The 129,100-nt window shown below is 40.7% G+C and overlaps 4 protein-coding genes and 1 pseudogene across 4 annotated transcripts; 1 reads left to right on the forward strand and 4 right to left on the reverse strand.

Annotated features, from left to right (window-relative positions):
* Positions 1 to 10,130: 10,130 nt before the first annotated feature.
* On the reverse strand, positions 10,131 to 58,493 carry LOC115797822 (neoverrucotoxin subunit alpha-like; annotated as a pseudogene).
* A 7,455-nt stretch (positions 58,494 to 65,948) lies between these two features.
* On the reverse strand, positions 65,949 to 70,651 carry LOC115797824 (stonustoxin subunit alpha-like). Its single transcript, XM_030754344.1, is given in 4 exon segments — positions 65,949 to 67,231; positions 67,233 to 67,278; positions 67,919 to 69,367; positions 70,561 to 70,651. Coding segments are annotated over 4 exon segments (2,085 nt in total). The 3' UTR covers positions 65,949 to 66,732.
* A 10,314-nt stretch (positions 70,652 to 80,965) lies between these two features.
* LOC115798490 (neoverrucotoxin subunit alpha-like) lies at positions 80,966 to 92,313 on the forward strand. The gene is made up of 3 exons (XM_030755348.1): positions 80,966 to 81,059; positions 90,383 to 90,891; positions 92,191 to 92,313. The coding sequence occupies exons 1-3, from the start codon at positions 80,966 to 80,968 to the stop codon at positions 92,311 to 92,313; spliced, it is 726 nt and encodes a 241-aa protein (XP_030611208.1).
* Positions 92,314 to 99,584: 7,271 nt separating this feature from the next.
* LOC115797820 (stonustoxin subunit beta-like) lies at positions 99,585 to 113,168 on the reverse strand. Its single transcript, XM_030754342.1, has 4 exons — positions 113,026 to 113,168; positions 112,521 to 112,635; positions 101,512 to 102,990; positions 99,585 to 100,200 (listed from the first exon to the last, which is right to left on the reverse strand). Exons 1-4 carry the CDS (start codon positions 113,029 to 113,031, stop codon positions 99,614 to 99,616), a joined length of 2,187 nt encoding a protein of 728 aa, XP_030610202.1. The 5' UTR covers positions 113,032 to 113,168; the 3' UTR covers positions 99,585 to 99,613.
* A 5,068-nt stretch (positions 113,169 to 118,236) lies between these two features.
* On the reverse strand, positions 118,237 to 122,478 carry LOC115797823 (neoverrucotoxin subunit beta-like). Its single transcript, XM_030754343.1, has 3 exons — positions 122,388 to 122,478; positions 119,841 to 121,298; positions 118,237 to 118,784 (listed from the first exon to the last, which is right to left on the reverse strand). The coding sequence occupies exons 1-3, from the start codon at positions 122,476 to 122,478 to the stop codon at positions 118,237 to 118,239; spliced, it is 2,097 nt and encodes a 698-aa protein (XP_030610203.1).
* Positions 122,479 to 129,100: the final 6,622 nt, after the last annotated feature.

Below are 129,100 nucleotides of genomic sequence, written 5' to 3' on the forward strand. Positions count from 1 at the left end.
GGTAGCTTTGGCAGCTTTGGTGCCAAGTCCTGTTGGAAAATGAAATCTGCATCTCCATAAAGTTGGTCAGCAGCAGTAAGCAAGAAGTGCTTTAAAACTTCCTGGTAAGACGGCTGCGTTGACCTTGGACCTCAGAAAACACAGTGGACCAACACCAGCAGATGACATGGCACCCCAAACCATCACTGATTGTGGAAACTTTACACTGGACCTCAAGCAACGTGGATTCCGTGCCTCTCCTCTCTTCCTCCAGACTCTGGGACCTTGATTTGTAAAAATGCTAAATTGACTTTGATCAGAGAACATAACTTTGGAACACTCAGCAGCAGTCCAGCCATTTTTGTCTTTAGCCCAGACGAGACGCTTCTGACGCTGTCTCTTGTTCAAGAGTGGCTTGACACGAGGACTGCGACAACTGAAACCCATGTCTGCATATGTCTGTGCGTGGAGGTTCTTGAAGGACTGACTCCAGCTGCAGTCCGCTCTTTGTGAATCTCCCCCACATTTTTGAATGGGTTTTGTTCCACAATCCTCTCCAGGGTGCGGTTATACATATTGCTTGTAAACTTTTTTTCTACCACATCTTTTCCTTCCCTTCGCCTCTCTATTAATGTGCTTGGACACAGAGCTCTGTGAGCAGCCAGCCTCTTTAGCAATGACCTTTTGTGTCTTGCCCTCCTTGTGCAAAGTGTCAAAGGTCGTCTTTTGGACAACTGTCAAGTCAGTAGCCTACAGAACTAGACTGAGAGTCCATTTAAAGGCCTTTGCAGGTGCTTTGAGTTAAATATCTGATTGGAGTGTGGCACCAGGTGTCTTCATTATTGAACCTTTTCACAATATTCTAATTTTCTGAGATGCTGCATTTTGGGGTTTTCATTAGTTGTCAGTTATAATCCCTCCAGTCCGGGAGATCTTCAACCCCCACCTCTGGCAGAACTTCGACAGCATTCTGAGGGAGGCTGAGGACACTGAGTCCGAATGGAGCATGTTCCGCACCTCCATTGTTGAGGCTGCTGCTCAGAGCTGTGGCTGCAAGGTGTTGGTGCCTGTCGTGGTGGTAACCCCTGAACCAGATGGTGGTCACCAGAGGTGAAGGGAGCCACTACTCGTCATCTTTCATGGTATGAAAGCCAATTCTCACACACCATTCTTCATGCTGTGGATATAGGAGTTATTTCTATCAATAAAAAAATTTCCAACCACACACATTTCTTGGTTTTAATAAATAAATAAATTTGATCAATAGCCTAATGCTATGTTGCATTTTTACTTTCCCAATATCTCTCACAGTCCTTTTTTCACTCATTCCAACTCTTATCACTTTGCTTATTTTGTTTCTTTTAACCAGTATTTTTAATTTTTAAGGTCAACCCATTTCAATTTTTTCAAACTTTAAACAGTTTATTTAACAGATTCTCCAAAATTTTTTCTCTTGTGACCTTACCTCCTCCTTACTCATGAAAAATTTTGGCATCCAATTTTACAGAATTTGGTTATTTAAAAACAACAGGTTTCTGCTTACCTTTTTTATGAGGCCTCACTGTGAGGGTTTGAGGAGTTAAAGTCCCAAGGTGAGTCATGGAGAAAATATTCCCCTCCGTCCTCTCATGCCAATCATCCTCCTCCACAATCACGTCAATCCTCCACAAACACGTCAGGGTTCACTATTTTGTTAACGTGTTCAATTAATTGTGAAGGAAGACACCTGGAACACTTTAATTAAAAAACGATAAAAATTTAATCTATTAGAGAATCAGAAAAATTCACATGTACATGTGGGCAAATCTTGTTGAGGGAGACACAGGCCTTCTCAGCAGCTGCCTGTGGCTCCCTTCCCAGGAAGAGCACTGCTCTAAGCTAAACATAACATTTTATACTGCCACTCTCTACATGTAAACAGAGTCTGGGGGCTGTGAGTTGGCCTTCATCATTCGGTCTTGTCCAACCTTTTCATGACTCAGATTCCTCTCATCAGCGATAAAGCCATAAAGCACACCTTCTCTGATGTTTCAATTGGTCATACAGAGCAATCTTGTCCAGATTAATAACAGAACATGGTGACGTTGGTGATGTTTAATTGTACGTACTGTGGCCGAACCTCCAAGATAAGATGCACTGAGACTGAGAAGTTAGTCAGGCATTTTCTAATCTGTTGCTCTCTGTCTAATGTATTATTTAATTGTTTATTATTTGGTTGATCCACTGTTTATTATTTAACTTACTGGAGTTTACTTTTAAACATTTGTCATTGTATTCATTGAGTACCGTATTTTTTGGGCTATAAGGTGCACTTAAAATCCTTAAATTTTCTCAAAGATCGGCAGTGCGCCTTATAATCCGTGCGCCTTATGTATGAATTCTTGTTGTGCTTACTGACCTTGAAACAATTTCATGTGGTACACGGCGCTCAAAAATCTGTCGAAATGTTTTAGTGCGACTTTGGTAAGGGACGTTTAATAAAAGCATACGACAGGGGGGAGGGGGGGTAACACCCAGCGCACAGTTTTCAAATAGTGAGCGCTGCCGTCTGACCGCCGATGGCCGAGGAATCCACACCACTGCACCATTGTCTGGTCTGCAGCGATATTTCCTCCGGTCTGGCCGATCAGTTCAAAGGCCTCATTGTATTCTCTAAAATAGTCCATCATTGATTCACAAAATGACTCTACTGACGATATTAGACAGGAACAAGCTGCGAGTGCAGTGCAATAGGTGTGGAAAGCAGCCAAAGCCGCCTGAGCATTGTTCCAAAAATAGAAACCATTTGCAGTAAACCGCAGAAAATGATGGATTTTATTCTACATGTCCTGGCCTATTTTCATCTATGCTGGCCCGGATATTTGTGAGTAATCTAGCGATCAGTGGCCGGCACTGTTGCCAACTTTTGTGCAACAAAACTCGCTGTTGGCTGTCTAAAAAGTAACTAGAAGTCGCTGAAGGGCAAATCGAGGTCCAAGGGTGGGTGTGCTGTCCCCCTCAGTGCCAAAGAGAGGTCCGGGCGATGCCACAGTGTATGACGGGACGCAGTACGAGCGCTGTATGTACACAAAACAGGGTGACAGCGAAGTTTCAGGTTTTCGGTGTTTTTTTTTTTTTTTTTTTTTTTTTAATATTTTTCTTTGCTTATAACGGTAAATAGACAGGTGCATAGGATTTATGAAGGGCTTAAATATAAAATGAAGAAATGACTTGTTCTTACCCTCATTAATAAAGAATATATTGTAGCATCTGTTAAGATGTTGAAGAAGATGGTGAGAGATTGCCAGCAAAAGTTGCCTTTTTATTAACAATTAAAATGGTTGCTGTGTGCAGCAACCAAAACAAAACAGTAACAACAACGACACTGACTTGGATAATGACAAGAGGGAACCCGGCATGCTTGATGCCAAAATCGCCCAACTGTTCAACTCAGATACTGAAGCTGAGGGGTGTATTTTCCGTATTTGTTACAACTGAGTTATTGTGAATGAGTTGAATAAAGTTCGACTTACCTGAGGCTTGTGCTTCACTCTACATATGTTTATCATGCGCCTTATGTATGAAAATAGACTCGTTCATTGATATTGCGCCTTATAATGCGGTGCGCCTTATGGTCGGAAAAATACGGTAAAAAATAATCCCTAACACGACTCTGTTTGTGGTGTGTGCGCAGAAAAGGCTTCTTCTGCATTATTCTCCCATACAGTGTCTCCTTATGCAAAGTGCACTGAATAGTTGAACGATGCACAGTGACACCATCTGCAGCTGGAATTGCATACCCCTGCCCTAAACCATGATGTTGAACAATCTTTGTCTTCAGGTCATTTGAGAGTTGTTTTGAGGCTCCCATGTTGCCGCTCTTCAGAGAAGATACAAAGGGGAGAAACACTTGCAATTGACCACTTTAACCCTTTCCTCATAATTGGATTCACCTGTGTACTGTATGTAGGTCAAGGGTCAATGAGCTTACAAAACAAATTTTGTCTTCCAATAATTAGTGCAAAAGGTATTCAAATCAATAAAACGACAAGGGTGTCCAAACTTATGCACCTGCCTAATTTTGTTTAAATAATTATTGCACACTTTCTGTAAATCTTATAAACTTTGTTTCACTTCTCCAAATATCACTGTGTTCATCTGCTATATGAGATATTTAACTGAAATTGCTGATCCCAACAACCAATGATTTATAAAGGAAATCATGAAAATTATCAGGGGTGCCCAAACTTTTTCATACCACGGTTGCAGTCATGTCATGGCTCCTCTGCCTCCCTCCTCTCTCTCTCTTCTCCTGTTCTCTCTCTCCCTCTGTTCAGTATAATTAGTCACGGTTAACCACATCTTGTTTCAGGAGCAGGACCCACTCCAGCCCCCGCCTGTCAGGTTACTCACCTGTTTACATCAGCTGATTCTCTGAGCCCTGCTTAGGAAGAGGGAAGACATGCAATCAGCACTAGATCTTACACTGCAACCAGTTACTGCAATGCTCCCATTCTGTGAACCTTTTTTTTTTTCTGTTTTTTGACCCTACCACAGCTTCTCTCCTCTGCAAAGGATCCTGAGAAACATGAGTGAGTTATCATGAGCAATAGAGAGAGTGCCATACCTGGGAGGAGAGTTGTGTTTGCCCTGTTCGCAGCCACTATCTGGATTGTCATTCCTGTCTACATTTCCTTATTCAAGTTGTAAGTAAATCTGCATCCAGTCTGCATTTGAGTCTCATCCCTTATGCAAATCATTAAAGTGACACCCACTTCGGATTGTTATCAGTCCTTTAAATGCATGTTATTAGCAGTTATCAGGCCCATTACCTACATCCTAAAATTAGTGACTCTAGCAGTTTGTACATGAAAGGGCAAATAATTAACGTTGTGGTTTTCTCCAGCAAATTCCAGAGAAATACGGATCAATTTGAATATGATGAATGAATGAATATGGATTTTCTCAGATTTCTGAAAGTCTATGGAGACTAAATTGTATTAGATGCCAAAGTTGGACCTGTTTTTCCATTCAGAGCTGCCTAATTCTTCATGGTACAGGACTGAATAAGATGCTTGAAAAACATTCCTCAGAGATTAAGATCCATGATGCCAAGACATCACATAAACCTGTGGTGGTCTAATACATTTGTTAAGTTACTGTATGTTTTATTTTATTTAGTTATTTTTAAAATATTAAAAAAGAGACTTTCTTTGTTAAGACACATAAATGTCAAAGTTCATAACTTTACGTTAAAGCTTTCCAGGATATATTTTAAAAAAGAAACCTCTTTGATGTAGTTGCTGTTACAATATTTTCTGAAAGTATGGCACCTGAGGGAGGGTCTGACATTAAAGGCGCTGGTACTGTGAAAGAAGAGACCATGACTGCATGACTGGAACCTGCAGTTCCTCTGTAGTCCAGCAGAGGCGCCACAGTGAGTCAGTCCCCCATAGATTCCCATGTTAAAACTTTACAGCAGAAATAATCATGTTTATGGCCTGATACAGAAACTGCTTTCATCTCTGTAGCTAATTTCCCTCTTCATAACAGCTCTCTGCCTGGTTCTGCTGGAGGTTTCTTCCTGTTAAAGGGAAGTTTTCCCTTCCCACTGTCACCAAATGCTTGCTCATAGGGGTCGTTTTAATTGTTGGATTTTCTCTGTAATATTGTAGAATCTTACATTACACTATAAAACACTTGAGGTGACTGTTGTGATGTGGGATTATATAAATAAAACTGAACTGAGCTATAAGTTTGCTTTACTGAACATAACCTACTCCAGATTAGATATCAACAGGTATGTGAAATCATCGCCAACTGATCAATCAGATCTCTGGAAAATGGTGAAAATATTGTCACCATTCCTGGAAGACCCCTCAGACCTCTGTGGGGATAGTTGGAGGGTCTAAAGTTTTTGTTTTCCATGATGAGTCTCAGTAATAAATTCTAAGACCAGCTTTACTCTTTGATTACCTCCTCCAAAGAGGTTATGTTTTCAGTGGCTCAATTATAATCCAGCAGCTTCTCCAGCATCTAAATGGTTAAAGTTGTGATATTGCAATAAGTCTGTTAAGGCACACATTTTTTTGCTGGATTTTCTTTCTGGTGTTTAAGTAGTCTGAACTTTATCAATATAGTAACTGTTTTCCAGTCTTACTGAAATCACACAAATATTCATGCAGCACTTTTTATACTAAAACTACTGTACAGAGCTTTTCCTCTCACACACACTGCTGCTTTGTCTGCAGCAGCTGTTACAGTGCTTATGTGTGTAACCTTTTATCTTCTTTCACGAGAAAGAAGCTGCTGATGAACGCTGTCAGATGCTGCCGGTCCCTGTGTGAAATAAACTGAACGAATCTCACAAAAAGGTTTTTGTGCTCCTTTGCTGTGTGCTCTGTGTCTGGCTTTCACTGGCTGCTCTCTGTTGCTCGATTGAACAACGAGCTTGTTTTGTATGTTGTCGTGCGTTATAAACAAGTTTTATCCCTGTAATGGGTTGTTGCTGTTTTGTCTGTTCACTGAAGCTTTTTTAAAGCTCCTTGAGCTGCTTTTTGTAGTTCCACTGTTTGCTCAGCAGAGGGCGTTGCTGAGCAACAGATCTTCAGTGTTGCTGCCTGGATTTTCGCATAAGTAACTTTCATTGTGAAACTGCAGCATTGTATATTTCAGCTGATAGACGGCACACGCAGCCTGTTGAAATGCTGAGAGGATTATTGTGAACACAAACTGAATGTTTCTGTAATTTTCATTCACTGTATCATCAACATGCAGTATGAATGCACAACAGGTATTTAGCAGCCTTGGATGACAGGCTTTACTATTGTGAACTGGCTGAATTGTATTTATCTAGTGCCAAATCCACAACAACCTCAAAATGATTCATTAGTTAAATAAGAACCAATCTGCAGGATAAACATGTTTTATATATTTGCATTCAAAGACAATCAGTGAAGCAAAATACAAATGTAATAATTTGCATAAAGTTGGATTGAGGTCAGAAATATGAGAAAGCTTGACATACAGATTTTTAAATCAATTAAATTTTATTTATATAGCACCAAATTGCACAACTGGAATTCATAATATGTGATTCATGTTTTTTTTAATTTGAAAGTTAACCAACCAGCTTCACCCCCCAGCCTCCCCCCCCAAAAGTACAGAACATAAAGAATTTCTAAACAATTAACTGCTCAAAGGCAGGTCAGATTGAAAGTTCAGATTGAAACATCAGACAAATAGTGGCAGTGGTTGCAGTGGGTAGGTGCTTGCCTTGCAGCCGGAGGGTTGCCGGTTTGAGCCCATATCCCTGCGCTGTGTGTATCCTTGGGCAAGACACTTAAACCACACTGCCTGACGGTAGCACGGTCTCTGGCTGCATGACCGCAGATGCTAGTCTCTGGATGAGTGATCTGGAACGATCATTTTGTTGTGTGCCTTGTTGCACAATGAGTTGAATCTAACATCTAAGTGATTTTACATCCACTGGGATAATTTCACATCAGCTGGAAGAAAATAACACAAAGAAAAAGTCATATCTCATCAAACCATCACAAAGAAACAAAGCTTGGATAACAAATCGTGAACAAATTAAAAGCTTTGATCAGCATTGAAACTGCAGGATCATAATGAAAGCATAAATGCCAAAAGAAAAGTTACCACAAACCAGCCAAGGCTCAAAATCTTTGCTCTGCATCATCTCATCATTACTGCTGTCATTAAAATCAACATCAACACATATCTGATGATTCTTTTTTTTGTTTGTTTTTATTTGTGCAAACTGAAATGATGGAAACACCTTTCAGTTGTGTTCCTCTGTGAACTCAGTAGGCACACAGTAAAAATAACATATTTGTTAATCCTCAGCTAATATGTGGTACAAGTGTGGAGTACATGATGTAAATAAATGATGCTGCAAATAAACCTGAAAATCCTTGACAACAAACTGCTGTGAGCACAGGTGTTGTTGAAGACATGTGTTAGAGTACATTTCTAATTGTGATTCACATATTAGGACATCAGCTGAATTGAAGTTTGGTACTTCGAACATTGATGCTGAAACAGAATGTTAAGGGTCATGGATCCTGGGTATTACTGATGTTAGAATGCTGGGGTAAACAGGATCAGAGAATTTGGTTCTGAAGGTGTGAACGTGTTTCAGTTTGTCAGATGAGACTTCATAGATAGACAGAGTGCCTGCAGGCCAGTCCAGAAACATTCCCAGTTGATAGCAGCCAGCAGGAGGAACCAGGTATTCAGTGGACTCATTATGTTTTGCACAGAAAGTCAGAGGGTTTTCATTTGACTGTACTTGACATGAGTAGTAGGTAAAAACACCAGGACATGTTATTTCCAAGCCTGCAGGCATCACTGTTTCCTTTCCTCTCAAGTCCTTTGAAGCAAAACACCTATATCAACACAATCAAAAGGAAAAATTACTCCACTCCACCTCCCTGTCAACAGCGCCCAGTCAGAGCCTCCCTGCCCAGAACCTGTTGAATCACACTGAACCTCTCAGGATGGTTGGGATACGGTGCTTCTCTCCTCGTGTCGCCTTCTTGTTTCCTTCAGACAAAATAAGTTTATGGTGTGCTGTGTTTGGATCCAGGGTAAGATCACATGCATCTGATGGAGAGAATGAGACCTGATCACTATCCATAACTCGTCATGCCACTGCCCTGCAGATCTACATCTGATCTGAGATTAAATGAAGGGAACAACTATCAGGAGAACCGAAGGTAAGAACTGATTCTGTCATGTAAACAGCTGTGTGGCAGGCAGAGAAAGAGGACCCCCACTACAGGACACGCCAGGCAAAGGTTAAAAGCTAATTCTACTTTATTTTACTGGTGCTCAAGAGAAAGCCGGACTAGACAGAGGTGGTGGCAAAAAAATACCAGACTTAATTCAACAGAAGAAAGGACACACAGCAAGAGACCAAACAAAGGACAACACAACCACTAGCAGAGAAAACACAGGACTTAAATACACAGAGGGCTCTGATGAGGGAAAGAGGAAACAGGTGGGAACACAGGTGAAGCTGATTACCCTTGACAAGCCTGGGGAAGCAAACTGAAGACAACAGACAGGGACCAGACAACTATCAAAGTAAAACAGGAAGACAGAAGGGGGAGACAAAGACGCAGATTGACACCCGGAAAACAGGTAACTAGAAATAACAAACTGAAGGAAATACAAAGATAACAAAAAACACTGGGCCACCGGCCCAAGGACCATGACAGATTCTCTCCTACTGGTTCTTACGATCTTTGTACAAACTGCAGTTGGGTTCATTCCATCTCCAAATCAGCATGGGGCTTCTGCTCAACTGTTTTTAACACTTTTACTGTTGTCCTCCTAAACAGAGTTTTATTCAGGCAAATCCCAGATTGCTCCGAAACTTAACTCACGGTTCCAGACACGTCAGCTGCTTTCATTTGCTGCAAACTGCCACTTTCTGTATTCCCCCTATTTGCTCAGCCGAGGGCGCTGCTGAGCACAGATCACAGTGTTGCTGCTGGATTTTCTCTCTGGTTTCTCTCAGACACAAAACTTTATCATATGGAACTCCAGCTTTGAATATTTCTTTTGATAGACTGCAGCCTGTTGAAATGTTGAGAGGTTTATTCTGATCAAACTGAATGTTTCTGTATTTTTCTCTTTAATTTGAAGAAGTACAAACACAAAAACTGCTGCTGCTGCATCCACACACAGCTCATTAAGCATTCTTATTCACTATATTATCAACATGCAGCATGAATGCACAACAGATATTTAGCAGCTTTGGGTGACAGGCTTTACTATATGAAAAAAACAGAATTTGTTTCAACTAATTAGTAAAAATTTTACTATTCACACAGATTCATTTCAAAACTGGAGTATAAAATATTGTTTTTAATCTGCTTGAATTCACTGGAAACTGATCTTTGAGTGTTGAACAGATGGGATGCTGGCAGGCATCACTTTGAGCTACAGGAAATTACTTTCCTACATTTCTGAAAACAAAAAACTATTTATTAGTTAAATAAACAAGCTGCAGAAAAAATGTTTTAAATCTGCTTTTTATTTAAAGAAAATCAATGAGGCAAAACACAAAACTAAACCATTTTGCTTAAAGGTTTGTTGATATCAGAAATATGACAATGCGTGAAACACAGATTTTGCATTCATCATATGAGCCATGTTCTTATTTTTATTTTAAAGTTAACTAACCAACTCCCACAATTGTTCTATATGCAAAAGCTGAACGTATTTTTTACCCATAATCACTACTAAAATAAAAAACTTCTGTATCAATAAAATTATCAATTACACGACTAGCATCTAACCTTAGTACAGAAAGTAAGAAAATTTGTGTTTGGTGGATTATTTCTTTTTTGTAACGACGCTTCTTGGCAGTAAATCTTATCTAGTTGGAAAGCCTGTTTATTTCCCCTGACATGGAGTCACATGTGTAAGGAAAATGCATTTTTTTGGGTTGAGCAGAGTTGAGTATGCAGGTTTTGCCCATGAAAAACTTGCCAAATCATCTCTGCCAATGCCAAACAGCTTTGATTGATTTATTTATTAGCAAGCAGCATTGTTACAGAAAGAAATAAGCAATGAAACACAAATTCCTCACTTTATGTGCTAAGTGTATTATGAAAACAGTGACTAATCAAAGTCTGAACAATCAAAAATCCTTCAAATGTAACAGTGGAATAAGTGCTTTCTAATCAGCTGATCAAAACCAACAAGTTAGAATAAAAACATCATACAAATGATTTTTACATCCACTTGCATTCAAATCTCACAGCAGCTGGAAGAAAATATCAAATCTCATTAACCATCACAAAGAAACAGCTGAGATAAACAAATCAGGAACAAATTAAAAGCTTTGCATGATGGATGAAGGGTTAAATGGCAAAAAGATAGAAAAAGTTACTACAAACCAGCTGAGACTCAAAAAAATCATACTTATGAATCATCTAAGAAATTGACATGTATAAGCCTATGTTTGCATTCTGCTTTCATATTTAACCTTTTAAAGTGCAGGTTAAATTGTGCACATTATCATAGTTTCTCTTCATTGTAAAATCAGGCGCTCTGCTGCCAGTGCACCTGTTTATGTTTGTGATTGGTCAGATGCTGCTGACACCCCCTCTTTCATGTGAACGCATTCACAGCAAGATTCACAATCCTGTGATGACTTATTGTGTTGATAGCCACCTTCGTGTGAGCACTTTGCTTGATTGCTGATGTTAAAATGAAAGATAAGCTGGATATGTTGACCTCACTTCGTACAGCAGAGCCGGGATTACAGACATAAGAACATGGAGGTGTTTGCACCACCACTGAAGCAGAATCCTGGGTAAACAGGATCAGAGAATCTGGTTCTGAAGGTGTGAATGTGTTTCAGTTTGTCAGATGAGACTATGTAGAAGGACAGAGTGCCTGCAGGCCCAGTCCAGAAACACTCCCAGCCGGGGACAGCCAGTAGAGGAACAGAGTAATGTTTGGACTCATTATTATGTTTTACACAGAAGGTCTGAGATGCTCCCATGAAACGTAATTGATGTGGATAGTAGGTAAAACACCAGGACATGTTGTTATTTCCAAGTAAGCACACGTCACTGGTTCCTTTCCTGTCAAGCCGTTTGTAGCAAACACCTACATCAACATAACCTTGACCAGTGCTCCACTCCACCTCCCAGTAACAGCGCCCGGTCAGAGCCTCTCTACAGAGAACCTGACGACTCACATGAAACCTCTCGGGATGGTCAGGATACGTCTGCTTCTCTCCTCGTGTCGCCTTCTTGTTTCCGTCAGAGAGAATGAGTTCGTAGTTTGCTGTTTTTGGATCCAGGGTGAGATCACAGGCATCTGATGGAGAGAATGAGACATAATTCATAATTCATGCTGATGTCAGTGACTCCTCCTTAATCTGCAGATCTAAAGTCTGTTTTTAATCCATTTCAGATCTCTGTCCTCAAAGCTCAGCGAGTCTTTTTGAAATCTGATCAAATGAAGTGGAACAACTGAAGGAAGATCTGGATTCTCTCCTACTGCTCATTAAGATCTTTGTACAAACTGCAGTTCTGTCTGAGTCTGATTATGATGATGGATTTTATCTGCATGTTCTTCCACCTTAAAAAACTCTGATTCTGTGTATCACAGTGTGCTGCTTTCATCACAGCTCATACTTTTCTTTTACTATTCAAAATTTTGATGACTACATGTGCTTTTAAATATTTTATGCCTTTAAATGCACATAATTTTTCTGATCCATTTCTTTGTTATTTTCTATGAGGTTTTGGCACGTCTGGTTGGTCCGTATTCATAAAACCACAGGGAGCAGCATGGATGATGTTTCTGTGTAAATCTGACCTTTGACTTCTAAACTCAGCTGACAGGAAGTGTTGGGAATTTTTATCACTTTTATATTGGTATTTACTGTTATTATTTTTATATCATGCATTAAAGTATATTAGTCACACACACACTGGATTAATGAACTCTGAATAGGTTAAGGTTACTGGGGTAAAGGCAAAGCCTCTTATATCTATTACTCATAGATGCTTGAGGCCTTAGTGGGATGCAGGTTCACATGACTTTTGTAACCTCATGTTGTATTTTAGGAAGTCTTATGACAGGTAGGCTCCAAAAGTGGAGTTCTGTACCTGTGCTTTTGTTACATGGATTAGCAGAGGATAAATTCTAGCTAAGTGGGGATTGTCAAAGAGGTGTTTTCTTAACAGAGATTTTAATTGAAAAGAAGATTCATCATTGTGACACCTGCTTGAACTGTCATCAACTAAAAGGTTCCCTGGTGACGTATGTTTCTTTAGCCCACGTGGGACGAAAGTCGGCAGAACCTCAACAGGTGATTGGTTGGGGTTCAAGTTTCAAAGGTTGAGACTTTATGTGAATTAGGAGGGGTCAAAGGCAAGTGGGCAGTTACCATCTTTAAGGTTATAAAATGATGGCCCACTCTCTTCCATTTTACTCTTCCCTTTCCTCCCTCTTCTTCTTCTCTTCCTGTTTCTGCCTCTCTCTCTGTATCTTTGTTTCTCTCTTCTCTCTCTTGATCTCGATCTCTGGGTGTGTGTGTGTGTGTGTGCATCCTAGTCTTAACTGTGTTTTCTGCCTGTGTTTTGGTTTTTGGCTGTGTTTTGTGTAACCAAGATGACAGCCTGCACCAGAACCTGCTCATCAGTGATTTTTTGGAAACTTTGAATTTGCAGTGGTACCGTGACATACGAGTGTAATTCGTTCTGTGACTTAGCACGTAACTTAATTTGATCGTATGTCAAATCAAATTTTCCCATAGAAATGAATTGAAAGGTCATTAATCTGCCCCCCCAAACTATGACATTTTTTTTTACGTTAATTAATAAGAAAATGCCTTTATAAACAAATTAGAAAAATAATACTGCATACAGTATAACAAAAGAGAATGTAAAGAAATAAACTGGTTTTAAGTGAAAGCCAAAGATGTTGGTGGAGACAGAAGTGGAGGAGATCGCTAAACTTAATGCTCCTTTTTTCACTTCATGTAATCTTCTCTTCCTTCGTTTGCCTTTTATGGCACACTCTTACCCTCACCAAGACAGCAACACACACACCTCGCTCATGTTTTTCGATAATTTTATGCTTTGTATTCATGGTCATCATCCTTTTCAACACTGATCTTGGCATTCGCTTTCTTCTGACCCATGGTTTTAAAAAAAGAAATGTTCCAAAAATAAATGTGGAAAATAATCAATCACATCAACAACCATCGACAAAACGAGTGCACAGCGAGAGGAGAAAAGAAAAACAAATGGAACGTGTGGATGATGTATTTTCGCTCGCTCGTAACTCAGATATTGACTCGCAACATAAAGCAAATATTTGACCAAGCAACCGATCGTATCTCAAAAAACTTGCTAGATGGGACACTCGTAAATCAAGGCACCACTGTAATTGGGTTTGAATTTTCAGCCAAAAGGAACATGGAGACCCCTAAAATGTAGACCCAACAGAAGCATCAGCTGTACCTCTGAATCACACTGAACTTTAGAATCCTGTTCAAACACTGAGCTGCACACAAATGGAAAAAACATGCAAAAATATGAAGCTACATTCACTTTTTTCACATTTCAGATGATTTTTTAAAGCCACTACAGTCACCCAGCACACATGATTTTATTAAGTGTAAAAACTAATCTTTCCCAGTGGCCCAAAAGGAACATTGGGTAATGTTTTTCTTCTAAATTAATCTGTTTTGAGACAAAACTGACCCTATAAGGAGTAAAAGTTACAATCAATCAGCGATTTGAGGGAGATTGAGTAACACATTATTCTTAAAGCAGTACTTACACCACATCAGAGCTCCTCTGTCTGTTACATTTTCCACATCAATGACATCAGGCCCTGAGTAATCATCCGTGAGCAGGACATTCTTCCTGTAGTGGTAGATACTTCCTCCTTGGTATTTGTCATTTGCAATGGCTGCTACAAAGAAACTGAATTTCTTGTTCTCCTTCACAGCTTTTGCCTTTTTTTTCATTTTGGCTATCACTCTATCTGAAAAGTACCATTGGTCCTGGGTGGTGCTATCTTCAGTTTTTTGTAATTTAGTTTTACCCAAGTAGTCAGACATGTTCTGCAGATATGGGTCAGTGGATTTCAAGGAGGTGAAAACAAAGCAGAGAACTTCCTCTACTCTTGGATTAAACACCTCTCTGTCCAGCTCAGACTGATCTGAGATGATCTTTGTTCCCTCCATCATGTCTACAAAGTACCTGATGATGGTGATTTCTCTCTCTTCATCTTTGATCCACTTGGTTAATTTCTCCTGACTGAACGGTGACTTGTATCTGTCATCAAAGAGTTTCTCTAATTCCTGCTCATCTTCCTCACCTGCCCTGATGGAGGGAAGTTTTTTGGCCATTTTCTGTTGAAGTGAAGATCTGAAATGCATGCAGAGCTCCTGGAATCTGCTCAACTTTTCTTGTATCTCTGGAAAGCTTTCACCACTCTGTCCTCCAGCATATCGTTGCATCTAATTTCCAAATTATGGAGCTCCTTCAGAGTATCTTGAGCCTTTCTAACAAGTCCAGCACTGATCTCTGTCATCATCTCAGCAGCTTCTGGATGTAAATTCTTCAGTGGCATCAGTGTGACCTTCAGTGGAACACCATTATCTTTGTGTTCTCCCAGTAGTTTTGGAAGTTGGATGTAGGTCTTCACTGCATCTTCAAATGTTGCAGGGTTGCTTTCAAGAATGAAGTCTCCATAGAATTTGCAGGTGAATTTATCAGTCACAGCTTTTTCTTCATCACTCAGCTTGATGTCAACTTTCACGTCAACATTAAAGGAGGGAATCTTCTTTATCACAGCTTGCATGCTAAACTTGATGTCCTGAATGCTGCTATCATCTAACTTCTCACTGTCAAACACAAGAAAGCATTTGCTCCATAAAGGATTCCTGTGACTACATGTGTTGCCAAACTCTTCACACCTTCTGCTTGTTTAGTGTTCTTGGTTTCATCAGGAGTCAACATCAGCTGTTTGAATTTGGTGGTAGCTTTGTACTGAAGAGTGACTCGGCTCTGATGGTGAGATTTCTTCCTGTAATTCAGATATTTGGCTGATCCTTCGACATTAATCAGGCCGCTCATGAAACTGGCCTTCAGGGAGGTTTCAACATCCAGCAGAGAGGACTTTTTGTCGATGGAATCAGATGCACTGACTTCAAACTCACTGCTGTGCTGATCATTCTCCTCTGACTTCTCCTGCAGAGTTTTAGCCTCCCACAGTGTGACACCTTTAAGACACGAAAGCCACAAACAGGTTAAAAGTAAATCCAAGTGCTTACAAATGTTACCAGAACAGTATATACTTGATCTGGATTTGGCTTTGTTCAGTACATTTTATTTACATACAGTGGGTACGGAAAATATTCAGACCCGTTCAAATTTTTCACTCTTTGTTTCATTGCAGCTATTTGCTAAAATCAAAAAAGTTCATTTTATTTCTCATTAATGTACACTCAACACCCCATCTTGACAGAAGAAAACAGAAATTTAGACATTTTTGCAAATTTATTAAAAAGAAAAATTTAAATATCACATGGTCACAAGTTATATTTGCTAAGTATTGACTAGAAGCACCCTTTTTAGCTAGTACAATCATGAGTCTTCTTGGGAACTTCAACTCTTATGGGAAGGCTTTCCACAAGGTTTAGGAGTGTGTTGTTGGGACTTGTTTTTACTCAATAATAAATCAGCAGCTGGCTCAAAACACTAAAGGGCAGAGGGGAATTAAAACTATTATTTGACTTAAATAATGATTGAACTAAATAACTATGCAGTGTCTGAAGCAGTGGGGTAAAGAATTCAACTTAAGAGATAGAGACACGGAGAGCAGATAAAATGTAAAATCAGAGGTCAGAGTGTTCTCACTCAGCTATAAAAAGATGCATTAACCTTGGTGTTCAGCCGAGCCATCATGGCTCAAATATGTCCTGTACAAGAACCTTGGTAAATTCAGACTTCAGTGATGCACTAATCTTATTGCCCAGCTGTCGTGGCTGGGAAAATATGTTTGGTACGTAAGTCCCTGATAAAATCGTAAAACACTGCATGTATTAAAGTGAGAGGTGAACAGTAAATGTCACCCCCCGCTTCAGGAAAATGCAAAATAGCCATGTTCCGAGAGCATGGTCTGCTCTGTAGGTGTTTTCCTTCCTGTTTAGGGTTTCTGGGCTGCCGATTGGATGTGCTAAGAGGCTGATACCAGCCTGTGTACCCATGAAGGGGCGGGCTATAAGTTTAAACCACAGCCCCCCCCCACCTGTTTTGTGCTGCTGATTGGACAAGCCGTGCCAAGGGGCTGGGACCAGCTCAAGGCACCAACAAGGGAAGGCATGGTTCTAACCAAAGCCCGCCCCCACCTTTTTGAACCAACAGGGTTGTGAGTAGTAGTGAAATAAAATGTTAGGTTAGCTTAGAGCAGGGGTCTTCAACTCCAGGCCTCGAGAGCCGGTGTCCTGCAGGTTTTAGATGTGTCCCTGATCCAACACTCCTGAATCACATGGCTGAATTACCTCCTCAGTATGCAGTCAAGTTCTCCAGAGTCCTGCTAATGACTTCTATATTTGACTCAGGTGTGTTGAAGCAGAGACACATCTAAAACCTGCAGGACACTGGCTCTCAAGGCCTGGAGTTGAAGACACTTGGCTTAGAGGAAGTCGTCTTCTCAGTAAGGTTGGTTGCAGGTAACTGCTTGCAGACTGCGATTTTCTGATCCATGTACATGTGGTTTTTCTGATTCTTCAATATATATATATAAAATCTCTTGAATGAAGACTAAAGTGTTTATGACTCATTCCTTCACAAGCAAAAAACACGCACTAACAGTGTTAATGGGAACTTTTGACCATTTCTTCCAGAAGCGCATTTGTGAGGTCAGACACTGATATTTGATAGAAAGTCTGGCTCACAGTCTCCTCTCTAATTCACCCCAAAGGGGTTCTATTGGGTTAATGTCAGGACTCTGTGCAGGCTAGTCAATTTCTTTGACACAAAATCCACTCATCCATGTCTTTATGGTCCTGCTTTGTGCACTGGTGCGCAGTCATGTTGGAACAGGAAGGGGCCATCCTCCCACAATGTTGGGAGCATGAAATTGTCCAAATGTCTTGGTATGCTGAAACATTAAGCGTTCCTATCACTGGAACCAAGAGGCTGCAGAGTCCTTTACACCACTGCATCCAATGCTTTACGTTGCACTTGGTGCTATAAGGATTGGATGCAGTGACTCAGCCATGGAAACTCATTCCATGAAGCTCTCTATGCATTGCTCTCAAGCTAATCTGAATGCCACATGAAGTTTGGAGGTCTGTAGTGATTGACTGGAGAAAGTTGGTGACCTCTGCGCACTATGCACCTCAGTATTAGGGTTTAATATTTTTCCCGAAAATGACATGAATCAAATCCCGGGAAATGGCTCGTCATTTCCCGGGATTTGATTCATGTCACTTTTTCCCGGGATTCATGAATCCCGGGAAAAAGTTTATTTATTTTTTATTTTAATTAGGCCTTCTGTAGCCTGTGTCGGCCTTAACCTATTGTGATATTGTAGAGGGTAGCTTTCCAGCTATGTCCTGTTATGCCCAGTAGGGGGTAACGTCGGCTTGATTAACGCAATAAACCTACATCTCGACATTGGAGTGCTCGAGCTATGCGGTGTTGTATCGTTCCTCAACACTCCCTTAACAAATATAATTCGAATATTCCTCCATTGTACATGGAATTATACCAAGCTATTTTACAACTGCTGGTGCAAAACAATACGGTTAATGTCCACAGCATTGATAAAGGCTCAGCCACGCTGTCGTGGCGACATCTGTTGCGCTATATCTCCACCAGTGGAACGCTGTAATAGTCATTGAAAAGTTAACTACCGTACTACACTATAATATGACATAACACAGGGCCTTGAGTAATGCACTACGACTTGGTCATTGCCATTCTGGCAACAGCAAATTTATAACACCGTGTCTGAGGGTTAAAGTAGGTTCGCTGTGAATCGTCTTTTGAAAAACTGGCCAATCATTATAGCCTAAAAAATATACATTTTACTCAACTCCATTTTAAAAGCGAAATATGTTAAAGCAATCTATTTCATGATAATTTCTTCACACATTAGGCCCGTATCCTAATTTATGATTGTTAGTAAGCGGCTGCAAACGAGGAAAAGAAACACTCGAAGTTAAACAGATATTTCTTTATTGTTCAGGGCAGGCATATTTATAGGCTATATAATGCAATATAACAATGTATAATATAAAATTATATAATACAAAATACCTTAGGGTAAACACATTGCCTACGATTTCAACAAATTAAAGAGGAAAAAAGTACAACTGTGTAATACCTCTATAAAACGCTTGAGATGAAGGCTGAAGCCTTAAACGGAGGCTGAACGTGCCTGAAATGAAGAGTAAAGCTTTTCGCATTAAACGAACCCTTCTCTCAATATTTCCTTAAATTTAACATTCTGAAGCTTTCTTTTCTTTCTGAAAGTCAAATCGACGCACGCGACTTTTTTCCCGGTTTCCCGTCTAACGTTTCCCGGGAAACGGGAAATTGTTCTGATCGCATTTCCCGGGAATCCCGGATCCCGGGATTAAACCCTACTCAGTATATGCTGACCCTGCTCTGTGATTTTATGTAGCCCACCACTTTGTGGCTGAGTTACTGTTGTTCCCAATCGCTCCCACTAACAGCTTCCCCTAAAATACCTCTAGCAGCTGACTGTCGAATATTTAATAGTGAGGAAATTTCACGACTGGACTTGTTGCACAGGTGGCATCCTATCATGGTACCACACTGGAATTCACTGAGCTCCTGAAAGTGACCCATTCTTTCACAAATGTTATAGAAGCAATCTTTATGTCTGGGTGCTTGGTCTTATACACCTGTGGCCATGGAAGGGAATGGAACGAATGAATGATTTGGATCGTTTTTTAACCCATAATTTACTAGACACGTATTATTGTTATTATTATTATTATTATTATTATTATTATTATTATTATTATTATTATTATATTATAACAATAATAATAATAATAATAATAATAATAATAATAATAATAATAATAAAATTTGCTACTCTGCTTTATGTTCTCAAATGTTTAAGTTAAACTTTACTCTGTAAATTCACACCAGAATTTTTGCTGCTATTCAGTTCAACAGTTCAGTAAAAATAATACTGATATTTGTAACAAAAACATATTTTTGTCTACTTGCTCCTGTTCTCCACAGTTTTTACATCATATTTGAATTCATATAGGCAGCTAAAGTGCAAACAAATATCCAGATTTCGTGGATGCCTAGAGTGAGAGGAAATTAAAACTGTGGTGCACAGGGGCAAATAAAGACATATATCAAACAATTTTATGTGGGTTCTTGCTGTCCAGGGAGCTGGCAGCTTGAAGAACAATTCACACTTTACCTGGGATAAGTTTATCTCTCCGGGCATCGTAGAGCATTCCTAAAGTGAAAGGCCGACCCAGAGCAGCCACCTCCAGAACATCTGAGGCCATGTCTCCTTCATCCAACCAAATGGGCTTAAAGACAACACAACATTCAATGATTTTCATTCAAAACAGACTGGCAAAAAACTGCATCTCAAAGTATTTCTCTACTTCAAATCTGCAAGCTAAAGCAGCGTTCATACTCGTGTTTTTTCTACTGTCTGTAATGACAGTATAATATAGTGCAAAAGGGTTTCAAAAATACATTAAAAAGGAATCAAATATATATATATAAGACTGAATGCAGTTCATAATAGGTTGACAGTGAGAAATGAGAACAGGAGAACACTGAACACCGGTAGATCTGAGTGCAGCTGCAGCCTCTCCCAGTTTAATGAGATAATCTGACATGTTTTTAAGCGCAGTGTCATCACCAAAGAAATTAGTCAAATCCAACATGTTTCAAAGAGTTTCTTACCTTCATGCAGTGAGGAAAAGCAGGAAGTCTGGTGTGACTGTAGATTATATAAAGAAATAAAAATGCTCTGTACTGTTGGCCAGATCTGAATTTCACAAAAAAGAAGAAGAAATAAAAGAAGGAAGCAGCCTACGTCTGTCTACGTCCCCCGAAAGTGAAGCACATAAAACAGGAAAACCAGGGAGTGGTTGATACTGTCGACAAGTCTTTCATGGAGGACTTGTGAAGACTTGTTGATTTTTTTCATGTGTTATGAAAGATTTCTTCTATCTGTCCTTGTAGCAATGGAGCTTAATTACTTTGCTTTACTGCATAAAGTCAAATATAAATTATTTTTGCTATACACAGCTGGGATAGGCTGGATGAGCCTAAGCGAATGGATGGATGGATGGATGGATGGATGGATGGATGGATGGATGGATGGATATTCAGTTTTACAACAACTCACATAAATTTTAATTGCAAACCAAATGTCGCAGACTTGATAACATGAAGAGACTGTGTATAACATGCTACCTTTCACTAACCAACCTGTAAACATGGTGAATGGTGGAATGTGGGATTGGTTTTCTGCTCATCATTGTTAATCTGCTGATGACTTCTTGTGTATTTCTTGTGTCTTGACTCGCCTTTTTCATTGTTCGCTCCTTTGTGTAAATTCAACAAACTTATGATGTCTTTCTAAAATTAGAAACATCCTGTCAGAGTGATGCTGAAAAACTACTTAATGCACTTATTCCCTCTACAGGCTGGACAGTTGTAATTCATTATTTGTATAAAATCCCTCATGTTTTAGAGAAGCAAGTTCTTATCATCTGGTTGAGGACTCTCTGTCACCTTCACTGGAACATCACAAGAGAAAGACTCCACCTTCAGTAAGTATTCAATATAAAAATTATAAGTTTAAATTAGACATTTAAACAGTCTGATACTATAAACGTGTTCCTTTATGTTTTAATCCAAATCAAATGTTTCTATGATAATGAATCACCTCATAGCTGGTTGGATTGGTTCAGGGTTTAAAACTGTTTTTATAAGGATTCTCTGGAACGTCAGTGGAGAAAATGAATGCTTTATTTACGTAATCTCTGGCTCTCTCTTCTACAGTTTGCCTTTTGTCCTCTCTCTTTCTCTGCTCCCTTCTTTTCACCTCACTCCCAACCGGTCATGGCAGATGGCTGCCCCTCCCTGAGCCTGGTTCTGCTGGAGGTTTCTTCCTGTTAAAAGAATTGGTGCTTTTAACATAACTGAATTCAATCATTCATAAAGCCAATATAATCAGATGCAGGAGATGAGACAAGAAAGTCAGTTCAATCAAACTAAAAAAAAAAATTGCTGTTTCAGATAATAATGATTTTTTTTCTAGCTCTAGTAAAACAGATTCTCGTCACTGCCTCACATTACCAGAGAAAATCTTCTGAAACACGTGAAATCTGTTGTTAGAAACCTGAATTTGTGTTTTGATCAAAAAACAGAAAAATGGTTCAAAAGGACTGTTAAGTAATCTATTTATTTATTTATTTTAAGAAAGGCAATCTCTGGGATGTAGTAATGGGGTGTGGGGAGAAGAATCACTTAGAAATAAGTGACAGTAATTTCTGTTCTGAACTCCAGAGGATTTTTTTGTGTCCCAACTTTTTGGATTTGGGGTTGGATTCTCAGGCTGTGCTATGACTTGCTAATAGTTCTTCTTTCTTTTCTTTTTCTTTCTTTCTTTCTTTCTTTCTTTCTTGCTTTCTTATTAAATGGTATAATGTTTTAAGGTTTTTAATCTGGTCAGAAACATCAAATGACAAATCAGCAGGAAACAAAATCAGGAAGACAGACAGTGGAATCAATCAACAAATTACAGAGTTTCCTCAACTATGAAGCAGCATCACATCCAGGTACAACCTGAAACACCAGAGAGTGTCTGCATCTGTCCCACAGTGAGTCTTCTATGTAGCAAACACTATGAAAGCAGAGTGAGTGACAGAGAGACAAGGCTCTGCTGCAGGTCCGATTCAGGTTAATAATGTGTAATTATATTATTACTTTAGAAAAACACTAGATTGCTAAAAGTCATCTGCCTGACACGTACATGAGCTTGAGTGGAATTTTTGATTATTCTTCCAGAAGTGCATTTGTGCGGTCAGACACTGATGTTGGATGAGAAGGCCTGGCTCACAGTCTCCGCTCTAATTTAAAGGTGTTCTGTTGTGTTGAGGTCAGAACTCTGAGCAGGCCAGTCAAGTTCTTCCATACCAAACTTGCTCATCCATGTCTTTATGGACTTTGCTTTGTGCACTGGTGTGCAGTCATGTCAGAACAGAAAGGGGCCATCCCCAAACTGCTCCCACAATGCTGAGAGCATTTTAAATTGTCCAAAATGTCTTAGTATGCTGAAGCATTAAGAGTTCCTTTCACTGGAACTAAGTGAGTTACAGGTTGCTGTTGAGTAAAAATAAGAAGGAAATAAGGGGGGTGGAGAATATTATTTAGCAGTGGAAACATGGTTTTTGTGTTGTCTTCATTGTAGGAAATAAAGCTGGAGTAGTACTGTAGGTGGATTTGGTTTGGGTAATTGAGTCTTTATGATGTAATGTGTGAGATTTGTACATGTCTTTATGGACAATGAGACCAGTTGTTTTATGGAGATGATCTAATTGACACCCTTTGGTTTTTAATGACCGGAATTCTGGGGTAAACAAAGGTGCAGGATGAGTGAAGGAAACAGAGAGTGTTTTACTGGGGTGGGAGAATTGAGAATGACAGTTAAACAAGTGTTATATTCAATCAAACACAGAAAACCAAGCTTACAGTCAATGAGGAGATCCTGGGTGAGATGTCCTTTGTTCATGAGTGAAAGGATGTTGAGCAGACCAAAGTTGACAGCAGTGGAGGCATGTTTGACAGATGGATTCACTGACCTAGCTGGGCTGGCCAACTGGTTGAGATCAGAAGACTGGGTGGGGTTACTGCGAGGCTGAGGAGTGGTGGACCAGATGGAGTGGATGGGTTTTGACCTATTGAGCTGAAAATTCCAGCAAGACCCATAGTGACTATATCTCTGGCGAGGAAGGAGAATGATCTCTGGGTGGAGACGTAGTGTCTCCAGTGGAGGTTCGCACAGGTCCCACCGGAGTCGAAGGAGCTCAGCAGCCATATGCAGATCCGGCTGGCCCACATTGTGAGCTCCAACAGACAGGTGAGGTCACAGAAGAGGTTAGTGTTTGGCAGCCAAGCCGACGCTAGCCCGACTGGGCACGGACACAGTGAGACAGTAACAGGAGTAATTAGTACCAGAGGAGAATGGCAGCTCGCATGTACAGAAGTTTATTCAGCCAAAGAACACAAAACATCAAAACTCCAAAAAGTTTACATCGGCAAGCAGTGGCAGCAAGACATGCCAGTATCCACTCAACAGGAAGGTCAATTAAAAGATTCAATGATACTTAGAAAGCCTTTCAGAAAAGCATTAGTGCGGCAATAAACATTAATGTTAAAATCTCCAAGAATTAAAATGCTGCCCAGATAGCAAAAGGCTTTAGGGCGGATCCACCTTCAAGTCAGCTGATCCGCCCCACCTTGTCACTCATTTCTGGCTCTCTGGACAGGACCAGACAGCAGACAGCGGCTCATCAAGCAACAGCTCTGCTACAAGCCCCTCAGCAACCTGCCCCCCCCCCCCCTTTTTTTTCCATGTTCAAAAGTTACCGGATTTCATTCACGCAGAAAGCAGGGACTGGACGGCAGTGCTGACCTACGGTAAGTACTGTAAACTATTCTGGTAAATATGCTTCATTCATGGTGTTACCTGTTCAATAAAATTATCCTGGTAGAAGATCAGCAGAAGGTGACTGCTTTATTTGTTGTTTTTATTCAGAAATGTGAGATTGTGGCGGTGGAGTTTGCTTATAGCACAGCTCTGAGGGTAAAAGTTAAAAAAAAACCCTCAGGGATTTATTTCAGTGGGACAGGTGAGGTGATTTGGTTACCTGTCCATGTAGTTGACGTTACTCCAGGCTGAGCATATGAATGATTTTTATCATGTAATCTGTTTTTTTCAGATAAATCATTTTATTAATATTACACCTCTATGCTGTGTTGCAGCCTGCAGCTCACTGCTTATCTTATTCAGGCCGTCTCATCATGGCACACTGCCTATTTAAGATAATAAGGTAAAATTCAAATACAGTTTGAACTTGCTTCAGTGACTCTTTTCAAATGTTACATGAAGAGGGTCTGCGTAACATCTGGAATCTATCTCAAAAGCTATTTGATATAATAGCACCAGTCTTAGCCACTGAGAATTTATTTTCTTCAGCAGTGGGTCTGTTTTTCTACCTGTAAAATATGAATTATGAGTTAACTATGCAGTGCTAACATGATGTGGTGTCCCTTCTGATGTCGTGCATGTGAAGGTGGATGACCATAGAAGAGCAAGAAGGAAAAAGAGGAGGAGCTTTTTTTTTTTTAAGCCTGTCATGTCTCACAGATCTTGCAAGCAGAACTGTAATCAGAATGCATTGTTGTGCCAAACATATTTGCTATTTCAAGATGAGCTCTATAGGTTCTCAATAGGCTCTTCTTGTTGATGTTTGACCCTTTATTTATCTGAGTTATTTTTAACATACAATGTGACAAACTCTGTGCCAGAGCTGACAGGCTGAAGAAAAGGAAAAGAAAGAAAAGAAAAAGGGAGAGAGAAAGAGAGCAAAAAAGGAGAATAGAGAGAAAAAATAAAGAAAAGGGAAAAGCACCCTGACCTCCCACACCCCAGCACAGGGCAGGGGGAGGTGAGCCCGGGGCCATGGTGACAGCACGGAGCACTGCAGCACCTGAGACTGGCGCCACTGCCCCCACCGCAGAGAGCGGCCCACTCACACTAGACACCCGTTAACTCGACAATAGACATAAACAAGCGACAGGACATACTGGCCTGAGTTGGAAATACAGTGGGGAAAGTTGAGACACGACAGCTAAACCATATGGATAGATCTTCACATATCCTCTGCCAAAATCTCTGAACAGGTACACAAGACTACAGAGTGTGTAGATAATTCTCCTCTGAATTGCTTGTACAGTGGGTGCATATGTTTGAGTGTGTAAGGCCCATTTGGAACATCCTTTGTCCAGTATAGTGTATTCTATGGAGAATTTTTATTGTACAAGTTGTACTTGGGGAAAGCGCAGATCAATCTACAGGCATCAAAATCATGCTAATCTTAGGCCGATAACACTGACCTCATCCACTACCACTACCCTTTCTGTGGGGCTATGGAATTGTCAATCAGCCGTGAACAAGGCGGACTTTATCTCAGCTCATGCTAATAATTTATCTCTACAAATACTGGCTCTGACTGAAACTTGGATCAAGCCTGAAAATACTGCTACTTCCGGCAGCTCTCTCTAATAACTATTCCTTCAGCCACACATCTCTGGGAGATGTGTGGCTGGGAGTCATGTTTGATGACCAGTTATCATTTACACACCAAGTGGCCTCTGTTGCTCGATCCTGTCACTTTGCGCTATATAACATCAGACAAATCAGACTGTTTCTAACGCAACATGCTGCTCACGCCTTGATTATTGTAACGCAGTGCTAACGGGCCTTCCAGCCTGTGCTATTAAGCCACTACAGATGATCAGAATGCAGCAGCACGTCTGGTCTTCAATCTTCCAAAACGGGCACATGTCACCCCACTGCTCATTGAGCTTCATGGCTTCCGGTTGCTGCTCGCATCAAATATAAAGCCTGCACGATTGCCTATAAGATGATGACAGAATAGGCACCCCACTACTTGCACCTGCTCCTAAAGGCCTATGTTCCATCTCAGCCTTTGCGCTCCTCCACCGAATGTCGCCTTGCTTTACCCAGCATCCACCCAAAGCAATCCAGACTGTTCTGCTCCATAGTTCCCAGATGGTGGAACAAACTGCCTACCTCCACCAGAGGCAGCTGAGTCCCTCGCTGTTTTTAAAAAACTCCTAAAAACTGAGCTTTTTGGAGAATACCTGCACTAACTAGACATTACTTTTATGTGTATAGACATACACTTTAATGTGCCATTGTTTTTTAATGTTTTACTCTTTTAATGTTTAATTTGTTTTGGCTTTTAATATTATTGTAAGTCGCTTTGGATAAAGGCGTCTGCTAAATGTAATAAAGTAAAGTAAAGTCTTTTAGTCATTTTGAAGATATTTAAACATATTTCTGTCCATAACTTTTGATCCAGGTTGACAGAAAGATCACGCTCCCATTTTGCAATTGGAAGGGAAACTGAATCATCAAGTTTTAGTAATAATTTATATAATTTTGACAACAATTTTGGGGTACAGGGGTTAAGAAATTCTGTTACCCATGTAGACATTTCTAGATTCAGTTGATTAAGATTAAATCTTCCCTGTAAGATGGACTTAAGTTGTTGATATTCCAGAAATCTACCGTTGCCAATTCTATATTTTGACATAAGTTCTTGGAAAGTAATAAGGTTTCCATCTTGGATAATATGTTCTAAATTCTTTACACCCTTATCACGCAGTAATGGAAAATTCAGCATTTCTGTTTTTCTGACAAATATCTGGATTGTTACAAGTGGGTGTTAGTTTACAGGGATAAGTGAAGATTATTTTTTTAAATTCCCCACCAGGATGTCAGAGAGGTGTTTATACTAAGGCTTTTATAGCAGTTATGATGTTTAATACTTGGGCTAATGAAAGGTAGATCAGAGATTTGCCTGTTCTAGATCCAGCTATGGGTTGTCTAATGGATTGGATTTGATCCACTTTGAAATATACTGCAATCTACTGCCTAAGAAATTGTAATAAAAGTTTGGTAATTCCAGACCGCCACTGTGTTTTGGCTTTGTAAGATTTTAAGCTTAGTCTTGATGGTTTGTTTTTCCATAAAAATTTTGAGATGTTTGAATCTAATGACTTAAACCAAGGAAGAGAAGGTTTATTAGGGATCAGTGAAAATAGATAATTAATTTTTGGTAAAACCATCATTTTATCGACAGCAACTCTCCCCATGAGTGATATAGGTAAACTATTCTAACGTGATAGGTCATCCTCTTTTGTTTTTAATAAGGGAATATGATTTAATCATACCAAGTCTGAGAGCCTGGCAGAAAAATTTATGCCTAAATATCTAATATTTCCTGACTTTAGTGGGGTCCTAGAGGTTCTATGGAAATTACAATTCAGAGGCAAAACTGTTGATTTACTCCAATTGATAGAGTAATCAGATATAGATGAGAACTTATCTTTTAGTGTGATAGTCTTCAAAAGGGAAGCTTGTGAATTCCAAGGAAAAGTAATACATCATCAGCATAAGGGCTTATCTTATGATCGATATTTTCAGTTTGAATCCCTTTAATATTGCATTTTGATGGATTGCGGCTGCTAATGGCTCACTGAAAATGACAAAAAGAGAGGGAGAGAGTGGGCAGCCCTGCCTGTGCCCTTCTGCAGACTGAAGCTTTGGGAAATAATATCATTTGTCCTAACACGTGCACTTGGGGAGCTGTGTAGTGTTCTGATCCAGTTTATAAAGGATACCAAATCCAAATTTTTGTAGACCTGCTAGTAAGAATTTCCAATTTACCCGATCAAATGCCTTCTCTGCCTCTAATGACATGACTGTAGGCTCTAATTTGTTAATAGAACAATAGTCTATTAAGAGGAGGAGCTTTGATATCAGGTCAGTTGTAAGCATAGACTTATATACGTAGATGCCACATTGAGTGGGTCAGCCCATTGCTGCAACACGTCAGCGATACAGCCGCCAGATTTGCCACATCCAATACAAGTAAATAGAAATAAACAACTGAACTTCCTAAAGTGCCTTTCTCCAAAGTTCTTTAAGTTAATAACTGTGTCCAAATTCAGAGGCTGCATCCTTTGAAGGCCACATTGTAGGTCGATTACATCACAGCGAGGTGATGAAGGCCGTACAAATTTGAAAGCTCCTCCAAATGCGGTCAATGAATGTGTTCTTTTTCCCCAGGATTTGAAGGCTACTTTCCGTGTATCCTTGCACTGTATTTTAGTTAATCATTTTTATCACTCATATTTTTATTATTTTATTATTTATTGTCTGAGGCACCTAGAAAGGAATGCATTTAAATTTCGTTGTGCAACTTCTGTGTACAATGACAATAAAGATTCTGATTCTGATTCTGATTCTGATTGTGGCCTACCGTATCCCATGATTTATTGAGCAGCAAAACTCAAACACTGCAAAGGTGGAGGAGTGGACAAAATGTTTGAAATATGACTTCAACGTTGTAGATGTGTAAAACTCAAATATTTACCTCAATTTATCAAGATATTGCTTAATTGCAAAAGTGATCTGATGTCCATTCCTGTTGCTTTACCAGTTCGCCTCACCAGCTGTCAGCAGACCGGTCGACTGATGCTCGCTATACTCGGAGAGAAGGCCTGACTCCCAGCACATCCTCTTATTTTATTCTGTAAACTTTGTTTTTTTTGTCTTAAAGATTCCTATTAATAATACCTAAATTGTTGGGGAGGGTTTCTTACACCTCACCCAGTGTGTGGGTCCGGGTGGTTTGTCGGGGACCAGGATGGCAGCATCTTGGGGTCACTGTTGGCCCTGGGGGGGTGGGGGGGTGGGGGGTTCCACTCGCCCCATCTTCGGAGGGTGGGTAGCTATGGATGAATGTGTGTCTTTGTGTATTTGTCACAGTCTTCGTGAGTATGGGTGGGTGAGTGAATGTGTGCATATGTGTGTATCTATGCATATATACAGTGCCTTGCGAAAGTATTCGGCCCCCTTGAACTTTTCAACCTTTTGCCACATTTCAGGCTTCAAACATAAAGATATAAAATTTTAATTTTTTGTGAAGAATCAATAACAAGTGGGACACAATCGTGAAGTGGAATGAATTTATTGGATGTGTCAAACTTTTTTAACAAATAAAAAACTGAAAAGTGGGGCGTGCAATACTATTCGGCCCCTTACTTTCAGTGCAGCAAACTCACTCCAGAAGTTCAGTGAGGATCTCTGAATGATCCAATGTTGCCCCAAATGACTGATGATGATAAATAGAACCACCTGTGTGTAATCAAGTCTCCGTATAAATGCACCTGCTCTGTGATAGTCTCAGGGTTTCTGGTCTTCATGATGCAGAGAGCATCATGAAGACCAAGGTACACACCAGGCAGGTCCGAGATACTGTTGTGGAGAAGTTCAAAGCCGGATTTGGATACAAAAAGATTTCCCAAGCTTTAAACATCTCAAGGAGCACTGTGCAAGCAATCATATTGAAATGGAAGGAGTATCAGACCACTGCAAATCTACCAAGACCCGGCCGTCCCTCTAAACTTTCATCTCAAACAAGGAGAAGACTGATCAGAGATGCAGCCAAGAGGCCCATGATCACTCTGGATGAACTGCAAAGATCTACAGCTGAGGTGGGAGAGTCTGTCCATAGGACAACAATCAGTCGTACACTGCACAAATCTGGCCTTTATGGAAGAGTGGCAAGAAGAAAGCCATTTCTCAAAGATATCCATAAAAAGTCTTGTTTAGAGTTTGCCACAAGCCACCTGGGAGACACACCAAACATGTGGAAGAAGGTGCTCTCGTCAGATGAAATTAAAATCGAACTGTTTGGCCACAATGCAAAACGATATGTTTGGCGTAAAAGCAACACAGCTCATCACCCTGAACACACCATCCCCACTGTCAAACATGGTGGTGGCAGCATCATGGTTTGGGCCTGCTTTTCGTCAGCAGGGACAGGGAAGATGGTCAAATTGATGGGAAGATGGATGGGGCCAAATAAAAGACCATTCTGGAAGAAAACCTGTTGGAGTCTGCAAGAGACCTGAGACTGGGACAGAGATTTATCTTCCAACAAGACAATGATCCAAAACATAAAGCCAAATCTACAATGGAATGGTTCACAAATAAACGTATCCAGGTGTTGGAACGGCCAAGTCAAAGTCCAGACCTGAATCCAATCGAGAATCTGTGGAAAGAGCTGAAGACTGCTGTTCACAAACGCTCTCCATCCAACCTCACTGAGCTCGAGCTGTTTTGCGAGGAAGAAAGGGCAAGAATTTCAGTCTCTCGATGTGCAAAACTGATAGAGACATACCCCAAGTGACTTGCAGCTGTAATTGCAGCAAAGGTGGTGCTAAAAAGCATTAACACAAGGGGGCCGAATAACATTGCACGCCCCACTTTTCAGTTTTTTATTGTTAAAAAAGTTTGACACATCCAATAAATTTCATTCCACTTCACGATTGTGTCCCACTTGTTGTTGATTCTTCACAAAAAATTAAAATTTTATATCTTTATGTTTGAAGCGTGAAATGTGGCAAAAGGTTGAAAAGTTCAAGGGGGCCAAATACTTTCGCAAGGCACTGTATGTGTGTGGGTGAGTGTGTATGTGCGTGTATGTGTATCTGTGCATAAATGTGGACGTGGATGTGCATGCGTGTTTATATGTATGGCTGGACCTGGGTCTGGGCCTTGTGCCCTGCCTCCCGGCTGCTCCTCGCTTGTTGCCTCCTCATCTCCTCCCCACCTGCCCCTCCTGCCCCCTGGTGTGGGTGCCTTGGGGTTCCTGGGTGGGGCTGGATGTTCTGACATGGGTGTTGACCTACTCCCCTGGGGGTTGTGGCGTGGGGCTGCGTGGGGCTGCATTGGCTTCTTCGCCGTGTGGGGGGGAGCTCTGTAGGGTGTCGGGCGGTCCTTGGGTGCCGGGGGCCCTGGGGCTCTGCCGCCGATCTGTGCAGGGGGCTGGCCGCTGGGGATGGCTTCTGGGGATGGCTGACTTCTCGACGCTTGGGGTTCCCTGGGGCCCTTGCTCCTCGACTGGGGGTGGCTCCATCTTTGGCCTCCCTCTCCCGTCTGCTGGGGTGGGTGTGTGGTTGTCTCTGGAATGACTGGCTGCGGGTCTTCGTGGTCTTGGTGAGCTGCTGGTGGCCTGGGTTTCCTGGGGCTTTCTTTGCCCACCTCTAGCTTATGATGGGTGGAGTTGCGGCATTCTGCCCTCGTTGGTAAGTACAGTTCATGAAACAAACACAAACACCCATGCAATCGCAACACAACAAAATTGTTGGTTTGTGTAACCCTATTTTTTCTTTCTCAATTTGTAATTTTGCAAGTATTGTTAGTATCTTTTATGTTTAACAAATGATAAACTCTTTGGTTTATTTACTTGTGCTCTTTCCCCTTTTCTCTCTCTCTCTCTCTCTCTCTCTCTATTTTACTTTTTTTTTCTTTTTCTTTTCTTTCTTTTCTCTTTTTTTTTTCTAAGCCTGTCAGCTCTGGGACAGTTGTTACTCAGTATGTTAAAAATAATTCAAAGAAAATAAAGGGTCACACACTAATAAGAGGAGCCTACAGAGAACCTATAGAGCTCATCTTGAAAGAGCATATGTGTTTGGCAGAACACTGCTATCAGATCACTGTTCTGCTTGCAAGATCTGCCAGACATGACAGGCTTAAAAAAATAAAATAAAATAAAAAATAATAGAAAAACCTACAATTGGGCGCCAGGGTGGCTCAGTGTGTGAGGAGGCAACCATGAATGCCGCTAGGTAGCGTGGCCGGTGCTGGATCAAATCCCAACCATGCTGCCATTTCTCTCTGACTCTTCTCCCCTGTTTTTCTGTCAAAATCTTCATTGTACCTCTGTCAAATAAAGGCCAAAAAATAAATCTTAAAAAACTAAATTTATAAAAAAAAAAAAAATCACTGAATATAAAAATGCTTTTTTTAAATACAGAAAACCCCCACGACCCTGAACAGGATAAGCAGAAGTGAATGGATGGATGGAAATTCAGAAAACATGCAGATGTTATATCTACATGTCAGGATCTGATTATTATATACATTTATCCTCACAGTAACAGCATTACAAACATTGCTAGCCGTAAACACAACATTAGAAATGCATACCCTATCAGTTTCCAATATATTAGTGCATGTATGAATGAGACTTCATATCAAACTTCACGACAGCGATTTAAGACAAATGTGGAAGAAGAGAGACAGCTGTAATAGAAGTAAGTGATGTCTATTTTCTGAGGAATGCATTAATGTGTCTGTATTGCTTGTGTGAGACATTTGTGTTCCTTTTTACATGTTTTATTCCTCCTGCATGTTGTAGTGCTCTTCCTGTGCAGGTCTGTCTCTAAAGGACACTGTACACAAACCAAATCTGACCCTTGCTGCACTTTCCCTGTTTGAAATAAACTCGGCTGAGTGTCACAACAAAAAATATGTTGGTATGAAATTTGCATCATGTCTCTTTGACCTGATTTTTTTGTTTGTTTCAGAACAGTTTGAACTAATTGTTTCTCATATTTTTAATGAACCAAACTAGATTTCTTTCCTCAGGCAGTTTTGCTGTAGTTCAGCTTCTGCTAGTGTGACGTCATTGTTAGCTTGTAAAGCTTTCAGAGTAGTTTCTTTAACACTGGTTCAAACACACACTCCTGCTCATCTGTGTGTGTGTGTTTTAAAATGACTGAAGCCCTGCAGCCATTCCTGATTGCTCACTTTTTTCCTGCTGTCACTAATTCTTTGTTTTTGTGCTCCTTGCTGTGAGCGCTGCTCTCTGACTCGGTCTGTGTTGTCGCTCCATTGAACGATCAGCTTGTTTTGTTCCTTGTGCACTTTATAAAGTTTTATTTCTATAATGATGGTTGTTGCTGTTAGAAATATGTGGACAATGATGTGTGTTTTCAGTGAATCTCTTTAAAGCTCCTTGGAGCTGCTTTTCATTTGCTGCAAACTGCAACTTTCTGTAGTTCCACTGTTTCCTCAGCAGAGGGCGCTGCTGAGCACATATCACAATGTTGCTGCTGGATTTTCTCTCTGGTTTCTCTCTGAAAAGAAACTTTATCATGTGGAACTCCAGCTTTGCATATTTCACTTGATAGAATGCAGCCTGTTGAAATGTTGGGAGGTTTATTGCGATAAGCAGAAGAAAATGAATGAATGGATGGATGGATGGATGGATGGATGGATGGTTAAATGAGAAACAAGCACCAGATTAAAAATGTCTATTCATTAATTTTGTTTAAATTTTATTGATATAAAAATTTAAATCCATACAAATATATGATATGATTCTGTTACAGACAGTTAGCTAATATAGCCACACAAACATTACTCCACATCCATAAGTTCAAAAACTCATTATCAGATTAATCAAGTCAAACTCTGAATATCAATCAGATTATCAATAAAGAGCATCTAAAATGAAAGGCCAGAATCAGCTGCAACAATCAGAGCACATAAAATGCTTCACCTGTGACAATAAAATCAATGCTTTCTAATCAATCAGCTGATCAAATTTAATAAAAAAAGTCAGAATGGAAACATTAGACAAGTGATTTTTACATCCACCCTGGATTCAAATCTCACTGGAAGAAAATAGCAAAAATAACAGAAAAAGTCAAATCTCATCAAACCATCAGAAAGAAACAAAGGTTGGATTAAGAAATCCTGAACAAATTAAAGGCTTTGATCAGGATGAACTGCAGGATCAATGAAGGAATAAATGGCAAAAAGACAGAAAAGTTACTACAAACCAGCTGAGGGTCAAAATCTTTGCTCTGTATCATGTCATCATTACTGCTGCAGATGTGCAAATGTGCAGGTGGATGAAAAAACACATTTCTATCTGTTACTGTAAGGACACATTTATATGAATACAATAACTCCAAAAATAATATCTAGCAAAAATAATCTGATTAGATTTGACGGGTGCATCAGTTCCTCTGTTTAGTAAAAATGTTTTAAATGTCATGCACATCGGCTGGTTGTCCTATATTAAATAATTAAATGTAACTAACACAATGGAGCTCCACACATCAGTAACACAGCACTGATGTAAAAAGCTGAACTGGATTCAAACTGAATCATGTGGGACCAAATTTACAACAGAGGAACATGTAACTGTTTTTAGTCCAAAGCTTGAAGGCAGGAAAAACGGGCTCAGAGAATTTGGTTCTGAGGTGTGAATGTGACTTAAGTTATTACATGAGACTGTATAGTAGGACAGAGTGCCTGCAGGCCAATCCAGAAAACCCCCAGTCGGGAGCAGCCAAAACGAGGAGCAGGATAATTAATGGCACCCCACCATTCTCTGAATAGAAAGTTGGGTTTGGTTCCCACTTGTGGCCCAAAGACCAGGTGATGTTATTCCACCCTAACCCACACAAATACTCTCCCCTTTCCTCTGAACTGTTTTGTAGCAAACAGCTGCAGCAGCATCTGTACCCTTGGTTATGCTCAACTCCACCTCCCAGTAACAGCCCGTCTCAGAGCCTCTCTGCACAGAACCTGAGGCAAAGGATCAAACCTCTCAGGATGGTCAGGATACATTTGCTTCTCTCTATGTTTCACCTTCTGGTTTCCTTCAGACAGAAAGAGTTTGTAGTTTGCTGTGTTTGGATCCAGGGTGAGATCACAGGCATCTGATAGAGAGAATGAGACATGATCATAATTCATAATTCATGATGATCTAGAGTCTGTTTATAATCCATTTCAGATCTCTGTCTCAAAGCTCAGCTTGTCTTTTTAAACTCTGATCAAATGAAGTGGAACAACTGAAGGGAAGATCTGGATTCTCTCCTACTGCTCATTAAGATCTTTGTACAAACTGCAGTTCTGTCTGAGTCGATTATGATGATGGATTTTATCTGCATGTTCTTCCACCTTAAAAACTCTGATTCTGTGTATCACAGTGTGCTGCTTTCATCACAGCTCATCATTTTCTCTGTGCCAACTTTTACTATTAAACATTTTGATGACTCATGTGCTTTTAAATATTTTTATGCCTTTAAAAGCACATTATTTATTTTCTATGAGATTTTGGCACATCTGGTTGGTTTGTACTCATCAACCCACAGGGAGCAGCATGGATGATGTTTCTGTGTAAATCTGACCTCTGACTTCCAAACTCAGCTGACAGGAAGCATCAGCTGTACCTCTGAATCACACTGAACTTTAGAAACCTGTTCAAACACTGAGCTGCACACAAATGGAAGAAACTGCAAAAATATGAAGCTACATTCACTTTTTTCACATTTCAGATGATTTTTAATGCATCTACAGTCACCCAGCACACATGATTTTATTAGGTATAAAAATTAATTTTCCAAACAGGCCAAGTGAACATTGGATAATGTTTTTCTTCTACATGAATCTGTTTTGAAAGCAAAACTGACCCTGTGAGCAGTAAAAGTTAAGATCAATCAGCTTTTTAGGGAGAGTAATACATGATTCTTTAAAAAATACTTACACCACATCAGAGCTCCTCTGTTGTTACATTTTCCACATCAATGACATCAGGCCCTGAGTAATCATCAGTGACCAGGACGTCCTTCCTGTATGGTAGATACTTCCTCCTTTGTATCTGTCGTTTTCAATGGCTGTTAGAAATAAAAATCTGCTGCAGTTCTTCACAGCTTTTGCCTTTTTTTTCATTTTGGATATCACTTCATCTGAGAAGTACCATTGGTCCTGGGTAGATGGAGTGATTACCTCAGTTTTGCAATTTAGTTTATCAAGTAGTCAGACATGTTCTGCAGATATGGGTCAGTGGATTTCAGGGAGGTGAAAACAAAGCAGAGAACTTCCTCTACTCTTGGGTTAAACACCTCTCTGTCCAGCTCAGACTGATCTGAGATGATCTTTGTTCCCTTCATCATGTCTACAAAGTACCTGATGATGGTGATTTCTCTCTCTTCATCTTTGATCCACTTGGTTAATTTCTCCTGACTGAACGGTGACTTGTATCTGTCATTAAAGACTTTCTCTAATTCCTGCTCATCTTCCTCACCTGCCCTGATGGAGGGAAGTTTTTTGGCCATTTCTGTTGGAGTGAAGTCTAAAATCCTTGCAGAGCTCCTGGAATCTTTTCAACTTTTCTTGTATCTGTGGAAAGCTTTTCACCACTCTGTCCTCCAGCAGATCGTTGCATTTTATTTCCAGATTATGGAGCTCCTTCAGAGCATCTTGAGCCTTTCTAACAAGTCCAGTACTGATCTCTGTCATCATCTCAGCAGCTTCTGGATGTAAATCCTTCAGTGGCATCAGTGTGACCTTCAGTGGAACACCATTATCTTTGTGTTCTCCCAGTAGTTTTGGAAGTTGGATGTAGGCCTTCACTGCATCTTCAAATGTTGCAGGGTTGCTTTCAAGAATGAAGTCTCCATAGAATTTGCAGGTGAATTTATCAGTCACAGCTTTTTCTTCATCACTCAGCTTGATGTCAACTTTCCCATCAACATTAAATGAGGGAATCTTCTCTATCACAGCTTGCATGCTGTCCTGGATGTCCTGAACGTGCTAGCATCTAACTTCTCACTGTCAAACACAAAGAAAGCATTTGCTCCATAAAGGATTCCTGTGACTACATGTGTTGCCAAATTATTCACATCTTCTGCTTGTTTAGTGTTCTTGGTTTCATTAGGAGTCAACATCAGCTGTTTGAACTTGGTGGTAGTTTTGTACTGAAGAGTGACTCGGCTCCGATGGTGAGATTTCTTCCTGTAATTCAGATATTTGGCTGATCCTTCAACACTGATCAGGCCACTCAAGAAACTGGCCTTCAGGGAAGCACTGACATCCAGCAGAGAGGACTTTTTGTCAATGGAATCAGTCACACTGACTTCAAACTCACTGCTGTGTTGATCATTCTCCACTGACTTCTCCTGCAGAGTTTTAGCCTCCCACAGTGTGAGACCTTTAAGACATGAGAGCCACAGACAGGTTAAAAGTAAAACCAAGTGCTTAGAAATGTTACTAGAACAGTATATTTAATATAAACAGTACGTTTTTTACATATGCACATCTGCATGTTTCTTAATTAAGATGAATTAGGTTTATATTAAATGTAGCATTCATACAGCTTCGGGGAGGTGAATATTAGTGCTATATTAATGTGCAAAGACCTTCTTCTGTAATGTCACTGCTGCGTGGTATGCCGAAATCGGACCCCAACCAAGGACTTGAAAAAACAGGATCAGATTCGAAACAGCTTTTATTGCTGAGGTTTTCTAAAGAAAACAACAGAAAAGTGTCTGGGCTGGACACCAGCCAGGAATACCTAAAGCTTCCTGCAAGGAATCCACACAATATGAGGGAGAACAAAGAACACGAGGAATACTGAGACAATAAATACAACTCAAGTATATAAAATGTAAGAATAATGAGAGATGGGAAAAGGTGGGAACATGGCTGGGAATAACTAACATAATGACTATAGAGGAAATTAAACCAGACACAAAACACAGAGCAGAACAGCCACCAAAACAAATCAGGAAGAGAGCCACAACTGATTATTGCTGACACAATAAACTGTCATCAAAATTTCTTTGCTCATGATGAAAAAAAAAAAAAAAGGAGACATGAATGTTTAAAAATGGTAATAAATACTTTATAATCATTAATCATTTCAGATATTTGGTGTCTCTGTGTTTTTTAGTTGTCATCATAGGATCATAAAGCCATCCTGGGCTTTGGGAACTGGAATGAGCCATTTTTTCACAATCTATAAATTTTTTGCACAAAATAATTAGACACAATAATAATAATAAAAATTTGTAATTATTTGTGCAAACCAAATATCCCAGACATCATGGATCCTTACAATGACACGACTGTACGTAAAATGTGTTCTACTTTCTTTCTGAAAATGAGAACTGTGGGGCGAATAAAGGAAGGCATATACCAGATAATTTCATGTGGGTTTTTGCTGTTCAGACAGCTGACAGCTTGAACAATGTTGGAATATTCATAGTATATGCCACATACATTTACTTACGTACGTTTACTTCCCTGAGAAATTTGTCTGGAAAATAACTTAACTGACTAAAAATACAGAAGCTTATAATGTTCTGTGTCATCATGACCTTTGTGTTCTGACTGATGAAGACTACACAATGATAGAAATGGAGACTCCCTGTTGTTGAAATTCTCTGTTTTCCACATTCTGTTTTGTAAATGATGTAATCAAGACTGATATGCTCTGACTATATGACAACTGTAAGTTGAATTAGAAAGCGCCAGTACTTCATGCCATCTCACACGAGTATGGTATGCAGTTCTGACCTGGATTAATCTGTAAACTGTTTGAAAATGGCTTTATTAAATTTAATATTTGGACTCCTTATTCCTGTTTGTTTTGTTTGTCATTCCTGTTCGAGAAACGAACACACAGAAACCTAAAGGCTTAAACAGCAACAGCACACACACACTCTACATATTATTTAAAATTCCTTTGGTGACGCCCGACGTGATCGAACAGGAATGTTTTGTTTTTTAGATGTTTCTATTAGTTTTTTGAGTTTCTTGGGAATAAGGAGTGAATTTGGCCACAATAATCGCCGCTTTGAGGTTCCTCGCGACAGTACTGACTTCCAGACTCTATCAGTGACCAGGAGATCTCCACCTAAAGGTTGGCAGAGACCTTTTCTAAATATCTGCATATTGAATTGCATCAAATTATAATGATCACTGGTGGTATGACAGGAGGAAGGTGTAATTCAAAGCCATTTCACACAGGTGTAAAAGTTTGAAAAAGAAAAGAGTTTCAGAGAAAAAAAAGAGTTGAAAAGAATAACAGAGTAAAGAAAAATAGGCAAAACGAATAGCGATGGTGATGAGTCCAAGGGCCGTCTGATCAGCGGACCAAATTAATACCCTTTTCAGGGGGTTTTCAGGTTTAGAGGGCCTTTGGTTTTTCTGAAATCTAAAGCAGAACATTTGTCTTCTACTCATATCCTTTGGAAAGTTGAGCGGCGTAACAGTAACGCGTCTGTCTACGGCTCCCAGTAGAAGAGTTGATAGAGTAAACACTTGTGGTCTTCGTAGTTCTTTGATCTCAGAAATCCATAAAAGCAACTAAAACCCTTTAAAAGCCTCAAAAGATAGAGATAAGAATAAAGAGAATAAAGAAAAAGTAAAAGATACAGAGAAATGAAGAAATAAAGAGATAAAGAGAAAAAAGAGTTTTTGTAATAAAAATTAAAATCCTAAAAAAAGAAAAAACATAAATGGTACCTTGTTAACATTGTTTTTGTTCTTGCAGTTTGGACTGACTTACTGACTGACAAAATGACTGATGACACTGGCTGTAGAAAAGGAGCTCCGATTAAAAGAGGGTGAAACTTCAAAAAAACTGGTGATGTAAAATTATTTTAGTGTAAACTTCCAAGCACAGATTTTAAGCTGAAAGCTAAGTTTAAAGGAGAAATCTCTCCATCCTAATCAGGTAAAAGTTGAGCTTTGGGTCAAAAACTTTGACTCACCCACCTGAAGTAAGCAATCCCAACTTGGGAAAGAAAAACCTATAATAATTAATTTTGAAAAAATTGATGGATGCTTGAATGTGTGTCTGTTTGTGTGTGAGGAGGCCTCCATCTGTGTGACTGAGTGCTGCTGTGTATTTGTATTGTCATGTGTGTTTCAGAGCGAAATAGGAAATAAGGAAAATATTTTGAGGTGAATTTCTTTGCAAAGTATGGGGTCATTTGTTGTTTAAAAAGGAACAGAGTTTAGAGGAATACGACAATTTCCACTGGTCAATATTAGCTGTAATGCCATAGTGTGTGTGTGTCAGTATGTGTGGGGAAGAAAAAAGGAAAAGAGAATTGTGCCAAGGTTTTAGCATTGCTGTGTGTGTGTGTGTGTGTGTGTGTGTTGTGTGTGTGTGTGTGTGTGTGTGTGTGTGTGTGTGCATTTTATCTCAAGGACGTGTGTGTGTGAATCTAAGTGAGAGCCAGAGAGACAGAAGTCGTGCGTATGGATGAGAGTTATAGCTCTAAGTTTTTTCTCTTGTTTCCTTTCCTTTAATTTGGACTGAGATGGTTGTTGATAAGCGTGTGCTGGTCAAAAATTCTCCAAAGGAAGGTTTCACTTCTGATACATATGAGAGATAAGCCGACCACAGATGGATAAAAAGACAAAAAAAATTTAAAAACCACCAAAAAAGGAGTCAGGAGTTTATTGCTTTAAAAATAATGAATAATGAATAAACAAAGCCAGTAAAATAGATGCCTTGAAAATCTCAGGTTGAAGTATTTTTTGCAAATTGTTAGAGGTCATTTTTCCAGAAGATTGCTGTTAAAGGTTTCCGTGAGGAACTCAGTTTTAGTAAAACCTGAAAAGAAAGGTTAGAAAAAAAAAAAAAAACACAGTGCATGTAAAGACTTTGTGAAACAGCCGAATCTGAGACCCAAAACAAAGAGCCAAACTTTGAGCTGCTGCTCTGCTACAAAGCAAAACATAGAGAACTAAAAAAAAAACGTATTTGTTTGCCCATGTAGGACAGAATACAAGATACCGATTTATTCTCTTGTGCGTTTACATTCATTTATTTGGTAGTTTTCTTTAAAGCTAAGATCAAGAGAAAAGCAGAGAACATTTGAAATTTGAATGTCTGAACAATTTGATATTAAATCAAGCATTAAAGGAAAAAATCTCAGAAGCTAATAATACAAACATCAGTATGCCTTTTAGATAAATAACCTAAATTAAGGTAAATTACTGAGACAGAGATTATGTCTCAAAAGGAGGGATATGAACTAGGAGAAAAGTAAAGATTTAACTAATGAAAATCTCTCAGTTTTATTCTAACAGGAGCCTCAACAACAACACAGGAGACTGGATCAGCTACCAATAAAGAGACTGGTGCAGATCGAGGTGTTCAAGCTCATCCTGAACAGACTGACAGCTCCATAAACTCATTTAAAAAGGCTCCTGGTGCTCAAGAAGGAGGAGGCCAACCATCACATGAACAGGTGACCTGAGAGTTCTTGACCCTTGACCTCTGTGTAAAGTCTGAGACCAGGAGGAAAGTCATCAATAGGAGATCTCTTCGACATGGGGAGCGTTAGGCCTTATGCATGCTCAGTCATAGGTTTCAGTGAAGAAAGAGCACATTAGAGGGTCAAAGGTCAAAGAACTCCCAGGCAGAAAGCAGCTGATTTCAAGATTTTAATTTCAGTTATGCTATATTCAGTAGTATTACTCAACTACTATTGTAAGGCCACCCCTACAGGGGCCAGAATTTTGTGGTTTTAAGAGTATAATTTGTTTAATGCTTCCTTCAACACTAACTATTGTTCTCTTATAAATTCCCATGAGGCCTCAGGGGGACACGCCCTGATTTCAGTTTAGACGACCAAAGATGACAAACCTGCAGTGAGCTGCATGTAAAGTCAACAAACAATGGTGTTGTGAGTATGACCTCTGACCCTAAAAGTATCTACATTTTGACTAAAGACTGTCCATAACATTTTAATTTTTATTTTATTTTTTGGTTTGTGGTGAAAATCCCACTGCAGGGGTTTAGATTTTAAAGCACAGAATTACACAGTGAAAAGAAAAAATAGTTAAAGCCTTTATTTTACTGTTGAACTAGTAACAACTGCTGATGTTGTTTTAGGTCAAGGTTATGCATTTTTCCCCTTCACGATTTAATAACTTGAGGTTTATGAAGCCATATTTTGTCTGCCATAATTATGCTTTTCTTTGGGGTACAGACCCTTAAAGAATAAATATAATTTTGAGTCCAGTAGAATACTTTGAAATGATTCTGATTGTCGATGTCTCTAAGATATTTTATTTCCCCAGATTTTCATGCCAAAGGAGTCAGAATTGAACAGTAATTTTACAGGTACAGACAAAGTTATCCAAGAGCTGTTTAAGATCAGAGAACTTTAAAATGATTATTTTTAGATATTTTGAGATTCATCCCATGTTTTGTTTTGTGTTTTCTTGTGTTCTTTTTGTTCCACTCTAGCTCACATAGAATGTGTGTCAAATTTTAATTTAAGGACATTCATTTTGTATTTTGAATTTTGTGATGAGTTTGAGACCAAAATGCAAAAGTTAACTTTACAATTAGATGAAAAATGAGACAGCTGACACTGACCTTATAGAAAAAAAAAACACAAACATAAACACTTGCAATGAAGAAGCAGCTTACACACACTCACACACACACTCACACACACACTCACACACACACTCACTCATACACTCACTCACTCACACTCACCCACTCATAGACAGACAGAAGCTCATATTAGCTTTTTGCTTGATCTGATATTTAACTCTAGGTGCATTAAATCGGGTTCACTTTTGGTGGATTGAATCCACTTACTTAGTAAATTAGTAAATTAGTGGTATACTAAAATTGTAAGATCATTTTTCTCAGGCTGATAAATAAATGAAAAGATTTATAACTAAAAGCATTGAATAAATACATCCTTAGAATATTTATGGGCATTTTGATGTCCTGTCTTAGTTTGTGCAAATTTAATTACTGACCCACAGACCTGCAGTTCATGGTATTTTGTTTAACTGACGGAAAAATTTGGAACTTTCTTGACTGGACTTTTTCCACAGGTACCTGAGATCATACCTGAGACATTATGGGCTTTTAACAGGAAACTAACCAGGATGATGGCCAGATGTGAACAGCTGATGTCTAAAGAGGTGCAGGAATGCATCTCCAGGGATGAGTGCTGATTACTGTGGTTTGAACATCCATGGCTTTGGTGAATATGAGCACGGTGTGCTGAAGGATGAAAGAAGGCTGCATACATTATATAACTATTACCTGTGCACTGAATCAGTGATCATTTCTTTATGTTTGCAGTAAGATTTTCATCGATTGGAACTGAATTTGATCCTGAAGGGATGCAATCCACATTTTTTAACTGAATTTGAGGAAAATTATTACATAGTGACTGTTTCATGTTACTGTTTGTCATGTGGGCCAATTTATATGCAGAATTTACTTTGGACTGATTAAATTTAAATGATAATCCACTTCCTTAAACAACATTGACATATGAAAGACTAATGCTTGTTTTCTTTTTATTTTTCAGGCCATAAGAAAGTATAGAAAGCAGGTACATCCATTATAACCATGACATTATTAAACCCTGTCTAATTTTTTGCTAAATTCACAATCACAATAGTATAAGATTAGTTTTCCAGGAGTTCTCTTCTGGGTTTTAAAATCAATACAGTCCTGGCTGACCACCCGAGGTCAGGCTGGTGAAGTTGACCTTAAAAATGTCTAAGGTCAAAAGGGGGATTGTTGGAATATTCATAGTATATGCCACATACATTTACTTACGTACGTTTACTTCCCTGAGAAATTTGTCTGGAAAATAACTTAACTGATTAAAAATACATAAGCTTATAATGTTCTGTGTCATCATGACCTTTGTATTCTGACTGTACACTGATGAAGACTACACAATGATAGAAATGGAGACTTCGAGGTCACCCTGTTGTTGAAATTCTCTGTTTTCCACATTCTGTTTTGTAAATGATGTAATCAAGACTGATATGCTCTGACTATATGACAACTGTAACTTGAATTAGAAAGCGCCAGTACTTCATGCCATCTCACACGAGTATGGTATGCAGTTCTGACCTGGATTAATCTGTAAACTGTTTTAAAATGGCTTTATTAAATTTAATATTTGGACTCCTTATTCCTGTTTGTTTTGTTTGTCATTCCTGTTCGAGAAACAAACACGCAGAAACCTAAAGGCTTAAACAGCAACAGCACACACACACACTCTACATATTATTTAAAATTCCTTCAACAACAAAATCACTTCTTACCTGGGATGAGTTTATCTGTCCGAGCATCGTAGAGCCTCCCTAAGGTGAAAGGCCGACCCAGAGCAGCCACCTCCAGAATATCTGAGGCCATGTCTACATGAATAAAAAGATCCAAACATATGAGTTTAAAGATGAAGCGACCATTCAGCTTTTTTTATTTCATCAAACCAGCATCTGTAAGTAGTTTTCTATGTCAAACTTGGAAACTTAAGCAGAGATTATGCTGTTATGCACACCACACTGCACAAGATGAGATAAGGACAGTAGAACACAAGTACAAAACAATCAATAGCAGCACATCCAGGCTAGACAAACTGATCAGGCAGGCCGGGTCTGTGGTTGGCATGAAACTATATTGTCTGGTAATGGTGGCAGAAAAGAGGACTATGGACAAACTACTGGACAATATGGATGATGCCAGTCACCCTCTGCACACTGTCATCAGCAACCAGAGGAGCCTGTTCAGTGACAGACTGCTCCTTCCCAACACTGCATGAAAAGTGGGTTTTTCGACAGTTTCTTGTATGTAATATTGCCGCGCGCCTTGAGCTTTAGGGCTCTCAGCAGGAGGCTTTGGCCAGGACAATAAACTGTAGGGAAACTGTCGTGGACTCTCTGTGTCAGTGCTCCCTCAGCCCCCCCCTCCTCAGGTCTAGGGCAGGCTCTCATATGTAAAGGAGGTTTCTGTGAGTCATACAAATGCAGATCAAGCACTCACCAGTACTCACCAGTGGTCTACCCCTCCCAACAGTTGTAAGCAGCATATTTTTATTTTGAGATATATATAATCAAATTTACATTATCATCTTTTAAGCCTTTTTCCATTACAATGTGACTACACATAAATTATACAGCGAAACATTCAAACAAGACTAAACTAAGAAGTCATTCTATTTTATAAATTAGTATTATCTAGTTGGAAATATACTTTTGGACGTTTTCAGCTTTTGTCCCTTTTTCCAATAAGGCTGTGAGCTTCTGTCTGTGAGCTTCTGTCTGTGAGCCTTTGTCATGGTGTTTTTTTGTGAACCCTGAACTTTAGTGGACTGAGGGAGATAAACAAAGGCTATATCTTGATTTTGGTGACACCACAAGCATTATTTTCATTGAAAAGCATACTCAGTTTTCAGTCTAATTCACTGTAACAAAAAGTCTGTCACACCATCATCCTCTCCTGTGCAGTGGCTTCCCAGCTAGCATTGAACATTCAGACAACATCCCATGAACGCTGCTATAAACGTTCAGTGAATGTTCACATGCATTAATGACATTAAAGACTACCAAGGCAGATGTAATAATAAAACATATAAACATATAAACTTTTATTTTGCTATACATGGATGTACATAAGAGATATCAGCAAAGCCTTCATGAGAAAAATGTAAAAAAAAAAAAGTAAAATGTAAAAAAAAAACGGACAGTGGATGTGTGTCTTCCAGCTCATAGGGGGTCGTTTTGATTGTTGGGTTTTCTCTGTATTATTGTAGGGTCTTTACCCACAATACAAAGCGCCTTGAGGCGACTGTTTGTTGCGATTTGGCGCTATATAAATAAAATTTAATTGAGTTGAAATGAAATGAATTGAATTCCGTGTGGCAGTCTATGTGTTGAGTAAACTCCGGTATCAGCTTTTTCAAGTTTGCACTGTTAAAGTCCCCGGCTACGATGAGAGCCGCATCACGCTGGTTAGCCTGATAGGTGGAAATAGCCTCATGTAGCTCGGATAGTGCAGTGTTTGTGTCCGCCTGAGGTGGAATATAGACGGCGCTGAAGATAACCGAAATGAACTCGCGGGGCAGGTAGTGGGGGCGGCATTTCAGGGTTAGGAGCTCCAGGTTAGGCGAACATGATTGTTTCAGAGGGACAACATTTGTACTGTCACACCAGTTGTTATTAATCATTAGGCACACACCTCCTCCTCTTGATTTTCCAGACTCACTCGTTCTGTCCGTGCGATGAACACTGAAGAACTCCGACGGATGTACGGCGTGGTCCGGTATGAGGGGAGTCAGCCATGTCTCCGTGAGACAGATGATGTTGCAGTCCCTTATGTCCCTCTGAAACTGTATCCTGGCCCTGAGTTCGTCCAGCTTGTTTTCCAGTGACTGGACATTAGCCAACAGGATGCTCGGCAGTGGCGTTTGGTGCGCTCTGCGCCTCAGCCTCTCTCTTACACCAGCTCTTTTCCCTCGGGGCCTTGTCCGTGACCTGGGTGCTCCGCGCCATCCTTTGTTTGAGCTGGCCCACTGGCGCAGGATCTCCTGGGGCCAAGCCGGGTCGGGAGAAAAAGATGTCTGAATACAGCCAGAGTGCTGTATTCTGATATTAAAAAGAGTCTGTCTGTCATACGTGATATGACACAGAGCAGGCGGAATTATAAAGTCGAAAATTAAAGCTAAAGCTAATATATACAAACAAAGCGTAGGAGCAGGTACGATGGCTGCTGACCTCACCGGCTCCATCTTGAAAATAACTTTGTCTTATCAGCTATTGTTATTTATTTTACTTGTACAATGTAAAGCACTTTGTGATTTTATCTGTGAAAGGTGCTATATAAATAAAGTTTTACTTACTTACTCTCAATGCTGTCATTAAGGACGTCCAGTGTTTTAATATGGGACATTGCAGCCTCACAGCTCTTGAGGAAGTCTGCAAATTCTCTTAGCTCACATGCGTCCTTGGAGCTTATCTTTGGCCATGTATTCAGCTTGTCTCTGAGGGACTTCCCAATTATTAATGGGTCTCCGAAACATTTATCCAGCAGCTTCCAAGCTGAATTGTATGCTGCTTCTGTTCCTAAAAAGAGAAATCCTTCAACAGCCCTTTTTGCTGCGCCTCCCAAGTACTTTCTTAGATAATAAAGTTTTTCATTTCTTGGGATGTTTTTCCGTTCTATTAACGTTTCAAAGGACAGCTGCCATTCCTTGAATCTCAAGGGGTGTCCAGTAAATAATGCTGGCTCTGGTGTTGTAAGGCGATTAGCACTTATAGCTTCTGCTAACACATTAACCAGATCCATGTTCTTCTGTTTCTGAGGCCCAAACACTGTGACTGGAGCAGGCTGATGCAGCAACTGAGAGTGAGGGGCATAACTGACTTTAAACCGTCCAAAGCCATTGAGATATGGCATGCTGACAGGGTGCGCTCATGCAGGCCTAACTTTGTGCGCAAACGTGCAGCAAAAAATGAGTAGCTCAGATTCTGATGCCACTTCTGAAGAAGAAGAGCTCTGAAGACGTTGTTCAAATAATATAGATAGATAGATAGATAGATAGATAGATAGATAGATAGATAGATAGATAGATAGATAGATAGATAGATAGATAGATAGATAGATCCCAAACCTGTTTGTACTTTCTGTGTATATTTTATGGTATGTGTTGTGTTATTCATGCTAACAATGTTAATAAAATTATCAAATGCATTCAGTGGCACTCATTTCTCTTATTTTTACTGCATAAAATTTGGCTAGTGGAAATTCTGATTGGCCGGTAACTTTAGAGAGTTACCAGCCACATTGGCTGGTGATCAAAAAAGTTAATTTAGAACCCTGAACAGGGGTATTCAACTACATTTTTCAATGGGTCAAATTGTCATGAGGCTCTTTGCCAGTGGGCCACACATTTCTCGGGACTCTTACCCTTGTGCCTACTTATCGGTCCAGTTGCTGTTAAATTTTCTATTTTCACTGTCCACCTTGCGTCTCTTCTCTTTTGAATGTGACATGTTTGCATCAGAAACTGCGGTCTGGACTCCCGCCGAAGGTGTAAACGGCAGTGCTGCATGTCATAAAATGCTGTAAAGTGCCATTCTTCTTCTTGTTTTTCTTCTTGAGTTCAATGGCAGTTGGTAATCTATGGTGCGTTACCGCCACCACCTGTAAGGAGTGTGAACTAAATGCCATGCTTACAGTTTAGTCACAGCATCTGTTAAAATTTTTATTTAATAATAGAGATAAATGGGCAGTGGGCCGGTCCAAAATGATTGATGGCCTCTGGCCCTTGGGCCGCCAGTTGAATACCCCTGGTCTACAAAGTGGACTTTGAAGAAGAAACAGATATCCTTAAAGCGTACCAAGATGTGTTTGAGGGTTTAGGATGTGTGCCTGGAGAACATCACATTCAGATTGATCCAACAGTTAATCCAGTAGTGCATCCACCCAGGAAAGTACCCCTAGCACTAAAAGACAATATCAAAGCTGAATTGGAAAGAATGGAGGCACTGGGTGTAGTTGAAAAACAAACAGAGCCTACTGACTGGGTCAACAGTATGGTCACAGTACAAATACAAACAAAAAAATAAGAATTTTCATTGATCCCCGGGACCTTAGTAAAGCCATAAAAAGGGAACACTTCCCACTTTGAACAGTGGAAGAAGTTGTTGCAGAGATGCCAATTGCAAAAATCTTTTCAGTACTGGACACAAACCATGGATTTTGGCAAATTCAACTAGATGAAGAGAGCTCTGTGTTGTGCACATTTAACACACCGTTTGGTCACTATAGATATAAAAGGCTTCCTTTTGGGATCTCATTGGCACCTGAAAGTGTTCCAAAAATGCATTGCTCAGAGACTTGAGGACCCTGAAGGAGTCGTGAATGTCATGGATGATATTCTGGTCTGGGGCCAAGACAGGGAACAACATGACAAAAGACTGAGACAGCTCTTGGACAGAATCAGAAGCATCAACCTCAAGCTGAACAAAGACAAGTGCAAGATTGGAATGACCGAAATTCAGTATATTAGTCATACTCTTACTGCAGAAGGCCTGAAGCCAGACAAAGAAAAGGTCAGAGCAATCACAGAAACGCCAAAACCAGAAGATAAAACAGCATTGATGAGATTTTTAGGTATGGTGCAATACCTATCAAAATTCATCCCAAACCTGTCTGAGGTAAGTGCACCAATCAGGAAGCTGCTGGAAAATTGTGTTGAGTGGCACTGCGACTCACAACAACAGCTGAGTTTTGCACAGCTGCAAACAATGGTCAGCAATACACCTGTGTTAAAGATTTATGATGTAAATAAAGAAGTCACACTATCTGTAGATGCAAGTTCAGAAGGACTGGTAGCCGTCATCATGCAAGAGGGTCAACCCATAGCATATGGCTCAAGGTCTCTAACTGACACAGAAGAAATATGCGCAAATAGAAAAGGAACTCTTAGCTATTGTGTATGGGTGTGAAAAGTTCAAATAGTAACTTTTTGGGAAAAGAGTGAAAGTGGAGTCTGATCATAAGCCATGCAAGATGCAACAGAACAAGATGATAAGCTACAAAGAGTCAAAAAAGCAGTTCAGAATGGATGGCCTGAACAGATTAGCCGTGTTCCAGCAGAACTGAAGAAGTACTGGACATTCAGAGATGAACTAACTTATTCTGAAGGACTTGTGTTCAAAAACTCAAGACTGGTGGTTCCTCAGAAAATGAGAGCAGAAATGCTTCAAAAGATTCATGAAGCTAAACTTGGCATTGTAAAGTGCAAAGAATGAGCCAGGGATGTCCTATTCTGGCCAAACATGTCTAGAGACATAGAAGATGTTGTGTTGAAATGTGCTGTCTGTAATAAGTTTAGAGGATGCAATGTAAAAGAACCACTTGTTTGCCATGACATTCCAGATCGATCTTGGGCAAAAGTAGCTGTGGATTTGTTTCACTTTGATCATGCTGAATATTTACTGCGTGTAGATTACTCAAAATTTCCAGAGATTGCCAGACTGCCACAAACAACTAGTAACCATGTCATTGTAGCTATGAAGTCCATGTTTGCTAGACATGGAATTCCAGATGAAGTAATGTCTGACAATGGTCCACAGTTTGCAAGTGAAGATTTCAAGGAGTTTGCAAAGAACTGGGAGTTCAGACACACAACGTCCAGCCCAGGCTTTCCACAGTCTAATGGTCAAAGTAAAAGAGTGGTTCAAACTGTAAAAAACTTGTTAAAAAAAGGAAGAGAGAGTGACAGAGACCCATATTTGGCTCTACTGGAGTACAGAAATTCTCCTTTGGATGGGGTGCACCTGTCACCTGCACAACTACTGATGGGTCGCAGGTTGAAAACTAAGCTGCCAACAGCTACTCAACTGCTAAACAAGGGGGTACACAAACAGCTGAAGAAAAGACAATGGAGACAGAAACACTATTTTGGCCATACAGCAAGAAATTTGCCTGAAGTACAGGAAGGTGAAACTGTAAGATTCAGAGTTGGGGAAAACATAGCAACCAGCTGTTGTGAAACAGAGCCTGGATCAGCCCAGATCCTTTGTGATCCAGGAGGAACACCTACAGGAGGAACAGGAGATATCTGCTGAAGATGAGAGAGGACAGGATTCCTGAAATAGTCAATGCAGAGCAGGAAGACTGTGCAACAGCTGCTGACTTGGAAGAAGCCTCTTTGCTGTTGAGAAGACCTGTTAACTCTCCTGTAAAAGATTCTGTGGAGCCAGTAGAGACTAATACAGTTCCAGTGAAAACATCACGCTTGGTAGAGTAATTAAACCACCAAAATTTTATTCAATGTAAAAGGGGAGGAAAATGAAGATATGTTAATTTGTTGTTAGTCTGTTGTCAATTCTGAGGTGAAAAGAAAAAAAAATGGTGGTTTAACACAGAAAACTGTTTGAAATGAGTCAAGAACATTTTGTGGAAATATTGTTTTATTTAGGAGGAAATATTTAAAAGTAAAGCCCGAAAAGATTCTTGAAAGTCTTTCTTTGAAGCTTAGAGTGTTTCTCTGACTGTCAGGTTAAAATAGTGTTCTTTTGGCAGAAGGGAGATGTGATGTATTTTATACACTCCTGGCCTGTAGAGGGCAGTATTGAGTTGCCTGCGTTGGTATAATCCTGTGTATTTTATGCAGAGCAAGAATAAAAGAATAACAAGATGGAGTTCTGTTTTTTTTTTTTTAAATCTTTATTAATCACTCTCAATGCATTAACATAACATAATAAAAACAAAAAAACAAAAAACAGAACATGCCAGGGGGGATTTTAAGCATACAGTGATGAGAAATTAAATAAGTTACAGGATATTAAATCTGTGTAACAAATTTACGGTTTTTATAGCTTTTGCATTGATGGATGAGGCAATAAGATGATAGTACCACTTCAGTTCTTTCATAAAGATAGAAAATAAAGGTCTGTTGTTATTGAACTTGCATTTATGTATATAGTACTTAGCAAGAAGTATAATGAGGTTGATAACAAAGAAGGAGTCACAGTTCTTTTTTTCATAAGCCGTAAAGCCAAGGATAGCCATTTCATAACTCAGAGGCGTTTGTGGGGAAATGACAGATATAAGGTTCAAAATATCATTCCAGAGATTTTTGGTATAGTCACAGCTCCAAAACAAGTGAGTCACTTCTTCAGCCTGTGTGGCACAGAAAGAGCACATTGTATCAATATCTTTATTAAATCTACACATATACTGTTTGGTAGGGTAGCATCTGTGAATAAGTTTATAAGTCACCTCTTTAACTTTGTTTGTGACAAAGAATTTGTGAGGTAGAGACCAAACCTTCTTCCAGTTAATTCTATGCATATACCTATTCCAATAAGCAACGGCACAGGGCTGAGAGACTATTTGCTGTTGAAAGAGAAAGTGGATATTCTTGTTTTTGGAAGTTGACAAGAGACAAATCCTAGCAACAGATGTATCCATTAAGTTGTGTGAGATGGGATCAGGTTTTTGACTAGTGAGGCCTTTCATGATCATAATGAGGCCTGAGGGAATGGCATCAAAAACAATTGCAAATTCTTTAGCAGTAACTGGAAATTTAAAATGGGACAGAAATTCAGTGTAACTAAACAACAACCCTTGAATGTTAAATAGCTGTTTCACATACAATATATTATTTTTTTTCCAGTTGTCAAAGTAGAGGGACTTGTTCTCATACAATATATCTCTATTATGCCAAATTATATATTTGTGAGGAGAATAGTTGTGCTTATAGATCAAAAGCCAGGATAGCAAACATTGTTTGTGGAATGCTGACAGTTTGACTGGGATTTTTTTCAGGATTAAAGTTACAGAGTAAGAGAAAATCAAGACCACCCAGCTGAGAAAATACGTAATTAGGAATGAAGTGCCATAATGAAGTAGGACGGGACAGGTGGTGTTGTATCCATTTGATTTTTATAGTATTATTTATAGTGGAAAAGTCCAGAAAATTTAGCCCCCCATTATCGTTTGGATTCGTGACCACAGACTTTCTAATATAATGAATTTTGTTCTTCCAAAGAAAATTGAATAACATCTGGTCGATACTTTTACAGGTGCAGTTGTCTACGAACAGAGGAGAGGCTAAATAGATCAACCTAGAGAGGCCTTCTGCTTTAGAGAAGAGTGTTCTGCCCCTCAGAGTTAAATCTCTGTGCAGCCACTGGTTTAGTTTTTTCCTGGTTTTATTGATAGCGGGAGAAAGGTTTTCGATGCATCTTCTTTTATCATTTTTAGTGATTGTGATTCCTAAGTATACAACGTTTTGTTTAATAGGTATTTATAGATGATAAAGCACAGTCCTTTATAGCAAAAAGTTCACATTTATTGACATTTAGGTATAAGCCGGAGGCTCTAGAAAAGGTTTGGATGATATCAAGAGCTAGAGGGATTTGATCTGAGTTACGTAAAAATAGTGTCGTATCATCTGCTAGTTGACTTATTAGAATGTTCCTGTTTGCTATATTTATACCTTGTATAGGGCTCGCCCCAAGATGGGTGGAAAGATGTTGGCCAGCTAAGAGGAAGAGATATGGAGAAATAGGACACCCTTGTCTGATGCCACGATGTAACTGAAATCTAGGGGAAGCTCCTGATTTTAATTTGATAGCACTGTTTCCATTAGCATAAAGAGTTTGAAAGGCCTTAATGAAGAAGGGACCAAAACCAAATTTTTTTAAGGCTAAATATAAGAAGTTGTGTTCAATAGAATCAAAAGCTTTTTTAAAGTCAAGAAATAAGATAAAACTATCATCTTCAATTAAGTCAGAATAATCTATTATATCTAAAACCAACCTAATATTGTTAGAAATATGACGTCCTTTCATAAATCCTGACTGAGTTTCATCAATAATATTATCTAATACATTTTTCAAACATTTGGCCAACACCAGTGCAAGTATTTTATAGTCAACATTTAGTAGGCAAATGGGGCGCCAGTTATCTAACAGAAGAGCATCTTTTTTTGGCTTAGGAATTAGAGTGGTAAGACCTTGAGTAAGAGTAGCAGGGAGTGTTCCTTTGTTAAAGCTTTCCAAATACATTTGTAGAAGAAAAGGAGCCAGCTGTTTGGAAAATAATTTATAAAACTCAGAGCTTAAGCCATCAACCCCTGGAGATTTGTTAAGCTTTAGCTGTTTAATAGCATCTAAAATGTCAGGTAATGAGATCGCTTGATCACAGTAAAGCCTGTCACTTTCATCCAATTTTTTAAGGTTTGGAAGAGCATCAAAAAATTGTGCAGCATAATCATTATCATATGAGGAGCTGTATAATGAACTATAAAAGTTAGCACAGAAGGAGGCAATTTCACGCGGGTCGTTGCTAACATTTCCATTAATTTTTAGTTTGTGTATGGTATTAGAGTTAGAGCGACTCTTTTCTAATCTGAAGAAGTAGGCAGAATTTTGTTCACCTTCCTCCAACCATCTTTTTCTAGATCTAATGAAAGCCCCTTCTGCTCTAACTCTATATATTTCATCCAAACTGTTTTGTAACTCTGACAAATGATGTTTTTCTTCATCAGACATTTGATCCACAGATTTCATACCATAATCTCCAACTTAACTAAAGGGTAGTTAAGTTGGAGATTATGGTATCTTCTGCCACTCTTTTTTTTCTTGATATGTCTTTACTACATTTTCTTAAATATTTTCCAATTTCAAACTTTAGAAGTTCCCAATTTAAGCCAAAGACATTTTCAGTATTAGCTTTGGACCAGTATCTATTTATTAAAGAATTGAGGGAGTGGACAATAGTCATGTTTTAAGACTGAGTTGTTGAGTTTCCAAAAGGTAAAACTTTGTATTTTTTTGAGTGGAAGTTTAGCTTGAGGTGTATGGCACAATGATCTGTAAGGGGGGTAGACAAGATACTACTATTGGATATTTCTGATAGATGGTCAGATATCAGCCAGTAATCAATGCGAGACTGATAAGATCTCTGCTTATTATGCCATGTGTACATTCTTTGAGAGGGAAAGTTCTTTCTCCATATGTCTACAAGACTTAATCGTTCTCGGAAAACATTTAAATAGCTATTTGTATTATTAGAGTAGTGTGGTGGCCATCTATCAAGTGAGTCATCAGGAGAAACATTGAAGTCCCCTCCTATTATTATATTAGCGTCCGGATAAGTATTTAACCAGTCTACTAATCGATCTCCAATATGGCAAAACAGGCTAACATTTTTATTTTTGTCATTATAACCATAGACATTAAGAATAATGAATTTAGAGGGAGAGAAAATGCAGTCAATTAACATAATTAAATAATGGCCATCAGGATCAGATTCAGATTTTAAAATTGAAAAATTTAAATTATTTTGAAGGATACAAACACCACCTGCACGTGCTGAGCCATGAGACATCCAAATATTGTTACCCCATTGAGACTTCCAGAAACTATAATCATCAGAAGTAGAGTGGCTTTCTTGGAAAAAGACAAAGTCAGTATTCATCTTTTTGGAAAATAAAAATAAGGCTTTGCGTTTAATATTACAACGTAACCCCCTGGCATTAAGAGAAACAAAAGATAAAGACATGAGTATACTAACAAGATTATGGAAGAAACAGAACTCAACACTACTCAAAAAACGCTAACAGATTGTGACGTAATTAGTGCCAACATACCAATACAGGGACAAGATACTTTTTAACTTAACAACAGAGCACAGTCAAAGTGCTTTATAAATTTGGATAAATGAAGAACACGTGCCCTATTAAGGACTGCACACTGTAACAAACGATCTTGCATACTGAAGACATTATTGAACAGTTAGGAAGGTTAATTTTACTGCAGATTTACTCAACCGTCTCAATCAAATAACTACCTGCAGTTTTGAGCATCTACTTCCAGTCAAGCAAGAGTTATGGGCCAGCCATCATCTCATGGTTAGGCGGAAGGGAGGAGTATTTATTTTCCCTCAACAAAGGCACGGCCTCCCACGAAGTAGGCTTTTTTTCCCCATTCTTCCTAGCTTCGGCTACAGATGGCCACAGAAGCTGCCTTTTCTCACGGTCGGACTTGCAGAGGTCTTCAGTGAAGCATAGCTTGTTGTTGTGAAGGAATTGTGATTTTTTAGCTGCTTTCCAAACCGCATCTCGTAGCCGCTGCGAGAGGAACCTGATGATAATCGGTCTGGGAGCGGTCTGATCCTTCTTCTTCGGACCCGGGCGGTGGGCGACATCTAAGAAAGATGCAAACGTATTCTTTTCCTCAGGAATGATAGCCTGACAAATTTTAAGGGCTGCCAGGCATATGTTTTCATCTTCACTCTCGCTGTGTCCACATAACTTCAGATTCCAGCGTCTGGAATAGGCCTCTATCTCATCCACACAATTCATGAGAAGGGTCGTTCGAGTGTCAGTTTGTGAAACATTGTTTCTGATGAGATCAAAGTTATCTTTCAGCTCTTTAACTTCGGACATGCTGGTATCGATTTTTTTCTCCAGAGTCTCAATCCTGCTCCCCAGTTTCAATTCCAGGCCATCAGCTCTCCCGTTGATTAGCTTGGAGAGTGTTTCAATGATGTTTTCGCCGTTCAGTTTTTCAGATTTTCTATCTTTTTTTGGAGCAGGTGAGTCCCGTGGGGTGAGCGGTAGAGGAGGAAAATTCTCATCATCAAAGTTGCTCCAGCGTTCAGTGTAGTCATGGCAGCCTTCCATTAAGACATTTACATTCTCTGCAGCAGGCACGTTTTCGTTGCTAATTGAGCTAGCAGCATGTGATCCCTTTCGTTTTTTCTTGGCAGACATATTCCTCTGTAGTACGTTCGGATTATCACTCAGTCAAAACCCACCTGATGGATTACCGAGTTAGGAGTTTCAAAGCATGCAAAATGAAAACAAAAAAGCAGTCCACGCTAGTATTACTAGGGATGCGCCGATCCGATATTCAGTATCGGTATCGGTCCGATACTGGCCTAAATTACTGGATCGGATATCGGAAAGAAATAAAAAAATGTAATCCGATACACTAAATAACGTTTCGCTCACATTAGCTGCATTACAGGGCTCAGTCGTCTTCTTCTTCTTGTGGGTTTGCGGTTGACCAAACCAGCTTAGAGCTGCATTACCGCCACCTACTGGAATAGAGTGGGGGATCAGGAGATAGAAAACAACCCCCTCAGATCCTCTGTCGCCGCGACGGATTCCCTTTGACACTGAGCGATCATCACTGACATGTTTTTCCGCCTCCATCGCTCTCTGCCTTGTTTGTGTGTTGTGCTCGCTGTGCTGAGAATCAGCTGTTATTTCTTTCTCTACTTCAGCTCCCGGACATACTGCTAGCGAGCGCAGCTATTAGCACTAGTGACCGTCCGGTACCGGAAGAACCCCTTCCCCGTCAAAATATTTTTGATACTTTAATCCCTGATTTGTGACTAAATATAGACCTGCAGTAGAAACGTATTTAGGAGAATGCTTGTAAATATAAAGCATTACAAGATTGCGCTCACGCAGCCCCTAGTTTTTCACGTGAACACTGATGACGCAACAGCAGCAGTCAGCTGATTTACGTGCAGTCTGTCTGCACAAGTGGAAACAGGTGGAGCCGGCGCGCTCAGATGGAGCAAAAGGAAATGTTTTTCTAGTGTCCAAAAGAAGCCTTTTCGTCCCTGTAAGCTCATTAAACCTTTACTGGGAAACAGCTGGAGATCCTTCATCAACCACCTGATCAGTAAGTGAAGAAAAGAGAACTTTGTAGCTGCTCCATCCACCCTGTTTGTTTCACACAGGGAAAAACTGCAGTACAGAAGTTAAAATATGCAGATGAACTGTTAATAAGAAAAAAGTATTTCTTATCCAGTTACTTGGGTAATCAATATAAATAGAATACACAATTGCTAAAATAATCAATAGTTGCAGCCCTAATGAAATTTGCAACATGCCATAAGCATCACCTTCTCACACAGAAGCAACAGGATTCAGGTGATAGTTATTGTTGTAAGTAAAGTTTATTTATATAGCGTTTTTCACAGACAGAAAAGCGCTGTACAATAATTAAAACACAACATCACCCCCCCACCCCCCACCCCCACAAAACACTATGTTAAAAACATAATAACATTACCATATTAAAAGAAAAAGAATAAAAATAAAGTCAGAAACCAGAAAGCCTGGTTAAACAGAAAAGTTTTCAACTATTTTTTAAATGATGCCACAGAGTCAGCTAAATGGAGCTGGATTGGTAAACAGTTCCAGAGCTTTGGTGCTACTGCCTAAAAAGCTCTGCCCGCCCTGGTCCTTAGTCTTGTATGTGGGACAACTAAAAGAATTTGATTTTGTTGTGTGAGAGACTGTTGACTTCTTTTTTTTAAATTTTTTTAAAAATGTTTTTAAATGCCTGGATCAATTTTAAATATCGGATTTATATCGGTATCGGCCGATATCCAAATGTAAAATATCGGTATCGGTATCGGACATAAAAAAGTGGTATCGTGCCATCCCTAAGTATTACTAAGAGAAAAAAGCAGTTTGGCACTTGAAGCTGATCAGAGGAGGTGCATACGCTGCGCCATCTTGGTCGCTCCCCACGCGGCTCAACAAGATGGAGTTCCGCTATAACATCCGCGGGTCTCGTGTCGTCCGTCGAACGCCTCCGCACATTGGTTGTAAACATAACAAAGTCCATTCTTTGTTGATCCATTCAATGACTTCCAGGAAAGTTGAGTGACGCATTCTCCCGGTTGCCGTGAAGCTGTGCTCTCCATCCTTCATCCACTACTCCCACAGTTTACGCGAGACTGCCTTAAAGCTCCGGTTCACGGAAATGTCATAGCTGGAGTATTTTGGTTAATGTGTTAATAATTTCACATATAGGTCGCTCCGGAGTATAAGTCACACAACTATGAAATAAAGTGCATTTTATAGTCCGGAAAATACGGTAAATGCTGTGTCTTTATATTGTGTTATTGACACCCCAGCCTGTGCTTCAGGAGCCACACCCAGTATAATGCCTTCAAATAGGCACGATGTCATCGCATTAGAAATCACTCAACTCCAGACCACGAGCCACCAGTTCACTATTCCAAAGACTTTCTTACCTTCAGGCAGCAGGGAACAGCTGTAGGTTCAGTCTCACTGTAGAAATTTAGGTAACAAGAGAGGAAAAGAAGAAGGAGCCTGCTCCTCTCTGTCGCCCAGAATGAAGCTGCAGAAAACCTCGAGTAAAGAGTGAGGGGAGATGGTTATGAAAGTGAAAGTAAGAGAGATTTTCTTCCGGTGTTACACTAAATTCTGCGACCCATCATATTCTGTGACCACAGGGGATGGTAGCGTACATCCCTCTGCATGTATGTGCTGAATACGAGCGAGAAGGACACTATTTACGTTTACTGTGTAAGCACCAAAACAGGAGATTGTAAACTTTACGGAATATTATTTCGTTCGCACTGACGAAGGAAATGCGTTTTTTTTATTTGACATTGAACACAGCTGGACGGACCGTTGCATTGAATGCTTTTATTCTATCGTTTGAAATACATAAACCCACTACTACCCATCCTTCAATAAATTGGTATACGATAAATAAATGTTTCCAAGCAGTTTTTTGGGAAGGGGTTCAAACGATTTATAAGATTTTCTGCCACCCAGCTCAGCTCTCATTCAGCACGTACATGCAGAGGGATGTACGCTATCGCCCCCTGTGGTCGCAGAATATGATGGGTCGCAGAATTTGGTGTAACACCTGTTCTATTGAACAGTGCGGGTCACGTCATATAACATTACAGCCCATGAAAAGGTTTAAAGTAAAAAAGAAACGAAAGTATATACATTTCTATAATAGAAATATATATCTATAAAGTATTAGATAGCAGGGCTATCTTTGTTCAGTTTGAGGTTGATGCTTCTGCTTTCAGCTGAATGGTTTGAGTTGAATTGCTGAAATATTTGGGAAACCTGTTGAAAGTGCTGAAATACACTGAATCATTCTCCTACAAATGAAGCAGAATGAAACTGTATACAGTTTTATGCAGAATCAATATACTATCAAATATGAAAAGCTTCCAAGTAGAAAACTAGATGAAAATCTAGTAAAAATATGTAAAATGTAAAAATAAAATTCAGTCAGAAGGATGCTGAATAAATGTGTGTGTGTCACTGTCTTCATGTGTCTGTGTGTCCTTGTGTGAGTTGCCTGACCTTCATCAACTGAGACCAACAGCCCAGCTTTGAACCACTTGCATGCTCAAGAGAAATCCACCAATCAGTTTCAAGTTTAATTAAGAACATGTGCTTCAACTGATAGCGGCAAAGTCTGGTAGCTCTGATCTTTACTCAAATGTTACATTTTTGTTGTATTTTTAGTGAATTTTTGTTGTTGTTGTTTTTTCCAAGTATGGATACTTCTGTGAGGAGAAGAGTTTAACTCAAGAGAAGAGCTTTATTTTATTGAAATGGAGCAAATGTGGTGGATTCCTATTCCAGCTGAGATAAAGAGATGTTTTCATGGTTGCTGGGCTGGTGCAAAGGTGAACCCTTGCATGTGCAGATATAAGCCCTTTCTGCCAACAGTCATCATGGGAAATGTCAACTCATTGCCCAGCAAAAGTGATGAGCTGGAGATATTGGTGAAGACCAATGGTGAAGATGTATACCGTGAGTGCAGTCTCATGTGTTTTACTGAAAAATGGTTGAATCAACATCTCAAACTCTAATATGTATCTATCTGGTTTCACCCTTATATGAGATGCTAAAGCTAGTGGCAAGAAAAAAAGGTGAGAGTTTGACTTTATGTGCCCACATCGCTATCAAGGAGAAGATGTGGTGTCCTGATGTTGAATTATTGGCAGTTGGTATGCCACCAAATTATGTACCAAGTGACTTCAGTTATATCATAGCAATACTTGTGTACATTCCACGCAAGGCAAGAGCCGAAGTTTCATGTGAAGTTCTCCATTAAACTATTGCTAGGATACAAACTAAACATCCAGAGGCACGCTTCATAATTTTAGGAGGCTTTTCTATCTTCCCGCCTGACTGGAAGCCATCCTGAACAACTCTGATCACCCACTTACTCGTCTTTATGGAAAAAAAATATCAGTACTGGAAGACTCCTCTCTCTCTCTCCACTGTAAAACGGAGAGATACAGAAAATCGTTCGTACCCACAGCCATCAAGTTTTATGTGTGTGTGTGCGCGTGTGTGAGCTTGAGGGTCCTGTGCAGTAACTTAGCTTTTGCTAGGTCTGTGCTTCTCTAGACAGAGATCTTGGATGTTATTCCTGGAATCTGCTGGAGCCACTCTCCCAGTTTGGGGGTCACTGCCCCAAGTGTTTAGATTACCACAGGGACCACTGTTATGTTCACCATCCACATTCTCTCCAGCTCTTCTCTCAGCCCTTGGTATTTCTCGAGCTTCTCGTGTTCCTTCTTCTAGATGTTGCCATCACTTGGTATTGCTACATCTATCACTATGGCCTTCTTCTTCTGCTTGTCCACCACTACTATATACAGCCTTCGATATATTGGAGTGGCTGTAGCTCAGTAGGTAGAGCAGGTCACCTACTGATCGGAAGGTCAACGGTTCAATTCCTGGCTACTCCAGGCTACATGCCAATGTATCCTTGGGCAAGGTACTTAATGCCAAGTTGCTCTCCGACGTAACCGTCGGAGTATGAATGTGTGTGAGTGTTAGATAATTAAAGCACTTAGCTTAATTAAGATGGAAGTGCTTGTATGAATGGGTGTGCATGGATAAATGTAAAACGTGTTGTATAAGTGCTCTGAGTAGAAAAGCGCTATATAAGAGCTAGTCCATTTACCATTTAGTCTATATATATATATATATACATATACACGCACACATATACATATGGTTACACAAACCAACAGTTTTGTTGTGTTGTTATTGTGTGGGTGTTTGTGTCTGTTTCATGAAATGTACTTACCAATGAGGGTACAACGCCACAGCTCCACCCATCATGAGCTAGAGGTGGGCAAAGAAAGGAGAGTAAACCCAGGCCACCCACAGCCCACCAAGACCTACGAAGACCCGTGGCCACTCATTCCAGAGACAACCGCACACCAACCCCAGCAGATGGGAGTGAATGAGGTGTATAGGGTGCAGTTAAAACTGAGGGGACAGTTGTGCCATAAGCACCAACTGTTGGTCGTCAGTGCTTGCCCACTCGCCCCCCCCCCACCCGAAAACCCTCCATGTCTAAAGTGCAAATAAAATTTGGGGACAGACAGTTAATAAGGATCTGAGTGGGGCCACTTCTGCGGGCCCTATCTCATCAACCTCTGGGTAACAAGCCTGCCTCAAAGGTCCTGTGTGTATTCTACATGCCTGTGTGTGTGTATTTGTGTGTGCATGTGTGTGCATGGGGAAGGGGGGGGGGGTTTAAGACCAGGAAGAAATGAGGAAACCTGGAGGAAGATGGCCAACTGTCCACTGGCTCAATAGGTACCCCGACCTCCCACAGCGCAGAACAGCGCAGGGGGAAGGTGAGCCGGGGCCGGGGCCGTGGTGACAGCATCACGGAGCACCGCAGCACCCGCGACTGGTGCCACTGCCCCCACAGCAGAGGGCAGCCCACTCCCACTAGACACCATTTACTTGACAATAGACACAAACAAGCGACAGGACAACTGGCCTGAGTTGGAAATACAATGCCCTGTCCCCTCCAACCACCCCACCACTCCCCCACAATGCAGGCACCCCAGAGCCCCAAAAGCGCAGACGGACACCCCGATGCAGGCCAGACAACCCACCCCACCTGATGGTTTCCCCGGACCGCCGAGAGCCCCCCAGCACCGGGGGGGACCCACCCCGGTGCTGGGGAGCCAGCGTGGCCCCAGGGCCCTGGCCCCAGACCCCAGCCCCTGAGCCACACAGGGAAGACCAGCCAACTGGCCAAGGGCTTGCCCCCACCACCCCTAGCTCCCCAGCCTACACCCCAGGACCGTAAGGCAGCACCATCCAAGCCCCCACCACCATCAACCAGGACAAGCACACAGACATCACCAGAAGGCCACCACAGGACTCCAGTCTCAGGAGGCTACCAGACGCAAGGGCCCCCGGAGTCTTCCCCCAACCGCCTACAAAGCACACCAGGAGCAGAGTCCACAGCCAACCACCCCCACTAAGTAATGGAGCTGATCAGTGGGAACCAAAGAGAGTCAAATTCCTCCAATTGGTTTTTAGAAGAAGCAGACATTCTCTCTATACTAACATGAGCTACTAAGAAATTTTTGTATTAAGTAATACAGAGTTTATTTTTTGACTTCCAATTCATGAGGATAGTTTTCTTAGCAATGCACAAGGTGGTAAAAACTGCGTGTGATGTATTTGACTCTGTAACTAATTCACTGACATCACCTAAGATGCATAGTCTGGGGGAAGTTGGGACATGACAGCTAAACCATGTGGATAGGTCTTCACATACCCTCTGCCAGAACTTCTTAACAGGTATACAAGACCATAAAGCATGTATATAATTCTCTTCTGAATTGCGTTTACAGTGTCTGTTTGAGTGTGTAAGGCCCATGTGGAACATCCTTTGTCCAGTATAGTGTGTTCTATGGAGAATTTTATATTGTATAAGTTGTACTTGGGGACTTTTAGTCATTTTGAAGATATATAAACATATTTCTGTCCATAAGTTTTGATCCAGTTTGACAGAAAGATCAGATCACGCTCCCATTTTGCAATTGGGAGGGAAACTGAATCATCAGTTTTAGTAGTAATTTATATAATTTTGACAACAATTTTGGCAAACAGAGGTTAAGAAATTCTGTTACCCATGTAGGCATTTCTAAATTCACTTGACTGAGATTAAATCTTCCCTGTAAGATGGACTTAAGTTGTTGATATTCCAGAAATCTACCACTGCCAATTCTATATTTTGATATAAGTTCTTGGAAAGTAATAAGGTTTCCATCTTGGATAATATGTTCTAAATAATTTACACCCTTATCACACTATAACGGAAACTTCAGCATTTTCTTTTTCTGACAAATATCTGGATTGTTCCAAATGGGTGTTAGTTTACAGGGGATAAGTGAAGACTTAGTTATTTTCAAAATTCCCACCAGGCTGTCAGAGAGGTGTTTATACTAAGGCTTTTATAGCAGTTATGTTATTTAATACTAGGGCTAATGTGTTATACGTACAACACATTTACCTTCACCCATTCATATAAGCACTTCCATATATAACTAAGCTAAGTGTTTTTATTGTCTAACATTCACACACATTCATACTCCAACACTTGCATCGGAGAGCAACTTGGGGTTCAGTATCTTGCCCAAGGATACGTTGGCATGCAGCCCGGAACAGCCAGGAATCAAACCACCAACCTTCTGATTAGTAGGTGACCTGCTCTACCTCCTGAACTACATGAGAGATATGTTTGACAGATTGTAGGCCAAAAAGTCATTTACACCAGTTTAAATACAGCAAATATGTATTTATTTATTTTTTGGCAAATACCAAAAATGTCTCTCTGTATTATACGTGCGACAGCCTGGCAACCTGTACAGGGTGTACCCTGCCTCTCGCCCTATGACAGCTGGAGTAGGCTTCAGCCCCCACCCAACCCTGAAAAGGATAAGTGGAAGAGAATGGATGGATGGATGGATGGATGGATGGACCAAAAATCACTTTTTGGCACAACACCGGTAAAAAGGCAAGAGAGAGAGAGAGATGCTGTTATCGGCGGTCACACTGAAGCTCAGTCAGCTCCAGCTGTAGGTGTAGCTGCAGGTGAGGTGGAGGGTAAAACAGCAACATGTTCTTTTCAGTAGCAGCAAAATCCCCAACAGCTAACTGCTGTACTATACCGCTTTGTTTGCACACCCATACTGACAACCATGACCTCCAGCAGAGCTATGAAGCGTGTGGTGCAGGGCTCTGTTTGTAACAAGTGTCCCTGGAAAAGTTTCAGCTTTGTTTGCAGCGAGGTCTGGGGGGTGGAGGGGTGTCCCCTCTGTGCCAAAGTGAAGTATGTACTGAAGAAGGGAGCGCTGTATGTACACGGAACAGGGCATCAGTGGAGGATTTCAGCTTTCTGGGCTATCTCAAAAAGTCTCTAAAAGTTGCCAAAGTCACCGGAAAAAGTTGCTAAATCTCTCACTAATCGTTTTTTTGGGGGGAAAAACATTGAAAAAGTCTGAAAAGCTGCTAAATAGGCAATACTGTGTGTTACCTCCACCCAGGCACGTAGCATCACAGAGCATGGGTTGTGATTGGTTAATCATTCAATCTTCTTTTTCAGGTTTTGAAGCAGTTGGCAGACATCTGTCACACAACACTGCCTCCATGAGTTAAAAAGAGGAACAGTATGCTGAGCTGTATTTATTGCTTGGGTCGTGGGCCAAAACTAACACATGTATGAACAAGGGCCATAGTTTGGACACCCCTGATTTAAGACTTCTTAGAGTAGTCACTCAACTAGTGTCGGGTCTGAAAGCTAAAATCTCTTTCTGTGCCTCTGTCCAAACCAGCCTGAATCAGCAGTTAACTTATCCCCACTAACTTGGACTGTACGTGGAAGCCAGAGTACCCAGAAAGACATGGGGAGAACATGCCAACTCAACACAGAAAGGCCCCGGCCAAAGGGTGACTCCAAACCTAGGACCTTCTTGCTGTGAGGCAGCAGCGCTCACCATGGTGCTGCTGAAAATCATTCTGTGAGGGGAGGAGGGAAGTTGTAGAATCTACACAAACCAAATCTGTCCCTTGTTGCACTTTCCCTGTTTGAAATAAACTCAACAGAGTCTCAGAAGAATGAACATGTTGGTATGAAATTTGCATCATGTCTGTTTGACCTGATTTTTTTGTTTGTTTCAGAACAGTTTGAACTAATTGTTTCTCATACCTTTAATGAACCAAACTAGATTTCTTTCCTCGGGCAGCTTTGCTGTAGTTCAGCTTCTGCTAGTGTGACGTCATTGTTAGCTTGTAAAGCTTTCAGAGTAGTTTCTCTAACACTGATTCAAACACACACTCCTGCTCATCTGCGTGTGTGCTTTAAAATGACTGAAGCCCTGCAGCCATTCCTGATTGCTCACTTTTTCCTGCTGTCACTAATTCTTTGTTTTTGTGCTCCTTGCTGTGTGCGCTGTGATTTTAACCTCCGTGTGTCTGACTGCTTTCATTGGCTGTTCTCTGACTCGGTCTGTGTGTCGCTTGTTTTGTTTTGTTCCTTGTGCACTTTATAAAGTTTTATTTCTATAATGATGGTTGTTGCTGTTATAAATATGTGGACACTGTTGTGTGTTTTCAGTGAAGCTCTTTAAAGCTCCTTGGAGCTGCTTTTCATTTGCTGCAAACTGCAACTTTCTGTAGTTCCACTGTTTCCTCAGCAGAGGGCGCTGCTGAGCACATATCACAATGTTGCTGCTGGATTTTCTCTCTGGTTTCTCTCTGAAAAGAAACTTTATCATGTGGAACTCCAGCTTTGCATATTTCACTTAATAGACTGCAGCCTGTTGAAATGTTGGGAGGTTTATTGCGAGAAGCAGAAGAAAATGGATGGATGGATGGATGGATGGATGGATGGATGGTTAAAGAAAGAATCAGCAGATTAAAATGTCTAATCATTAATTTTGCTAAATTTTATTGATATTCAATTTTAAATGCATACATATATGATATGATTCATAGTTTTTTAATGTTACGCATAAATCAACAGACAGTTAGCTAATCTACCCACACAAACATTACTCCACATTCATAAGTTCAAAAACTCATTATCAGATCAATCAAGTCAAAACTCTGAATATCAATCAGATTATCAATAAAGAGCATCTTAAAATGAAAGACCAGAATCAGCTGCAACAATCAGAGCACATAAAAATGCTTCAACTGTGACAATAAAATCAGTGCTTTCTAATCAATCAGCTGATCAAATTTAATAACAAAGTCAGAATGAAAACATCAGGCAAGTGATTTTTACATCCACCTGGATTCAAATCTCACATCAGCTGGAAGAAAATAGCAAAAATAACAGAAAAAGTCAAATCTCATCAAACCATCAGAAAGAAACAAAGGTTGGATTAAGAAATCCTGAACAAATTAAAGGCTTTGATCAGGATGAAGCTGCAGGATCAATGAAGGAATAAATGGCAAAAAGACAGAAAAGTTACTACAAACCAACCGAGGCTCAAAATCTTTGCTCTGTATCATGTCATCATTACTGCTGCAGACGTGCAAACATGCAGGTGGATGAAAAAACACATTTCTATCTGTTACTGTAAGGACACATTTATATGAATACAATAACTCCAAAAATAATACGTAGCAAAAATAATCTGATTAAATTTGACGGGTGCATCAGTTCCTCTGTTTAGTAAAAATGTTTTAAATGTCGTGCACATCGGATGGTTGTCGTATATTAAATAATTAAATGTAACTAACACAATGGAGCTCCACACATCAGTAACACAGCACTGATGTAAAAAGCTGAACTGGATTCAAACTGAATCATGTGGGACCAAATTTACAGACAGAGGAACATGTAACTGTTTTTAGTCCAAAGCTTGAAGGCAGGAAAAACGGGCTCAGAGAATTTGGTTCTGAAGGTGTGAATGTGACTTAAGTTATTACATGAGACTGTATAGTAGGACAGAGTGCCTGCAGGCCAATCCAGAAACACCCCCAGACGGGGGCAGCCAGCAGGAGGAACAGGGTATTTATTGGTCACCCCAACATGATCTGAATAAAAAGTTAGGTTTGGTTCCAACCTGTGGCCCAAAGACCAGGTGATGTTACTCCACCCTAACCCACACAATCTACCCTCCCCTTTCCTCTCAACTGTTTTGTAGCAAACAGCTGCAGCAGCATCTGTACCCTTGGTTATGCTCAACTCCACCTCCCAGTAACAGCGCCCAGTCAGAGCCTCTCTGCACAGAACCTGAGGCAAAGCATCAAACCTCTCAGGATGGTCAGGATACATTTGCTCCTCTACATGTGTCACCTTCTGGTTTCCTTCAGACAGAAAGTTTGTAGTTTGCTGTGTTTGGATCCAGGGTGAGATCACAGGCATCTGATAGAGAGAATGAGACATGATCATAATTCTTAATTCATGATGATGTCACTGTTCTCCTTAATCTGCAGATCTAGAGTCTGTTTTTAATCCATTTCAGATCTCTGTCCTCAAAGCTCAGCTTGTCTTTTTAAACTCTGATCAAATGAAGTGGAACAACTGAAGGGAAGATCTGGATTCTCTCCTACTGCTCATTAAGATCTTTGTACAAACTGCAGTTCTGTCTGAGTCTGATTATGATGATGGATTTTATCTGCATGTTCTTCCACCTTAAAAACTCTGATTCTGTGTATCACAGTGTGCTGCTTTCATCACAGCTCATACTTTTCTCTGTGCCAACTTTTACTATTAAACATTTTGATGACTACATGTGCTTTTAAATATTTTTATGCCTTTAAATGCACATTGTTTATTGAGCCATTACTTTGTTATTTTATTTGAGATTTTGCCACGTCTGGTTGGTCTGTACTCATCAACCCACAGGGAGCAGCATGGATGATGTTTCTGTGTAAATCTGACCTCTGACTTCCAAACTCAGCTGACAGGAAGCATCAGCTGTACCTCTGAATCACACTGAACTTTAGAAACCTGTTCAAACACTGAGGGAGAGTAACACATTATTCTTAAAAAAAGTACTTACACCTTATCAGAGCTCCTCTGTTTGTTACATTTTCCACATCAATGACATCAGGCCCTGAGTAATCATCAGTGACCAGGACGGTATCCTTGTAGTGGTAGATACTTCCTCCTTGGTATTTGGCATTTGGAATGGCTGTTATAAATATTATGTTGTTCTTCACAGCATTTGCCTTTTTTTTCATTTCCACTATCACTTCATCTGAGAAGTACCATTGGTCTTGGGCAGATGGACCGATATCCTCAGTAACATGAGATTTAGGTTTATCCAAGTAGTCAGACATGTTCTGCAGATATGGGTCAGTGGATTTCAGGGAGGTGAAAACAAAGCAGAGAACTTCCTCTACTCTTGGATTAAACACCTCTCGGTCCAGCTCAAACTGATCTGAGATGATCTTTGTTCCCTCCATCATGTCTACAAAGTACCTGATGATGGTGATTTCTCTCTCTTCATCTTTGATCCACTTGGTTAATTTCTCCTGACTGAACGGTGACTTGTATCTGTCATTAAAGACTTTCACTAATTCCTGCTCATCTTCCTCACCTGCCCTGATGGAGGGAAGTTTTTTGGCCATTTTCTGCTGGAGTGAAGGTCTAAAATCCATGCAGAGCTCCTGGAATCTGCTCAACTTTTCTTGTATCTGTGGAAAGCTTTTCACCACTCTGTCCTGCAGCAGATCGTTGCATCTGATTTCCAGATTATGGAGCTCCTTCAGAGTATTTTGAGCCTTTCTAGAAAGTCCAGCACTGATCTCTGTCATCATCTCAGCAGCTTCTGGATGTAATTTCTTCAGTGACATCAGTGTGACCTTCAGTGGAACACCATTATCTTTGTGTTCTCCCAGTAGTTTTGGAAGTTGGATGTAGGTCTTCACTGCATCTTCAAATGTTGCAGGGTTGCTTTCAAGAATGAAGTCTCCATAGAATTTGCAGGTGAATTTATCAGTCACAGCTTTTTCTTCATCACTTAGCTTGATGTCAACTTTCCCATCAACATTAAATGAGGGAATCTTCTTTATCACAGCTTGCATGCTGCCCTGGATGTCCTGAATGCTGCTATCATCTAACTTCTCACTGTCAAACACAAAGAAAGCATTTGCTCCATAAAGGATTCCTGTGACTACATGTGTCGCCAAACTCTTCACATCTTCTGCTTGTTTAGTGTTCTTGGTTTCATCAGGAGTCAACATCAGCTGTTTGAACTTGGTGGTAGCTTTGTACTGAAGAGTGACTCGGCTCTGATGGTGAGATTTCTTCTTATCATTCAGATATTTGGCTGATCCTCCAACTTCAGTCAGTCCACTCAGGAAACTGGCCTTCAGGGAAGCATTGACATCCAGCAGAGAGGACTTTTTGTCAGTGGAATCAGATGCACTGATTTGAAATTCGGTGCTTTGCTGATTATTCTCCACTGACTTCTTCTGCAGAGTTTTAGCCTCCCACAGTGTGACACCTTAAAGACACAAGAACCATAGAAATGTTCAAAGGAAAACAATGTCTTTCGAAATGTCACCAGCTGAGTACATACTACTATGAATTTGACTTTGTGAATTGCAGTTTAATTACATTTACAAATCTTCATAATTTTGTTTTTGTTAGTTGAGAGGGATTTATAGGTTTCATTTATTTATTTAGGTTATATCAAATGCAATACTCATAAAGGTCCATAGAGTTAAACCTTGGTGCTACATTACGCTGCAAAAACTTATTTTTGAAATTTGGATTCTGTGAAACCTGTTTTATGAGAAAATATATGCTGTAGTTTCAGATCTTTACAAATAACATGTCTTTGTTGATGATAATATTCTTTCTGACAGATTTTCTGTTACTGTCATGGTCCTGGGCCGGTGGCCCAGTGTGTTCCTTTTGTATAGTTCTGTTTTGTTACTTCCTGTCTAATTTTGGTAGTGTCTTGGTCCTTGTGCCTTAGGTTTAGTTTTGCTTCCCCTTGTCTCATCAGCGTTATTGTGTGCAGCTGTGCTCCCTGCTGTTTCCACTTCCCTTATTATTTCCTGGTATATTTTAGTCCTGTGTTTTTTTCTGCGTGTTGCCATGTCCTCATCATTGCTTTGCCCGCTGTGTGCCTGTCGGTGGGAATCCTGTTTCCAGTGTGTGTTTTTTTAATTTATGCTGCTGGCCCCGTCCAGCCCTTCCTGTGTTCCGCTGCAAATAAAGCTTTAAATTACCGTCAGCCTTTTGCCTGGTGTATCCTGCTTTGGGGTCCTCTATCCTGCCTGCCGCAGCTTTATATGACAGTTAATGTGTTCATTGTTAGTCTACAGTTTGTTTCTTGGTTTAAATTATGAAACTGAACATTATTCACAAGGTAATTTAGAGGGACGGTCTTCAGACACAAAGTGATTATGTTCCAAGTTACAAAAGCTTCCTTATTCACTCTGCTGTCTGGTCTCTTATTGACACAGACCATATTTTTGATAAATGGCTATAACTACTTCAATAATCATTAATCATTACAAGTAAATGGTGTCTCTGGTCTTGTAGTTTTCATAATTGGATTTTTGAAGCAATCCTGGGGCTTTGGGAAACTGGGATGGACTGTGGCATGCAAGGAAGAATAAAAGAAAACATACTCCATATTTTTGCTGTAAAGACTGACAAAAGTCTGAAGAACAAGTTATATCTTACCTGGGATGATTTTGTCTCTTCTGGCATCGTAGAGCATCCCTAAGTTGAAAGGTCGGCCCAAAGCAGCCACCTCCAGAATATCTGAGGGCATGTCTCCTGTATCCAAACAAATGGCCTTAACGATGACAGAGCATTCAGGAATTTTCAATTCAATGATTCCATAATACCTGAGACCAGATTTCAAATATACACTGCTCAAAAAAAAATAAAGGGAACACTCATATAACACATCCTAGATCTGAATGAATGAAATATTCTCATTGAATACTTTGTTCTGTACAAAGTTGAATGTGCTGACAACAAAATCACACAAAAATCATCAATGGAAATCAAATTTATTAACCAATGGAGGCCTGGATTTGGAGTCACACTCAAAACTAAAGTGGAAAAACACACTGCAGGCTGATCCAACTTTGATGTAATGTCCTTAAAAAAGTCAAAATGAGGCTCAGTATTGTGTGTCGCCTCCACGTGCCTGTATGACCTCCCTACAATGCCTGGGCATGCTTCTGATGAGGTGGCGGATGGTCTCCTGAGGGATCTCCTCCCAGACCTGGACCAAAGCATCCGCCAACTCCTGGACAGTCTGTGGTGCAATGTGACGTTGGTGGATGAAGCTTCAATGCCTTCATCTTGCAGGAACTGCTGACACACTCCAGCCACATGAGGTCTAGCATTGTCCTGCATTAGGAGGAACCCAGGGCCAACTGCACCAGCATATGGTCTTACAGGGGGTCTGAGGATCTCATCTCGGTACCTAATGGCAGTCATGCTACCTCTGGCGAGCACATGGAGGGCTGTGCAGCCCTCCAAAGGAATGCCACCCCACACCATTACTGACCCACTGCCAAACCGATCATGCTGAAGGATGTTGCAGGCAGCACGTCTGTCACATGTGCTCAGTGTGAACCTGCTTTCATCTGTGAAGAGCACAGGGCGCCAGTGGCAAATTTGCCAATCCTGGTGTTCTCTGGCAAATGCCAAGCGTCTTGCACAGTGTTGGGCTCTAAACACAACCCCCATCTGTGGATGTCGGGCCCTCATACCATCCTCATGGAGTCGGTTTCTAACCGTTTGTGCAGACACATGCACATTTGTGGCCTGCTGGAGGTCATTTTGCAGGGCTCTGGCAGTGCTCCTCCTGTTCCTCCTTGCACAAAGGTGGAGGTAGCGGTCCTGCTGCTGGGTTATTGCCCTCCTACGGCCTCCTCCACGTCTCCTGGTGTACTGGCCTGTCTCCTGGTAGCGCCTCCAGCCTCTGGACACTACGCTGACAGACAGCAAACCTTCTTGCCACAGCTCGCATTGATATGCCATCCTGGATGAGCTGCACTACCTGGGCCACTTGTGTGGGTTGTAGAGTCCGTCTCATGCTACCACGAGTGTGAAAGCACCACCAACATTCAAAAGTGACCAAAACATCAGCCAGAAAGCATAGGTACTGAGAAGTGGTCTGTGGTCCCCACCTGCAGAACCACTCCTTTATTGAGTGTGTCTTGCTAATTGCCAATAATTTCCACCTGTTGTCTATTCCATTTGCACAACAGCATGTGAAATTGATTGTCAATCAGTGTTGCTTCCTAAGTGGACAGTTGATTTCACAGAAGTTTGATTTACTTGGAGTTATATTGTGTTGTTTAAGTGTTCCCTTTATTTTTTTGAGCAGTGTGTATTTTTTTCTATTGCTTTCAAAAATAGATATTCATACCCTGTGAGTGTGCCCGCTGACTTCTTGGAAATAGAAACCATGCAGTGTTTTGTCTCCTCATCATCTTGATCTCCACACCTCACACACCTCCTAGAAGAGCATTTCGGAGATTTTTATTGCTCTGTAGAAACTTTTAATTCATGAGCTGTTTTAAAACCCAATTCTTGTTTTAATGTTCTTAATGTTCTGAAAAAGACTGAAATCGCCACACTGATGTTGATAATATTGTACAAGTGTTCCATCATCCCAAAATTCTTGTTTAAAATATAATAATCTGCTGTCAGCTTTGAAGATTGTTCAGGAAAGAAGTGAATTGGAACTATACTTTCTGTAGTCCACCATAAAATTTGCCATGGACCATCCTTGGCTGGTTCGCCCAGAGAAATGCCTAGGGACTCCTCGCTGCACCACCTATCCAGCACATTTCTCCAGCTGACCCTTCACCCAGTCCCCACACTTTTCCTCTCTCTCTTTCTCCTCCACTCCCAGCAGCTACAGGCACTGCACTCTGCTCAGGATTTCTCGGATGGACAGGCAGGAGTATTGGAGGTGTAGGTGGGCTGGACACTTCTGCAGTAAGTGTGGAGTTTGGAAGTCATGGAAGTGGACCAGGTGGTTGTGGCTGGCCTCTCAACACGTTCCCCCAGTCCAGAAGGGACTTTTGGTAATGTTTCAAGGGAATACACACACACAGCAATGGTGGATTCTGGCTTCACCAGTCTCTAATCCAGATTTTTTTCAAACTGGGGTCCTTGAACCCCAGGGGCCCACAAAATAATTTGCAATAAATTAATAACATTAAGGCAAATGCACACCACTACATTATTCAAATATACATACTAAACCAATAAAAACCGATATGATTGTGATATATCACGCAAATCTATCATGTATCACTCACTTTCCTCAGGACACACTTGGCGCACAGCTCCAGCATATCTACCTAGCAATGATGAATATGTATTGAATGTGATCTACTTCATCAAGTGCTGCTGAGCTCAAACCAGCTAAACTGAGAACATATGATGACAGTCTTCCATCTAGTTTTATTGAGAATAGTAATGTAAGACCAAAATGAGGTAAATTAAATCTTAAAACCACCCAAGCTACCTACTGAACGGAATGCATTCATGTCAGCAATTTTCAGTTGGTTGAATGGACATTTCCACTATGGCTCACATGACTGTCTTGATCTGCTTTGCCTCAGAAGGGGACATTTTGGAGGACTTCCTGTTGCTGAGCACGGCATCAGATGGGGAAATATTCAGACTTTTGAATGCTTTTATGACTGAAGCCAAACTATTTGTGCTGATGGGGAGAAAGAGTGGAGTTACTGAACAGATAAAGTCTGTCAACTCAAAGATTATGGCTACCCTGGCTCCCGACATGGGGCCTATCTGCATGCTCTAGACTAGGGATCTTCAACTCCAGGCCTCAAGAGCCCCTGTCCTGCAGGTTTTAGATGTGTCTCTGCTTCAACACACCTGAGTCAAATATAGAAGTCATTAGCAGGACTCTGGAGAACTTGACTGCATACTGAGGAGGTAATTCAGCCATTTGATTCAGGTGTGTGGGATCAGGGACACATCTAAAACCTGCAGGACAGGGGCTCTTGAGGCCTGGAGTTGAAGAGCCCTGCTCTAGACAACCCTTTGTGATGGGGATGGTGGGTGCTGATCTTGGGTGTGGTGGGGCCTTGTTCCAGTTTCTCACCCTCATTGTCAAGTCGATTTTGAGACGCATGCACAGATATTCAGGGTCATACACATACAAAACACAGTGAGATGGTAACGTTGGGTTTTTTTTCCTTTTAGGTGCTGTTTGTTTTTTGTTTGTTTGGTTAAATGGTAAATGGACTAGTTCTTATATAGCGCTTTTCTACTCAGTATGAGCACTCAAAGCGCTTATACAACCTGTTTGCATTCACCCATGCACTCCCATTCATACAAGCACTTCCATTTTTACGAAGCTAAGTGCTTTAAATTACCTAACATTCACACGCATTCATACTCCGACAGAACGGGCGGAGAGCAACTTGGGGTTAAGTATCTTGCCCAAGGATACATTGGCATGTAGCCCGGAGTAGCCAGGATTCGAACCGCTGACCTTCCGATCAGTAGGTGACCTGCTCTACCTACTGAGCTACAGCCACCCCGTTACAGCCACCCCGTTACAGGTGCAGCAGTTGGCTACACTTTCATTTTGCTACAGTATATCCTTTTAGTTTGATCTTTTCTCCTATTCCCCCCCCCCCCCCCTTTCTGTATGTCCATCTCTTTTCCCCCCCCCTTTCTTTTTACTGCTTCTACCACACAAGCAGGGCCACACAAGCACACAAGCACTCCAGCATAACAACACATCAAAGAACTTATCAGGATGCAGACAATATATACACACTAAGTAACAAGGGGAGTGGAAACATGAGAGGAGCACAGCTGAACACAATGAGGCTAACAAGACAAGGGGAAGCAAAACTAAACACATTGTACAAGAAACCAGACACTACCAAAATAAGACAGGAAGTGGACACAAAGACCAAGATTAATCAACATTTTATGTTTTTTGGACTTCTGGGTTTTATTTGTCATTGTTTATATTGACGTTGCTGACTGTTCAGTCTTAACCTTTGTATTTATTCCTTATTTCTCTTAGTTTAGTCTTTAGGTGTCCTTAGTTATAACTCTTCTTATGTTCTCCATGTATTATCGAATCTGCAAGATAAATTGAACTGTGCTAATTTTGTGTTGGTCAAAGGTTGCTAAAAATCCAAGCTAGTTTAGTGCATGCTACACGAGTTAGTTTGCAATACTTTGGTGAAGTTTACAGTGATTCACCACGTTGGATCAGTGCAGATCACCTATAGTGTTCATTGTCAGTGTTAGGGTACGTCAAGGGTGGCAGACATGGAAATCAACCATGATGGCTCATGTCACAATAGCTTATCTGAATTCAGTGGTGTCAGTCCACAAAGAGCTGCAGCAGGTCAGCTGATCACAGCCTGCACACAAAGAAAAATCAACCAGAGCTCAAAACAGAAATTACTAGGATTTATTTCCAAGTGATTCTGTTCCCTCGACTACAAATGATCTCAGGGTTTCCCCATCTGCAAATCTGTGAGTACAGTTCAGAGCCTGTAGTTTGTTTTACCCTTACTTCAGTAAAGATGTACTACAACTTTTACTGACCTGATATATATATATATATATATATATATATATATATATATATATATATATATATATCATGAATTAAAATGCAGTTTTGATCATTATTCTTTGTCAGATTTTGAATAAGTCATCACAATATGATAAAATAATCTCTTAAAGGCAATGAGTGCAATATTGTTACTTTTGTAATCTGATTATGTAGTTGTTGGTTACATTAAAGTTATTATGATCCAAGCCTGTCCAAAGTTTAATTCAGTTTCAGTTTATTTTCATTTAGTATTCAATCACATTCATCAAAAATTATTTCATACAGTAAAGTCCAAAGGACATTTAAGTTATTTAGTTTTAGACTCACCTTTTCCTCTGCTGAATTTCTGCCTGTGTGTCAACTGTGTATTATCTGAGAGAAGATCCTAGTTAGGAACTGTGTGAGTGTTTTGTTTTAGTTTGGTTTTTTTGACTGCTTTTGTTTTCTCTTTCTTTTTCTTTTTACTTTCTATTTCACTCACTGGTTAGGCTTACACAAAAGCCAGTAAGCTTAAAAAAGATCATGATTTGGGTTCAGAGTAGCCCTGCACATTATAAAATGACAAGTTTGGAGCAGCCATCTCACCAATACCATAAATTCTCATAAAGGACACCTTCTGTGTTACTGTGCCAGCCCAGTGGGAATACCAATGGCCTGTGAAAGACTTCTGTAAGATTCCTCTACAGCTACATTACATTGCAGTGTTTACACTTTTTTTTTTTTATGTAATGGCATTTAGCCTAAACACTTGAAAATTGTTTTTAATAATTTATTAATTTGGAGTATGGTGATGAGAGGTCTAAAGCATATTGCAGTGTCATGTTGAACTGAAATTATGCAAATTGGCTTCCACTTTTTGGTAAACTGCCAATGTGGCTGGCAGAAGAAAAGAAAGAAAACACACAACCCAGGAAATTTTACAAACTTGAATCATTTCATTATTTGTCAGAGAAATTGTATGTGGCCTCAAGTTTACTTTTCATGCATGGAAAACTTTCTGCTCTGCCTCAGGAGCTCAAGTGAGTCTGACTACCATCCTTGGACCAATGGACAAACAGAGAGCCAATCAGGAATTTTTAGCCTGGGAAAACCCAGATTTCTGGACATCTCACCCTGTCTTGGTTGAATATGCTCATAACACAATGACCTCTTCAGATACTGGCTTCTCACCATTTGAGTACTCATTTTGGTTTTAACTGCCAGTGGTTCATTGTTCGAGTCTGAGATCACTGTCCCACCAGTTGAACACCACCTATGTCACCACCGCTGTCACCATATCTGGAAATGCCCAAATGTGGCCTTGTTACAGACACAAAAAAAAAACAAAAAAAAAAAAACAGCTGGCTGAATGGCATAGATCCTCTGGCCCCAACATCAAACCAGGTCAGAGTGTTTGGGTTTCCACCAAAAATATACCATTAAGAACTGACTCCAGGAAGCTCTTTCCCAGGTTTATTGGGCCTTTTGAGACTGTAAACATGGTTAACCCTGTCTCTACCTGAGATGACCCAAAACCATGAAAATGCACTACAGTTTCCATGTCTCAGAGCTCAAACCTGTCTCAAACCAATCCTCTATTGTCTTGGTACTGAAGAAGAGATGGGCCAGTTCAGAGACACACAGAGTTCTAATCCAAACCCTAAAAAGAAGAGAGATTTTTGTTTGGTAACTTACCTGAAGTTGCTTACCAGTGATTAGTTCCTACCAAAGATCTATAAAAGATTGTACAAAGATTCTCACTTATTATAAGTCTGGTTGAAGTACCTTATTGTCTAATCTGAGAATTATATTCATTGAACCTTTTCCATTGTGTTGTGTGCTTGAGTCCTTATTGTGAACATTAACAATGTTAGAGTTCATAACTACAGTGCACCTTGTCTAAAAACACTGAATTCTCTGATTGGCTCTGTTCATTTCACTGCCCATTCTGATCATTATTGATAAGATCACTTCTTTTTTAAATTTTTGATCAGCTAGCCAGACCTATTTGGAGTTTTTCTTGCTCAGTTACTCTGAGAATTTTCTTAAATCAGTCTTAAGCTGTAAGTCCTTGTGAGTTTGTTTTTTTTTTTAGATCAAGTCACAAGTTACAAGATGTCTCGGTACATTATTAAGACTTATATAAGTCACTGAAGTTTTGTGTTTCTGACATTCCTCTGCCTGGGCTCAGATCATGACATCCAGTTATAGATCTTGCTGCAGCTACCTCACAGTTGGTCGTTTCCCGATTAAAAGGGGAAGTAAGATGACAGAGTTTACTCATCATATGGCCTGATCCATAAACATGGGCAAAAAGATAAAGGAAGTGCAACAAGTGTCGAGTGAAGTACGATTTCAACTCAGAATGGTGGTATGACAAACATGTGACATGAACATTTGTTCTCCAACTCAGTGATGTCAGCTGTTTGTGGTGACTGTACAATTTGGGATAGACTTTATTGAGGAATGCTGACTACATAGAATGCGTGGAACTGTCTCCATGAGTGGAACAAAGAAGTTCTGCCATTTTTGTAAGTGTTCTTGTAACCATATTGTTACATTAAACTCTAAATGTCAAGGATATATTTACATTTTTTAGTTCATGTTGTAACAGCTGTCTAAACTGTGTATATTACCAGTACTGTTTTATAAGGCACTAGCTGTACAGACAAAACAGAAACTCATTAGTTTCTCATTTTTAAAAGGTCTTTTACAAAATAATATAATACATATAATGCAGTCCATGACTGATAACCCAATACTTAATTTCGATGGAATTACCTTGGCTTTCATTAATACTGTGTAGAATCTTAGACTCATTTATGACCAGGATATGTCCTTCAATGCACATATTAAACAAATATGTAGGACTGCTTTCTTGCATTTCTGCAATATTTCTATAAATAGAAACATCCAAGGTGCAGGGAAGCAACCCTCTCATCTACCGGTGAAAACTTGTATCCGCTCCCGGCCGGAGGGGCGGAGACACTCACTGTGACGGAGCGCGACGTGAGGAGGGCGTTTAGACGTGTAAACACCAGGAAAGCGGCTGGACCAGACGGTATTAGCGGACGTGTCCTTAAGACCTGCGCTGATCAGCTGGCACCTGTGTTTACACTGATATTCAACCTCTCACTGAAACTGTGTGTGATTCCCACCTGCTTTAAAAAGTCCATCATAGTCCCTGTCCCAAAGAAACCACACCCCAGCAGCCCCAATGACTTCAGGCCCATAGCACTCACCTCTGTGGTGATGAAGTGTTTTGAGAGACTCATCAAGACATTCATCACCTCCTCACTGCCCACCACCCTCGACCAACTACAGTTTGCATACCGGCCAGACAGATCCACAGATGACGCCATATCCTTCCTCCTCCACAAGACCCTTTCACACATAGACACTGGTAAGGGGAACTATGTGAGAGTGCTGTTTGTAGATTACAGCTCAGCATTCAACACCATAGTTCCCTCCAGGCTGGTCTCTAAGCTGCTGGACCTGGGCCTGGGCCCATCACTGTGCAGGTGGGTTCACAGCTTCCTGACCAGCAGACCACAGGTGGTACGAGTGGGTCACCTCACCTCATCCTCCCTCACCCTCAACACTGGATCCCCCCAAGTCTGTGTGCTCAGCCCTCTGCTGTACTCACTGTACACCCATGACTGCGAGGCCACGTCAGAGTCCAACGTCATCATCAAGTTTGCTGACGACACTGCTGTTGTGGGACTAATCTCTCACAATGAGGAGACAGCCTACAGGAGAGAGGTCTCCCGCCTGGAGAACTGGTGCCAGGAGAACCACCTCCTGCTCAACGTCAGCAACACGAAGGAACTGATCGTGGACTTCAGCAGGAAGCAGCAGAGGGACTACCATCCACTTGTCATCAGTGGTGCTGAGGTGGAAAGAGTGGACACTTTCAAATACCTGGGAGTGATCATCTCACAGGACCTGTCCTGGACTCATCACATAAACATCACTGTGAAGAAGGCCAGACAGCGTCTCTACCTCCTCAGGCGGCTGAGAGACTTCAAGCTCCCACTCAAGGTGCTCAGGAACTTTTACACCTGCACCATCGAGAGCATCATGCGTGGGAGCATCACCACCTGGATGGGAAACTGCACTAAGCAGGACTTCATGGCCCTAAAAAGGGTGGTTCGTTCAGCTGAACGGACCATCAGAACCACCCTCCCCAACCTGCAGGACATTTACACCAAGCAGTGCAGGCTGAGGGCCATGAGATCCTAAAACAGCCCAGCCACCCCAGACACTCTCTCTTCTCCCTGCTCCCATCAGGCCGGCATTACCGCTGCCTGAGGGCTAAGACTGAAAGGTTGAAGAAGAGTTTTTACCCACAAGCCATCCGTCTGCTCAACTCTGAGCCCTAACTGGACCATTATTGCACAATGTAAATATTATAATTTATAAAAGTGTGTATAGTGTATAGTATATAGAGTATAGTGTATAGTGTGAATTACTTTTTTTTTATTTTTATTCTTCTTATTTATATGTGTGTGTATATATGGTTGCAGGTACAAAATACATTTCACTGTGCATTGTACTGTGTATAACTGTGCATGTGACAAATAAACACTATCTTATCTTATCTTATCTTATCTTATCTTATCTTATCTCTTAAATATTTAGCATGTGCAATTTACCTTGTAATTTTAAAAAGGTGCAGTTTGTGCAGTATAAAAACTATATAAAATATAAAATATATAAATAAAAAATTGAAGTAAAGGTGAGAATCCTGTGTATGCCCTTACATAAATTAAATAGGTAATTTTTGATATACAAGTGTCCCAAGTATTAACAGTTCAGTAGTGTTCAATTGTTCATGAGAATAATGGAAGTTGGAAAAAAGCTTCTCTGTAGCCTGGTCGTTCAGGTCTTCATATGGCTGAAACGTCGGCCTGATGGAAGGCACCGAAACAGGTGATGGCCAGGGAGAAACGGGTCAGTGATGATTTTCTCTGCATGCTTCCTGATTCTGGAGGCATGCAGGTCCAGCAGTGTGGGCAGCTTTACACCGATGGTCCTCTCTGCAGACTTGATAATACGCTGCAGTCTCTTGGTGTCATGTTTTGTGATAGCGCTGCCCCACACTGTGATGGATGTGGTGAGGATGGACTCTATGATGGCTGTGTAGAACTGCACCATCAGCTCTTTGGGTAGGTTGAACTTCCTCAGCTGGTACAGAAAGTACATCCTCTGTTGTGCCCTCTTGATGATGGAGTTGATGTTGCTGTCCCACTTCAGGTCCTTGGAGATTGTTGTGCCCAGGAACTTGTAGGACTCCACAGCCATCACAGTCCTGTCTAGAATTGGTAGTGCTGGCAGGGTTGGGGGGCTCCTCCTGAAGTCCACGGTCATCTCCACTGTTTTTGCTGTGTTCGGCTCCAGATTGTTCTGACTGCTCCAGAGGACAGTCAGAACAATCTGGAGCTGTAAGCAGACTCAGTGATGAGTCTGCTTACATCAACCGCCCGTCTGTAAGCAGACTCATCACTGTCACTGATGAGACCAATGACTGTTGTGTTATCTGCAAACTTCAGGATTTTAACAGAGGAGTCCATGGAGGTACAGTCATTTGTGTACAGCGAGAAGAGCAGTGGGGAGAGTACACAACCCTGTGGGGCACCCGTGCTGATGGTTCGGGTCCCTGAAGTACACTTTCCCAGCCTCACCTGCTTTGTTAACATAACATAACCATAACATAAAGATGCTATGGTTAGACAGGAACACGGGCTCAGAGAGAGAGAGAGAGTGCACAGTCTTACTCTGAGTCCCCACATGGCTATGTGTGTATTTTTTCTGATTCTTTAATATATTAAATATCTTACTTTTTAAATTAAAGTGTTTCAGGTGTCTTCCTTCACAAAAAACCTGTTTACCTGTCACACTCTAGATCGCTGCTTCTCACTGAGGGCAATTCCAGACTGGAACAGAGTCCAGCCCCTCTCCAGGAGACTGGTTCCAGAGCCCAGGATGTGTGTTGAGGCGAGCTCGACTATATCTAGCTGGTATCGCTAAAACTCATGCACTAGCTCAAGCTTCTTCCCCACATTCCATGTCCCAGTAGCCAGTCTCGATAGCTGGGGATCATTGCACCAGGGCCTCCTTCCACGGCCACAACCTAACACACACTGCACCCAACCCCTATGACACCTCCTGGGGGTGGTGGGCCTACAGGAGGGCGGGCCCATATCATCTCTTTGGGCTGCGCCCAGTTGGGCTCCACAGGCTAATACCTGGCCAGTAGAGGTGGGCGATACCGGGAATTCTGGTATCGATCCAATACCAAGTAAATGCAGGGTCAGTATCGCCAATATCAATACGATACCGATACTTTTTCATATTTAAGCTTCATAGATCCAAAGGATCCAAAAGACCTAGGATAGAATTTTGCCAAACATTATACGTGACAACAAAATACTTTATCACAATCACATTTTTGTTTAGAAACAATGGAACAGTAACAAAACAAAGTTTGCCTTAACATTAGGAAAATAAATATTTTTTGAGGTAGAAAAGGAGAAACCACAATACAAAAATAAAATAAATATTCTCCCCTTACTAGACATCTTTTCTAGTTCCTTTTTTCTTTATTTTTTTCAAATAGAATTGTTCTTAGGAAAAACAATAAAAAATAAGGAATTTTCTTCCTTTCAGTGCAATTCTGTTTTTTCTTAAACAGAGTGTAAAAAAATATCACTCAACATGACTTAAAACAAAATCTCCTGAGGTAGAGGGCTGACAAAACATAATACAACAAACTTAACACACCACAACAAATACCGTAAACAGTTTCAAACTTATTCGGTTTTTCAAGTCAATTCAATTCAATTCAATTCAATTTTATTTATATAGCGCCAAATCACAACAAACTGTCGCCTCAAGGCGCTTTGTATTGTGGGTAAAGACCCTACAATAATACAGAGAAAACCCAACAGTCAAAACGACCCCCTATGAGCAAGCACTTGGCGACAGTGGAAAGGAAAAACTCCCTTTTAACAGGAAGAAACCTCCAGCAGAACCAGGCTCAGGGAGGGGCAGTCATCTGCCGCGACCGGTTGGGCTGAGGGGAGAGAAAGACATGCTGTGGAAGAGAGCCAGAGATTAATATCAATTAATGATTAAATGCAGAGTGGAGTATAAACAAATTAAATAAGGTGAATGAGAAACAGTGCATTATGTGAACCCCCCAGCAGACTAGGCCTATAGCAGCATAACTAAGGGATGGTTCAGGGTCACCTGATCCAGCCCTAACTATAAGCTTTATCATAAAGGAAAGTTTTAAGCCTAATCTTAAAAATAGAGAGGGTGTCTGTCTCCCGAATCCAAGCTGGGAGCTGGTTCCACAGAAGAGGCGCCTGAAAGCTGAAGGCTCTGCCTCCCATTCTACTCTTAAGTATCCTAGGAACCACAAGTAAGCCAGCAGTCTGAGAGCGAAGTGCTCTGTTGGGGTGATATGGTACTATGAGGTCTTTGAGATAAGATGGTGCCTGATTATTCAAGACCTTGTATGTGAGGAGAAGAATTTTAAATTCTATTCTAGATTTAACAGGGAGCCAATGAAGAGAAGCCAATATGGGAGAAATCTGCTCTCTTTCTAGTCCCTGTCAGTACTCTAGCTGCAGCATTTTGGATCAGCTGAAGGCTTTTCAGGGAGCTTTTAGGACAGCCTGATAATAATGAATTACAATAATCCAGCCTAGAAGTAATAAATGCATGAATGAGCTTTTCAGCATCAGTCTGAGAAAGGATGTTTCTAATTTTAGAAATATTGCGCAAATGCAAAAAAGCGGTCCTACATATTTGTTTAATATGTGCATTGAAGGACATATCCTGGTCAAAAATGACTCCAAGATTTCTCACAGTGTTACTGGAGGCCAAAGTAATGCCATCCAGAGTAAGTATCTGGTTAGACACCATGTTTCTAAGATTTGTGGGGGCCGAGAACAAGAATTTCAGTTTTATCTGAATTTAGAAGCAGGAAATTAGAGGTCATCCAGGCCTTAATATCTTTAAGACATTCCTGCAGTTTAACTAATTGATGTGTGTCATCTGGCTTCATTGATAGGTAAAGCTGAGTATCATCTGCATAACAATGAAAATTGATGCAGTGCTTTCTAATAATACTGCCTAAGGGAAGCATGTAGCAAGGGAGCAAGGGAAGCATGTCAAACAATACAACAAAATACTACAAAAATAAGGAATTTCTTCCCTTCAGTGCACTTCTCTACGTTTCTTCTTAAATAAAGAGTGTAAAGTAAGTCTGAGCTGTACCATATTTAGTATATTTGTTTCAATTTCAGAAAATAATTAATGTAATGGTTTTATTGTTTGTTTTTTACCTCGGTTATGTTTAAAGTCTCTATAAAATTCATACTTGTATGGCTGTGTAAATATTCCTTGGAGTTAAATTGTTCTGTTCATAATGTTTTTTTCTAGTCCACCTCTTATGATATTATATCTTTCAATCCTTATGCAATTTTGTTTGCACTGTGTGCACTTGCCTTTTGCTTTAATTCTATAAAATTCCCTGTTGTGGGATAATTAAAGCTTTAGCTAATGTTATCTTATCTGAAGGAATATTCATGGTATATGCCACATATATATATATATCTTACATACATTTACTTCCCTGAGAAATTTGTCTGGAAAATAACAATGATTAAAAATACAGAAGCTTATAATGTTTCGTGTCATCATGAACTTTGTGAAGACTAAACAATGACAGAAATGGAGACTTCGAGGTCACCCTGTTGTTGAATTTCTCTGTTTTCCACATTCTGTTTTGTAAATGATGTAATCAAGACTGATATGCTGTGACTATATGAAACTGTAAGTTGAATTAGAATGTGCCAGTACTTCATGTCATACTCAATGGCATGCAGTCCTGACCCAGATATCTGAACTGTTTGAAATGGCTTTATTAAATTTAATAATTGGACTCCTTATTCCTGTTTGTTTGGTGTCAATTCCTGTTCGATGAAACGAGCACGCAGAAACCAAAAGGGTTAAACAGCAACACACACACTCTTAGTATAAATTCCTTCATATCTTAGATAACACTTTGCAATGGAATAAATGTACTAGGTTATTTCAATGTCTTAATTATGCATTTTTTGAGTTGGCTCCAGTAACATATGACTTAAGTAACATGCACTTTTAAAGTTAAAATGAACTGATGCTGAAGATGAACACTCTTATCTACCTAGATATTCTCTGCTGCTAGACTGAAAGGCCTCTGCCAGTGACTTCTGTCTCTGGGTAAGCTTTCCCTCATATAGCCGTCTCTCCCTCTGTGTAGCACTCCTGCCTTAAAACTATTTCTCTCTCCTCAGACTGGCTCCCCCCACCCATAGCACCCTTGCCCGTCACCTGAGTCTGGTTATAGCAGTGGAAGTTTCCTGAAGACATCTGTCCTCTCTTGGTTATGTTTGTTCCCTGCTTTGAAAGGATAAACCTTTTGGTTTATTGCCTTTACTGTATTTTGTCTGCATTTGGGTCCACCTTAGCTCGACACCAAGCCACAACATTCCCTTGTTGACATTTCCATAAGGGTCTTCTGAACAGAGAAAAGTACAAAGGTAACCTGGAGCATAAAGGAGGACTTCTGCTTTGGTGGTGTAGAAGAGAAAAAGGAGGACGTCAAATGTCAAAGTGGAGAAAACAGGTTGTACCTGCTCAGATCTCTAATCACAGATCAATATTTAAACTTGCATATAAAAAGATTTAAAAACATGTTCATAAAAATATCTTAACAACAAATTACATTATAAATATTAAGGGAAATTAACAGAATCCACATTAAATATCCAGATTAATTAATTAACATTATATAATTTGTCTTGGTACTGAAGAAGAGAGGGGCCAGTTTATACATACAACATCATTTATTGGGATCAAAAACTGATTAGCGCTGCATTTAGGTGGAATTGGGAAACTCCCAAATCTCTCCTCAAACAGCTGGAAGGTTGATAAAGGGTCATCTATTCCTTCTGATTTTCCTGTTTTTATGAAACACAAACATCTGTCATTACTTTGTTGCTCTTTTTACTGCAGCATTTGGAAGTGTTAGCATTAACACAGAGTTACTGAATGTCTTTAATATTTCATACACTGAGTACAACTTATTTAGTACGACTTATTTGGTCAAGGAATTTCCACACAGTCTGTTCTCATGAATTGGGAGCAAATAAAAATGTGCTCTTAATGTGAAAACCTGTTCCCACTGAGAGCTTACTTCCTGTCCTGCTTCCATCACAGCTTCCAAAAATCAGTCAAATATTAAGGGCATGTGGTGAGGTTGGAAAAATGGTAAATGGACTAGCTCTCATATAGCACTTTTCTACTCAGCCAGAGCACTCAAAGCGCTTACACAACACGTTTTACATTTACCCATGCACTCACATTCATACACACACTTCCATGTTTCTACTAAGCTAAGTGCTTTTTAATTAACTAACATTCACACACATTCATACTCCGACAGGACAGTCGGAGAGCAACTTGGGGTTAAGGATCTTGCCCAAGGATACATTGGCATATAGCCTGGAGTAGCCAGGAATCGAACCGCTGACCTTCCGATCAGTAGGTGACCTGCTCTACCTACTGAGCTACAGCCACCCCATAAATCACATTAAGAAAGAAAAATCAAACATTTGGATTCATTTTAATGAGCTCAGACCTGTTGAAATACAAGGAGCTGGTTGTGAACTGAGCTTCAGAGAAACACAACATACTGATATTCACTGTGAAGCTTTGAGTGGAAAAAGACAGAAAAACAACATATGGATCCTGGAAAAATCGTAGCTTCCATATTTAAGGGAATAAAGAGGAAGAGGTTTACAGGAAATCATTTAGAACGGTTTCAAACAACTGATTGAATCCATGAATCTGACTGAAAGAGAGACATACACAGATGGAATTATATGTTCAACAGTCAAAGAGTTTCTCCAACATACAGCGCAGATGCACACACACCAACATACAGCGCACATACACACGCACACATCAATATAAAGGGCACACGCCAACATACAGAACATATGTACACACACACACACATCCTTAGTGAGCACACAACAGTCCATCAGTTAGTTTAGTGTTTGATATATTTATTGAAAATTTTACATTACAAAATCACTTTACAAAGATATAAATGTACAAGAAATATCCATGAGAGAAAAAAGAAAAAGATTAGTAATAATAGTAACAAAAAACAAACAAAAAAAAAAAAAAAAAAAAAAGGACCCCCCCCCCACCCCCAATAATGAACAAACCCAGTCCACACTGTCATGAAATACTATTCAAAGGGTGTAAAACAGTATATACTGATGAATAATACCCGATCGATCTGTATAACTAAAGAAAGAGCCTTATTCCTGAACCTGTGTTGAGGGTTGATTAAAGAAAAAGAAAGAAAGATTTCCAAGTCTGATAAAATTTCTTTTCTGAGCCTCTCATTATACATCTGATTTTCTCCAGTTTTAAAGTAGCTAACACATCCCTAATCCAATATGTTACTGTGGGTGGGGCAGCGTCCCTCCACCCCAAAAGGATCAGACGGCGTGCCAACAAAGTTGAAAAGGCAATCACCCTGTGTCCCCCAACAGGTAATATCATCCCCTCGGGAACAACCCCAAAAAGCAATATAGTTGGATTTAGATTCAATTTAACTGCAAGAACATCAGAAAGGGCTTCACAAACACCTCCCCAGAATTCTTGTATTTAGGACAGGCCCAGAACATGTGAATCAGAGTGGCTTCCTCAGATTTACATCTATCACAGATTGGATCCACTTCTGGATAAATCTTAGCCAATTTTGATTTATGAAGGTGCATCCGGTGAACAACTTTAAATTGAATAAGGGAGTGTCTTGCACACATGGAAGAGGTGTGAATTCTCTTTAATACTTTCCATCAGTTAGTTTAAATATGAGCACACTCAGATTTGTCTCATGGAATGTGCACGGGGCTGGTTCGAGGGAAAAGAGACTAAAAATTTTTAATCGGTTTAAAAGACTTAAAAGCAGATGTTGTTTTTCTACAGGAGACACATGTGTCCAAAACATCTGTGCTCACTCTTTCCTCTCCACAGTTCCCTCACACGTACTCAGCCTGCTATAACTCCAAACAAAGAGGTGTAGCTATATTGATTAACAAGAAGATAAACTTTAACATTAGCAACAGTACAATAGACCCTGAAGGTAGATTTATAATACTTAATTTATCTATACAGAATACAGATTTATGTATTGCTAGTATATATGGACCAAATGTTGATGACCCCTCCTTCTTTCATGCTTTGTTCACTTCACTCTCAGATCACTCTGACACCACACTTGTAATAGGAGGAGACTTCAACCTGGTACTTAATGCAGATATTGACAGGCTCAGTACAGCAGTGAGTCAGAGGAACTGGCAGTCTGCAGACATTCTTAAACAGTACATGAAGGATTTTGGTCTTTGCGATGCTTGGCGTTCACATCACCCTACTTTGAGAGATTATAGTTTTTTCTCACCAGTACACAAGTCTCACTCCCGCTTAGATTACTTTTTAGTTAGCAGCTCCATAATGATGGATATCACAGACACTCAGATTCACCCTATCACTATTAGCGATCATGCACCGGTGTCTATGTCTCTGACACAGAAAAGAGTCACACCACCAATCAGGAACTGGAGATTTAATACATCATTACTTAAAGAAGAAGATTTTATTAATTATTTCAAAAAGGAATGGTCAGCATACTTAGAATATAATGATATTCCAGGAATATCACCATGTGTTCTTTGGGAAGCAGGAAAGGCAGTAATGCGGGGCAAAATAATATCTTACTGCTCGCATAGGAAAAATAAAGAAAAAGCACTTGTGTTAGAATTAGAACAAAAAATTAAATCTTTAGAAACTGCCTATGCCGCTTCACCACAAGAACATACAATTATCAGCCTGAGGAAACTGAAACTGGAGCTAAATGAAATAATTGATAAAAGGACACAATTTATGTTGCAGAGGCTGTGTTTGGAAAACTTTGAGCATGGAAATAAATCTGGAAAATTCCTGGCCAAGCAATTAAAACTGAATAAAGAAAAAACAGCTATTTTTTCTATTAAAGACTCAACTGGTAATATTACTCATGACCCACAACAAATAAATAACTCTTTCAAAGACTTCTATGAAGCCTTATATTCACCACAGATTAACCCATCTGATACTGAAATTGAAGAATTTCTTAATAATATAAATCTACCAAAACTAAATGACAGCCAGGCTGCAGCTCTGGATTTACCTCTTTCATTGTCTGAACTTAGTGAAGCCCTACAGCATCTCCCAAATAATAAAGCCCCAGGCCCAGATGGTTTTCCAGCCGAGTTTTATAAAGAATTTTGGTCTGAGCTAGCTCCCATTTTTTCAGAATGGTAACTCAGATTCAGAGTGATCACATCTTATCTCCAACCTTAAACTCTGCTAACATTAGCCTGCTTCTTAAACCAGGCAAAGACCCCACACTCCCATCCAGCTACTGGCCAATCTCTCTCATTAATGTAGATCTTAAAATAATTTGCAAAGCCCTTGCCAAAAGATTAGAAAATATTACTCCATTTATTGTACATCCAGATCAAACAGGCTTTATCAAGGGTCGGCACTCAGCCAATAATACACGTCGACTGATAAATATAATAGACTATTGTTCTATTAACAAATTAGAGACGACAATCGTGTCTTTAGATGCAGAGAAGGCATTTGATCGGGTAAATTGGAAATTCTTACTAGCAGTTCTACAAAAATTTGGATTCGGTTCATCCTTTATAAACTGGATCAGAACACTACACAGCTCTCCGAATGCGCATGTTAGGACAAATGATCTCATTTCACAAAGTTTCAGTCTGCAGAGGGGCACTAGGCAGGGCTTCCCACTCTCTCCCTCTCTTTTTGTAATTATCATTGAGCCGCTAGCAGCAGCAATCCGTCAAAATGTAAATATTAAAGGGATTCAAACTGAAAATATGGACCATAAACTTAGCCTTTATGCTGATGATGTATTACTTTTCCTTGGGAATTCACAAGGCTCTCTTTTGAAGACTATCACACTGATAGATAAGTTCTCATCTATATCTGATTACTCTATCAATTGGAGTAAATCAACAGTTTTGCCTCTGAATTGTAATTTCCAGAGAACCTCTAGGACCCCACTAAAGTCAGGAAATATTAGATATTTAGGCATAAATTTTTCCGCCAGGCTCTCAGACTTGGTACGATTAAATCATATTCCCTTATTAAAAACAATAGACGATGATCTCACACGTTGGAACAGTTTACCTATATCACTCATGGGGAGAGTTGCTGCCATTAAAATGATGGTTTTACCAAAAATTAATTATCTATTTTCATTGATCCCTAATAAACCTACTCTTCCTTGGTTTAAGTCACTAGATTCAAACATCTCAAAATTTTTATGGAAAAACAAACCGTCAAGAATAAGCCTATCTGATTGGGCTGATCCAACCAGATGTGCCAAAATCACATAGAAAATAAATAATGTGCTTTTAAAGGCATAAAAATATTTAAAAGCACATTTAGTCATCAAAATGTTTAATAGTAAAAGGTGACACAGAGAAAAGTATGAGCTGTGATGAAAGCAGCACACTGTGATACACAGAATCAGAGTTTTTAAGGTGGAAGAACATGCAGATAAAATCCATCATCATAATCAAACTCAGACAGAACTGCAGTTTGTACAAAGATCTTAATGAGCAGTAGGAGAGAATCCAGATCTTCCCTTCAGTTGTTCCACTTCATTTGATCAGAGTTTAAAAAGACAAGCTGAGCTTTGAGGACAGAGATCTGAAATGGATTAAAAACAGATTAAGGAGGAGTCAGTGATGTCATCATGAATTATGAATTATGATCATGTCTCATTCTCTCCATCAGATGCCTGTGATCTCACCCTGGATCCAAATACAGCAAACTACAAACTCATTCTGTCTGAAGGAAACCAGATGGTGACACATAGAGAGGAGCAAATGTATCCTGACCTTCCTGAGAGGTTTGATCCTTTGCCACAGGTTCTGTGCAGAGAGGCTCTGACTGGGCGCTGTTACTGGGAGGTGGAGTTGAGCATAACCGAGGGTACTGATACTGCTGCTGCTGTTTGCTACAAAACAGTTGAGAGGAAAAGAGATGGTGTATTGTGTGGGTTTGGGTGGAATACCATCTCCTGGTCTTTGGGCCACAAGTGGGAACCAAACCCAACTTTCTATGCAGAGCATGATGGTGTGACCAATAAATACCCTGTTCCTCCTGCTGGCTGCCCCCGCCTGGGGGTGTTTCTGGATTGGCCTGCAGGCACTCTGTCCTACTATATAGTCTCATTTAATAAACTAAGCGACATTCACACCTTCAGAACCAAATTCTCTGAGCCTGTTTTTCCTGCATTCAAGGTCTGGCCTACAAACAGTAAGGTGTTCCTCTGTCTGTAAATTTGGTCCCACATGATTCAGTTTGAATCCAGTTCAGCTTTTTACATCAGTGCTGTGTTACTGATGTGTGGAGCTCCATCATGTTAGTTGCATTTAATCATTTAATATACAACAACCAGCCGATGTGCATGACATTTAAAACATTTTTACTAAACAGAGGAACTGATGCACCCATCAAATTTAATCAGATTATTTTTGCTAGATATTGTTTTGGAGTTATTGTATTCATATAAATGTGTCCTTACAGTAACAGATAGAAATGTGTTTATCCATCCACCTGCACGTTTGCACGTTTGCAGCAGTAATGATGAGATGATACAGAGCAAAGATTTTGACCCTCGCCTAGTTTGTTGTAACTTTTCTTTCTTTTTGCCATTTATTCCTTCATTGATCCTGCAGTTTCATCCTGATCAAAGCCTTAATTTGTTCAGGATTTGTTAATCCAAGCTTTGTTTCTTTCTGATGGTTTGATGAGATTTGACCTTTTCTTTTATTTTTACTATTTTCTTCCAGCTGATGTGAGATTCGAATCCACGTGGATGTAAAACTCACTTGCCTGATGTTTTCATTCTTTGTTATTAAATTTGATCAGCTGATATTCAGAGTTTTGACTTGATTGAGCTGATAATGACTTTTTGAAATTATGAATGTGGAGTAATGTTTGTGTGGGTAGATTAGCTAACCGTCTGTTGATTGAGGCTTAACATTTAAAAAATATGAATCATATATATATGTAGGCATTTAAAATTTAATATCAATAAAATTTAAACAAAATTATTGATTAGACATTTTTAAACTGCTTGTTTCTCGTTTAACCATCCATCCATCCATTCATTTTCTTCTGCTTCTCACAATAAAACTCCCAACATTTCAACAGGCTGCAGTCTATCAACTGAAATATGCAAAGCTTAAGTTCCACTGTACAAGTTCTAGCTCCTATGTTTTTTTCCTATATTCTGTTTCTGTACTGTGATGAATTCTGAAACCTGACTGAAACTCTTCAAATAAACCGTTCCTCTGCAGATGATCAGGTAGTTGTTTTACAACTACTCTTTCAAGAATCTTTGAGAGAAAAGGAAGCAGTAGTCAGCAACTTATCACTGGAGATGCCTACACCTCTTTAGACAACAGCTGTTCACATATGGCAGTCATCCTGGTTAGTTTCCTGTGAAAGGCAGATCAATCCACCAAAAGTGAACCTGTTTTCATGCACCCAGAGTTAGTTGTCAAATGACGTCCTACGACGTAACCTGATGCCAGTGTTGCAGTCAAGACCGCCTAACCCAAGACCGAGACAAGACCAAGACTTTTAGGGTCCAAGACCAAGTCAAGACCAAGACTGAGGGAGGGCGAGATCGAGACAAGACCAAGACCAGTGCCTGACGCTATATGACATAATATAATGTGAAAAATTATAAAAATCACTTCTCAAATTGATCTGAAAGATCCACATTCCCATAAAATTACCTAGATATTAAACACTCACAGCTCTGATAAATGTAACCATCTTTATTTAATACTCCTCAGTGACTTCCATCATTTATCACAGAATGTAAAATAATTATTCATAGTTCATCACAATAGTCTTAACTGTTCTCTGCCTTTAATAAACAATACATAAAGTTATGTTGTTTTTAAACCAACAACAATCTTTATAAAAATGTGTGCTATTTCAAAACCACATAGCTAAATGTGTAAAAATGCAAAACAGTCATCAACAGTAAGAACTAAAGCTACAAGTTCCTCTCTTTTACAGATTAAAGCTGCAGTATGTATCTTTTATAAAAAAAAAATATCGAGCTCCTCCAGCTCCTCCCTGAACCTTTCCCAGTCAAGAACAACCAATCAGAGCCAGGAGGAGGGTGAATCACTGTCAATCACTCCTCGTGTATCAATGTAGTTGTGTGCGATACTTCAAGATTTGGTATCGATTCGATGTCAAGTGAATAGAGGGCCAGTATCGCCGATACTGATACAGATACTTTTTTAATAATTATGAAGAATTTTCATGAAGTTTAACTGGTTTGAGAATTTTTCCTTTGGATCATTAATTAGTTAAAACCCTGGATAGAATTGGACAAAGTTTGTATGTAAGTAGAAAATACTTTATCAAAATAAAAGTTATTGTTCTGAAACAATAAAACATTAACAAAACACTTTTCCCCATACATTGATGTCTGGATTTTTTTTTTTGGATAAATGAAGTGTATAAAATCATCACTCAAGAGCAAATGCAAACTGAACTAAAAATGTCCCTTCATTCACTAATTTTCTAGATTTTTTCTTAAATAAACAAGCTGTACAAATTTAAATTTAATTTTGCTTTAAATGTTTCATAGCAAATTCCTTTTTTTTCCCCAAGTAAAATATGTGTCACACGACAGTATAACAGAACACTGTGGGGAGGGGAGGAGCAAAGCGTGCCTGCTCTGTGCTGTGACAGGAGCGACACAAAGGCTAGGTTCACACTGCAGCCTGAAGCGACCCAATTCCGATTTTTTGTGAAATATGATTTTTTTTGCGTGGTCGTTCACATTTCCAAATATATGCGACTTGGATGTGGTCTGTGTGTGAACAGCAGACGAACCTGAAAGTGTCCCGCATGCATAGTAGAGGACGTGATAACGTCACATGTAGCGAGCGCGCTCAATGTTTGCGGAAGTCACACGTTCTCCTTCCCGCGTCCGCGTAACGGGACGCAAAATAGTGACGTTTGTCGAGTATCAATAACGTGCAGGTCAGATAAATGCAACCTGGCCGTACACACTCAGGTCGCATTTGAAAAGATCGGCTACGTATCGGATTTAGGACCACATATCCAAGTGGCCTGGGTCGCATTTGAAAAAATCCGATTGTGTTGTTCAGACTGGCATGAAAAGGTCAGATACAGGTCACATGAGGGCGAAAAAAATTGGATGTGGGTCACTTCAGGCTGCAGCGTGAACGTAGCCTTAGACAGTCAGCCTGCATGTTTGATGAAACTGCAGCACTGCATACAGGAGAGGAACTGAAGCCAAAGTATCGAATCGATCTGCCCACCACTAGCTCAGTGTACTAATGGTGGAGAAACAACTTACTTACTTATCTGCCGTCATTGGTTCCCATGGTAACTGCAGGGTTCAAGCAAGAAATATTTTTCAGCCCAGCGCTAATGCTAATGCTAATTAGTAATCTAATGCTAACCACTAAATGCCACTTCTGCTTGTTAATTGAGTGTCGGGGCCTATGATGTAACTGGAAAGCACCTCTGAAGCCTAGGCAGTAATCACAGTCTTTGTGGACGTGTAGTTACATTTCTCGAGGTGCATGTCAGGTTAGGTTCAGAGAGGATTTTAAGATACGTACAAAGGACCAATGCAGAACTCTAAATCAGGCCTTATTAGATCGATAATTTTTGCATATAATCCAGAAGTTACATTTATATGTCATGCATTTAATGTGTCCCAGAGTGCCGTCTCCTTCCACTAATGGGTTTGCAGAAATCACATAAAAAGCATACACAAGAAAAACATAATCCAGATTTTTTAACAGTCAGCTGTTAAAAGCATTTCCTACATTTGAATATCAGCCACCATGTTGTGAGCATAAACTATCACATTTTTAATGGAACAAAAGGAAGTGACATCTTGCTGGGAACTGTAGTTTTTTATTCTTGAAGGCCTTTCATAGCTCCACTGGTGCTGAAAACTGTTTGATTATGGCTTTCTGAATACAAGTCGGACTGCAACTATCAATTACTTTAGTAATCAAATATTCAATTTATTACTCTATCAATTAAACAAGTAATCGGATAAGAAATAATTTTTCATTTTAACAGTTTAACTGCACATTTTAACCTCCGTACTGCAGATGTTTCTCTGTATGAAACAAACAGGGTGGATGGAGCAGCTACAAAGTTCTCTGTTCTTCATGTTGCTGATCATGTGGTTGATGAAGGACCTCCAGCTGTTTCCCAGTAAAGGTTTTAAGGTGGTTACAGGAACCACCTTCGCTCCACCTAAGCTCACCGTCTCTGCCTCTTTGCACTTGCTGTGCCTGTGCAGACTGACTGCACATAAAACAGCTGCTGTTGTGTTTTTGTTGAAAAACTGGTGGCTGCATGAGCTTAATGCTGTAATGCGTTTTTATTCACAAGCATCCTCCAAATTGTTTCTACTGCAGCTCCATTTGTAGTCGCTAATCTTAAAGATAAAAAACATTTTGATGGAGCTGCTTGGTACTGAAGGGGCTGGAGGGGGGTATGGAAAGATTGCTAGTGCTAATGGCAGCCCCTGCTAGCAAACGTTCTGGTGGTTACAGCTGACATAAAGAAAAAATAACAGCTGACATTCTCTGCACAAGACACGCATGCACATTCAAACATGCGCACTCACAGCACAGAGCAGTGGAGGCATGGAAAAACTTGTGAGCAATGATCCACTCGTGTTAAAGGGTCGGTTTTTTTGCCAAATGATGAAAATTACTTGAAGCGACGGAAAACTAACGTGGATGAAATGCTCTGCTTACACGGAGACAACTGACTTGTAGAGTTAAAAGGAAACATCGAAGCAACAAATTTGTGTTGAGGATTTTTAATAATCAAATTGAGTTAATCCAAGAATCGTTGCAGTAATTTGCATTTGCATTAATTTTTCAGTTTGTGTATCAAAATACATGAAAGTTGGTATTTACCTTTCAATGCTGGGATTTTTTTGTTGAATAGGAAGCCTGAAATTTTCCTTTGATCTTCATTTTCCCTCTTACTTCTCGCGTTCATACCAGTTGTCATTTTAATTTATGTAGCCCACGAAATCAAGGGCACACATGACCGCAGTGAGACCAAATGTGCACATTGTGAATGAAACTGTCCGTGCTCTGTGGTAGATTGCAAACTGCGGTAAAATGATACAGGCTCAAGCAACGATAATAGCAGTGACCGGGGTGGAGTCTGCGAGGTGAGCTCCTGGGAGAGGCAGAGGAGCGCAAACTTTGTTGGATTTGAATCAGTACATTTTGCATCCAATAAAAGCAAAGATGTTAACAAATAAATTGGACAATATTCTGGCAATTTAGTGATATTTCCAGAGCTGTGGTCTTGACTGGTCTTGAAATAAAATCCCAAGTCCGCAATGTCCGAGTTGGTGATAAGAACGAGACCAAATGCAGTCGAGTCCATGACAAGACAAAAAGTGGTCTCGAGACCAAGACCTATCTCGATTACTACAACACCTACCTGATGCACCTCCGGAGAAATGAGACTACTGGTCTGGTCCACGCAGCAAGCAATGTTGTGATTAACCTGTTCAGTCCTTGGGCGTTTCTGGCTACTTTTCACCGCAGTGTTTAAATTTACCAGTTAGAGAATAACAATCAGGAATAATAATCAAATCATCAAAATAAGGACTCACAAATGTCAGCAAACTCCTGGAGGGAGACTGTTGAAACTATTGGAATAGACACAAGGGAATGAAGAAAAAACAGGGACAAATATGTTTGCAGCCAAAAAACTGAGCACCAAGAGCAAGGACCAAAAAAAGTCCCAGCCGGCATCACATATAAAACACCAGCACAGACTACAAGGTAATTAACACACATAATCCAGCTACACAAGCATAAATGTGGACATGAAGTCGGCCACTTGTAGGTTGTGTACAGAGGCTGCAAATCAATCAATCAATCAGTTTATTTGTATAGCACATTAAAACAACAGCCATTGACCAAAGTGCTTCACAGGGCATAAAAACAAATAAAACAACAAATAAAATATTATAAAAACAAAAGAACATAAGGCAAAAATAAAAACACAGTTAAACCCATAAAGAATGCAATAAACAATGAAGGACTGTAATAGTAGTGCCAATAATAATGCCAAGAAGGTCTATCTAGCAGTCTGAAATGCACAAGCAAATAAATAAGTTTTAAGAAGTTTTTTAAAAGTAGTAGGGGAATGAACTTCTCTTATGTGGAGAGGGAGGTCATTCCAGAGTTTAGGCGCCACCACGACAAAGGCTCTATCCCCTCTACTCTTCAAATTAGCTTTGTATCTGGTCAATAGCTTTTGATTGGAGGACCTCAGTTCTCTTATCGGGATGTAGGGCCTCAACAATTCAGTTAAATAAACAGGTGCTAATCCGTTTAGACTCTTAAAAACCAGAAATAGTATTTTAAACTGGATTCAAAAAGAAATAGGAAGCCAGTGTAGAGAGGCTAAAATGGGCGAAATGCGATCACGCCGTTTGGTGCCTGTCAACAGCCGTGCTGCTGCATTTTGAACTAGTTGTAGGCGATTGGAAACATGCTGTTCACATCCCATATAAAGTGAGTTGCAATAGTCCAAACGACTGGTGATGAAAGCATGAATTGCTCTCTCCAGGTCCGGTGGTGGGAGATATTCCTTTATTTTACTTAAAAGTCTTAGATGGAAGAAACATGTCTTGACTACCGAGCTGATCTGTTTATCAAATTTCAGAGCAGTATCAAAAATGACGCCAAGGTTTCTAGAAGGTGGGCGTACAAAGGAGGATAAGAGGCCTAAGGCACTGTCATGACCATCCAATATGTGAGGGTGCCCAAATAGGAGAATCTCTGTTTTATTTTTGTTTAATTTAAGAAAGTTAGACTGCAGCCATTAATGAACATCCCTTAAACAATCCACTAAGGTATTCAAAGATGAATGATTGTTAGGTTGAAGGGGGAGATAAATCTGTAAATCATCCGCAAAGCAATGAAAAGAAATGTTGTGTTTTTCAATAATAGAACCTAGAGGGAGCATATATAAGGAAAAAAGAATAGGGCCTAGTAAAGAGCCCTGGGGAATACCACATTTAAACTGAGATACGGCAGATGAATACTGGCCTGACTGACCAGAGAAACTTCTGTTAGATAAATAGGATTGAAACCATTTCAGGGCAGTTCCTCTAATGCCCATACAAGATTCTAGGTGTGAGATAAGGATACTGTCGTCAACAGTATCAAAGGCTGCTGATACATCAAGCAGCACCAGTATGGCAGATTTTCCAGTGTCAAGAGATAAAAGTAAGTAATTAAAAACTCTTACCAGAGCTGTTTCAGTACTGTGTTGCAATTTGAAACCAGACTGGAATTTCTCAGAGATGCCATTTGAATCAAGATAGGATTGTAGCTGTATAAGTACCACTTTCTCTAGAACTTTTGATAGAAAAGGAAATTTAGAAATTGGCCTAAAATTAGAGGCTTGGTTTTGGTCCAAATTACTCTTTTTAAGAAGAGAATAAATGACTGCGCATTTGAGGGCAGTTGGAACACAACCCAATTTCAAAGAGGAATTAATAAAACTAACAATACAAGATCCAAGAGTAGTAAAAACATCCTTAAAAAGACGAGGTGGAATAATATCTAGTGGGCACCCAGAGGGTTGCATATGGGCGACTGTATCAGACAGACTAGACAGAGAAATAGATTCAAAGTTCTCCAAGACAGATATGCACACGAGTTGACATATAGGAGAGGGGGGATAAATTAAAAATGAATTTTCAAAAGACAATTTTTCTCTGAGTAAAATAAAAAAACTCCTCACAGAGTGTAACTGAGGGTAAAATACAAGCATTACAAGGATTAATAAGAGAATTAAGAATAGTAAACAAAAACTGTGGTTTATGGCTGTTATTCAATACAAGATTTGATAAGAACTTAGATTTGGCGGCTTTAACAGCACTCTGATAATTCAGAAGGGTGGTTTTAAAGATATCTAATGAAATTTGCAACTTGTCCTTCTTCCATTTGCGCTCTGCACATCTACAAGAGCGTCTAAGAGACCTTGTAGTGTCATTAATCCATGGCTGTTTTACAGGTGTGGACTGTTTAATCGTAACGGGAGCCACCAGATCTAATAAATCAGTACAAACAGAATTAAAAAGAGATATAAATTTATCTGGACACAGGTTAGAAAAATAATCATAATTATTAAAAACCGAGTCATTAAAAGCAGCCGAAAAAGAATATGAGGTTAAAGTATTGATGTTATGAGTTCGGCGAACAGACGTAGACAATTTAGCTTGAGGGCAAGGTAGAGAAACATTAAATAAAACAGTAAAGTGATCAGAGATGTGAGTATCACAAATCTCGGTCACACACACCTCTAAGCTAACAGACAATACAAGATCCAGCGTATGACCTTTTTCATGCGTTGGGCCCTCAATAAATTGCTTGAGATTAAGAGAATCAGTGAGTTCTAGAAACCCCTTTGCCAGCAACGACTCTGGAAGTCTAATTAGCAAGCATCTAACCAAGCTAGCTCCAAAACAGAAGCAGCTTCAGGTGGTGGTGAACATCAGGATGTAGCTGGATTTGAGTTTGACTCTTCAAAGAGTTCAGTTTGTTTTTGTCCAACATTCGCTGTGTTCTGATGTTATACACCACATGATGCTTGTTTGTTGTAGAGTTTATTGAGTTTTAGAGTTCATGCTTTTCTTTGTTTCTCTCTGTTGATGTTAATGTGTGTCCTTAATATTACACACACTAAGCATGTAATGCTGCTGTCTTGTGAACAGTTGGTTGTTGAATGCAATTTTTTTAAACGGTATCTTTTGTCGAGTTATTATTATACAATAGTCACTCTTGCACCTAACAAAGTATGAAAAACTCAAACTAAAACTAACTAAAAACCACATTAAATAGTTGGACTTCCGGACCTTGGCCTCATGAAATTTTGTGTGACTGGGCCTCTTTAAATTTTATTTGAATATCCCTGGCTTAGAGGATGGGAATTGAACAGACAGAGGCCCACGTAGCTGTTTTCCCAGACCTTAAAGGCTGGGTAAACAGGCCCAGAAAATTTAGTTCTGAAGGTGTGAATGTGACTCAGTTTATCAAATGAAACTCTATAGTAGGATAAAGTGCCTGCAGGCCAATCCAGAAACACCCCCAGTCGGTGGCTGCCTGTAGAAGGAACTGAGTAAAAACTGCTCTCAGAATTATGCTCTGCGTAGAAAGTTGGGTCTGGTTTCCACTTGTGGCCTAAAGACCAGGAAATTCCATTCAAACCAAATATATACGAACTACAACTACTTTTCCTGTTGTATTGTTTGTAGCAAACAGCAGCAGCAGCATCTGCACCATTGTTCATGCTCAACTCCACCTCCCAGTAACAGCACCCAGTCAGAGCCTCTCTGCACAGAACCTGAGGCAAGGCACTAAATCTCTGCGGAAGGTCAGGATGCGGCTGCCTCTCTCCCCAGGTTGCTTTCTTGTTTCCTTCAGACAGAGTGAGGTTGTGGTGTGCTGTATTTGGATCCAGGGTGAGATCACAGGCATCTGATGGAGAGAATGAGCACCTGATCACAATCACAATTTATAATCAGTATCTAACCTTTACATTTAATTACATTGTTACAAAGGTTCAGTGAGGAAGAACAGTTCTTTCATGTTTGTTTGTCATTCTTGGCGGTGCGTGCTATTCTTGCAGCTCTGTTTTCTTTGTCACTTTTGTTTGCTGTCAAATTCATCTCATTCAAAATTTCCATCACGATTCTTGTGATCTCCTTCCATGTATTCTCTGAGCAAATCAGCCCTCACTTTCTGTTCTTTAAATATGTTTTTTCCCTTTCAGGCTGTACAACCCTGCTCATCTACACCTCCACCTCATTCAGCTTGTCAAATGGATAATCTTCATCAAGCATCTGATTACTCTGCCCCTGAGCTGCCACCAGCATCTGCACTCTGGGGGGCCTGTCACTATTTCTTGTCTTCAAGTGTGATTCTGCTTCATGATGCAATTTCTCAGTGAGGTTTAACCAGCAAAAAAATAAATAAATAATACAAAAAATTGCCCATTCACGAATTTTCAAAATAGATTTTGCTTTTGTCTTTTAAATGATCTGTCCTTATTGAAATAATAATGAAAATGTATTATCTTTGGGAGATAAAAATGATATGTTTGATGCACTAAAAGCATTGTTGAATAATTTAGTATGCCTTCCATATTACCTGTACAGATTGACCTTTTCAAAGCTGTTTCATTTTACATGACAGAGGTCAAAGTCTGCTGTTCCTTGTTCTTTCATCAAATTCTATTTTAAGAGTCACTCAAAACTAAAGTGCAACAGATGTGATTGACTATCATTGTAGTCAGTGTGACAGTTGGTGTACATCATGCTGCTGCATCAGCTATCAATGTGTCCTGGTGGAATGGACACCTTCACCTCCACAATGTAAAAAAAAAAAAGTTCTGGAGTTATGTAAGACCCATATTTTTATTGAAATGAGAAACTGAAATGAGATAAAGGGTTAAAGGGTATAAAATGGTAAAGAAATCAACCTTTTCTTAGCAAAAACTACCTAGAGCTCTACATAAACTGGATCGGCTGGGACAGACATGATACTAACAAAGCTGACAATGTAGGTAATCAGCTATAACCTTGTTACTTATTTAGTTAATTTTTTAAAAATCCATTGCTTTATACTCAATATGTACCGATGGGACAGATACAGCAAACAATACAACTTTTATCATCCTTTATGTGAATCAGTGAGTTTAAGAAGCATTTGAATGAATGTGAGCCCAACACTAAATGAACGAGCAGTAATGTTAAAACACATTTTAAATAAAGTAAATAAAGCACTTACACCAGATTAAATCTCTTCTGTCTGTTACTTTTTCCACATGAGAGACTTTAGGCCGTAAGAAATCATTAGTGACTAGGGTGGTGTTCCTGTAGTGGTAGATACTTGCTCCTTTACATTTATCATTTGGAATCACTGCTAAAAGGAATTGAATTCTTCTGTAGTTCTTCAGCACTTTGGCAAGATCATGGATAAGCTTTGCTTTTTCTCTCATTTTGGCTGTCACTTCATCTGAGAAGTACCATTGGTCCTGGGTAGATGGAGTGATATCCTCAGTAACATGAGATTTAGTTTTATCCAAGTAGTCAGACATGTTCTGCAGATATGGGTCAGTGGATTTCAGGGAGGTGAAAACAAAGCAGAGAACTTCCTCTCCTCTTGGATTAAACACCTCTCTGTCCAGCTCAGACTGATCTGAGATGATCTTTGTTCCCTCCATCATGTCTACAAAGTACCTGATGATGGTGACTTCTCTCTCTTCATCTTTGATCCACTTGGTTAATTTCTCCTGACTGAACGGTGACTTGTATCTGTCATTAAAGACTTTCACTAATTCCTGCTCATCTTCCTCACCTGCCCTGATGGACGGAAGTTTTTTGGCCATTTTCTGTTGGAGTGAAGATCTAAAATACAGACAGAGGTCCTGGAATCTGCTCAACTTTTCTTGTATCTGTGGAAAGCTTTTCACCACTCTGTCCTCCAGCAGATCATTGCAACTTATTTCCAGGTTATGGAGCTCCTTCAGAGTATCTTGAGCCTTTCTAACAAGTCCAGCACTGATCTCTGTCATCATCTCAGCAGCTTCTGGATGTAAATTCTTCAGTGGCACCAGTGTGACCTTCAGTGGAACACCATTATCTTTGTGTTCTCCCAGTAGGTTTGGAAGTTGGATGTAGGTCTTCACTGCATCTTCAAATGTTGCAGGGTTGCTTTCAAGAATGAAGTCTCCATAGAATTTGCAGGTGAATTTATCAGTCACAGCTTTTTCTTCATCACTCAGCTTGATGTCAACTTTTCCCTCAATATTAAATGAGGGAATCTTCTTTATCACAGCTTGCATGCTGCCCTGGATGTCCTGAATGCTGTGAGAATCTAACTTCTCACTGTCAAACACAAAGAAAGCATTTGCTCCATAAAGGATTCCTGTGACTACATGTGTTGCCAAACTCGTCACATCTTCTGCTTGTTTAGTTTTTTTGGTTTCATCTGGAGTCAAAGTCAGCTGTTTGAACTTGGTGGTAGCTTTGTACTGAAGCGTAACTCGGCCCTGATGGTGAGATTTCTTATTATTATTCAGATATTTGGCTGATCCTCCAACTTCAATCAGTCCACTCAGGAAACTGGCCTTCAGGGAAGCATTAACATCCAGCAGAGAGGAGTCTTTGTCAGTGAAATCAGTTGCACTGACTTCAAACTCACTGCTGTGTTGATCATTCTCCACTGACTTCTCCTGCAGAGTTTTAGCCTCCCACAGTGTGACACCTTTAAGACATGAGAGCACAAGAGTTTAAAAGGAAAATCAAGTGCTTAGAAATGTTACCAGAACAGTATATGCTTGATTTGGATTTGACTTTGTGCAGTACATTTTATTTACATATAGATAGATAGATAGATAGATAGATAGATAGATAGATAGATAGATAGATAGATAGATAGATAGATAGATAGATAGATAGATAGATAGATAGATAGATAGATAGATAGATAGATAGATAGATAGATAGATAGATAGATAGATAGATAGATAGATAGTGTTTATTTGTCACATGCGCAGTTATACACAGTACAATGCACAGTGAAATGTATTTTGTACCTGCAACCATATATACATACACATATAAATAAGAAGAATAAAAATAAGTAATTCACACTATACACTATATACACTATACACACTTTTACATGGAATTATAGAATATTATAATATTTACATTGGGCAATAATAGTCCAGTTAGGGCTCAGAGTTGGGCAGACGGATGGCTTGTGGGTAACGCCGGCCTGATGGGAGCAGGGAGAAGAGAGAGTGTCCGGGGTGGCTGGGCTGTTTTAGGATCTTCATGGCCCTCAGCCTGCACTGCTTGGTGTAAATGTCCTGCAGGTTGGGGAGGGTGGTTCTGATGGTCCGTTCAGCTGAACGAACCACCCTTTTTAGGGCCATGAAGTCCTGCTTAGTGCAGTTTCCCATCCAGGTGGTGATGCTCCCACGCATGATGCTCTCGATAGTGCAGATGTAAATGTTCCTGAGCACCTTGAGTGGGAGCTTGAAGTCTCTCAGCCGCCTGAGGAGGTAGAGACGTTGTCTGGCCTTCTTCACAGTGATGTTAATGTGATGAGTCCAGGACAGGTCCTGTGAGATGGTCACTCCCAGGTATTTGAAAGTGTCCACTCTTTCCACCTCAGCACCACTGATGACAAGTGGATGGTAGTCCCTCTGCTGCTTCCTGCTGAAGTCCACGATCAGTTCCTTTGTTTTGCTGACGTTGAGCAGGAGGTGGTTCTCCTGGCACCAGTTCTCCAGGCGGGAGACCTCTCTCCTGTAGGCTGTCTCTTCATTGTGGGAGATCAGTCCCACAACAGCAGTGTCATCAGCAAACTTGATGATGACATTGGACTCTGACGTGGCCACGCAGTCATGGGTGTACAGTGAGTACAGCAGAGGGCTGAGCACACAGCCTTGGGGGGATCTGGTGTTGAGGGTGAGGGAGGATGAGGTGAGGTGACCCACTCCTACCACCTGTGGTCTGCTGGTCAGGAAGCTGTGAACCCACCTGCACAGTGATGGGCCCAGGCCCACGTCCAGCAGCTTAGAGACCAGGCTGGAGGGAACTATGGTGTTGAATGCTGAGCTGTAATCTACAAACAGCACTCTCACATAGTTCCCCTTACCGGTGTCTATGTGCGAAAGGGTCTTGTGGAGGAAGAAGGTTATGGCATCATCTGTGGATCTGTCTGGCCGGTATGCGAACTGTAGTGGGTCGAGGGTGGTGGGCAGTGAGGAGGTGATGAATGTCTTGATGAGTCTCTCAAAGCATTTCATCACCACAGAGGTGAGTGCTATGGGCCTGAAAACATTGGGGCTGCTGGGGTGTGGTTTCTTTGGGACAGGGACTATGATGGACTTTTTAAAGCAGGTGAGAATCACACACAGTTCCAGTGGGAGGTTGAATATCACTGTAAACACAGGTGCCAGCTGGTCAGCGCAGGTCTTAAGGATACGTCCACTAATACCGTCTGGTCCAGCCGCTTTCCTGGTGTTTACACTTCTAAACACCCTCCTCATGTCACGCTCCATCACAGTGAGTGTCTCCGCCCCTCCGGCCGGGAGCGCAGCGGGCTGTCGTCTTCCCGACTCAAAGCGCGGAAAGAAGTTGTTGAGTTCATCAGCCAGAGAAGCATCGGCACTCACCGGGGGTGTGTGTGGTGCTTTATAGTCCGTGATGGTGCGTAGTCCCTGCCACAGTCCCCTGGAGTCAGACTGTTGTGTGACGGCTTTCAGTTGTCTAGGGGTGCCAGCCAGGTTTTTACTCAGTTCTAGTTCATAAGCAAAAAGAAAGAGGAAAACAAACCAAATCCACTCCGGGTTATCCCTTAGTTCAGTTCAGTTCAAAACGGATGCAACAAAAGGCAAAGAAAGATCCCACTCCGCAGATCCCGGCCGCAGCGATGTTTAGCCTCTTTCACCGCTCTGCGGACGTTGTATGGTGCAAACTTGTAGTCCTCCATGTTCCCAGAGGCGAGGCCGGAGTTGTAGGTGGCGGTGCGGGACCTCAGAGCGTCGCGGACAGATTTATCCACCCACGGCTTCTGGTTGGGAAAAGTCCTGATGGTCCTCTTAAGTGAAGTGTCATCAACAACTTTCCCAATAAATCCCACAACCGTTTCTGTAAACTCCTCGATGTCTCCGCCCGCGCTGCTGCGAAACATGTCCCAGTCGGTTGAATCCAACGCACCCTGCAGAGCGGCCTCTGTTTGATCAGACCACCGTGTCACTTCTCTCACAGCAGGGGGTTCCTGCCTGAGCCTTTGTTTGTATTTCGGCATGAGAAGCACAGAGGTGTGATCTGACTTCCCAAAGGGCGGAAGAGGCTTTGCTTTGTAGCCCTCTTTTAATGGAGAGTAGCAGTGGTCTAGGGTCCTCTCTCCTCTGGTGGGGCAGTCGATGTGTTGAGTAAACTCCGGTATCACCTTTTTCAAGTTTGCACTGTTAAAGTCCCCGGCTACGATGAGAGCCACATCACGCTGGTTAGCCTGATAGGGGGAAATTGCCTCATGTAGCTCGGATAGTGCAGTGTTTGTGTCCGCCTGAGGTGGAATATAGACGGCGCTGAAGATGACCAAAGTGAACTCGCGGGGCAGGTAGTGGGGGCGGCATTTCAGGGTTAGGAGCTCCAGGTTAGGCGAACATGATTGTTTCACAGGGACGACATTCCTACTGTCACACCAGTTGTTATTAATCATTAGGCGCACACCTCCTCCTCTTGATTTTCCAGACTCACTCGTTCTGTCCATGCGATGAACACTGAAGAACTCCGCCGGCTGTACGGCGTGGTCCGGTATGGGGGAGGTCAGCCATGTCTCCGTGAGACAGATGATGCTGCAGTCCCTTATGTCCCTCTGAAACTGTATCCTGGCCCTGAGTTCATCCAGCTTGTTATCCAGTGACTGGACATTAGCCAACAGGATGCTCGGCAGTGGCGTTTGGTGCGCTCTATGCCTCAGCCTCTCTCTTACGCCGGCTCTTTTCCCTCGGGGCCTTGTCCGTGACCTGGGTGCTCCGCGCCCTCCTTTGTTTGAGCTGGCCCACTGGCGCAGGATCTCCTGGGGCCAAGCCGGGTCGGGAGAAAAAGATGTCAGAATACAGCCAGAGTGCTGTATTCTGATATTAAAAAGAGTCTGTCTGTCATACGTGATATGACACAGAGCAGGCGGAATTATAAAGTCAAGAATTAAAGCTAAACCTAATATATACAAACAAAGCGTAGGAGCAGGTACGATGGCTGCTGACCTCACCGGTGCCATTTTGATTATTATTGATATATACACATCTTTATGTTTCTTAATTAAGATGAATTAGGTTTATATTATGTAGCATTCATAAAGCTTCGGGGAGAAGAATATTGGTGCTATATAACCTTAAAGACCTTCTTTAAGGTTTTGACTCTGAATAATTTTTAGAAGACAAACCCACCATGTTTTGGGGGTTATGGGGTGTCTGGCCTGTTGTTACCTGCCGGTCAGTCCCTGTACAACTGCAGCGAGAGCTTAGTCCACATTGCCGGCAATACGTTGGATTAATTTCTGGTGGGTTTTGGACTCCACCATGAACAGAATTTCTAGGTGTAGCCAAGTAGGGACAGACTTGATGGCCTCAGAATTTCATCTCTGCTTTTTTGTTGATGTTGTGGTCTTGTTGGCTTCATTAGATGGTGGCTTCCTGCTGGCATTGGAGCAGTTCACACTTGAGTGAGAACTAGCGGGTATGAGATTTAGCACCTCCAAGCCTGAGGCCATGGTCCTCATCCAGAAAAGGGTAGAGCTGCCTCAGGTACAGGAGTTTAAGGCCCCGTTTACACGACACCGTTTCCAGTGGAAACTGTGTTGTTTTGATGCATTTCAGCCTTCCATTTACACGTTAGAGTTTCAGAAATGATCTGCGTTTACATGGTGACACTTGAAATGATGAAAACGATGTAGTTCCCATGCCAGGCCACAAGTTGGTGTTTTTTTCTTTGCAAAGCTTGTTTGCGCAAGACACGCATGCCTGGAGGGTCACAGTAGGAAGCGTGGCAAATTGTTTATTACTTACAAAATGGCCAATGTGAGAGGTTTTGTGTGGACTGATGCTGAGGTTGGATCACTGCTCCACACAACGCTGAATAACAAAATGGTAAAAACACAAGAAAAGCACAAGAAGCACTCGTGAATCCATGAGTACTGTTTATCAATTTGCACATGCCTGGGAAACTGTGGCCCTCGCAACCATAGCGCTCATGTGCGAGTCACCTGTTTTCAAATCACCCTGTTTTCAACCATTTACATGACAGCGTAAGTCGGTGCGTTTCTGAAACGCTCCGCTCTGGACCCCGTTTCTGAAAGACATTGTTTTCATTCCATTGTTGTGTAAATGGAAGGGCGAAGTGCATCAAAACGACACCATTGTCGTGTAAACGGGGGGCTGAAATGCATGAAAACAACACCATTTTCATTTTGAAATAGTATCGTGTAAACAGGGCCAAAGAATCTCAAAATCTGGTTCACAAGTTAGGGTTATATATTGGGTCGTATTGGGTGATGACCAAAAGAACAAGATTGCGGATACAAATAGCAGAAATTAGCATTCTCTGAAGGGTGGCTGGACTTGCCCTTAGAAGTAGGGTGAAAAGTGTAGTCAGAGAGGGGCTCAGAGTAGAGCTGCTACTCCTCCAAATCAAAAGGAGACAGTTGAGGTGGTTTGGGCATCTGACTAGGTGAGATGTCTTGGGCATGTCCAATAGGGATGGGCCCCTGGATAGACACAGGAAAGATTATATCTCTCAGCTGGCCTGGAAATGTCTGGGTGCTCCCCTGGACAAACTGGAGGAGGTGACCGGGGAGATGGAAGTCAAGGTTTCTCCACCTAGGTTGAGAGATACCAGCTAGATATAATTGGGCTCACCTCAACGCATGGCCTGGGCTCTGGAACCAGTCTCCTGGAGAGAAGCTGGACGCTGTTCCAGTCTGGAGATGCCCTAGGTGAAAGGTGGCTGGAGTGGGTATTCTTGTATCCCCCTGACTTGCTGCGTGCACGTCGGAGTTTTCACCAGTGGACGAGAGGGTTGGGGGATGGGTCCTGACTGTTGTTTGTGCTTATGTGCCGAATGACAGTTCAGAGTAGCCACCCTTTTTGGAGTCACTGGGCGGGGTGCGAGAGAGTGCTCCATCTGGTGACTCGATAGTCTTGCTGGGAGACTTCAATGCTCACGATGGCAATGGCAGTGAGACCTGGAGGGGCATGACTGGGAGGAACGGCCTGCCCGATCTGACTTCTGTGCAAACTACAGTTTGTCAATAACAAACACCATGTGTGAACATAAGCATGTCCATAACTGCACATGGCACCAGGACACCCTAGGTCGCAGGTCAATGATCGATTTTGAAATTGTATCACTAGATCTCCGGCCGCATGTTCTGGACACTTGAGAGAAGAGTGGAGCGGAGCTGTCAACTGATCACCACCTGGTGGTGAATTGGATCAGATGATGGGGGAAGATGCTGGACAGACCTGGCGCACCTAAATGTATTGTGAGGGTGCGCTGGGAATACCTGGCTGAAGCCCCAGTCCAGGAGATCTTCAACTCCCACCTCCAGCAGAACTTCGACAGCTTTCCGAAGGAAACTGAGGACATTGAGTCCGAATGGACCATGTTCCGCACCTCCATTGTTGAGGCTGCTGCTCAGAGCTGTGGCTACAAGGTGGTTGGTGCCCGTCATGGTGGTAACCCCTGAACGGTGGTTACCACCATGGTGGTCACTGGAGGTGAAGGGAGCCATCAAGCTGAAGAAGGAGTCCTATCGGGATTGGTTAGCCTGTGGGACTCTGGAGGCAGCTGACAAGTATTGGCTGGCCAAGCGGAACGCAGCTAGGGCAGTGGCCGAAGCAAAAACTCGGGTGTGGGAGGAGTTTGAAGCGATTCTGGCAAACCATCAGGTAACTCAGGAGGGGAAAGTGTTGCTCTACTCACACAGTTTATAGTGTGGGTGGGGTGCTGCTGACTTCAACAGAGGTTATAGTTGGACGGTGGAAGGAATATTTCGAGGACCTCCTGAATCCCACTGACACACCTTCTGTAGTGGAAGCAGAGACTGTGACCAGTCTTCTGGAGAGGGGCTGGATGCTGTTCCAGTCTGGAGTTGCCCTAGGTGAAAGGTGGCTGGGGTGGGTATTCCTGTATCCCCCTGACGTGCTGCGTGCACGGGGTGAGGTCACTGAGGTGATTAAACAAATCCTTGGTGGCAGGGCCCCTGGGGTGCACGAGATTCGCCCTGAGTTCCTGAAGGCTCTGGATGTTGAAGGGCTGTCTTGGTTGACACGCCTCTGCAACATCCCGTGGAGATCTGGGGCAGTGCCATTGGATTGGCAGACCTGGGTGGTGGTCCCCATCTTTAAGAAGGGAGACCGGTGGGTATGCTCCAACTTTCGGGGGATCACCCTCCTCACCCTCCCTGGTAAGGTTTATGCCAGGGTGCTGGAAAGGAGGATCCACCCATTAGTCGAACCTCAGATCCAGGAGGAACAATGTGGTTTTCGTCCTGGTTGTGGCACACTGGACCAGCTCTTTATCCTCTCAAGGATATTCGAGTGTGCCTGGGAATTTGCCCAACCAGTCTACATGTGCTTTGTGAACTTGGAGAAGGCAATCAACCATGTCCCTCGGGGTATCCTGTGGGAGTATGGGGTGTCTGGCCCGTTGTTGCGAGCCATTCAGTCTCTGTACAACCGCAGTGAGAGCTTGGTCCGTATAGCCGGTAGTAAGTCGGATTCATTTCCTGTGGGTGTTGGACTCCGTCAGGGCTGCCCTTTGTCACCAATTCTGTTCATAATTTTTATGGACAGAATTTCTAGGCGTAGCCAGGTGGTGGAAGGATTCTTCCTTGGTGCCCTCAGAGTCTCATCGCTGCTCTTTGCAGATGATGCGGTCCTGTTGGCTTCATCGGGGGTGGCCTCCAGCTTGCAGTGGAACGGTTTGCAGCCAAGTGTGAAGCGCCTGGCATGAGAATCAGCACGTCTAAGTCTGAGGCCATGGTCCTCAGCCAGAAAATGGTGGAGTGCCCTCTCCGGCTCAGGGACGAGTTCTTGCCCCAAGTGGAGGAGTTCAAGTATCTCAGGGTCTTGTTCACGAGTGACGGGAGAAGGGAGCAGGAGATTGACAGACGGATCGAGGCTGCTTCTGCAGTGATGCGGATGCTGCACCAGTCTGTCGTGGTGAAGAGGGAGCTTAGTGTAAATGTGAAGCTGTCAATTTACCGGTCAATCTACGTTCCTACCCTCACCTATGGTCACGAGCTTTGGGTAGTGACCGAAAGAATGAGATCGCGAATACAAGCGGCAGAAGTGAGTTTCCTTCGAAGGGTGGCTGGCCTCTCCCTTAGAGATAACGTGAGGAGGGCGGCCATCCGGGAGGGGCTCAGAGTAGAGCCGCTGCTCCTCCACATCGAAAGGAGCCAGTTGAGGTGGCTCGGGCATCTGATTAGGATGCTTCCTGGCCGCCTCTTGGGTGAGGTGTCCCACCGCGAGGAGGCCCCATGGTAGACCCAGGATACGCTGGGGAGATTATATTACTTGGCTGGCCTGGGAACGCCTTGGGGTCCCTCCAAATGAGCTGGACGAGGTGGCTGGGGAGAAGGAAACTGGGGCTTCTCTGCTTAGGCTCCTGCCCCCGTGACCCAGCCCCGGATAAGCGGAAGAGAATGGATGGATGGATGAATGGATTTCAGGTATTTGGTGTCTCTAGTTCTCCATCCATCCAGCCATTCCTCCATTCTCTTACGCTTATCCTGTTCAGGGTCTTGGGGGCTGGCAACCTGTACAGGGCTAACACAGGGAAACAGACAGCCATTCACACCTATGGGCAATTTAGAATCTTGTTTTTCTTCGGGTTTAATATGATGTTAGCCCCCCCCCCCCCCCCCTTGCAGCTATAACAGCTTCAACTCTTCTGGGAAGGCTTTCCACAAGGTTTAGGAGTGTGTTTATGGGAATTTTTGACCATTCTTCCTGAAGTGCATTTGTGAGGTCAGACACTGATATTTGATAGAAGGCCTGGTCTGCAGTCTCTGCAAAGTGTTCTGTCAGGTTCAGGTCAGGACTCTGTGCACGACGGTCTGTTCTTCCACACCAAATCTGCTCATCCATGCCTTTATGGTCCTTGCTGTGTGCACTGGTGTGCAGTCATGTTGGAACAGGAAGGGACCATCCTCAAACTGTTCCCACAAAGTTGGGAGCATGAAATTGTCCAAAATGTCTTGGTATGCTGAAGCATTAAGAGTTCCTTCTGACATTTGCATCTGACGCTTCGCGTTGCACTTGGTGATATAAGAATTGGATGCAACTGCTCAGCCATGGAAACTCATTCCATGAAGTTCTCTATGCACTGTTCTCAAGTTTGGAGGTCTGTAGTGATTGACTATCCAGAAAGTTGGTGACCTCTCTACACTATACGCCTCAGTATCTGCTGACCCTGCTCTGTGATTTTATGTGGCCTACCACTTTGTGGCTGAGTTGCTGTCGTTCCCAATTGCTCCCACTAATACCTCTAACAGCTGACTGTAGAATATTTAGTAGTGAGGAAATTTCATGATTGGACCTGTTGCACAGGTGGCATCCTGTCACAGTACCACACTGGAATTCACTGAGCTCCTGAGAGCAACCCATTTTTTCACAAATGTTGTAGAAGCAGTGTGTATGCATAGGTGCTTGGTTTGTACATCTGTGGCCATGGAAGTGACTGGAACACCTGAATTCAATGATTTGGAGGGGTGAGTGAATACTTTTGGTAATATTGTGTATTTGATGAAGCGATCCGGGGCTTTTGGAAACAGTAAATACATTTTTTTCACAAGTTTATGACTTTTTTTTTTTACCCAAAATAACTAGACACATTAGTAATAAAAATAATAATTAATTGCTACTCTGCTTTATGTTCTCACGTTTAAGTTAAACTATACTCTATAAATTAGGATCAGAATTTTTCCTGCTATTCAGTTCAACAGTTCAGTAAAAACAATACTCTTGATATTTGTAACAAATGCATATTTTTTGTCTACTTGCCCCTGTGCTCTGCAGTTTTTAAGTTGAATTTGAATTCACATAGACAGCTAATGTACAAACCAAATATCCCAGACATTGTGGATCCCTAGAGTGAAAGGAAAATGAAAACTGTGGAGCACAGGGGCAAATAAAGACATATATCAAATAATATTATGAGGGTTCTTGCTGTCCAGAGAACTGACAGCTTGAACAAGTCAAATTGTACCTGGGATAAGTTTATCTCTCCGGGCATCGTAAAGCATCCCTAAGGTGAAAGGCCGACCCAGAGCAGCCACCTCCAGAATATCTGAGGCCATGTCTCCTTCATCCAACCAAATGGGCTTAAAGACAACACAACATTCAATGATTTTCATTCAAACAGACTGGCAAAAAACTGCATCTAAAAGTATTTCTTTACTTCAAATCTGCAAGCTAGAGCAGCGTTTATTCTCATGCTTTCTACTGTCCAGTACTACAATGACAGTATAATATAGTGCAAAAGGATGTCAAAAAATACATTAAAAAGGAATCAGATATATATATAACAAGACTGAATGCAGTTCATAATAGGTTGACAGTGAGAAATGAGAACAGGAGAACACTGAACACAGGTAGATCTGAGTGCAGCTGCAGCCTCTCCCAGTTTAATGAGATAATCTGACATGTTTTTAAGCGCAGTGTCATCACCAAAGAAATTAGTCAAATCCAACATGTTTCAAAGAGTTTCTTACCTTCATGCAGTGAGGAAAAGCAGGAAGTCTGGTGTGACTGTAGATTATATAAAGAAATAAAAATGCTCTGTACTGTTGGCCAGATCTGAATTTCACAAAAAAGAAGAAGAAATAAAAGAAGGAAGCAGCCTACGTCTGTCTACGTCCCCCGAAAGTGAAGCACATAAAACAGGAAAACCAGGGAGTGGTTGATACCGTCGACAAGTCTTTCATGGAGGACTTGTGAAGACTTGTTTTTTTTATGTGTTATGAAATATTTCTTCTATCTGTCCTTGTAGCAATGGAGCTTAATTACTTTGCTTTACTGTATAAAGTCAAATATAAATTATTTTTGCTATTCTGTTTTACAACAACTAACATAAATCATAAATGCAAATCAAATGTCGCAGGCTTGATAACATGAAGAGACTGTGTATAACATGCTACCTTTCACTAACCGACCTGTAAACATGTGAATGGTGGAATGTGGGATTGGTTTTCTGCTCATCATTGTTAATCTGCTGATGACTTCTTGTGTATTTCTTGTGTCTTGACTCGCCTTTTTCATTGTTCGCTCCTTTGTGTAAATTCAACAAACTTATGCAGTCTTTCTAAAATTAGAAACATCCTGTCAGAGTGATGCTGAAACACTACTTAATCCATTTATTACCTCTAGGCTGGACTATTGTAATTCATTATTTGTATAAAACCCCTCAAGCAAGTTCTTATCATCTGCCTGGGGACCCTCTGTCACCTTCACTGGAACACACAAGAGAAAGACTCCACCTTCAGTAAGTATTCAATGTAAAAAGTAGCCATATGCAGATCCGGCTGGCCCACATTGTGAGCTCCAACAGACAGGTGAGGTCACAGAAGAGGTTAGTGTTTGGCAGCCAAGCCGACGCTAGCCCGACTGGGCATAGACACAGTGAGACAGTAACAGGAGTAATTAGTACCAGAGGAGAATGGCAGCTCGCATGTACAAAAGTTCATTCAGCCAAAGAACACAAAACATCAAAACTCCAAAAAGTTTACATCGGCAAGCAGTGGCAGCAAGACATGCCAGTATCCACTCAACAGGAAGTCAATTAAAAGAGTCAGTGATGCTTAGAAAGTCTTTCAAAAAAGTATTAGTGTGGCAACATTAATGTTAAAATCTCCAAGAATTAAAATGCTGCCCAGATAGCAAAAGGCTTTAGGGCGGATCCACCTTCAAGTCAGCTGATCCGCCCCACCCTGTCACTCATTTCTGGCTCTCTGGACAGGACCAGACAGCAGACAGCGGCTCATCAAGCAACGGCTCTGCTACAAGCCCCTCAGCAACCTGCCCCCCCCCCCCCCCCCCCCCCCCCTTTTTTTTTTTTTTTCATTTTCAAAAGTTACCGGTTGCTCTCACGCAGGAAGCAGGGACTGGACGGCAGTGCTGACCTACGGTAAGTACTGTAAACTATTCTGGTAAATATGCTTCATTCATGGTGTTACCTGTTCAATAAAATTATCCTGGTAGAAGATCAGCAGAAGGTGACTGCTTTATTTGTTGTTTTTATACAGAAATGTGAGATTGTGGCAGCGGAGTTTGCTTATAGCACAGCTCTGAGGTTAAAAGTAAAAAAAAAAACCCTCAGGGATTTATTTCAGTGGGGCAGGTGAGGTGATTTGGTTACCTGTCCCAGTAGTTGACGTTACTCCAGGCTGAGCATATGAATGATTTTATTGAGCCTTCTCCTGTAATTTGTTTCTTTCAGATAAATCATTTTTATTAATATTACACCTCTATGCTGTGTTGCAGCCTGCAGCTCGCTGCTTATCTTATTCAGGCCGTCTCATCATGGCACACTGCCTATTTAAGGTAACAGGGTAAAATTCAAATCCAATTTGAACTTTGCTTCAGTGACTCTGTTCAAATTTTACATGAAGAAGGTCTGCGTAACATCTGGAATCTGTCGCAACAGCTACTCGATACAATAGCACCAGTCTTTGTTTTGTTCAGCAGTGGGTCTGTTTTTCTACCTGTAAAATATGAATTTTGAGTTAACTATGCAGGGCTAACACTGTGTTGTGATGTCGCTTCTGATGTCATGTGCACGTGTAGGTGGATGACCATAGAAGAGCCAGAAGGAAAAAGGAGGAGGAGCTTTGATATCAGGTCAGTTGTGAGCAGAGACATATATACATTGAGTGGGTCAGCCCATTGCTGTAATACGTCAGTGATACGTCCGCCATATTGGATGTGGCAGATCTGCCACATACAATAGAAGTAAATAGAAGTAAATGGACTGAACTTCCTAAAGTGCCTTTCCCCAAAGTTCTTTAAGTTAATAACTGCGTCCAAATTCAGAGGCTGCATCCTTCGAAGGCCACATTTGTAGGCCGATTACGTCACAGCGAGGTGATGAAGGCTGTCCAAAATTGAAGGCTCCTCGAAATGCGGTCAATGAATGTGTTCTTTTTTTCCCAGGATTTGAAGGATAGGTCCGCTGTATCCTTTGTGGCCTACCGTATCCCATGATTTATTGAGCAGCAAAACTCAAACACAGCAAAGGTAGGGGAGCGTGGCCAAAAAGTTTGAAATATGACTGCAAGATTGTAGATGTGCAAAACTCAAATATTTCCTCAATTTATCAAGATATCGCTTAATTGCAAAAGTGATCTGATGTTTTCAAAGATGTCCATTCCTGTTGCTTTACCAGTTCGCCTCACCAGCTGTCAGGAGACCGGCCGATTGAGGTTCGCTATACCCGGAGAGAAGACCTGACTCCCAGCACAACCTCTTATTTTATTTTGTAAACTTTGTTCATTTTTTTGTCTTAAAGATTCTTATTAATAATACCTAAATTGGGCACCAGGGTGGCTCAGCGTGTGAGCAGGCAACCATGAATGCCGCTAGGTAGCGTGGCCGGCGCTGGATCGAATCCCAACCATGCTGCTGTTTCTCTCTAGACTTTTCTCCCCTATTTTCCTGTCAAAATCTTCACTGTACTGATTTCAAGTAAAGACCAAAAAATAAATCTTTAAGAAAAAAAATAATCTAAATTGATAAAAAAAAAAATAAAAAAAAAATCACTGAATATAAAAATGCTTTTTTTAAATTCGGAAAACCCCCGCGACCCTGAACAGGATAAGCAGAAGTGAATGGATGGATGGAAATTCAGAAAACATGCAGATGTTATATCTACATGTCAGGATCTGATTATTATATACATTTATCCTCACAGTAACAGCGTTACAACCATTGGTAGCCATAAACACAACATTACAAATGCACACCCTATCAGTACATGTGTGAAAGTGTGAATGAGACTTCATATCAAACTTGACGACAGTGATTTAAGACAAATGTGGAAGAAGAGAGGCAGCTGTAATAGAAGTAAGTGATGTCTATTTTCTGAGGAATGCATTAATGTGTCTGTATTGCTTGTGTGAGACATTTGTGTTCCTTTTTACATGTTTTCTTTCTCCTGCATGTTGTAGTGCTCTTCCTGTGCAGGTGTGTCTCTAAAGGACACTGTACACAAACCAAATCTGACCCTTGCTGCACTTTTCCTGTTTGACATAAACTGGACTGAGTCTCACAACAACAAATATGTTGGTAGGAAATTTGCATCATGTCTGTTTGATCTGGTTTTTTGTTTTTTTGTTTGTTTCAGAACAGTTTGAACTAATTGTTTCTCGTATTTTTAATGAACCAAACTAGATTTCTTTCCTCGGGCAGTTTTGCTGTAGTTCAGCTTCTGCTAGTGTGACGTCATTGTTAGCTTGTAAAGCTTTCAGAGTAGTTTCTCTAACACACTCCTGCTCATCTGTGTGTGCGCTTCACAATGACTGAAGCCCTGCAGCCGTTCCTGATTGCTCATTTTTTCCTGCTGTCACTAATTCTTTGTTTTTGTGCTCCTTGCTGTGAGTGCTGCTCTCTGACTCGGTCTGTGTTGTCGCTCCATTGAACGATCAGCTTGTTTTGTTCCTTGTGCGCTTTATAAAGTTTTATTTCTATAATGATGGTTGTTGCTGTTATAAATATGTGGACACTGTTGTGTGTTTTCAGTGAAGCTCTTTAAAGCTCCTTGGAGCTGCTTTTCATTTGCTGCAAACTGCAACTTTCTGTAGTTCCACTGTTTCCTCAGGAGAGGGCGCCGCTGAGCACAGATCACAGTGTTGCTGCTGGATTTTCTCTCTGGTTTCTCTTTGAAAATAAACTTTATCATGTGGAACTCCAGCGTTGCATATTTCAGTTGACAGAATGCAGCCTGTTGAAATGTTGAGAGGTTTATTGTGATAAGCAGAAGAAAATGAATGAATGGATGGATGGATGTTTAAATGAGAAACAAGCACGAGATTAAAAATGTCTGATGATTAATTTTGTCTAAATTTTATTGATATTAAATGTTAAATGCATACATATATATGATATGATTCCTGTTTTTTTATGTTAAGCTTCAGTCAACAAGTAGCTAATCTACCCATTACTCCACATTCATAAGTTCAAAAAGTCGTTATCAGTGATCAATCAAGTCAAAACTCTATCAATCAGATTATCAATAAAGAGCATCTAAAAATGAAAGGTCAGAATCAGCTGCAACAATCAGAGCACATAAAAATGCTTCAACTGTGACAATAAAATCAATGCTTTCTAATCAATCAGCTGATCAAATTTAATAACAAAGTCAGAATGAAAACATCAGACAAGTGATTTTTACATCCACCTGGATTCAAATCTCACATCAGCTGGAAGAAAATAGCAAAAATAAAAGAAAAGGTCAAATCTCATCAAACCATCAGAAAGAAACAAAGGTTGGATTAAGAAATCCTGAACAAATTAAAGGCTTTGACAAAATGAAACTGCAGGATCAATGAAGGAATAAATGGCAAAGAGAGAGAAAAGTTACTACAAACCAGCCGAGGCTCAAAATCTTTGCTCTGTATCATCTCATCATTACTGCTGCAGACGTGCAAACATGCAGGTGGATGGAAAAACACATTTCTGTCTGTTTCTATAAGGACACATTTATATGAACACAAAAATTCCAAAAAAAATATCTAGCAAAAATAATCTGATTAGATTTGATGGGTGCATCAGTTCCTCTGTTTAGTAAAAATGTTTTAAATGTCATGCACATCGGCTGGATGTCGTATATTCAATAATTAAATGTAACATGATGGAGCTCCACACATCAGTAACACAGCACTGATGTGAAAAGCTGAACTGGATTCACACTGAATCGTGTGGGACCGAGTTTACAAACGGAGGAACATGTAACTGTTTTTAGTCCAAAGCTTGAAGGCAGGAAAAACGGGCTCAGAGAATTTGGTTCTGAAGGTGTGAATGTGGCTTAGTTTATTAAATGAGACTATATAGTAGGACAGAGTGCCTGCAGGCCAATCCAGAAACACCCCCAGTCGGGGGCAGCAGGCAGGAGGAACAGGGTAATTATTGGTCACCCCAACATGCTCTGAATAGAAAGTTGGTTTTGGTTCCCACTTGTGGCCCAAAGACCAAGACATGTTATTCCACCCAAACCCACAAAATCTACCCTCCCCTTTCCTCTCAACTGTTTTGTAGCAAACAGCAGCAGCAGCATCGGTTCCGTTGTTCACGCTCAACTCCACCTCCCAGTAACAGCGTCCAGTCAGAGCCTCTTTGCACAGAACCTGAGGCAAAGTATCAAACCTCTCAGGATGGTCAGGATACAGCTGCTTCTCTCTATGTGTCGCCTTCTGGTTTCCTTCAGACAGAATGAGTTTGTAGTTTGCTGTGTTTGGATCCAGGGTGAGATCACAGGCATCTGATGGAGAGAATGAGACGTGATCATAATTCATAATTCATGATGATCTAGAGCAGGGATCTTCAACTCCAGGCCTCGAGAGCCCTTGCCCTGCAGGTTTTAGATGTGTCTCTGCTTCAACACACCTGAGTCAAATATAGAAGTCATTAGCAGGACTCTGGAGAACCAGACTTCATACTGTGGAGGTAATTCAGCCATTTGATGCAGGTGTGTTGGATCAGGGACACATCAAAAAACCTGCAGGACAGGCTCTTGAGGCCTGGAGTTGAAGAGCCCTGATCTAGAGTCTGTTTTTAATCCATTTCAGATCTCTGTCCTCAAAGCTCAGCTTGTCTTTTTAAACTCTGATCAAATGAAGTGGAACAACTGAAGGGAAGATCTGGATTCTCTCCTACTGCTCATTAAGATCTTTGTACAAACTGCAGTTCTGTCTGAGTTTGATTATGATGATGGATTTTATCTGCATGTTCTTCCACCTTAAAAACTCTGATTCTGTGTATCACAGTGTGCTGCTTTCATCACAGCTCATCACTTTTCTCTGTGTCACCTTTTACTATTCAACATTTTGATGACTTCATGTGCTTTTAAATATTTTTATGCCTTTAAAAGCACATTATTTATTTTCTATGAGATTTTGGCACATCTGGTTGGTTTGTACTCATCAACCCACAGGGAGCAGCATGGATGATGTTTCTGTGTAAATCTGACCTCTGACTTCCAAACTCAGCTGACAGGAAGCATCAGCTGTACCTCTGAATCACACTGAACTTTAGAAACCTGTTCAAACACTGAGCTGCACACAAATGGAAGAAACTGCAAAAATATGAAGCTACATTCACTTTTTTCACATTTCAGATGATTTTTAATGCATCTACAGTCACCCAGCACACATGATTTTATTAGGTATAAAAATTAATGTCTTAATCTTTCATTGGGTAATGTTTTCCTTCTACATGAATCTATTTTGAAAGCAAAACTGACCCTGTGAGCAGTAAAAGTTACGATCAATCAGCTTTTTGAGGGAGAGTAATACATGATTCTTTAAAAAGTACTTACACCACGTCAGAGCTCCTCTGTTTGTTACATTTTCCACATCAATGACATCAGGCCCTGAGTAATCATCCGTGACCAGGACGTTCTTCCTGTAGTGGTAGATACTTCCTCCTTGGTATTTGTCATTTGCAATGGCTGTTATAAAGAAAGATAATTTCCTGTTCTCCTTCACAGCTTTTGCCTTTTTTTTCATTTTGGCTATCACTTCATCTGAGAAGTACCATTGGTCCTGGGTAGATGGAGTGATTTCCTCAGTATCTTGGGATTTAGGTTTATCCAAGTAGTCAGACATGTTCTGCAGATATGGGTCAGTGGATTTCAGGGAGGTGAAAACAAAGCAGAGAACTTCCTCTACTCTTGGATTAAACACCTCTCTGTCCAGCTCAGACTGATCTGAGATGATCTTTGTTCTCTCCATCATGTCTACAAAGTACCTGATGATGGTGATTTCTCTCTCTTCATCTTTGATCCACTTGGTTAATTTCTCCTGACTGAACGGTGACTTGTATCTGTCATTAAAGACTTTCACTAATTCCTGCATATCTTCCTCACCTGCCCTGATGGAGGGAAGTTTTTTGGCCATTGTCTGTTGGAGTGAAGATCTAAAATCCTTGCAGAGCTCCTGGAATCTTTTCAACTTTTCTTGTATCTGTGGAAAGCTTTTCATCACTCTGTCCTCCAGCAGATCGTTGCATTTTATTTCCAGGTTATGGAGCTCCTTCAGAGTATCTTGAGCCTTTCTAACAAGTCCAGCACTGATCTCTGTCATCATCTCAGCAGCTTCTGGATGTAAATTCTTCAGTGGCATCAGTGTGACCTTCAGTGGAACACCATTATCTTTGTGTTCTCCCAGTAGTTTTGGAAGTTGGATGTAGGTCTTCACTGCATCTTCAAATGTTGCAGGGTTGCTTTCAAGAATGAAGTCTCCATAGAATTTGCAGGTGAATTTATCAGTCACAGCTTTTTCTTTAGCACTCAGCTTGATGTCAACTTTCCCATCAACATTAAATGAGGGAATCTTCTCTATCACAGCTTGCATGCTGCCCTGGATGTCCTGAATGCTGCCAGCATCTAACTTCTCACTGTCAAACACAAAGAAAGCATTTGCTCCATAAAGGATTCCTGTGACTACATGTGTTGCCAAATTCTTCACATCTTCTGCTTGTTTAGTGTTCTTGGTTTCATCAGGAGTCAACATCAGCTGTTTGAACTTGGTGGTAGCTTTGTACTGAAGAGTGACTCGGCTCCGATGGTGAGATTTCTTCCTGTAATTCAGATATTTGGCTGATCCTTCAACACTGATCAGGCCACTCAAGAAACTGGCCTTCAGGGAAGCACTGACATCCAGCAGAGAGGACTTTTTGTCAATGGAATCAGTCGCACTGACTTCAGGCTCACTGCTGTGCTGATCATTCTCCACTGACTTTTCCTGCAGAGTTTTAGCCTCCCACAGTGTGAGACCTTTAAGACATGAGAGCCACAAACAGGTTAAAAGGAAAATCAAGTGCTTAGAAATGTTACTAGAACAGTATATTTGATATAAACAGTACGTTTTATTTACGTATGCACATCTGTATGTTTCTTAAATAAGGTGAATTAGGTTTATATTAAATGTAGCATTCATACAGCTTCGGGGAGGTGAATATTGGTGCTATATTAATGTGCAAAGACCTTCTCTTGTAATGCCACTGCTGTGTGGCAGGCAGAAATAGGACCCCAATGCAGGACTTGAAAAACAGGATCAAACTCAAAACAGCTTTTATTGCTGAAGTCTTCTAAACAAAATAACAAACAGAAACGTGTCCGGGCTGCACACCAGCCAGGAATAACTAAAGCTTCCTGCAAGGAATCCACACAATATGAGGGAGAACAAAGAACACAAGGAATACTGAGACAATAAATACAACTCAAGGATATATAAAAATGTAAGAATAATGAGAGAATGGGAAACAGGTGGGAACATGCCTGGGAATAACTAACATAATGACTATAGAGGAAATTAAACCAGACACAAAACACAGAGCAGAACAGCCACCAAAACAAATCAGGAAGAGAGCCACAACTGATTATTGCTGACACAATAAACTGTCATCAAAATTTCTTTGCTCATGATGAAAAAAAAAAAAAAAAAGGAGACATGAATGTTTAAAAATGGTAATAAATACTTTAGTAATCATTAATCATTTCAGATATTTGGTGTCTCTGTTTTTTTAGTTGTCATCATAGGATCATAAAGCCATCCTGGGCTTTGGGAACTGGAATGAGCCATTTTTCATCACAAGTCTATAAAATTTTTTGCACAAAATAATTAGACACATTAATAATAATAATAAAAATTTGTAATAATTAAAAATTTGTGCAAACCAAATGTCCCAGACATCATGGATCCTTACAATGAGAGGACTGTGTGTAAAATGTGCTCTAATTTCTCTCTGAAAATGAGAACTGAGGGGCACAGGGCCAAATAAAGGAAGACATATGCCAGATAATTTTATGTGGGTTTTTGCTGTTCAGACAGCTGACAGCTTGAACAACAAAATCACTTTTTACCTGGGATGAGTTTATCTGTCCGAGCATCATAGAGCATCCCTAAGGTGAAAAGCCGACCCAGAGCAGCCACCTCCAGAATATCTGAGGCCATGTCTGTTACATGAATAAAAAGATCCAAACATGTGAGTTTAAAGATGAAGCGACCATTCAGCTTTCTTTATTTCATCAAACCAGCATCTGTAAGTAGTTTACTATGTCAAACTTGGAAACTTAAGCAGAGATTATGCTGTTATGCACACCACACTGCACAAGATGAGATAAGGACAATAGAACACAAGTACAAAACAATCAATAGCAGCACATCCAGGATGGACACATCCAGGCTACACAAACTGATCAGGTAGGCCGGGTTTGTGGTTGGCATGAAACTATACTGTCTGGTGATGGTGGCAGAAAAGAGGACTATGGACAAACTACTGGACATGGATGATGCCAGTCACCCTCTGTACACTGTCATCAGCAACCAGGGGAGCCTGTTCAGTGACAGACTGCTCCTTCCCAAGTGTAGGAGTAACAGACTGAAAAACTCCTTTATCCCTCATGCCATCAGACTGTACAACTCCTCTTTTTTTTTTGGGGGGGGGGGGGGGGGGCAACAGGAGGACGGTGTGTGTGTGTATGTGTGTGTGGGGGGGGGGGGGGGGGGGGGCAGCAGACCGAGCCTGACCATGACACAACATAGCAAAGGAATACCTGTCTTATTGTTTATTTATTTATTCATAAGCTTGTTTCTTGTGACTTCTGCTGTGTCTATGTGTCACTCCTATCTGTAAACAGTGCTACTGGAACTTCAATTTCCCTGACAGAATCTTCCTAAGGGATTAATAAAATTTTATCTAATCTAATCTAATTCACAGAAGATTTTCTCCTTGCTCAGTTATGTGACAGTACTCTGTGTTCGGCCTTTGACTAAGTGTTTTAAAAAAAGGTCAAAAAGAAAGGTCACTTGGTGTACCTATTTTACTACCTCTACAGTATTTTTACTACTAGCACGAAAGCAGTCATTTTTGGGGTAGCGGTGGATTCGTAGCACTAAGCCATGTACGATGATAGCCCATCTCTCACCAAAGACAAAACTTTATCCCACTTAATGGAAGGTGTAACTGTGACTTTGTCTTGACTAAGACCTCATACAAATTAATATTTCAAACACACTTCAAGAAGATTTAGGAAATTTGTTTTTTTAACAATATAAACAAAATGCAGTGAAATTCAAGTTTCACAAGCCGATAATTTATTTTACAATAGAATATTGGAATACTGGTTTGCTGCTGAGGTGTGATAGCCATACCTGTGCTCCTAGCTGACCTTGAGGTTGCAGTTGCAGTGCTTTGTGTAGCAGCAAAAAACAAAATAGTGATCTGCTCCCCGCGCCCCATGACCGTCTTAACCTCTGGGGTCCGGGGTATATTTGGCCATTTTTGACTACTTTTGTTTTTAGCTTTATAGTTGACCTTAGAAACTGTTTACCTTGCCTTGTTTGGTATCATTTTTTTCAGCACGACCTCATATGTGTGACTGTATAGTTATTCTTTCATTTTGACATACTGTATTAACACATTGGACTTACAATCACATAAAAACATAAAATCAGAGTAGAAAAAAGTTAGATGTTTTTTACTGTAAAAATCACAAACATGCCTAACGAATTATTTTTACAACTTAAAATGCAAATATAAGTTGTAAATTTTCAAAACATGTGTAAAAATATAATAAATAATAAAGTTATATACAACTATTCACATTAAAATGCAGGAAAGGCCTCAGGCGTTTTTGTGTACAACTATTGGCAGAGCAATCAGGACTCACATTAAGATGCTACACAAATTATTTATGCCACCTCAAAGAACAGTTTCTGTCCTCCACAAGACTGAGGGCCCCATCACAGGCAAAACTTGCCAGTAATGATGTCTCTTTTACCACTTTTTTACCTGTTCCTCAGCACCCAAATGCATCGTGTTACTGCGTAATTTTCTGATTGGTTGATATGGTGCATTTTTCCACCAGTAGGAAAGGGATTGTCAGGAATTATTTTGTTTTGTTTTGTTTTTATTAGCAAGCACTTCCTGTTAGCGAAAATCACGTTTTCGCTGTTTATTTCTGCACAAAACGTGCATCAAAGGTGAGGACAATATACAGGAAAAAGCATGGCATAAATTATTGGGCATAACTGGGTTTACTTGGCTATCAATGTAGTTTAAAAACTGGTACGTAGTTTGAAGTCTGCACTTTCGATTCATGTTGAAATGGAGACTCAGGGCAGAAGCATCCTGATGCTGCCTCATCTCAAATCGGCAATATAATTTTGACACGCCGGTGTGTCCGTGGACTCCAGAGGGTTAAGCCAGTCTTTGGATGCCAGGTCATCAAGCCAAAGTTGTGAAAACATTTTCCCATGACGAGGCACAAAATGACTCGCTAGTCTCAACATATTAGGCAGTTGCAACATCGTGCATGTGCACAGCAGATCGGACAGCGGAACCAATCAAGTCTATCAACGTCAGCTCAGGTCCTGCTGAGTAGTTATATTTCTATACAGATTTTATAGGTAAATGAACTTAAAACAAAAAGTCTGCATCAATGGAAAAGTCAAAATATATTGAAGGGGTGATGAAAAATTTACTACCAAGTCAAATTCTGTTTGTTACCTTTTACTACCTTTTACTAGCCTTAATTTGAGCTCATTTAATTTACTACCTTTTACTACCCTGTGGAAACCTTGGTGTGCAACCGATGACACTACTAAGAATTCCCTTGCATATCATGAATGCTACACCTTGCTGGTGGTTTTTTTTGTCCCCATTGTAGCACAGTTTGTGACCTTCTTGTGTTGCATACAGGGTGCGGACATTCCATGTGGCAATAGGTTGAGAGATACCGGCTAGATATAGTCAGGCTCACCTCAGCACATGGCCTGGGCTCTGGAACCAGTCTCCTGGAGAGGGGCTACACTCTGTTCCAGTCTGGAGTTGGGGTGGGTATTCTTGTATTCCCTCGGCTTACTGCATGTACTTTGGAGTTTTCACCGGTAGACAAGAGGGTTGCTTCCCTGCACCTTCCAGCCGGGGAACGGGTCCAGACTGTTGTTTGTGCTTATGCACCAAATGACAGTTCAGAGTACACCACCCTTCTTGGAGTCACTGGGAGACTTAAACACTCACGTGGGCAATGACAATGGCCTGGAAGGGCATGATTGGGAGGAACAGCCTGCATGATATGAACCCGAATAGTGTTTTGTTATTGGACTTCTGTGCAAACCACAGTTTGTCCATAACACGAACACCATGTTCGAATATAAGGATGTCTATAAATGCATGTGGCACCAGGCCACCCTAGGGCTCATGTCAGTCGACTCAAGGTGCTTTGTATTGTAGGTAAAGACCCTACAATAATACAGAGAAAACCCAACAGTCAAAACGACCCCCTATGAGCAGCACTTGGCGACAGTGGGATGGAAAAACTCCCTTTTAACAGGAAGAAACCTCCAGCAGAACCAGGCTCAGGGAGGGACAGTCATCTGCCGCGACCAGTTGGGGCTGAGGGGAGGGAGACAGGACAAAAGGCATGTTGTGGAAGAGAGCCAGAGATTAATAATAATTAATGATTAAATACAGTACAGAGTGAAGTACATCTGCACATGGATCCTGCTCCTTCCTGTTTATTGGCCAATAGTAGAGGAGCTGGAGCAAGAAGGCAGCCCTCCTCATGCAGGTGTGGCAAATGAAAATGATGAATCTAGACCACATCTGGAAGCCAGACAGTGGAATATCCAATCATAGATCACCACTTAACATGACTGAATGCTTATGCAGCAGCTTCACATCCAAATAGAATCTGTAACATATGAACATGAACATGGGTCTGCATCTGTCCCACAGTGAGGCTTCTATGAAGATGCATGAATTACTGTATTTTTCAGACTATAAGTCGCTCTGGAGTATAAATCACACCAGCCAAAAGCTGCATAATAAAGCAGAAAAAAAAAAATATAACTCACACTGGACTATAAGTCGCATTTTTGGGGGAAATTTATTTGATAAAATCCGAGACCAAGAACAGACATTTCATCTTGAAAGGCAATTTAAAATAATAATGGAATAAAGAACAACAGGCTGAATAGGGTTACAATATGCTAATGTAACACATTCAGCTACATGACGCACAGACAACGAATTAACAGTTTTTCAGATCACCATAGCATAAGAACATGCTAACACGTTTACCAAACCATCAATCTCACTCCAAATCACTAAATCCATTGAATTCTTCATCGTCTGTGTCACTTCTAAACAACTCCACATACTCCGTAGATAGACGAAGCGCCTTCTGCGTCGCTTTATCAGACTCATCGTCAGTTGCAGTTCCAATTATTTCGGCCTTTCTGAATCCCAACAGGATAGTTTCAGTTGTCACTGAAGCCCATGCTTTGTTGATCCATTCAGTGACTTCCAGGAAAGTTGGGTGACGCATTCTCCCGGTTGCCGTGAAGCTGTGCTCTCCATCCATCATCCACGGCTCCCACAGGTTACACAAGACTGCCTTAAAGCTCCGGTTCACGGAAATGTCAAGAAGCTGGAGTATTTTGGTTAATGTGTTAATAATTTCACATATAAGTCGCTCCGGAGTATAAGTTGCACCCTCGGCCAGACTATGAAAAAAAGTGTGATTTATAGTCTGGAAAATACGGTAAATGCTGTGTCTTTATATTGTGTTATTGACACCCCAGCCTGTGCTTCAGGAGCCACACCCAGTTTAATGACTCAGCCTTCCTATAGGCACGATGTCATCGCATTAGAAATCACTCAACTCCAGACCAAGAGCCATCAGTTCACTAATGTTTCTATTCCAAAGACTTTCTTACCTTCAGGCAGCAGGGAACAGCTGTAGGTTCAGTCTCACTGTAGAAATTTAGGGAACAAGAGAGGAAAAGAAGAAGGAGCCTGCTCCTCTCTGTGTGTCTCCCAGAATGAAGCTGCAGAAAACCTCGGGTAAACAGTGAGGGGAGGAGGTTATGAAAGTGAAAGTAAGAGAGATTTTGCTCCAGTTCTATTGATGAACAGTGCAGGTCACATCATATAGCATTACAGCCCATGAAAAGGTTTAAAGTAAAAAAGAATAAAAAGAAAAGAAAGTATATACATTTCTATAATAGAAATATATATCTATAAAGTATAAGATAGCAGGGCTATCTTTGTTCAGTTTGAGGTTGATGCTTCTGCTTTCAGCTGAATGGTTTGAGTTGAATTGCTGAAATATTTGGGAAACCCGTTGAAAGTGCTGAAATACACTGAATCATTCTCCTACAAATGAAGCAGAATGAAACTGCAGAAAGTTTTATACAGAATCAATATACTATCAAATATGAAAAGCTTCAAGTAGAAAACTAGATGAAAATCTTCAAATGTACATTAGAAGGGAGCTCATGTATAAATATGTAAAATGTAAAAATAAAATTCAGTCAAAAGGATGCTGAATAAATGTGTGTGTGTCACTGTCTGCATTTGTCTGTGTGTCCTTGTGTGAGTTGCCTGACCTTCATCAACTGAGACCAACAGCCCAGCTTTGAACCACTTGCATGCTCAAGAGAAATCCACCAATCAGTTTCAAGTTTAATTTAGAACATGTGCTTCAACTGATAGCAGCAAAGTCTGGTAGCTCTGATCTTTACTCAAATGTTACATTTTTGTTGTATTTTTAGTGAATTTTTGTTGTTGTTGTTTTTGCCAAGTATGGATACTTCTGTGAGGAGAAGAGTTTAACTCAAGAGAAGAGCTTTATTTTATTGAAATGGAGCAAATGTGGAGGATTCCTATTCCAGCTGAGATAAAGAGATGTTTTCATGGTTGCTGTGCTGGTGCAAAGGTGAACCCTTGCATGTGCAGATATAAGCCCTTTCTGCCAACAGTCATCATGGGAAATGTCAACTCATTGCCCAGCAAAAGTGATGAGCTGGAGATATTGGTGAAGACCAATGGTGAAGATGTATACCGTGAGTGCAGTCTCATGTGTTTTACTGAAAAATGGTTGAATCAACATCTCAAACTCTAATATGTATCTACCTGGTTTCACCCTTATATGAGATGCTAAAGCTAGTGGCAAGAAAAAAAGGTGAGAGTTTGGCTTTATGTGCCCACATCGCTATCAAGGAGAAGATGTGGTGTCCTGATGTTGAATTATTGGCAGTTGGTATGCCACCAAATTATGTACCAAGTGACTTCAGTTATATCATAGCAATACTTGTGTACATTCCACCCAAGGCAAGAGCCGAAGTTTCATGTGAAGTTCTCCGTTAAACTATTGCTAGGATACAAACTAAACATCCAGAGGCACGCTTCATAATTTTAGGAGGCTTTTCTATCTTCCCGCCTGACTGTAAGCCATCACCCACTTACTCGTCTTTATGGAATAAAAAATATCAGTACTGGAAGACTCCTCTCTCTCTCTCCACTGTAAAACGGAGAGATACAGAAAATCGTTCGTACCCACAGCCATCAAGTTTTATGTGTGTGTGTGCGCGTGTGTGAGCTTGAGGGTCCTGTGCAGTAACTTAGCTTTTGCTAGGTCTGTGCTTCTCTAGACAGAGATCTTGGATGTTATTCCTGGAATCTGCTGGAGCCACTCTCCCAGTTTGGGGGTCACTGCCCCAAGTGTTTAGATTACCACAGGGACCACTGTTATGTTCACCATTCACATTCTCTCCAGCTCTTCTCTCA

Source organism: Archocentrus centrarchus, chromosome 19 (genome assembly GCF_007364275.1).
Source record: "Archocentrus centrarchus isolate MPI-CPG fArcCen1 chromosome 19, fArcCen1, whole genome shotgun sequence".
Classification (NCBI taxonomy): domain Eukaryota; kingdom Metazoa; phylum Chordata; class Actinopteri; order Cichliformes; family Cichlidae; genus Archocentrus; species Archocentrus centrarchus.

Excerpts from the sequence above, each read along its gene's own strand:
- LOC115798490 (XM_030755348.1), top strand. The coding sequence starts at position 80,966 with ATGACTGTTGTGTTATCTGCAAACTTCAGGATTTTAACAGAGGAGTCC. Across the intron at positions 81,060-90,382 it reads CGAGAAGAGCAGTGGGGAGA|ATGCCTGTGATCTCACCCTG; the intron begins GTACACAACCCT and ends TCTCTCCATCAG. Across the intron at positions 90,892-92,190 it reads CTGTTTTTCCTGCATTCAAG|TGTTGCAGTCAAGACCGCCT; the intron begins GTCTGGCCTACA and ends ACCTGATGCCAG.
- LOC115797823 (XM_030754343.1), bottom strand. The coding sequence starts at position 122,478 with ATGGCCTCAGATATTCTGGAGGTGGCTGCTCTGGGTCGGCTTTTCACC. Across the intron at positions 121,299-122,387 it reads GACAGATAAACTCATCCCAG|GTCTCACACTGTGGGAGGCT; the intron begins GTAAAAAGTGAT and ends CATGTCTTAAAG. Across the intron at positions 118,785-119,840 it reads CAGAGGAGCTCTGACGTGGT|ATGCCTGTGATCTCACCCTG; the intron begins GTAAGTACTTTT and ends TCTCTCCATCAG.
- LOC115797820 (XM_030754342.1), bottom strand. Across the intron at positions 102,991-112,520 it reads GAGAGATAAACTTATCCCAG|GTGTCACACTGTGGGAGGCT; the intron begins GTACAATTTGAC and ends CATGTCTTAAAG. Across the intron at positions 100,201-101,511 it reads CAGAAGAGATTTAATCTGGT|ATGCCTGTGATCTCACCCTG; the intron begins GTAAGTGCTTTA and ends TCTCTCCATCAG.